This window comes from Lytechinus pictus, chromosome 1, assembly GCF_037042905.1.
Source record: "Lytechinus pictus isolate F3 Inbred chromosome 1, Lp3.0, whole genome shotgun sequence".
In the NCBI taxonomy this organism is placed as follows: domain Eukaryota; kingdom Metazoa; phylum Echinodermata; class Echinoidea; order Temnopleuroida; family Toxopneustidae; genus Lytechinus; species Lytechinus pictus.
Genome location: NC_087245.1, coordinates 28,687,912 through 28,809,807, shown reverse-complemented (window position 1 = coordinate 28,809,807; position 121,896 = coordinate 28,687,912). Strand labels below are relative to the sequence as shown.

Genomic DNA, 121,896 nt, shown 5'->3' with positions numbered 1-121,896 from the left:
AGCATCTCTATCTGAACCTGTCTCAGAGCCATCCTCATTCATCTGCCAGAGACTGCCACACTAGAGTGGGGCTCTATGGCCATCTCGAAAATGTAAGACCTAGCGCTACACCATAGTCTTTGGAGACGAACGGATGCCTACCTATCATTGGCCAATTTGATTTCTGAAAAATATGGAGAAAACACTTTTAATTCAAAGAATTATTTGAAGTCTCTTCAGTAAAAAAAAAAGTATGGATAGACAGAAAACGTTGATAAAATCACCAGAAATGGACCATTGCCCAGACCTTTAGCGGTTTCATTCGAATATGAGCGGTTAATGACGAAATCTGGCAACCATAATCATAATCATTCATATTGAAATCCCCTTACATTATGAGCTCCTACATATTAAGTCTCGGAAAGTAAATGTCCAAGATGGCGTTTTGCGGCCATCTTGGATTTAATCTGAAGATGATCGTATATTGCAAAATTTATATCAGAAATGGAATCAACATACTAACTAATTCATGAAAACGGGTATCATTCATGATTCTAGGGCAAAGGATTCAAAAGTTATTTTTTCAAGATGGCGTAGGGCCTACGTATGGCGGCCATCTTGAATTTGATATGAATATGACCTAATTTCGCACAATGGATAATGGAAATGTAAATGGATTCACACCCCAAAACCCCTTAAAAGAGGTATTACTTATCATTCTGGGGCAAGGTGTTCAGAGGTTAAGTTTTCAAGATGGCATCTGGCTGCCATTTTGGATTTATGCAAATTATCAAACATGTCATAGTTGCCGTTTGGGCAACCAAGCTGAATTCGTTCTTGAACCCCATGCGAAGACAAATCAATAAAAAACTTCATCGTAAAGAACAATTTCTAGGTTCGAAAAATGTCAAACGACTAAAAGAGAGAGAGAGATGGGGTGAGAACCTTACCACAATGTATTCTGGTAATTTCTGTTTCATTTTGTTTTTAAATGAGTGATTGAATTGAACGGCATATATTTTGCAGAATTGCAAGCCCTACAGATGAATTTGTGAGAATTATAAGAGTATATCAAATATTTTGTAAAGTACTTCATGAGTTCATAATGCATTGCTCTTGAATCTTTAGAAGCATTGCAAAATGTGTTTAGTCCGCCATTATGCTAAGATTCTATTATTCAAATTTGAAAATTGCCTTGCTTGGTCATTACTCTTACAACTCGCAAGTAAGCTGCTTTCACAATGGTGGTGCGACTGCTTACAACCGTTGCGATTGTGTGCAACATATATTGTAACCAAATGATCGCAAAAGCGATTGTGAAAGACCCTGAATGGCTGTAGCTGATGACCCATTCACGGCTCTTCCTACACTTACTTAAAAAAAGGTGAGAATTGGAAGTCTTTTGTATTTAACAAAGCTGGAGATAGGCCTAGTGAAAAATTTAAGAAAATTGCACGGGTTACTTCAAATCGCAGTCGTGGCTAATTGCTATTTTCATATTTTCCATTCTGAACACTCCGATCTACTTTTGTAAACATCTCGCTGACATATGGTACTCATGATATCCGGTACTATCGGGGTTTTTGTCAATATTATTTGGTGAGGCCGGAATGTGAGAGTTTGATATATTTTGAAATGATAGAAGACCCCGTCACGGATGTTAATTAAACTATATTCCTCCTTCATATGCTCTTCTCTTCATAGTGTCAAGGGTATCATCGCCAAAGTTCACTGTAATGCAGCTGCTGCATGAATACCAATTGTTATAATAGGGTGGGGTGGGGTGGAGGGGAAGAGGTCTTGTAAATACAGATTTTTCATTCAGTTATTGACATGGCAATCCAAATGGTAGGGCCTACCTTTAGTCTTCAAGCCAACAGTGACTTGTGGCTATGTAAAACAAGTGCGGATTACTTTTTTTTCTCTCCCTCTTATGAAATTGAATGAATGTTTTAAAAAAGTGAGAAAGTTGAAAAGATTTTTTTTTTAAGGAGTAAAAATAAATAGTAATGAAAATACCCATACAGTCCGGTAAATTGAAAGAATGTATAGGTGTTCCTAAATCCCTTTGTAGAGGAAACGAAAATCCCTTTGCTAAAGATGTTTTACATTATAAGAAACGGACAATCATGCGAAATACACACACCCACACTTACACCCTCGCACACATACACAACCAGAGAGAAAGAGAGACATAACACACACCCTCACGTGCACCTGCACCCTCACTCACTCACACACTCCCACTCACACATACTCTCTCTCTCTGTCCCTCTTCCCATTTCTCTTGATCTGATTGTGTTAGATTCTTATCATATGTTAGATTGTTATCAATTTCAACTTTAATTTGATAAAAAATTTGCTTTGTCATTATTCATCTCAAGTAATCCGATTATGTCATTAATCCTAATTCTATTAAATTCCGTTGAAAGAAAGGCATAGTGTATGTAGACCGATTTTGTTTTCACTCCAATAATACATGACTTTTGCCCCCCCCCCAACGGGTATGAACCCTCAAGGATGAGTGTACTGACTATGAATGCATTTTCAGTGTTATCATCCATGTACCCATTGGATAATTATGAATGCATTTTTACTGACATCATTCATTATCTTATTCATCTCCTATAAACTGTCTCTGAATGCATTTCCGTAGTGATGATCATGTATACTTGTCCCTCTTTGATTGGCTGAATCTGAATGCATTGTTTCTGACGTTATGAATTCTAGCCGATGAGCCGACTCTGAATGCATGTTGGTTGTCATCATATTCCTCTCCAATTAGATCATTCTGAATACATTTCACTGTCATGTATTTATGTCTCTCTGGTGAGCTGGCTTTGAATGAATTTTCATTTTCATCGGGCATCTCCTTCTTTCTGATAGACCTAATCTGTATCCGAATCTGAAAAACAAAAAGAAAAAAATGCATTAAAAAATCAATTTGTACACAGGTATAGAGTTTACAATATCTGTGTTTTTCAATACCTGGTTTTATGAAAGCCATTCAAGATTCAAGAATTTTCAATCACCTTCACCTAATAATGCATTTATTTCCATTTCCAATGATTACAATATGGGTTTTGTGCATCTTGATATAAGCAATAAAACATATAACGAATTTATATCCAGAGAATTTATATAGTCAAGATGATCATACAAACAGGTATTTAGAGACAAATACCAGCATAACATAAATTATCACTCCATTAATATTGAGGGGTGTTACAAGTAGAATGACGCTCACCAAATATTATGTTCTCTTTGCCATAAGCGCAGGCATTCTTTTTAATCGGCGCCATCTGATCACTTTGCCATTTTCTGGAAATGTTACGACACCCTGGTTAAAAATAAGGTTTTCTCAGATATAGCGTTTTTGAGCCCCCGAAAGTTACGTTGGCAAGATCTTCGGATGAGAATTGACGTAACGTGAATACCAGGACCAAGATGCAAAAGAGTAATAGTAGCTTTTATCTTGTGAACCTGTTTAAATGTAGATGAATGAATAATGGAAATGAAAAGATAAACAACTGAATAAATAAACATATAAATAAGTACATTTTGATAGATTCTTTCAACAGAGTTACTGATTCCGAATGCACGCCATTCAAAAGTTATTTATTTCTTCATTCATTCAATAATTATAGATTTGTTAAATGAATTATTGACATGTTCGTTCAACAGTTCAATAAATGATTCAATATATCAAAAATGCTTGGTTAATGACTGTTGATCCCATCGAATTGAGTGATAATGACCATTCAATGATATCAATAATGATGATGTCAATGATTTTATCAATAATGATGGTAAAAAACAATATTTAGATTTCGCTTTTACTATAGACGCTATTATACTGTAACGATGTTTCTAGACGCTTACTCAATTAATTATAATTGACCTACCCATATCCACGCTAAAATGCTCACCAATGAGTGGTCTCGATGGAGAGTCCTGTTGTACACATCGAAGCCGCCTGCACTCGGCATGTTGGTCAGCTCTGATGACACCCATCGATCGAAGGGATCTTTAGATCGCTACATGGCCCATGAGTGGTCTCTGTAGAGTGTCCTCTAGTTTGAAGGCATCTCCCCTCGTCATGTTGGCCAGCTATGATATCACCCATCGAAGGGGTTCTTTCAATCGCTACATGGCCAATGAGTGGTCTCTGTAAAGTGTCCTCTACTTTGAAGGCCCTTCCCCTAGCCGTGTTGGTCAGCTCTGATAACATCCATCGGAGGAGGTCTTACAATCACTCTCTAGCAGATGAGAGGCCTCTGTAGAGTGATCTCTAGTTCGTAAGCAGTGGCGCACCTTCCCTTGACATGTTGGTCAGCCCTGACCTCTAATTCTAAAACACCTCCTCGCCAAACTGGTCAGTTCGCCATCGATGGAGACCTTACATGGTCTATGACCAATAAATTGTCTTTGTAGAGTTCTCTAGTTCGAAGGCACCATGCTCTCGATGTTGATAAGCCCTGATAGATCCCATCGATTGAGATCGATGGATATCCTTAAATGGATATCCTTTAAAAAAAATGGTCCATGGCCAATACATGGTTTCTAAACTGTCATCTCATTCGAAGGCACCTCCCCTATTCATGTTGTTCAGTCCTGATAGCACCCATCGAATGATATCAGTTGAAATCCCTATAAGGTCTATGCCCATGCAAAGAGTTGTCTCTGTAGAGTTCGAAGGCACCTCCCTTCTCCATGTTGGTCATTGTTGATAGCTCCCATCGACTAAGATCAACGATGATCCTTGGACAGTCTGTGACCAACATGACCAATAAGTGTCTCTGTAGAGTGTCACCTAGTTCGAAGCCACCTATCCTCGCCATATTCTCGCCAAATTTGGTCCACCCTGTAGAGTGTTCCATATGGTTCGAAAGCACCTTATCTTGCCCTATTGGTCAGCCCAGCAGACTGTCCTCTAGTTTGAAATCCCTTTCCCTTGACTTGTTCGTTAGTCCAGTAGTGTTCTCTAGTTCGAAGGCACCCCTCTTGGTCTATCCTGAGCATACATTGATGGAGGGTAATCTTTAGGTAGCTCTATGAAAGGGCAGTAAAGAAAGAATGAACAAATAATTGGAACTTGTGCTCAATTCGCTGTTTTGTACGGATTTTATAGCATGTCAACATAAATGATCAGTACGCATAAAGTTGATTATTTAAAGAAACAGATTGATATAATTGATAATTCTATAATTCAAACAATGAAATACAAAAGAAATAGTGAAGAGACGTCATCGACTCCCTCATATCCATATCCCTGGGTTGTAGATAATAACTGTTTTGTGCAGAAATTAGGGAATAAAAACACTATTCAATTTTGATGAAATTTCAAGCTCAATATTTTTTCTATTTTTTGATTCAAATTAACTTTCTGTAGGGGTGGACTTAACCTTTAAGAATGGGTGATCATTGGTTGAATAATTTTTTTTTACCTATTCAATTGCTCCGCCAAATTAAAGACAGAAAGCTAACCTTTTACCTCGTATTGGTGTTGGCTGAATTTCATGTTCTCTCCGTCATTCATCCTCATCACCCGTGCCCCCTATACTAGCTCGGCCGCTGACTATGGGTGCCCCCTCCACCCGGCCAGCCGTGGGTGCCGCTCCACCATATGTACTCATAACCTGAAATGTCCATAAAGCGCTCTGCAAACTACAAATAACGGTTCATAACAAATAAACAAACAAGAGTTTATATTTTGATTGGCTACAAAGACAAAGACAATAGTTTGTCTTGTATGTTTTCCTTCATCATTTCATAGCAACCAACAACCTTTTTCGTATGCATTTCCCCTTTTCTTCTTTTCATATTTATGTTTCTGTTCCAGTATAATCTTCGATAATGCTTTAACTTATGCTTGTCCCTTAATAAATTAATCATTCACTTACATTGAATTAATTGGATTTACTCTTGATTAGCTATTTGTATTCTTTATACACAAAATAATCATACAAAATAAACTAATTTGATTTTATTTCTGCATTCAAGTCGGTATCAGTTTTTCTAAATATACAATATACATATAGGTAACATACATGTATAACAAATCTATAGTAATTGCCGTAATAATGTAAGCATTGAAAATAGATAAAACAAGATGTATTATGGAATGTTAAAGGCTTGCTGTGGAAGTTTTATTATATTGTAAACACAATCTATGGCCCTCAACCCGGCAAACAAGCAGGATTCAAACCTTTCACCCACCAACCGCCAGTCAGCGACTGTACAAAATATAAGAATGCATGTCAGGGGAACTGAGGGCTTTGTTCTTATTTCATCGTGAATGTGCCAATATTATTATTGATATCATTATCAAAAGCATTGCTATTATAAGGCCTGTCATCATTATTATTATGATAATGATTAGTCTGAAATACTTACTTTGGACGAGGAAGTCGGAGGTGGCGTGCTTGTCTCTCTTGTAAGAGGTCGAAGGCTGATCGATGTGGGTCTCAGATACTTCGTAGATGGCCTCGTCTAGGTGTCCTGATGATGGTAATTTCATTAACCAGTGAAAAATATTTAGCATGATGATAACCTGATTACTATTCATGTGAATCATAAAAATACTTAGGCCTATACTCCTAACTGCCAAGAGAAATAAAAGGGCAGCGCTCCTCCATAAGACGAAGTTAAATCAAACAAAATGAATCAATAATATAAGGATCAAAACAATCGGGTACATTGAGAAAGTACAAAATGGCAGACGGTTCTTTGCCAACGTATTATATCATTAAACATAATACCCAAATTTAGACTCCACCGTCACTATCTATCACTGTTTATTTATCATCTCTTAGTTCCCCGAAAAAATGCATGGTTGTAAAATAAAATGCAATTAAAAAAAAATCATTATAAATCATAATAATTTAATTTATAAAGCGCCAAATCCACTCTGAAGAGTGCTCAAGGCTCATGGAGAAACAGAACACACACAACAAACAAATATCTTAAACATTGGAAGCTGACCACAGTTTTTATATTTTGAAGGTTTCAGCTTTGAGACGCGTTTTTTTTTTTTTTTTTTTTTTTTTTGTATGGATTAAACAGTCAGATGACTTACATACATTTATATGGCAACGGGTCGGATGGTTGAGTAGAACCTATTTTTTAATATATATATTTTATTCATTTCTTTATTCATTTATATTTTTGGGTAGGCCTTACCTGGTGGTGTGAGATCACTTGTCTCCAAATGCTTGACGACGGCATTCCTTTTAACAACGACTACGGCCTCTACCTTCTTATCGTTGTCATCATCATCATCGCTATCATTATCGGTCTTATTTTCCAACACCTTGGCGAAGTCAGCGAAGAAGCAGATGAGATGGAAGCCCATGATAACGTGCATGAACCAGGACAATGAGACCAAGAAAATGACGTCGTTCTCTTCAACGAACCGGTCGTCGACCTCGGAGGATGCGTCGTCAGTGTCATCATTATCACTCGTGACGTCATTGGCGATTGACTTGCTAGAGAGATAGCAGCTACTATTCTGTTAAATGAATTATAGCAAGACAAGTATCTGGTCAGCATGATGTTTGCGGGTGTCTAAGAGGATGGCATGCTTGGATACTTCCCGGAAGTGGAGAAGGTGCAAATTACGTGAGCAGCCAGGGTAGGTTTAAACCGTCATACTCAGGTAAGTAACCCGGGGAATTCTTCTAAAGCGTATTCTAACATTAAGTTTCGTTTAACATAAACAACTTATGGAATAGTGCTTGGGAACATTAATAAGAAACAAACGATTTCAACAGTTCAGTGCAGGTTAGTCTGTTGTGCCTTTTATTTTCTGCCAAATTAAACATTTTCAAATCAGTTAACAAAAATCAATAAATATTTTCTTATAAAACAGGCCTGGAAGAAAAGTGAAAAGACTACTTCAAACCGTAATTATAAAATGACGCGGTGTATTTTGATAAACATTCCTCAATTTTATTTTTTTCCATCCTTATTACAACATGAATCATTGTCGTTATTGATATAATTATTATCATCTTCATAGCTTTTGCTATCATTATTTTCATCACTATAAAACAAAACAAAAAAATTCGTCATCATCAATACGCTGGCTAAATTCAACTGTTTGTCTCCCTCTCCGTGTCTGTTTTCTCTCTCCAGCTCTCTCTCTTTCTCACTCTTTCCCTCTCTTTTTCTCACCCTCACTCCCTTTTGCAAGCCTTGTGCATCATATTTAATTTGCTATCATAAAGGCGCTTTATAAATACTCATGATTAATAACTAGTAAAGAACCTAACCTGTCCGATCGATGACGTCATCGTCCACCTTGTCCGTCGTCAAATGACCAATGACAGGGCGTGTCTCATTGCACTCGTCAGCCTTGTCTTTAGAGCTCTTGGACAGGCCTCCCTTGCCCTTGCATTTACCTGTCTATGTATAAAGACAAAAGTTTTGATAGTTGCAAGTAATTGGAAAAAAATTAACAATTGGACTTTGATGAATGAATTGATAGCCATATTATATGAATAATTAAAACGAGAGATAAATAATGTCCACCTTTAAATGTCATTGAAAAAATGTGAAAATCATGCAACTAGCTAACAAGCGGCTTGAAGCTACTGCTTCAAACAGATTTCTGCTTATAATAGCTGGCCCCTGTATTTTACCTTATTTACTATTTCACATGCTTGATATATAAATATTATTTGTCTTTGTCAGTATTATCTTTCCCTTCGATTGTCACATAATATAATATTTCATATAATGTAAAATTGCTCATTGCCTATTCATGAGGGCATGCATAGAACTGTTTCACCGAAATCATGCATACCCTTTAAATTACTGTCATAACTTCAATAAATTCCTTGTCAGATCATCATATAATTTTCAGTGCTTTGTTTTTCGCGTTTTAGTTCATCTGTTCAAATCATATTATCATCATACTGGAGTAACCCATTTGCTCACCGACTACGTACCCTTGGACTTGCGAGTCGCTTTGTGAGTAAACCTGTGGACTCTGATACTGGTGTCGATCTCATAGCCATCGGATTCAATGTCGGCTTCCTCCACGTAATCATCATCGCTAGATAATTCATTGTCTGAGAACTCGTTCTCGCTATCATCGTTGACCAGACGATCAGTTAAGATGGTGATAAATTGAAATAAAGAAGCATGAAATTGAAAATTGAACTCTATAATGAAGGTCGATCATTATGCTTTAAAAACGGTTGTTTTGTAAGCTTATGCCTATTCAAAAAAGTATTAGTATACTCGAATCTAATTTGCTGTCTGCTGATAACATATTGCTCAACGATTGATTTAGGGCTGATTTTTATGAATGATCATTCATAATAATTAAACATAAAAATCAGCAAAATTATAAATCAAATACTGTAATTATGGGGAAGTTCCTCGTATATGACGTCAAAGATTAAAAACGAAAAAAAAATATCACAACTCTGTTATTGTTTGATGGATTTTCATTGTTCAGTATGTTTTTCTTTTCGTCAGAACCAACTTATCGTCAGGATGAACCACCGCCTCCTTTAAAAGCAATGATTATTACAGGCCGCCTGTTAATGTTACTCGATACAACAACTCAACATGAAGTTACCCTCGCCCCCATGATGAATAAAATACAATAAAAATGAATAAATTAATAACTAATAAATGAGTAAATAAAACGGAAAATAAAGACAATTTAAAGATTAAGAAATCATTTTAATTAAGGGTGTAAAGTATTTCACCTTAAAATCGAAAAATGAGACAATTCTTAAGCTTACGATGGTAAAGCCTAAAGGAAGTAACCGGATGAAACTCGGATGTATTTTGAGTAGGAGGTTGATGGGCGGGCCCTCCTCACTCGTCGCACATCCTCTTGGCCAATAACAGGGCTGGGTTTTCCTTCCTGGCTTCTGATTGGCCGATCCTTTTGACCAATCGGTTTTTGGTAGACCATGGTGGCAGCTCGACGGTGGATCTCTGTGGAATCGACGACTGTGGCTGGCCTGCTCCGGGAGCTTTTTGAGAAGTGCTGGAAGTCTGTCGGCTTCATTCTCCGATGCCAAAGAAACCACCTAATGTATATAGATTATCATAAATTTACATCCATAATCATAATACCGGGTTGCAGCCCAAGGAGAAAACCACATTGCTAACTACTCGCTATTGATAACTAATTGTTATGGGATATAGGCTTATCATTATCATATTTGTAAATCAATGTTCTCCATTTCCATCACAGTTTCTTCTCCGTCATCTTCTTTTTGTTCACCTGCTAACTCTCCTTCTTCCTCGTGTTCTCCCCCTTCAATTTATTTTTCTTCTTCGTTCTCATACTGTCACTCTTTACATTTTCTCCAACGTTTTTATCCAAACAAAATACGAATCATAGTTGATACAGTGACATTCATCATGAACAAAATTTCTTCCAAGAAGATAATAGATCTACATGCGATGCTTAAATTACAAGTAGACACAGCGCGCACGTGACTCTGACGTAAACAATGGTAGTAGTCGATACGCGCGAATAAAAAGTTTGCAAACATTTTTTGTGGAACCCATTTTTGTTTGGGTGAAACAAGCAGGCCAAGTTTCGTATGACAAAACAATTGCTCCTAGAACATGTAGAAGTTCAAGATATCTTTGTTACTATGATTTTATTTTCAATAATGATATGCAACAAAACACATGATGAATTTGCTCTTACAGCCCCTGGTTTCTGGAACAAACTCTAAAAATATCTGAAAACTATTGATTCAGTAATTGACAAATACAAACGGCCCTTACTTATCAAAATTGCACCAAACCTCAACAAAGTGAACTCACCAACACATCTCTTTCTTTCCTTTATTTCTCCAGCGCATAGAGACATCTTTATTATGTGTTATGCGCTATATAAGAACCGACTATCATTATCATTATTATTGACAGGCATGAGTTTAGAAATAAACCCTGTTCCATATAGGGGAAGTTCACCCTGGCAAAAACTTTATTGTAAAAGTAGCAGAAAAATAATATTGGTGAGGAAAATCCACAAAAGATTAAGAAAGTTATTAGAATTCTATAAGTTTTTTATTTTTGACTCATAAACAAGCAGCGGCCCATTATGTTATGTAATATAAAATACATAAATTTGAAATTGGTAATGGTTCATGATTACTAAAATTTCCTTCTTTCTGGAGTAGGTGTAAGATTAATTGTCTGTTGATATATACTAAAGGTACAATAAAAATCATTTTCATTTTTTGAAAAAAAAAATGACATTTCAATTATTTTTTCTTTAATTCACGATACATGGGAAGCTGCTCGCATATATGACGTCACAAAAAAATTCAAGTAATTTTTTAATCTTTGATGGATTTCCTTATAATTTTCACCAATCATATTTCAAATTATTTTTGTTACAATAAACGTTTTGTCAGGGTGAACGTCGACTTTGTCACCACATCAGGTTTCTGTACTAATCAAATTATGCATGCTCACTCGTTTCGCTCCTCGCATCATAACTTTAGTGTGCAGGTACGTGTCTCAGTGTATTTGATTTCCTTTTAACGTTACGTATATATTCTTCTTGATATGTATTTTGATTTGGATCTGGTCCATCAGCATAAGATACAAGATGATATTGCAGATTATTTTTCAACATTCACTCCCGAGAAGAAGAAGTAAACACAAGTCACGCCACCAAATCTATTTTTAACTCCGCCCGTCTATTTCTTATGTCTTCGTCAAGGGTACCAGGTACCAGCTAACCCCTGCCCTGTGACCCGAGATGACCTCAGCTGTTACCGGAGAAGATAAGCCAAGCTCTCCCAGGTCACCAAGCAACCTCCTTTCTCGTTCATCCTAGCCGCCCCGCGCGCGATACCAGTACCAGCTGTGGCGAGGAGAAGCACACAAGGATGAATGAGGGTTTATTCTGTGCTGCCTAACTGTATCAGCAGGACAACCGTACAGTATCCAGCTTGCCGAAAGATTTGGGAAAAAGTAGCCCGCATAAGGAAGCTTATAATTCAGATGTTAATACTACCGAATCTTGGCTATATCAAGAGGAGGCGGATATTTTTCGCACTTCCATCACGTAGCTAAACAGATAACCGTGCATACGATCATCGCCCGGAGACGTGAGTGACATGGTGAGTGCTGGTAACTCCTTGGTAATGCATTTAAAACAGCTGATCTCATCCTCATCTCGGATTGTGTACGAGTGTGTGTGTGCGACTGGGTGTACTTGTTTAATACGTTGAACACGGTGCTGGTATTGTTCCTTGGTTTTGAAGCTCTGTTCGAATTTTATGCCCAATTTTTGCGTGAATGATGATCACATTATGCTGTTTCTTTAATACCCAAGTCCTTACTTGACTTGACTTTGCCTCAAGGATTGCTGGCCCGGTGATTAAACACGTCTGCTAACAATTTCACCGCTTGTTTTCCATTTTTGCAACAACAATGAAGTTGCAAAATGCAACAAGATATTCAAGGAATTAATGGGAGTGTAAGAGATGTATACACTAACCATACCGGTATTTTCGCTATGAAAAATCTATTAATTAACTGACTTGAACAATATTGCAGTAAAATGAAACAAGACAACTTCAGTCGCCAATAAGATAAAAATTATTTGGAACTATTAAATTTATATACCAAATTACGACTTTTCATTCAAAAAAATAAAATTCATTTGTTCTGTTATCGATATTAATTAGTAACCACTTCTAGGCGCGTATACAGGATTTTACACCCAGGGGGAGACCTAATTTTGGTGCCCCTGTGAACTTTTCTTCCTCTTTTTGGCGCCCCCTTTTTCACCCCACCCCCCCCCCCCCCGAATACGCGCATGACATCTGCGTGCATTTTGATTTCTTCCTCTTTAATCCCCAGTAAAAAGAATCAGAATCGCACAAAATATATAGATAGCCCCTACTCTAATTACCCCCCCCCCTCCCGCCTGCACTAACTGTAGATACGCCATCGATCAGGGGTTGTCAAGTTAGTTTTGATCTGGACTTAAGTGCTGATTTCCTGCTATACTTGGGTTTATCATAAATGTATGCCATTATTTTATTCTGATTTCCTCTTTCAGTGTTATCCGATCTCACTCTTGACATCCGTGCATGTCCAGTGAGATCATGACAAACCAATGTGAACGCTATCGGCGCAATCGCCTTCAGGAATTTCTTAAATTTATACGATGTTTAGTTAAAATGATTTGTCAAAATAGCAATGTGTTGGTGAATAAAATACGATTGAAAATTGGTCAAAGTTAACAAAAGTCTCTATGTATTACAACAGATCAGTAAATCTTAAATATCTTGATCGGATATAGGCCTATTCATTAACACTTTATTCGTCACCCATCCCTTTCAAAAGAGTACTTTTTATCGAATTTGTAGAATGAATATTATGCTCCGATATATAATTTGTTGATGAAAATAAGAGTGAAAAACAGACATGAGGAGAAGTCAATTCAAATCAAATTCATAACTATTTAGCCATATTAGTGTTAAAAACTATCTGCGAACCCTCTTCCATATGCGAAAATATATAGGCCTTTGTATATAGTTCACACATGACAGACAAACCATTGTATTTTCCGTTGAAAGACTCGCTGAATTCACTTTAACATCGATCCGACAGAGCAGGGAAATGTATCCGTAGATTTTAGGGTCACGAAGAATAGATAAACAGTTGAAGTGTCTCGTGATAATGACGTCTTGATTTCATTGGTGCCATCTGGCGATATCCAAACTCGGTCATGGTCGAAGGATGCCAGGTTGACTTCTTGAAGTTGAGTGTGGATTGCTTTGTGAAATGATATCATCTCTTAAGTTCACACATGGTAATCATGAAAGAAATGGCGTATAAAAAACATGATTCCATTTAGAAATATGCACGAGTATTAGTGATTTGCTTTTGAGATGCCGATATCCGAACGACCTCTTAGACCGATTAGAATCTTAATGATATATTTTTTTATAATTCAATGATAATTCTCTTACTAAGACATTGTCTTGTGTAGTGTCTTAAATTTTCTGTTTCATGTATTTGTTTGTTTGTTTGTTTGTTTTTTAAATTCAAGTGAGAATCTATCATTGTGTTAATTCACCAAGTGTCACCCCCGTCCGATGTTTTATCATGCAACCATTTATCATATCTTTTTCTCCTCTAGTTATTCTTCTTCCTCCTTCTCCTCTTCTTCTTCTTTTTCTTCTTCTTTTTCGTCTGCTTCGTCTTCTTCTTCTTCTATTCTCTTTCTTCTTCTTCTTCCTCTGTTCTTATTCTTATTCTTATTCTTATAGTACTATCTTCTTCTTTTCTTTTTTCATCGTCCCCTTATAGCCTCTTTTTATTTTTATCTTATTTTTTTCATCGTGCTTTTCTTCCCATTCTTCATTGTTGATTATTATTTATTCTCACATGCAATGCAACTTTTAAAGCAATTATTAAGTTCAATAATATATGACGAATCTGTAATTCAATTAACATTATATTTCCTAGGTTTTAATGTTCAAGCCGATGTCAAGGGACACATTACCAACGGAATAATCACAAACGTCAGCAGTCGTTAATAAAAACAATAATGTCTGACCAATATTGCCCTTCGGAACGCCCCAAAGTCACCATGGATGTCGAATGCCAATCCCGCCCTGGTTCGCATCGACACCGCATCTGTTGCCATGACAGCAGAAGAATAATTCCTTGGATGCTATTTTCATCCTTCGTAACATTGACTGTCGTTCTTCTTGTTCTCTTCTTAGTTTTCAAAGGTAATACTAATTATACATTTTCATATTTGATCATTGCACATTACATTTTGTGTTTTTATGTAAAGTGATTAGCACTATACGTGATTTTGCATCAAATTCAGGAGAATAAAACAGTCCCTTAATATGGTTAATTCATTCATAAAAGAAACTTGCCGGTGGAGTTTTATTTCTTTGATTTTAAAAAATATCAATTAGTCCAATCTATTTTGAGTTTTAGGAAACATGATATGCAATTAATTTATTTTAAATGGAAAGTGAAGGAGCATTGAACTTGTATCAATGGTCCGGATTAGGGACCGATTTGATGCGCAAATGAGCTTGAAGAATGCAATCCTCATTAAAATAAACAGCAAAGACAGTGCCTTGTAATACTATGTCTCTTTCTCTCTTGTGTATACTCTTCTTCTTTCATTTCTCTTCTTTCTTTATTCTATTCGCCAGATGACCACCATATATATGCAAAGGAGCCAACAGGGTTGGAAGGTAAGACCTAGTTTCTTGTCTTTCTAAACGGAAAAGGCAGATCGTTATCACAATGGTGTCGATCAAGACAATCGAAATTCACAATAATATTAAGCTTCCTCTTCCACATTTCCTCGCGAATACAATGCAGATTTTCCCCGCTGGAATACATGGCCATTGTTCCATCATGTGAATTTATGACCTATTGTATCTACACATTCTTTTGAAAGACACGGGGGCGGTCTCTCAAAGGTAGAGACAGAAGGGCGTCCGTGGTTCGCAAGTATAGTAAAGGGGGGAGAAACAGAGGGAGATAGTGGCACTGAGAAGATAGAGGACTGTGAAAATGACAGGTCTTGGTCGTGTATGTTTACCCTTATTCTGGAATTGAGAAAAAAAAATCGACGTCACATAGTCGCCCCCCCCCCCCCCATCAAAATACCCTGGCGCCGCCAATGCAAAGAAAAAGGCCTGGTTTGATTCAACATTTCAAATGCGAGTATGGAAGTTTCATTTTCCTACTCGTCTTATGCCAATTGCCAACTCGTCTAATATCATTTGGTCTACCATCGGTTCGTCCACTCACCACATGGTCTACTTTCATTTAGTCTAATGCCCACTGGCGTAAATCCCGGGGAGGATGGGGGGATATATCCCCCCCTTTTCGAGGAGGGGGGGGTGGCCTGTACAAACATCCCCCCCCCCCCACTTTTTACGAAAGAAATTGAAAAAAAATCACAAGAGATAATTGTTTTATTGGTGAAAATTCTTCCTGAAATACCGCTTAACAAATAAAACAATATTATTGAATCCTAAAATGCAAATATAGAGCCAGTTCACCATTTCCAAACGAAATACTTATGTCCTTATTATAACATTGAAGAGAAACTCCCGTTTCTTCCAATTCATCAATGTTGGGGTCTTTGGGAAGGGATTAAGATGGAATGTCAATTCTTTTTTAATGTAATCTCTAATAAAACCATTAAACCATGGTAATAGCTCTATGATTAAACCATCATGGGGTAAAAAAGATAATAATATTGGAGGGGTATTTGCCATATGGACATACAGTGGCGTAACTACGGGGGGGGGGGGGGCATCGGCTGACCAAAAAAAAAACGGGGAAAAGGAGAAAAGAGGGAGAAAGGAAGAGAAGCGTATAGTGGGAAAGAAGAAAATATTATTCATTATAATGTTATATTATAATTATGTTATGTTACATTACATAAGAAACATTTTTATCATAACTTCATGAAACATAATTTGCCCAGGGCCTACGTCTTCATTGTTCCTGGTGCTTGCATTGTCTGTTAATGAGATATATAATCCTGTTGTACTGAAACATCCCGTTTTCAAGTCAATATAAACCAAATATATTTCCTAGCACTTGAGTTATCATTGTTTTATGTAGTGACATATGCTTCTTTTTCATGACTAAAAAAGTGATTGCCCATGTTAAGGTCTTCGTATATATGAAACATTTCTTGTCCGTGATTACGTTCGCATTAGTGGATTGGTGAGATATGTCTGCTCTTCATGAATTCCTAAAATCAGTCCTTAAAATGTCCCTTCTGATCTGAATATGAAAAATTTTCAGCTTGCGATTCGCGCTCGCATCATTTGGATATTGAAATACGTATGGTCCTAGTTAATTCCTACAAAGAAACCTTAGAATGCCCCACTTCAGGTCTAAATTATCTAAATTTTCAGCTCGCGCTTCGCGCTCGCATTATTTGATTAGTGAGATGCGCATGATAATCATGATTGCAATGACTACAAAAAGTGTTTCATGTGTTCAAATGTAATTCTTATAAACCAGCAAGCGCTTGGCACTCGCATTAGATGACTATGGTGAGATATGCATACTCTTAATGGATTCCTAAAATATATTCCTCAAAATCTCGCTTTTTGGGGTCAAAATATACGAAAACTTCAGCTCGCGCTTCGCGCTCGTATTGTTTAGCGAGCCAGGTACCTATCATGATTACACAAATTTGATTATAATGTCTCTTTTTTATTATAATGTCTCTTTTTAGGTGTGAATATAAAAAAAATTCAGCTCGCGCTTCGCGCTCGCATTATTTGATCAGTGAGATGCATATCCGTTTAATTACATTGTCCAAAAAATGTCTCTATTGGGTCAGTATAACTGGCAACTGAGCGCGCTCACTCAGTGATTCAAACATTTTGCTGGTGCCCCCCTCCCCAATGCCGTGACCCACGGTACGCCACTGTGGACATAATTATCAATGACAATTCCTTGCATATCTAAAAACATGATTGCAAAAAAAAAAGCCAAAATATTTCAGTCATCCCCCCACCCATCAGCACGGATTTACGCCAGTGCTAATGCCATTCCGTCTTATAACCATTTGGTCCAGTAGCCATTTAGTCCATATACCATTTGATCTAATTGGACTAAAGTGTATTGTGCAAAATGAATGAAAATAAAATGGATATTAGACCAACTGGTTATGAGACGAAATGGTGATTAGACGAAGTGATAACTGGACCAAATGGTTATTAATGGACCAAATTTTGTTAGATGAAATGTTGATGGACGGAATGGCATCAGACTAAATGAAAGTAGACCATGTGGTGAGTGGACGAGTTGGCACTAGACGAACTGGCAGGCAATTAACCGTATGGAAAGCCTATAATACTCTTAACAATAACAGTACAGGTTCCTAGCCCATCAAAATCTCAGATTAGTCTCTCGGCACAGACCCTTGGTTTTTGCAAGAGAAACTTGGCTGTGCCACATCTGAATCCAATGGCAAGGAAATCTAGACAATCGGAAGATTTAGTACAAATGCAATGAATGACCGTTGGTCCCGTATGACGACTCCTCCGCCCTTTGACATGTCTTGTTTTTAATCCTGCAGGGTGTTCACGCACCCTCCTCACCTGGGTATATGTGGGGTTGACGGTTTAGTCGCGACGACTCGATCATGAAACAGATTTTACTAGATTACATGGTACCAGTAGCAAGCAAGCGCTTGACCTGACATTATTTTGTCACGGCGCCTACCAACGGTTGCCGAGGAAGTTATACCTGAATCACTGTGTGGTTTTAGACCTGGACAAGGAACCATAGATATGGTATTCTCAATCCGACAGATACAAGAGAAGTATAGAGAACATCAAGTTCTCTATATGGCCTTCATAGATCTCACCAAGACCTTTGATTCGGTAGATCGTCGGACACTATGGAAGATACTTCTCCATGTTGGATGTCCTGATAAATTTGTCAAGGTCGTTATAGATTACTCTACGACGACATGAATGCCTCCGTGTTAGTTGCTGGTGAAGCATTAGCAAGTTTTGCAGTACAGACAGGGGTAAAGCAGAAATGTGTCATTGCTGCAAGCCTCGTCTCACTCTTTGTCTATGCAGTGTTGCAGCTTGCTTAACAACAACCAACAGGGATAAACGTGAGATATCAACTTTTCAACCTACGCCGACTGAAATGTATGTCTCAGACAACAAATGTAACAGTTAATGAACTCCAATATGCAGATGATAATGCTATAGTTGCTTCTTCAGAGGAAGACCTTCAAGCAGCACTGGATGCCTTTAGTTATGCCTACTATGCGTTTGGACTCAAACTGAACACCAAGAAAACACAGATCTTGTAACAACAAAAGCCTGGAATCGCACATGAGCAACAATGTCCACCTTGCATCACATTTGATGGACAGCCACTGACCAATGCTGAGAGATTCACATACCTTGGGAGATGGCTCTCATCAAAAGTAGGTATTGATGATGAAATACATCAGCGGTTGAGTGCATCCAGTTCAGCATTTTAGCGTGTAAGGACTAGAGTCTTTGACAATATGAACCTGTTCACATGAACAAAAGTGAAGGTTTACAAAGCTGTGATCTTGCCTACCTATTGTATGGATCGGAAACCTGGGTAACCTACAGCCTGAAAAGTCTTGAAAACTACCATCAGAGATGTCTTCGTCGGATACTGAACATCAGATGGACTGACAAACGAATCAATAACAGTATACTGGAAAAAGTGAGTGTAATAGTATTGAAGCCCTCATTATCCAAAGTAGACTTCGCTGGGCCAGCCATGTACTCCGTATGGAAAATAGCAGACTGTCCAAGCAGATTATGTATGCAGAGCTTCAAAATGGTAAACGCTCTGAAGGAGGTCAAACAGGAGGTCAAAGAAAATGCTTTAAGGACAATCTCAAAGTGAGCCTGAAGCAGCGCCAGATAAACCCTGAATCATGGGAAGACTGTACCAAGGATAGAAAGAAATGGAGATCAGCTGTACGTCACAGTGTAAAAAGATTTTAAACTCAACGAAAGAAACGTCGTAATGATATGCGGGCAGCTAGAAAACTACGTCAACAGAATGACTTGACAGCTAATTTTCATCTGCCGCACCTGTCCGAGAAAATGTAAATGTAGGATTGGTCTTTACAGCCATCCAAGAGTCACTAATCATGCAAGCAGTCATCATACTCTATTCAGAGGGAGTGCTAAGAGAATGCAGTCTGGATTAGTGAGACCCCGGGGGGGGGGGCTCTCGACCAAAAAAGTGATAGGGGTGTGCCGCGGGCGAGACAAAAAACGGGGGCCTTGGAGCGGGCTTATTGTAAAAAGGAGGGTCCTCGGAACGGGCCTTCGGAACTACAAATGTTTGTAAAACGGGGGTCCTTGGAACGGATCGCCAGCGTGTGAGTGCGTATATGCATCCCTATGGAACGGGCATGCGTGCATGATGCAGCTATATACATGTATAGCGCGGCCTCCTCCGGGTGCGCTCGCGCAGAGGCGATGGTCGGACAGCGCTCTGCGGCCGCTTTTCACCAAAATTGCAGCTCATTGTAGCAGATCAATGCGATCGGAACGGCGCAACGAAAAATATGCGAAGCTTTGGAGCGGATTTCTTTCTTCTTTTTTCTCGATAAGAAGAAAATGCTATGCTTTGGAGCGGCTTTCTTTGTTCTTTTTATCAATGAGACAAAAATGCTATGCCTTGGAACGGAAATTTGAGTGTAAAAATGGGAGTCCCCTCCGCGGCACATACCCACTATGCATTATATACTGAGTGCCCCCCCCCCCCCCCGGGAGTGAGACTAGATTTACTATGTACAGTGCCTGGCTCTACAGTGGTGTCTTTTGAGCATGTTGAGTCTAGTCTGCATTCTATACCTGTTATTGGTTGAATTGTCAAATATCAGTCTGTGCTTGCAGACTAATTTGTCACCATCCCTTCATTCATTTTATCTATTTTTTTTCTGCATTGCAAGTATTCAGGCCCATACCTTATTTTCCCAGGCCCGTCGAAGCCACTTCGTCTGGAACGGTATTTACTGTACCACTTTTTGAAAAAGAAATATATCATGCGCGTACACATTTTCACGACCCAAAGAGGAAAGGGATAAGGGTGAAATATGATATTATTTTCCGAATATTATGTCAAAATCTATCATAAACTTTTGTATTTTTGTAATAAAAATATCAAACTTTTTATGAATATTACGCGATACGCCATATTTAACACCCTTTAAATGTTGGGCTCACTACGCCACTGATCTATATAATGATAATATTAAATACAAAATGTATTCTGGTAAATCCTGTATTTTCTTTTACGAAAAATGACTTAATATGTTGAACTGAACAGTTGTAGAATAAAAAGTAGCCCTATAGATTGATTTGCCAGAATTAAAATATAATCGGCACTCCTAAATTTTTAGAAGCATTACATAGTTTGAAGTGGTATTGTTTACCCATCAACTGCTCACCAACGACTATTATTTTCTGATTAACATTTACATTTACTCATAGAATTACTCATCGTATATATACTTAATGTCCTCTTTTTCTGCCATGTGCAATTTTACCGAAGCTACATTGTTGTTGGTTTTTAACGGCGCTCTCATTCCAAAAAGAATATATGCGCCATTCAAAATTGTCTTGTCATCTCACTTTAATGTTGTTTTTTAGTTTTTAGTTGATAGGGCCAGATAAATAATGAAGAAAGATTTTGACGTTACATTAACATTGAATGTATCACTAGTGAGTAGGACTAGACACGAAAGCTAATCATTTCCGACAGACAGAATGGGCGATAAATAGATAAAATGAACTTCCACCTTCGGATGTTTTGAAGGCCCTAGAGTAATATTTGTCGTCTATGTTAAGGTCAGCTACATGACTGCTTAGAGAGTTTTCACACGGCGACGCAGAACAGATTCAAGAACATAGAAATGTATTGTCAAATGTCATTCATGACGAAGATCAACCAAGAATTCTTTGTGAATCAATATAGCAGTTTCTCCAGGGACTCCGGACAAACGGCATATTTGCAATTTTCGTCGGCTTCGATCGAAGCTTAGGACGAAACTGCGCGGTTCACCAATTTTCGGCAAAGACCTCCCAGCTGTTCATTCGCATTTGACGGGAATTTCCAATACGTTTACTGCGTTCTTGAATCCGCTCTATATGTCGCGAAAACTTTCTGTTAATTTATAAGTAAAATGTGTAATTGTTTGTACCTTGGAGTTACTAACAGAAGTACAGAACCATGAATATATTAAGCTAACCAGCTTGGCGTTAATGCGACGGAGAGCTGCCGTGCCGAGTTTCAACGGGAGTCACTTCAGCAAAAGGCTTTATCAAATCAGAAACAGAAACATGTTGGTCTATACTGATCCACGTTATATTTGTATGGCTATGTTGAGAACTCGCTGTCTAACCGATCATGTCAAGGTCACGTTTTGAAGAACAAGGTACGGCATAAATCAAGATAAATCAAGATCACACTTGAGTCTTTACCATGGCAACGGAAGAAGATTGATATCCTCCGTTTGTCTGATCGCCGCAAAGTAGAAACCAAATATGGACTCAGCTGACGAAAGTATCCAAACCCATTGCATATAGTCCCACTCCCATAGGAGGTGCAGTGCATCGATTGATCTAGGATGTTCAACACAAAGGAAAGCCGGGGGTCGATTTCCAGCAAGGCATTCATGCCCTTGAGCAAGACATTTCATCTACAAGGCCATTTTTGTATCATACATTAAACGGAAAAATGCTATGCATTTTTAATATTGGTACCAATGTATTTACGTGTTTAAATGAAACCCCAAATCAAGAGACAATAGTGTAACTAATGCAAATTACGTCGTTATGAAGTAACGTCTCCCGCTTTAAATATGGTTTATCTATTTCATAAATACAGTTGTTGTTCGTTCTCATTTCTTTCTTTTTTTCCTTTATTTTTTTTTGGGGGGCGGGGTTCGTAAAATGGATGCTCTAATCATGGACATTATCCAACACTCAAGATGGCATCTGTCTGTCAATCTTCTCTGAGCTATACTTTGGTACCGACTTTCTGGCGGCCAGAGATGCAATTCCTATCAATTAAGGAGAGACGTCTTGAGACTCTCTGGGATTCCTCGAAATTATTCTTTGTCTTACCAACACGTCCAACGTTTTCCTTTCAAACTTCATTTTCTTCCATACAGGCACCACCTCCAGTACTGAAACCAACGCCTCCTCGTCCGTTTGTGGACGTCGGGGAGAAGTTCCGCACGATGGCATTGACAAGCGGGTATCGGGAGGGCGCCCTACCACCATCGAGGCATGGCCGTGGATGGTATCATTGAGAGACGAGAATGATGACCACATCTGTGGCGCCACATTGATCAGTGACCAATGGCTACTCACTGCTGGACACTGCGTGTAAGTGCATTCAAGAAGGGATTCAAAAAGAGATGATCAGAATGATGAGATCTCGGATCTCGTCATGTCTACATCCTTTATATAAGAGATGATTAGAATGATAAAATCCTCGATCTTGTCACGTATACATCCTTTAGAGGAGACGATCAGACGATGAGATCCGGTTCTCATCAATTAGATATCCTTTATTAGAAGTGATGATCAGATGGTGAGATCCCGCATTTCGTCATGTCTACATCCTTTAGAAGAGATGATCAGTTGATGAGATCTCTGATCTCATCTTGTATGTTGACTTATTTAATTCGAGAAGGACTTGTCGGACATTTATCCATAGGAACTGTGCTTCTCAGTCAATCAAAAATCAAGGGAAGATGTCAGACCCGACAACTTCTCGGACACAAATATTGATGAAACCGCTCCCCAGATGACAAGATGCTTGTACATTTGTCATGCGCAAACATGGTATAGGAAAATTAGTTGCGAGAGATTCCAATGGTCATCTCTTCTACAGGATGTAGACATGGCGAGATCTACCGTAAGATCTCGTCACCGTCTCCTTTAATGAGTATTGATATGGCTAGAACTTTTCACGTATTATAATCATCTCTTGTTCTGAGCATTTTAATATATTTTAATAATCATGAATGTAAAAAAGAAATGAGAAATAAGATACTTAAAAAATAACATATTATCAAAGGTTCAAGTTTTTTTTTCTTTTTTTTCCATCTTAAATATTTTGCTACCTTACCCCACCCCCAACAGTTCCACGATTACCAGCCGCCCTATAGGTTACGTCACAATGGGAGACACGTCCCTCTCGGAACCCTCAGAATATCATGTGACAAGGGAAAGCTTAGAGACATTCATACATCCCGATTTCGACTCGTCCACTTTCGCCGATGACATCGCCCTCATTCGATTCGACCCACCGGTGTATCAGAGCAGTGGGGTATCGCCGGCCTGTTTAAACGAAGGCAGAAACGAACTCGACGATTACGAGAAGTGTTACGTCACTGGATGGGGAGCCACGTCTGTGTCACGTGAGTGCTAATGATTCTTGATTGTCTGTAAGTAGGGGTAATAGCTGGGTAGTTAGTCGACGTGGTCCTAGATTGGTTCTACAAGTATGATAAGTCCAGCTTGTAGAACCTGAAGAAAATCAATTTTTAACTACATTTTTTGCATCATTTAGTTTTCACAGTATACAGTTAACGTGGTTAAGGCTTATTCTAAAACATTGGCATATTGTAATAAAGATTAGAACCGTTGTCGACTTTCAATTCACTGATAAATGAAAAAAATATTTTCTCCACAGTCATGGCATCGATGGTCTTACAGGAGGGCCGAACGCCCCTGGTACCACGGCAAAATTGTTCCGATGACTATGGAACCCGACATCATGTGACGTCGGACATGATCTGCGCCATCTCCCCTGACTGGGAGGTCGACACTTGCAAGGTACAAGAACCATAACACCCCTCCCCCAAAAAAAATCATATCCTTCCATACTCCACCCAACAATATTCATCAACCAAAGATTTAATACTCCGTCCCCTCCGAAAACCATGTGTTAAATAATGATAGTAATAATGACAATAATAATAATGATAATGATAATAATAATAAAATCATAATAATGCATGCTTACTCTTAACACTTACTTTATCAAAAGTCTCTAAGCGCTCTACAATAAATGCAGCATATTCTGGCTTTAGCAGGGTTCCATGACAATTGCTCCGCCGACATTTGCTCCGCCGAAAATTGCTACGCAAAATACGACAACTGCTCCGCCGACAATTGCTCCGGACAGTTGCTCCGCCGACAGTTGCTCCGTCGACACTTGCTCCGCCGATATGTGCTCCGTCGACACTTGCTCCGCCGATATTTGCTCCGCCGATATTTGCTCCGCCGACATCTGCTCCGCCGACATCTGCTCCGCCGTAAATTGCTCCGCCGACAATTGCTCCGCCGACATCTGCTCCGATTATACGACAATTGCTCCGCCGATATTTGCTCCGCCGAAAATTGCTCCGATTATACGACAATTGGTCCGCGACAATTGCTCCGCCGACATCTGCTCGGCCGTAAAATAATGCGACAATTATTTATTCATTTTGTTATTCGTACTTTCATACGCATAACAATTTTAGCACAGGCTGAAGGCGTCAATTTACCATGGAGCATAGCTCCATGAATTTACAAAGTAAACTTAAACTATGCTTGCATGATATATTAAATGTCATATACACAGGGGCCGCGGAACGGTTTTCAAAGTGAGGGCTGAGTCAAAAGTGGGGGCTGTCCATGCTAAAAATCACAATCATATGGTCATTCTTACGTTTTTGGAAAATTGGGGGGCTAAAGCCCCCCGGCTCCGCGGCCCCTGATACATGCATATAGAAATAAATAGAAAAAAAGGGGTAAGCGCAAAGGAGGGATAGATATTCTTAATGCTTATTCATGGTGGGGGGGGCAGGCGCGTAGCCAGGGGGGGCGGTGGGGGCGGTCACCCCCCCCCCAAAAAAAAAAAAAAAAAAAAAAACGTCCCCAAAAAGAAAAAAAAGAAGGGAAAAAAGAGAGGAGAAAAGGAAAAGCGAAGGGAGGAAAGGGAAGAAAGGTAGCTTTGTGGGTTTTTCTTTTTATTCTTAATTTTTTCTCAAAAGAGAAACTCTTTCACTCTTGCTCTAAATTTATATGAATTTTGCTTCCGCGCTGCGCGCGGTTAGATGACAATATTGCAGGCTGTTCTCCTTTGTATCCCCTCACCCTTTCTCTAACCCTGTTTTTACACCTCAGCTATGTGTGTTTTTTGCCAGTTAAAGTTCAAATGTATACATTAGGGCATGGAATTAGACATGTTTTATAGCTCCATGGAATTAGAGTAAGGTTAGTCTGAAGTATATGAAGTTATCTTTTTTTTTATTGATCGGGCAACTTCTGGTCGGGTCGACTCCGGGCGGGTAACATCTTTATATCAATTTCTGCCGTCACCTCCATATAGGCAACTTCTCCCGCTTTTCAGCTCATTACTAAACAACCATAATTTGGGGGCAAACAGGTACTTATTTAAAAAGAGGAAAGTATACAATTCGTGTCGTATCAAATAAAAAAAGTACAATATTTTTTTATCAAATTCTATTAAACTTCATTTCCCTGCACATTCATCTCCTGTCCTGTTTTGCGCCCTCAGTTTGAAATATTTAATGACACCTAAGTTTCTTTATCATTCAAAATGAAGCGCTTCAGGATAATAGTCAAAGAAATCATCTTTTTTTATATAATTTAAATATATCACAGAAGTTTCAACTTTTTGCGCACTATTTTCCTCGTAATGAAGTTCAATAATCTTAGAAAATCAATTGAATTAGAGCCGATGAGGTATTAGAGATATTTGCATTTGATGAAACGTCCGCCCTTTGAAATTTCAGTTTCATTGCTCAGGGCGGGGAGGATTATCTTCCTCCCGGCATATACCCTTCTCCTCCTCTGTTTTGCGAGTTAAAGATATAATTGTTTGTAATCAAATCTGATCTTTCTAAGGGACGCATTCATTTTAACTTAGAGAACCCTTATCTTGGGACCCTTTTTTATTTGGAAAAAAACTTGATAAAATGCTTTAGCTTCCGCGCCTCGCGCGGGGTAATTATTATTTTAATTTCTTCCATTTTATCCCTTTTTTGTGCGTTCACAATCACTTTTGAAAAAAAAGGTTCAAAATCTAAATATAGTCAACTGAATTGGAGCTAGCTGATATAGGTACTAGAGACAAGAGAGACGGCTCCTTTTCATTTTAATTCATGAAACACCGAAAGCTTCGCGCTTCGCGCGGGAGGGGAAAACTCCCCCTCCCTGCACCCACCCCCTAGGGAGCGCGCTCTGTAAGTGTTGGCACGCTTCGCGTGCATGTACCGCCCCCTCCAAAATAAAATCCTGGCTACGCGGTTGGGGGGGGGGGAGCATTTGTGTAAGTTTTATCACGTGCCTGGCGGTTAAAATGAAGAAAAAAAAACGCGTTTTCATGTAACTATTATAACCATATAGCTCCATGTTATAACAGTAGAAACAAATTAGACATACCCCATTCTTAGCGTCAAAATCGCTCAGACTGGCGAAATATGCTCCGAAGTGGAGACATTTGCTCCAGGTGAAATTCAACGGTATACCCCACCTTATTTTGTCGAAAACCTGTACTTTAGTCACGCTAAATGTTTACTGTCGGCACATTTTGTGCCATACAAACATGACCAAGACATTCAGTAAGTAAAAATTAATATTCAAGAAAATACCAACTTGTGAAAGGCTACATGTCGTGTCACCTTCTCGGCACACCCCTCCACTCTGGTTTCCATATCCTCTCGTACACACAGTGCTCTCAGTCTGGTCTCCACATCCACATCATGTCATATACACACCGTAGGTTTTTAGATTATGATAATACTGTATATAATAGTGAGTTGCTGTTTTGTTTTATGTTGATCATGATTGTTTTCTTCACTGATAGAAAAAGGATAATTAATATTTTTTTAATAATCCAAAAATAAAATCCATATGTTCTGTTTTATATAGTTATTAGTCAAGGTTACTTTAGTTCGCATTAGTTCTCATTGTTTATACGTTCTAATTCTTATGCATTATACCGATTGATATTGTACTTTAAATTTGACTATGTATTGTTACTTTGATTTTGTTGTGCTTTGTGAACGGAAAATGAATAAATCTTAATCTAAATCTAAATATGGTCCGCCAATAGTCGAATTATATTCATTATGATGTTATAATGTAAGTAACAATTTGTTGTTGATGGGGGATATCATTTTACACGTAGTTTCAAAAAAAAAAAAATCAATCAAACAAGATTTTCTTCTATAAATGATATACCTTCATGTGTATATGGCCGCCTATGTATTTTCCAAGAATGAACTATATGAGAAGAAAACGTGTGTTCATGTACTTATTATCATTATAATTGTACCACCATTATCATCATCAGCAGCATTATCAGCATCTTTATCATCACCATCATTATCATTGTCCTCGTCGTTTTGCTTATGCGGAAATCAAACAAAAATGATTGTGAAAAGGGTTATGGTGGGAAAGAGAGAGAGAGAGAGAGAAAGAGGGGGAGTGAGTAAGAGCTTGAGGAAAAATGGTGGTGTATGACTTATTATTTCTGAATATCGCGATTTCTGTTTATTCATGGGATTGAAATAGAAGGATAAACTTAACAAGTTCTTGTCATTATAATTTTTTATTTGATTTACTGATCAGAACATGAGATAAATGAAATCATGAAGACTGTACGTTCTCGACAGTTTTATTAACGTTTTCCAACCAAAACTACACTTTAATGACTGCAAACACCTTCATTTTCACACACTCGCAACTATGGATACAGTATACATGTAATTGAGAGTAGTGTCATTTTCAAAACCTTTCTTAGCTGCAAGGAATACTGAATCTCATTTTCACAATGTGCATCTGAATGCACAATGCCTGTGTTTCTAACATGTACCCAAATTACCCAATTTAAAGAACACATGTTAAGATCTAATGAATCAGCAAAATAATCCACATTCTATCATGATCAGCAGGCATAACAGCCTATATACTCTTCAATACTTCAATTACAGTTTGTCGAAAGAAATAACACAAAGAAAAAGAAATATATAGAATTGTAACTCTGGTAAATATATCCAAAATATTAAATTAACGCATCGTGCTCTCATTTCTTTTACGAGATATCCCCCCCCCCCGAGATATGCTTCAAGGGTTAAAAAAGGCGTATAAATGTCCCCTTTCCATGTCAATAACAGCTCGTGCTTTGTGCTCGCATTATAAATTCAGTGAGATGCGTATTGGGTTTCATGAATTTGTAACTATATTATTGCTGGTATATATATTATTGTCTTTTAAAAATGACATTATTTGTTTAGACGTAATGAGAGAGATACATACATATATTCATTTATTATAATATATTTATATTGTCGCTTTGCACAGAATAGAACAAAAATACAACCGAAGTCTAGTTTTATAGTAACTCACCAGTAGCGTAATGAGCCAACAACAAAAAATGGAGGGGGCGAGACAAGGATGACATTTATTTTCCTTTCCTTTATTCTTTTTTTTTTCATTGGTAGGGAGAATGGGGGGATCCGTGACCCCTAGCACGCCCCTCCACCATCTGTACGCCAGTGATGATCATACTTTCGTTTGAAACAAATTGAAGGAAAAAAAGTGCAAGGGTAGATAAGGCCGAAGACGTAAATAAAAATTATTGATACAAATATTAATAATTATAATACTGATAAATATACAATAAATCAAGCGGTCACCAATAAAAATAAACAACGTGAAAGAACAAAACGAGAAAGAGAGAGAGAGAGAGCCCGCGCGAATGTATGGTGTATAAGTTGCTGGAAAGCAGAAGAGATATTGTGTCCAGCACCCCCCCCCCCCAATTCTCTCCCCGCTCAAGACCAGAGTGAAACCAATGATAATAATATATGAACAAAAATCCAGATTCACAATTTCAATGGGGAGTGTGTCATTCCCCTTCTCCGTTACAATTTGTCAAGTGGCAGCGGCAGGGAGAACAATTTGTTTTGTTTTTTAAGCAGAAAGCTGTGATGATAGGGGGAGAATAAAATAAATAAAACATTAACGAATAACAAGAACAAAACAACGACAAAACAATTTGTATCAGGATGAATTTCTTATCATTTAACATAGACCAACTTGGAGAAATAAGATGTTCATGCAATTGTCGTATAATCGGAGCAGATGTCGGCGGAGCAAATATCGGCGGAGCAATTGTCGTATAATCGGAGCAATTTTCGGCGGAGCAAATATCGGCGGAGCAATTGTCGCGGAGCAATTGTCGTATAATCGGAGCAATTTTCGGCGGAGCAAATATCGGCGGAGCAATTGTCGCGGAGCAATTGTCGTATAATCGGAGCAGATGTCGGCGGAGCAACTATCGGCGGAGCAATTGTCGGCGGAGCAATTTTCGGCGGAGCAGATGTCGGCGGAGCACATGTCGGCGGAGCAAATATCGGCGGAGCAAATATCGGCGGAGCAAGTGTCGACGGAGCACATATCGGCGGAGCAAGTGTCGACGGAGCAACTGTCGGCGGAGCAATTGTCCGGAGCAATTGTCGGCGGAGCAACTGTCTTATTTTGCGTAGCAATTGTCGGCGGAGCAGATGTCGGCGGAGCAATTGTCGGGTCACCTTTAGCAGAGCAGCCGTTACGCGCACTGCGTTTCAAGGAATGCATTTCTGGTAGATAGGTGCCCATTTACCTCATCAGGGCCGCGTTTCATAAAGCTGTTCTGAAGTTAAGAGCGACTTTAAGAACGACTGGTGAACCCTTCTTGTACGCACTAAACAATCGCCAATTCAATACCATTTACCACAAAAAAGGATCACCAGTCGTTCTTAAAGTCGCTCTTAACTTAAGAACAGCTTTATGAAACATCCACCTGGGCTGTGCAGCACAATATTGATAAGTTTCTTGCTGAAGGAAATTGATGTCCGGAGAGTTTGTAGAACTAAGAAAAAAAAGTTATATCTTAATATAACCATGCAAGACTGCACCATGAGCTTGCAATTTAACTAAGAGCACGAAAATATTAACCGATTCATTCGGTGTCACGGCTTCAAGTCTGAGCATTATCTTTTTGATGGTTATATTAAAACGCCTATCCCCTATACAAACACGATCATAATTATATTAGATGTTGCAAAAAGAAGATCGAAAAAAAGAAATAAAGATTCCAAATGCAAAATGTGCCCTTGTTCGAAAATCAAGTTTGTTTGCAACACTTTCTGAAAAGGGAGTCGATCGACCTCGTCTGAAAACACTCACACGCATAATCTGATATAAGAATTTTAGGAGTATTATCTTAACAACAACGTGTTGCCTAATGAGACAAACATTTTAAAGAGGGCAGACAGAGCGTATGGGGCAAAGACCTTTTTAGTACAAAATTTTGTGATAGATTTTGACTCATCAGTATTATTCAGAAAATAGTATATATTCCCCAACTTTTTCCTCTCCTTTTCTTTTTCTCCTTTTTCCTTCCCTTGATTGTGAAAATTTTGGGTTTCCATGGCCCTAAGCCCCCCTTTTACGCCATTTTTTTAAATAAAAAAAATCTATCCGACATTCATCCATTTGTTGAATCCGCTATGTTGCTGTTAGGACATTCTTCTTACGACGCTCTTACGAAAGTCTTTGTGTTTTTAAGGCGTTCGTAAGGGACTCGGGGGTATAGGTATTTTGCAACTGCAAAGTCAACTTCTTTTTACGAATGACTTAAGAATGCCGTGAATTGCACCTCTGTCCATCTCGCGGCAACAGAAATCTTAAGATGATCATAATTATGACGAAAGAAAAACTCAATGCGTTCTTACCACAAAAAAAGCATACGAACTCTAGGGCCAGTGTATAACGGTACCGATCTCATTTCACTTCTCATGAAGTTTGTAAGTTGTTCTTAAGAAGGTCGTAAGAATATATGACCCATCTACGAATCTCGATTTACGAACGTCAGACTTTGTAGCTTAATTGCTATTTCTTGATGCAGTTTTGGGGAAATCAATGAGGAGTTAATGCTATGGTCACAAAATGCCTTTCCGAACGCCGTAAGAACGATTTTTTTTATAAATAGCATGTCAATGAACGGTATGAAATCGTTCGTACGGCGTTCGTAAAGGGATTTGTGACCGAAGCATAAGAAAGAAATCAGTAAAATGTAACCTTGCCTTATTGCATTTACAGGGTGACAGCGGCGGTCCATTGGTGTGCCATGACAGTATTAGTAATGCCTGGTCTGTTGTTGGGGTGACCAGCTTTGGTTACGGCTGCTGGAATCCAGGTGCCCCTGCTCCGGGCGTATACTCTCGTGTATCCAGCTACTTCGACGATTTCATCATGAAGATCATCGACGCTGAATCCCGTAGATGACGATGATATCGACGTGCATCACCTCGTCAGAGAATGCTGATTGATGGGGGGCTTATATACATTTTAAAAACTGAGGTGTCAACACTGACATCAGTTGGTGTCTATAGTAGACCACACCAAAAGGTGATGAAAGTGCACCCTAGCGTTTGAAAATAACACCAAAGTGTGTTAGTTTAACAGAAATGAGAGTTTTAATACATTGGATATTGAAATTACACCACGAAATCACCTTCAGTGTAAAATGACTGGTGTGGTCCTGTACGGTGTCTATGTACACCAGTCAACACCTCAGTTTTTGTTGTGTAGGAAGTCTACCAAGACCATTAGCTTTACACGCGCATATACCAAAGAAAACGGGAGAAATCATCAAACTCATCTGACTGTTATTGAAGGTTTCGGTGCTGAAAGGGTTTTCTTTCAGTGAAAGAAAAAACATACATCCATGCAGTCAGCCTGTTTGGTTGGATGGAACTACATTAAATAAGTTCAAGTACTTTGTACCTCAATTAGGCCTGCAATGTTCCAGGCATATTGAAATGTTAAAATGAATCTTGATGTGATTTATTTCAATACAAAGTTAATTGTCTATTACCACGGAATCATAGAAACCTCTCCTCTTCAAATAACTATCAATAATACTTTTAAAGTTTAAACCCGTCGCACCAAGCTGGGTATTTGGTCATAGTATGCGGTTAATCTTTATAGCTCAACACCCATGTGGACCAAATTTTATGATGAGCATATGAGTTCATAAAATGAGTTGTTATGTTTTTAATCCGCAAGATATTTACACATTAATTGTTGTAATATGTTGCTACCCTGCATGGCAACACAATTTCCGACACATGCAAAAACTGTGCCTTGCACGTCTTTACCCCGAGACCAATTTGCATTCTAAATGTCATGAGAATTGGTTATAATTTGAGTAAAGTAGTTTGAACCGAAAGATTTGCAATAGACCGACCGTACACTACCCCTTAAAACTTTGTTTTGCGTAGGTAGGCCTATATATTTTGCGAGAGCGAGCGATATCGATATACAAACGGGACATTCAATAAGCACTTTTTGTAATTATGAAATAGGATGAGATTTAAACTAAACAATACCAAAATACTGTCCTGACCTGAAATGTGGTCATTATTTTCAAGGACAGTTTATGGGAATTCATGAAGAGAATACGTGTTTCACTAACCAAATAATGCTACTGCGTAGCGCGAGCTAAGTTTTTTTTAATGTATATATTAAGCTGCACTATTCAGCTGTATGTGATATGAAAATAGGATTCCTATCTCGCTGAAACAAAATGAAAAACATCGAATCCAGAGCAGACTTAATTTGTGCATATTTGACGTGAGAACGGAATATTTAAGCCGCATGTTATCGAGCGCGAAGCGCGAGCGAAAATTACATTTTTATATGACCTTAATTTTTTGTACCTGAAACGTGGCTCTTGTAAGCCCAGTTCGTCGTCCTGTCGGTGCAGAGAGCTTGCAAAGTCGTATTGCGCAAAAATCACGATCATTATGATCATTTACCGATAAAAGTGTTTGCTGAATGGGGGAACTCAAGGACTAAAGCAAATGTAACAGCCCTTCTTGATCCGACGGTTTAATCATTTTTTCGACAGGCGGTAGTTCAACAACCCTGTGCTAGCGTATCTAACTCTAACAACATTTATCGTTTTCCCAACATACTCATTTTTATTTACACCTACACATTCACAGGTTACCTCAAAACTTCACCTAATCCTCTTTTCTGTTTGCGTCTTTTTCCTTTTTTCTTTTCTCTTGTGATGCTCTCTTGGTCTTCATTTTTTTTTTTATCTACACTGCAAAAACTCCGGTGTTGATTTAACACCAGCCCGGAATCTATATATGTCCACACCAATCAAACCAATGCAGTTTTAATACTAATTGGTGTTGTATAAATACCTTTCTGGTGTTAACCAAAACGAAACTGATGTTGTTTAACACTTCTCTCGTGTGGACATATAGATTCCGGGCTGGTGTTAAATGAACGCCGGAGTTTTTGCAGTGTAAGCTACCTAAAGTGCGATATCTTGCCATTTCTTTGTCGCGTGTCACGTGAACTACATGAAATAACAGGTCAAACCAATGAGAGAGCTATCATGTTCTTGCTTTGGTAATATTTATATCAAAAAAATGTTTCATTATCCATATCTAAATTTTTTGTTATAAAGAAAATCGTTGTTTGATAAATCTTTCACCTATTTTATGGAGTAAAGTAATGTAGTACTATTTTGTTTCCTATGCTGTCTGTATTATCTTTTACTTGGTTCTGAATTCTACAAAGTAGAATGGACAAAAAATCACATGCATTTGTGAAGAGCTATGTGTTTGGCGTCCAAAGCAATCTTTTTAACTTTTAATTGGTCCATGTTCACTAATAATCTGGCCGATTCCGATTTTCACTGCTATTTATACGTTTTTGTTTTGTTTTTTGCTCAGACAAGAGCAGTCGGTATTGGCCTTAAAATTTGAAAATATGTATTAGGATTTCTTATTTTGACCTGTCTTTTTCAGAGCATATAGGCATGGATTATGAAAATTGATTTTTTTAATAGTTCAAACTTTTAAAGAAGTAACTGTATTATCAAAATGTAATTATTTTGTGAAAATATAGGCTATGGTTGTATTTGCTTAATGCTGGTGTAAATACGCATATTTTTTCTGTTTATTTTAATCCTCTTATGATATATACATGTATATATATTTCTTTAATCTGTAATTATAATCATGTGTTTATGTCAGTGCTTGCTTATGACGATTATCATTGATATATTCAAGTTGTGTTATCCATTCTGAAATTGTATGTTGTCTTCCTATTGCATTGTAATATGTATATTAAATTACTAAAAGAGAAAGTCTTAGCATTATCACGATTATTTTTTTAATTTTCATTGCGTCATGACAATAAGTGTTATCACAGACATATAAAAGATGGTTCTCGATTGATGCGTCATTAAGCGCCGATTGTTTTTATTCCATACTGATGCGACCAGGTAAATCCGACGAGTTGTTAGATTAGATATTTAGATCATGGAGAACACTGCCGGATCCAGGGAGGGGGGCAGCCGACCCGTGCCCCTTCCCTCTGAGAGGCACAATTCAAATTTGTAATGTAAAGATGCCGTTAAAACACAAGTGTGCCCCCCCCCCCTTGGAAAATCCTGGATCCGCCCCTGATGGAGAAGTCTCACCGCTAGAGTACAGGACTGGGGCAGTTGGGCATAATGAAATTCTGATGGTTCTCATATTCGTATTTCCATACTAGTGATTTACACATGTTTCTCTGTATGTTCGCTCGAGGAGATATGTCGTGACTTTAATTCCAGGCGCGGCGGAGTGAAGTTGGTTGAAAGTGTAGGGGGGGGGGGGGCACAGGGAAAAATTTGACCTTTTTTTTTTTAAGGCACTATCTTAAAACAAAGAAAAATAACTTATCTACAGTGGCGTAATTGGCCAAAACTTTTGAGGGTCTAGATATGTCGTATCATGTAAATTTATAAGAAGTTGCGGGCGAGCGAGCAAAAAATTCGATAAATTCAAAGCAAAAATCCAATTTGTGATAGATTTTGACAACTAATATTCAGAAAATAATATCATATTTCACCCTTCTCTCTTTCCTTTTCCCTTTTTTTTTCTTGGTCGTGAAAAATTTTGGGAGGGGGCAAGAGCCCCCCATCTGTACGCCTCTGCTTATCTACCCCACTCATATGACACGTGAAACACGTAAGATTACCTTTACAAATTTTGAAGTAACATATAAAAATGAGATTATTGTTTTCTTGTTTTAAAGAAGCTCTCGTTAACACGTAAATTTTCCATCTCATGTGAAAGGGACACAGAACACGTTCGTGTGGGGCACTTTTCTTGAATAAAAAGGGAGACTGATACAAGATAGGGCACTTGCAAGAAAGCTCGTCTCAGTAAATCCGCGAGAACGAGTTGGTCAATGAAAAAGGGTGAAAATGGCATCCTTGTGAACTGCCGACAAGGCGTGAGAAGGGAGTCTTAACTACACGTACTCAGGGGCGGATCCGGGGGGGGGGGACCATTCTTTGCCAATAGGGGGGCGGATTTTTTTCAGCCACATTTTCCCCGGACGGCCGCTCGAAGTTGATTTTTATTTGTTTCTTTGAAGGGGTAGTCCTAATAGTCACTTCTAAGCTTTATTCTTATAAATCAACATAAATAAACAATAATATCATAAGCTTCATTTAAATAGTGCGAGCGCGAAGCGCAAGCTATTTTTTATTTCAGGTATTTTGTCCTGAAAGTTTAACATTCTGGGCAATGTTTGTGATCTTGAACGAGATGTGTATCCAACTAAATAAATTCGAGATTTACACCTAAAAATGGGACACTCTATTCATGTTTTGTAAATCATGAAAAGGATGGGTAATTGGAAATCTTTCTACATTAAAGGAGAATGAAACTCTTGGAGCAAGTTAGCTTTTGTGAAAGCAGAAAAATCAAAGAATAAGATCAACAAAACTTTGAGTAAAATAGGACTTGCAATAAAAGAGTTATGAGCATTTGAATGTCGAGATCACTAATGCTATGGAGATCCTCCCATTGGCAATGCGACCAAGATCTGTGATGTCACACACGTACAACTCTCCCATTCGGACACTGAAAATATACCCCAAAACATCTCTTTTTGCTCATTCTAATCATATGACAAACGATTCATCAATGATATAATGTTGTGAAACCTCTGTACTTGTCATCCCATAAAGAAAGCACCGAACCTTGTGATAGACTCTATAAAAGTGAGAATATAAGTGAAATAAGTACTAAAGTAATGAAGGAGTTGTACGTGTGTGATATCACAGATCTTGGTCGCATTGCCGATGGGAGGATCTACATGGCACTAGTGATCTCAATATTCAAATGCTCATAACTTTCTTATTATTCATTCAATCTTCCTCAAACTTTCAACAATATGTTTCTTTGATTTTTCTCTTTGATATGGATTCAGCTAGTTTCAAGGGTTTCATTCTCCTTTAATGATGCGAGCGCAAAGCGCGAGCAGAAATTTTTTATATTGTGATCTGAAAATGGATAATGATTTAAATAGAGAACAAGCTGTTTATCTGAATTAACTTGTGCGCGTGTATTTCAGATTTCGACCTAGAATCTGGACATTCTAAATACCTTTTTATCATGAAAATCAATAAAGCGAGCGCGAAGCGCGAGCTTTAAATATTTGATATTCCGATCAGAAAAAGGGTCAATCTAAACTACTTGAAGCACTTTGTAGGAACTTGTGAGGTGGATATGAATCACAGTTAAAAAAGAGCTGATATGTTCCACTATTATTACTTTGAGTTTTGACATAGGCGCGGGACGCGCATTCTAAGAACATCATGTCATAATAATGAAAATGATGACTATCTTCCTATTTCTCTTCCTAAGTGCGAGATGAAACTTGCCGATATTCCATTCTGAACGAATATTATCCATTCTTATTCATTAATCTAATAAGCCCCAATGAGAGCGCGAAATCTGTTATTATAATGGCCTGAAAAATGAAATATTAAAGCACTTTTAATTATGAATACGATGCATGAGTTAATATATTTTCAACCATCAATGAGAGCGCTAATCGCGAGCCGAAATTTTTTATAAACTGTCATGAAATGGGGATTTTAATGGGGGTTTCAATAGAATTAATATTAAGATATGCATAACTCACCAATCAAAATGCAAGCGTGCAGCGCTAGCTGATACGTTTTGACAATCTGACCTGAATATGGATATTTTGAGAACTTAAATACAGGAAAATAATAGGTACCTGACAAATCAAATTTTGCGAGCGCGCAGCGCGAGCAAAAAATATTCAACATAAATTTTTACAGAGCACTTTTTATAAATTAAATAATGAAAATTCGATTTCAGCGCTGAAATATGTTTTGTATATTGACTTAAAATTTTGATATTTTAAACTCCGTATTGAGCAAGATATGTAAATCACCTAAAAGGCAATGCGATCGCGAAGCGCGAGCGAAAATTTTATATAGTGTAAAGGTTAGAAAGATGAAAGATTTTTTTTAATTATTATTTTCCAATCTTTCCTAATCTTATTTTATTCACTCATCTTCCTCCTCTTATGTTTCCTTTCCCTTCTTTTTTTTCTCCTCTTTTCCAGTCTTTTTCTTCTTTTTTTTATATCCCCCTTTTTTCTTTTTTTTTCCTCTGCCAATGGGGGGGGGGCAGGATCCGCCTATGCGTACTGCCACTATACGTGAGCGGGGGTAGATCCGCTGATGAATCCATCAATTCAATTTATACTGCTTCTCGCCTTCCTCTGCTTTGGGTGTCTCTCTCATCCCTTATTGGTCCCACCCAATCATCTTCATCAATTCTGATGGGTGTTTCATAAAGCCGTTCTTTAGTTTAAGCGACTTAAAGAACGATTGGTGACCCTTTCTTGTGGTAAATGGTATATTCATGGGCGATGGTTTGGCGCGTAAGAAAGGATCACCAGTCGTTCTTAAAGTCTCCTTAACTTACAAACAGCTTTATGAAACGGCCCCCTGGCATGTCTGGAGTTGTCTCTATCATTTTGTCTGTTCCTCATTCTTTCTCAGGCATCGCCTCTCCCCCCCCCCTCGTTCGCTCTCGCCATCACAACCTCCCACCCCCCCCCCTCTCTCTCACACACACACACACACACAATGTACACATCAATCAAAACGTATAAATTAATACATGAATAACAATAATAAATACCATGTGATATACAATAATTATTAATTCATTTAATGACAATATGATAGATTACATAATATTTAAACCATCACCAAAACTTTTACATACTGAATGTTGATTACCCTTCCTCCTGATTGATTGAATTATAATTAAAAATATATCAACTTTTTGACAAATAATCAGCTGAGGTTTCATATCCCTTGAAGGGATATCTTTTCAGAATTTCATATTTTTCCTGAATGACATGGAGGAAATATGACTCCTATTTTCATATACATTAAAAAAAATTATCATGACACGCAATTCCCTTGAAAAATTATGCATTTAAAGGTGGATAATTGGACAAGAGAAATAACATGAAAAGATAACTATATTCATGTTTTCTTGTTAAAATGATAAACAGTGTGTAAGTTATCTTGATACATACAACCTTATGCAATGATCTGGATAGTAGCTCCTCAATGATACTAGTATTTGAAATCCCACTGGGGAGAAATCTCAAGTCAAAATGTACAATCCCATTTTTGTTTTATAGATGAAATGGAATGAAAATCAATAATCACCTTTTATTAAAAAAATGACCTATCATATACATGTACAGGATTGTTGTAATAGTTTCTAAATACTTAAATATAACCATAGACATACTCTGAATAATATCCCCGTGATATAAAAACGAATGCCCGACCTACACTCACTGTGGAACATTATTACATTAATCAGGTAAGACCCTAAATTAGAGGGTGCAGTTGCGTATGGTATAGAACACATCGTCGAAGTGACCATTTCATGACAAGAGGATGCATGCTAATTAGTATTCATCCACAGATCATGCATAAAATATGTCACCTCAGTATAATCTTAAATCACACATGTAACTATTTTTGAAATATTCCTGAAACTTTTGTGTATGTTCAATATGAAAATTAATCAACGCATTGCGAATTCTTTACCACAAATTATCATGCTGCCTAAAAATTAGGCAAAGGCTATTGCAGGGCCAAGGTTGGCTCCTTATCACTAGTTTGTTATGCTGACACTACATCAAGCTCCACTGACCTCTTTACAAAGAGAAAGAAGGCTGAGAAAAGCCAGTTTTAATGAATAATCATAAAAAACAGATGGTTACTGTATAGCGTCACAAAAACAAAATTATAAATAAATGCCCTTTATAAAACCAGCTTGATTTGCATAAGTCCAAGCTTCATACTCGCTATTTAGAGAAAAAAACTACACCAAATCAAACATGGAGACAATACAATGACTTGACACTTAAGCTTTATAGGAGCTTTATTGAGAAATATGAAATATTTGCTACCCAAAATTCAGCAATTTTCACCATGCATATAATGTGTACAATAAGCCTCTTTGCAATGATTGGCTGGAAGATGTAGGCCTACTTCAGTGATTATTAGTGCATCTCGATTATCTGGCTTTGTTTCATGCTCAGAGAGGATAACTCATGTATAATGATGATGACGATAATGTTATGAGGCATTTATATCCACAGACATCCACCTTGTAAGGTGCTAAAAGGCTACCGATTCTCATTCACAGCTTAAAGGAGAATGAAACCCTTGAAACCAGCTGAATCCATATCAAAGAGAAAAATAAAAATAAAATATTGTTGAAAGTTTGAGGAAGATTGAATGGATGATAAGAAAGTTATGAGCATTTGAATATTGAGATCACTAATGCCATGTAGATCCTCCTATTGGCAATGCGACCAAGATCTGTGATGTCACACACGTACAACTCCCTCATTACTTTAGTACTTATTTCACTTATATTCTCACTTTTATAGAGTCTATCACAAGGTGAGGTGTTCTCTTTATGAGAGGACAAGTACAGAGGTTTCACAACATTATATCATTGATGAATCGTTTGCCATCTGATTAGAATGAGCAAAAAGAGATGTTTTGGGGTATATTTTCAGTGTCCAAAAGGGGAGAGTTGTTCATCTGTGACATCATAGATCTTGGTCGCATTGCCAATGGGAGGATCTCCATAGCATTAGTGATCTCGACATTCAAATGCTCATAACTCTTCTATTGCTAGTCCTATTTTACTCAAACTTTTGTTGATCTTATTCTTTGATTTTTCTGCTTTCACAAAAGCTAACTTGCTCCAAGAGTTTCATTCTCCTTTAAGGAATTCACTTCCTGCTGTTATCCATTTACGTGTACCCCTTCAGGTTTGACTGCAGCACATTGAGGATCAACGCCGTGGCTGGAATTGGAACATGTGACCCTCAATTTCAAAGGCGAGATTCAGAACCACGAGACCACAATGCTTCAGGTTTCAAAAGAGGTTTTTCATCGAATATTGTCATCAACAAATATTGAGACCATGTTCACAAGCATTCACAAGGGAGCATACAATAGCATACATGAAAGCTATCATTTCAAATACAGTGTAACTGTTAGAAAATAACATGTTAATAACAAGCCTAAATGAAAATTGCCTTGAATTCTGGACTTATATTGAGAAGCTGACATCCCTCATAAATAGAAGCTGCATAGCAGACGATATGGGCAATGAATGGTAAAATTTGGTACATGTATCTGTGCTTGATTAATCAATGCCCTAATATTTTAATATATGAAAATATATCTTTTCATACATGACACATTTATTACTCGCAAATGCATATAGAGGATTTCTAATAAATACTTTATGAATAACAAATTCTCTCAATCTTTCAGAAAATCAATCCAGCAAACAGCTCTGTCTGTCATATTTTATTTGACAGGCAAGAACACAAAATGACACATTTCATAACCTGAAATTAAGACCCATTGGCAAACTAAAGGCTATTGTTCTTTGATTGCTTTACCAACACTTAAAACAGTTTTAATTGCCATCCTTTTATAAGAGTTTTCCGTGTACATTTTATTTCATTTTTCATTTAAAAGAAAGGAAAGAAATATCCCATACATAATGGAATGACTTAAAAAGCACATAATTGTTGACTAATGAATGTTCATACATGGTCATACAAGAAGACTCAATCAGATGTTGAATTTCTATTGAGATTTACTTTGTTAAATACACAAAAAATGTAATGGTTGGAAATACTTTCCCCAAAAATTATTCATTAGTTCATGAATAGTCAATACTGGTTACAATTGAAATGATTACATATCACAAAACATACATTGTCAAATGTAATTTCAAAGAAATGCAAGCAACTGTAAAATCAATCCATTCAATACAATTTCCTCTCATTTAAATTGCTTTAAATCACTTTCGTAAAAATAATTCCAAGTTTCAAAGAGAAATCATCAAAGCAATGCTTGCACTATCAAAGGGGGAATCCACCCCAAGGGGTTGCATCAACATTCGTCATCTGACAACTATGGTATCAGCTGACTTGTTCCTGGTTCTGATTGGCTGAGAGAGACCCTGGGGAGTGTTTCATCAACATCTTACAAGTTGTCAGATATGACAACTTTCCTTGATGTTGATTAGCTGAGAAGCACTGCTACTATGGAAACTGTCCGATAAAACACTTTGTCGGATAAAACGTCTGACAAGACCTTTCATGAAACACTCCCTAGGTCTGTAACTGTCAGATAGTGAAGTCTTGGCAGTGCTGGCAGAAGATACTTTCAGGAAATGGTTCCTCAGGTATCTATATTTTTCAAAGTATTAGCAGAAAACCAATGCCCCTGATAATGAATTGCTGCAAGGCCAAAAGAGCCATACTAAGCCATGAATTTTGAATAATAACGTAGTTATTAAAGGAAGTGAGCAAAGACAGTCTGGCCCCCATTGCATAAAAGTTACCATTATGGTTACTTTGCCATACAATGATAACTTGCATAGAATCCTTGATTCTGATTGGTTGTTGATCATCGTTTCCATGGTAGTTACCATTTGATGGCAAAGTTACCATAATAGTAACTTTTATGCGACGGGGCCCTGCTTTTTTTCTAGCGTTCTGGTCATTCATGCGATTTTACTCTGATTTATGGATGTCAAAGAATTTATGATGTCCATGTTCAATACTATTTTCCAATTTTGTAGTAACAAACATTTATATAATATTGACTGGCCTTGAGAGGAACATAAAAAATGCTGCCCGCAACAGAATCATATTGGCCAGAGTCTTTAGACGAGGACAATATGGTTCTTTTCAGGGCGACATATTTGATGTTTCCCAAAGGAAGAACCAGTCAATATTATTATCATTACCTAAGGCTGTACAATGTGTAATTCAAGCTACTATTTGGAACAATTTATATGCCTGTTTGCTTATCACTACTTCTGATTTCAGGTTTAGCGAAGTAACCCTTAATAAGCAATTGTGACACAATTGTTGCCTTACAGTCGCGCATCATGCATGGTGCGCACATACACTTAACGTGTAGAAATCTTGCGCTTGGGTTACGTTTGTGTATGCACTGGCCGCGCCGCGCATTATCTACAATGCGTTGGTTCATAAACTGGTTCCAGCCAGATTTCTTAAATTAGCGATCAAAATCAGCTCCTACTGCGCAAGCGCACTAGCAGAAATATGGCCAATATTGCCCTCTATTTTGTACAGGATTTCTATGGGCAAAGCCCGGGGAGGGCAACATGGCAAATGTTTACCTCGTTCTGGTCTCGGATTGAAGTAGCGAGCGAAATATGACTTATTTATCTCCTAAAATGCCTTGTATAGGTAATAATTATTCATATATATACACGTAGTTATCCGAAGACTTGGACCGAATTGTAGCTCTCTCCTTATACTGTGGGTTACCCACTTAATATCAGAGTGAATTCCCCCATTAAGGTCCAAGTCCAAGTTAACCTGTATTAATACAGCAAAATCAAACAAGCATAACACTCAAACTTTCATGATGTAAAATATGGCATGTATCTCTAGGAAACATGTAAAACCATTACTGTAAATAACAAGTATTCCAATGAAATGAAGATTTGTTTTTAATCAAAATCTTCAAATGTATAACCAGGACTTCATAAAGAAGCAATTAGTGTGTGATGAAACAATCTCTTTCATTAACACACTGAATAAATTATACATATCAATGTTTTATGAAAAAAGTATGCCATATTAAATGCTGTCATTATATCTTAATGATATTTCAATGTTATGCTTATGTGATTTTCTGTTAGCATTCAAATCAATTTGATGTTTGGGTCAACTTGGATTTTTAATTGCTATGAGGGTAAAGGTCTACACGGAATTATGAATGGATTTAGTGTGAGATGGAAAGAGAGATATTGACAGACACAAATATGTTATTTTTTGGTGTTTTTTAATTCATTAGACAGCCAATCCAGACCTTCATAGAGACCATCACCTGATGTAGCGCATGTGCTCTGGATGTACCATCGTCGACTATGTAAACCATTCAAGCCAAGTTTGTCAGTGATATCTCCAACGGTGGCTGCGTTTGGTAGATCCTGTAGAAGTAATAAACAGGAAAAGGAAACAAATTAATAGTCTTCAGATACAGACCCTTGATTTCTCCATAATGTATAATGTCAAGTCTGATGTTCACTCCTGAAGATGGACAGTCACCCGCCTGAAACGTTGAGTCTTCTCTTTTGCTATACAACTCCACTCACCAACTCAACACAACCTTCTCTCGTCTTTGTTAAGTACCACACTCATCTCAGAAAAGAATACGTTAAGGGGCCATTCCACTATCACGATCTGAAACTTCAATCTGTCCCGATCATTAGATCAGCGGAGAGCGGGATACGAATCGGTTGAAATCGGGAGTAGCGTAATAACAGCGTTGTGAAGATGGGGTAAAAGCGGGCATTTTATTCAGATCGGCGAAAGCTAAATTTCATGCCGATCTTCACGATCAGAAAACACCCATTTTCAATCATGGGGGAAGCAAGAAAAGCGTCAGCAACACGGCATGCAGTCATCGGATGAGCGTAATCATTCCTGGCGTACTAACAGCGGCACACGGACATAATGAACCCCCAGTTCCTTTTGACAAATTATATTTATCCAAATTATTTTTTACTAACTCCCAGTAAAATGGTTAATTTTTCCGCCTGATCCTGCCCGACCTGCAGGTGTGTCAAATCGTAGTTAAATCGGCATAGTGGAATAGGGGCTTACCCTTCCAACCTTCAACCTTCTCACCTCTCCATTTCACTTCTACCTCTATCCACCTTTCTTAGTCCACCCAGGATTCACCACTTTACAGGTGGAACATAAACCTCTTCCGCGAATAAATTTGTCACATGGTGTGAAATTTCATATAGTAAAAAAAATTATTGAATAGATGTACATGTCAACTGACCTGTTTATTTGCGAATATTAAGAGGGCTGCATCCCGTAATTCATCTTCGTTCAACATTCTATCAAGTTCATCTTTTGCTTCACCCATCCTTTCCCTGTCGTTGCTATCTACTACAAATATGAGACCTAAAAACAAAAAGAGGAATTATAATGCAAACACATCAGTAAACTTTAAATATAGTTAATGAAAACGATAATATAAATATAACACTAACGAGAAATTAGATTTGTTGCAAGGAAGGTCTGTCATGAATTGTCATGATTAATAGTCACGTCCATATGAAACTAAATATGGATGTATGAACCGATGAGCTGAATTGATGAAGAAAATGAGAAATAATTATGATCATATTCACAATTATCACGATTATAAAGACGATACCATGAAAATGATGTAGATAGATATTATAGAATGTCAAATCCAATTTTGCAAGTGAATTATTGTTAATATTTCCACATATATCACCTCAACTAAAATAATCCAAACTTATTAGAACCTATATGTACATTAACACACAATAATAATGTAAGCCTTTTTTACCTTGTGTATTTTGGTAATAGTGACGCCATAACGGTCTGATCTTATCCTGACCGCCGACATCCCACACTGTAAAGCCGATATTCTTGTACTCCACAGTCTCCACATTAAAACCTGCATGAAACAATAACATGGTTTATTATTATTATTATCATCATTTTTTTAAATCATATGACAGCTAGATAGGATCATAGAACCTTGTCATTTGATTGGATGTTTTGATGTTGATCATTCAGCCCATTTTACGATGACGTCATCATCCGTGCAATTCTGGATTCAAATGAATTTGTCCATTGCACATGCGCACTGAGACCGCAGGCACCACAAGTAAAAACACCGTTTGCAGTGCGCATGTTGTATGTAAGCGACTATCAACAGACCGGGTTCACAAAACAGTATATTTTGCAATTCATAAATTTCAAATGAAAAAGTATCTATTTTTAGGTGTCATATAAATCAAATAATGTATGTTCTCTTCATTCGTGCAATGGACAAAAATACTTCATTTGGCAAACGATGAAATGAATGGATCATTTCATCTTTCACCTCATGAAGTTTTCTGTCCATTGAACTCATAAACATTCATTATTTGTGTATTATTATAATAAACAATACACTAGGTTATGGTACACAACATGTATTGGGGGTAAATGTCTTTGAGTTATGGGCCGTTGTCCAAGGGGTTGAACATGTGGGGGGCACTTTCTTAAGGGTGGTTGGCCCTGGGGTAGTTGATTGACTGTGAAAAGTGGGGAAATTATCCTTATGGGAAACCACTCATCACTGTTGCCATACTTTTCACGTAGCAGTTTTATCACAAAAAATAGTCAGGTTAGCAGAATCAGCCCCCTCCTCCACCCAAGACGGTTACAGGGTAAACATTCTTGAGGGTTCCTTGAGGTGGTCTTCACAAGCAATTGCAAACGTCATCATTTTTTTTTGGGGGGGGAGTAAAGGATAATGGATTGAGGCATGTACACAAACACACCCTCAAACACTTGCATCATGCACAAAAACAAGCAACCCTCTTGACAAATCAAGCACATAATCCATAATCCTGTATGAAGTGAATGCCAAGTAGAACAAGAAAGAGAGAAGACAGAATAGAATCAAGGCCAGAATTGTTCCCCAGCATGCCCCCCCCCCCCTCCATTTCTTCCAAAATAATGACTGGAATATCATCTTTAAAAAAAAAAGGTTTTAATCTGTATTATATATTTCTATGAAGATATGAAACAAAATGCTATCTTTGGAATACTTTGATTACTGCCCTAAGTATGGGAGAAATTTCCCAACTACCAAACATACATGTAACCTATTCACCAGGGGCCAGTTTGATCAAACTTGTTATAACAGCAAATTTGAACATTTGACAGACATAAAAAAGTCTATGTTTACACACTTGAAAATGCCAGACAATGTTGTAAGTGTGAGTCTGTGAAAACCCTAACTCGTAGGGAATCAATCACTATAAAGAATTTCTCTTACACTTGGCTCCCAAATTATTGAAGTTTTTGACCACATTAAGTAAACAGGAGTTGGAGGAAAAAGAACTATACTCACCAATAGTTGGAATGGTTGTGACAATTTCACCTAGTTTGAGTTTATATAGAATTGTTGTTTTACCAGCAGCATCCAGACCAACCATCAATATCCTCATCTCCTTCTTCCCAAATAAGCTTTGGAATATACTTGCGAATGCACCCATGCTGGAAGCTGTTGATCAAAACTTAAAGAGTATTACGACAAGCTGCACCCTGTAAACACCAAAAGGGAAATAAAAAGTTTAAAAGTGATTAAAAGCTGGACTAAAAGGAAACAAATTTTACAGCACTAGAAGTGTCTAACATACAATAGAGCCTGTCGAAGTCAAATCTCTTGGGGCCACATAATCTGTTTAAAAGGCGAACACGTTTTTTCATGTTCTGGGCCCTGTCGCAAAAATTTAATATTAATGTAACTTTGCCATCCAATAGTAACTTTCATGTTTTTTTTATTTTGATTGGCTGATGAGCATTGATATATCGGTAGTTATTTTATGACACCTAGATCCTTGGCATTTGATTGGTTGTTTGATATCCATCATTCGGACCATTTTACAATGACATCATCGACCTTGCAATTGTACACGACAATCAACAGACCGAGCTCGCATTGCATGATCATATTTTGCATCAACATTTTTTCATATGAAAAATAATCTAGTTTTAAGTGTCATATATAAACCAAAGAATGAATGTTCCTTCATTCGTGCAATGGACAGAATACTTCATTTGGTGAAAGACGAAATGAATGATCCATTCGACTCAGCTACTCCTCGTTGAATGGATCTTTTCATCTTTCACCTCATGAAGTATCCTGTCCATTACACTCATAAACATTCATTATTTGTATACCATTGGATGGCAAAGTAAACCATGGTACTGGTAGTTACCATTGGATGGCAAAATTACCATAATAATAACTTTTATGGTCTGAAAAAAAGCTTTGACTTTGGCAATTATTCAGCTTATGAAAGGTTGACTTAAAATAAATGTTATATGCAGTCTAGGAATATATGCATAATTCGGTTCACTTTTCAAGGGCTTCTTATACCAAGTTCATAAATGTTAAATGATGAGACGGAATGGCTACACATATGCTGAAAAAGAACAAATTATCAACGGTGAAAATAAAACTTCAGCAAGCTTAAACTTGACCACTGGTTCTCAATTTGTGGCACACACACCACTTGTTACTTTAGCTAAGCTCACTCTCTGTGGTGTGTCTCCAATATTGGCTTGTTGTGTGCCTCAGAATTTCCTTTTACGTTAGTCTAAACCAGATTTTTCGCTCATCCTCATCTGTCCATCTTCAACTACATGTAGTTCATCGTCCTCGAACCTACATCCGCTATGGTGATTGTGCTTTCGCCGTATGTGCTCCTAGGCTTTGAAATACTCTCCCGGTTTATGTTCGTCACTCTCCAACACTTTCCATTTTTAAGACTAGATTTAGATTAAAAACCTACCACTTTAATCAGTAATAGAATAGTAATTTTTGTTGTTCTTATCCTTATTAAATTATCCTCCATGCATTTTCCCTTTATTTTACAGAAGTCTTTTTTTTTTTTCATTAATTCTATCCAACCACTCATGCAATGAAAAAGGTGATGATATACTGTAACCTTACTGTAACCTTGTTCTCTGTTAGGACTCCCTGTGTGGGGAAATAAGGTTGACAATGTTTGGCTTATTTTTCTCTTGTTCTTGGGGACAAATGCTTGATTTTTTTTAGTCATTATCCAGTACAACTATTCATCAGATAACTTGGCATTGAAGTAAATTGAAATCTTATAATTATATTTTTGAATGACTATTTTCTTGCAAAAAAAAAATGATCCCCAATTAATTAATCAAAAATAAATCACAACTACATGTATATGGAAATAATTATTTTTGGTTACAAAAGTGATTTTTAAATGTGTGTTGTGTACTGCATAGCCATAGGCCTATATGTATATTCCCCAAAGGCAGGGAGGTTGCTGTGAACAGGTGTATCCAACATGCAAAAAACATGTCCAACTGTTCAACTAAAAACCTAGGCTATGACTCCAGCGCTTAAAATCAATGCGTACATTAGCCCTTTATAAATGTTGTAGGCCTATTTGATAAGAAGACTCAACAGATGTCAGCTGTAAACTGTAAAGTGCAGTTACTTAGACTTGTGTGAGCAACTCTAGACCTAGTAACGTTCGTGACGTTAGGGAATTACAGTTAATCTGTGATCTGTATAAAACTACATTGTTCAGAGGTTAAGTCCACCCCAGAAAAATGTTGATTTTAATCAATAGAGAAAAATCCAACAAGCATAATGCTGAAAATTTCATCAAAATCAGATGTAAAATAAGAAAGTTATGACATCTTAAATTTTTCGCTTAATTTTCACAAATCAGTTACTTTAGATCTAGATCTACTCTAACGTTAGATGTATATGCACAACTCAGTGACATGCAAATGACAGTCGATGTCTCGATGATCATGATGTCCATCACTAGACCTATTTCTTTTCTTTTTATTGTTTGAATTATACAATATTTCAATTTTTACCAATTTGACATTAACGACCAACTTAACTGAACCAAAAAATGTTCAAGGAGAAATAAAAATTTGTTTCAACTGACAGCAGCTGGACAATGTCAGTGTGACTGAGGAAATAATTTGAATAGGCCCACTCAAGGGTTCATTACCATCCTGCCTGTGGGGAATCTACAGGTAGGACTATGGTATGCCAATGCTGTACACAGCTCACAATTTAAAATATCATTAAAATATCACTTTTGTGACCAAAAATACTATTTTCCATACAGTTGCAATTTATTTTTCATTAGTAACTTGGGAGCAATTTTCACCAGAGCGCTCGAAAACTTGAATTTTGGGCATATTTTTGTGTACGCCCTCTATTGGTGGAAAGTAATATGGCAAGACAATTGTCATTTTTCAATCTCTATTTTTTATTAAGAAAAAATAATTTAAAGAATCAAATTTACTTAAGAGCCAAGTTATATGATGAATAGCTGTAATGGAAACTGACAGTGTCAAAAATCAAGCATTTGTCCCAAAGAAAAAGAGAAAATAAGCCAAACATTGCCAACCTTATTTCACCACACAGGGAGTAGTAACAGAGAACAAGGTTAGATCATAACCTTGTTCATAGAATGAGTGGAATAGGCCTAGATCTAGATCTATTTCATACAATTAAAGGGGAATAAAACCTTTGGAACAAATAGGCTTGTGTCGAAACAGAAAAATCAAAGAATAAGAAAAAAGAAAGTTTGAGAAAAATCGGACAAATAATGAGAAAGTTATGAGCAATTGAATATTACAATCACTTATGCTATGGAGATCCTCCTATTGGCAATGCGACAAGGATGTGTGATGTCACATGTGAACAACTTTCCCTTTAATGGACTATAAAATACCCGGGGGGGGGGGCCACTTCCATTGACGAGTGGATACCATGCGCGACCATGGGGTCTCGAAAAGCACCCTAAACACGTATTTTACATATTCTGAAAATGCACCCCTTAAAAAGTATTGGCGTCTGAAACCCTACCCTTAACAAGTATTGGAAACAAAACGATACTCTTGGCAAATTATTTCCTGAAATGAACCCCTAAACAAGTACAGCGATATTTTATTGTTGTCACGGGTCCGTCGACGTCGGTCGTCGGTTTTACCTTTATACACCATTTGGTTTAGTACGGCCCCACCTTCCATACCTAGCGCAAATCGGACTCTAAACACGTAGTGTTGGGGCAAAAAGGACATCCTTTATAAAACATTTAAATTTTGTTTTATCATCCCCGCAAATTTGATCCTAAAAACATATTTTTCCTAGCGAAATAGATCTACCCTTTTTTCATTATTTTTGTGTTTTTTACACCCTTATCACGTTACGTACATAACGCGTGCCCTATCTTGAAAAAGACATCCTTTTTACGTGTTTCTTGGGTCGCGCATGGTATCCACTTGTCAATGTAAGTGCCCCCCCCCCCCCCCCGGGATAAAATATACCATCAAAATGTCTCTTTTTGCTTTTTCTCATGGTGATACAAACTCTTTATCCATGATGTAGGATGAGTGACATGATCTACTGATAGATGTGATAAAAGAGGCAGTTTAACTTTAAGTGAAATATATACTAAAGTAAAGGGGAGAGTTGTTCAAAGTGACATCACACATCTTTGTCGCATTGCCAATGTGAGGATCTCCGACCATATCATTACTTATGATCGCAATATTCAAATGCTCATATTGTCATAACTTTCTCATTATTTGTCCGATTTTTCTCAAACTTTAGTTGATCTGTTTCTTTGATTTTTCTGTTTCCACACAAGCTATCTTGTTCTAAAGGTTTCATTCTCCTTTAAGAAAATACAAAAGAAATTGTCTCCTGAAATTAGATTATTTCTACATAAATAACATACATAACCTCGTTCGTAGGATGACTCGTGAGTCACTGAGTGCATACATGTAGCTCTGCATCGAATTTTGATGAAATTTTCTGTGAATGAATATGCTTGTTCGAATTTTCTTCTTTTATTTAACTTTTTTGGGGGTGGACTTGTCATTTAACCGACAACAAGTGGCATTTAATGCGTTCAGGTTTCGATCTAAAGGCCTCAAAGTCACACAAACACCGTGATGTACCGGTAGGTGGTGATTTCGCTCGTGTGCTTTTCGTACTACATCTATCAAAAAATCGTGTTATCTCCTATTCACTACTGTACACCACTAAATGCACATGATCGCCGGTGCAAAGACGAGTGCGGCCGAAAGACTAGAGCATTCAATTATTTCAAGTCAAATGAACACAGAAATGGCAGCAGAAAATAATACTTACAAGTGACAAAATACAGATGCTTTATATGTGATTCACTACTCAGTCACCACTTTATTTTCTTGCAAAAAAAGTATTTAAAATTTATAGAGATCCGTGTTTTATCCTGCTATCCGGAAGTTATTGTACACATGTACGGTACGTGTACATCCGGCCGAATCATGGGTGGTCTGTAGAGCATGTAGAATATGACACGTACAATGCGTAGGGTAAGTGCGTTAGGGTGTGTGGGGGGGGGGGGGGGCTAGCAGGGGCAGCTAAAAAGAGGGGGGGGATAAGAATAACGGGAAGGGGAAAGAAAAGGAGTTAAGAGAAAGAAAAGACAGGAAGTGGGAAAATAGCAAATTAAAAGAAATGGCAGATGCAGATGATAATAAAATTAAGAAAACATGCGTGACCAAATTATTTCCAAACACCCCTAAACAAGAATTTTTTTGGGCTTCTGCATGGGCACATTTTGGCCCCTATGCCATTTGTCAACAGAATATGTCCCCCACACAAGTTTTCCCGTTTCCCTGGCCCGTTCCCAGGGTCGTATCTTACAATCGGGAAGAACCCGAACACTTTTCAGAAAAGAGGAGAAAAAAGCCCCGGGGAAAAAGCTTTGGGAAAAACATAACCTAAACACGTTTGGCTAGTCTTTAAAAAAAAGCTCTGGAAAAAAAAACATATGTACCCTAAATACATTCGACCCAGCGATTGCGATTGACCAGTCTTTCAAAACCACCCTTTTTTGGAAAATCAGTGTTTTTGATACCCTTAATGAGTGCACATGCGGTCCTCGTCCAGAACTAAAAAAGCACCCCTTTGTAAATACTTTTTTTTGGTCACGCGCGTGTATACAGCAATATATTTGACTGCCCCCCCCCCCCTCCCCTCCCCGGGCAAGAAAAGCACTGTAATTACACTAGCTAGCTCCGATTCTCAAGTGCTAGAGCGCCACATGCAGCAGATTTTTAAGGGGAATCAAACTCAAATAAAAACTTGTTTTTAGAAGAAAAAGAAAAATAATAAGTTGATAGGTGAATGTTGGAACAAATATCGGACAAACAGTAAGAATGTTATGAATTTTTTAAAGTTGTAAAAATTGGTAATCACTTTACCCATGGAGACTTCGAATTGGCCGCATATGTGATGGCATAGTGATGTCCCGGGGGGGGGGCACTCAGTATATAATGCATAGTGGGTATGTGCCGCGGAGGGGACCCCCATTTTTACACTCAAATTTCCGTTCCAAGGCATAGCATTTTTGTCTTATTGAGAAAAAGAACAAAGAAAGCCGCTCCAAGGCATAGCATTTCCTTCTTATCGAGAAAAAAGAAGAAAGAAATCAGCTCCAAAGCTTCGCATATTTTTCGTTACGCCGTTCCGGTCGCATTGATCTGCTACAATTTTGGTGAAAAGCGGCCGTAGAGCGCTTTTCGACCATCGCCTAAGCGCGAGCGCACCCGGCGGAGGCCGCGCTAGCTGCGTCATGCACGATTGCCCGTTCCATAGGGATGCACACGCACTCACAGAGATACGGAGATCCGTTCCGAGGACCCCCGTTTTCACAAACATTTGTAGTTCCGAAGCCCGTTCCGAGGACCCTCCTTTTTACAATAATCCCGCTCCAAGGCCCCCGTTTTTTGCCTCGCCCGCGGCACACCCCTACCACTTTTTTGGTCGAGTGCCCCCCCCCCCCCCCGGGAGTGATGTAAGGCAAGGACTACTCTTCCATGTTAGCTAAAATGTAATTTGTTTCAAGTTTACTTCAAATTCAGTTTTTCCTTCATGAGGACAGAAAATATTATACCAACTTGGTTATATTTAGATTACTGCCCCAGGGGAATAGGTACTTGGGCGAAAGCGAAAAAATCCCCGATAACTAGGTCTATGGCCTGTGGGAAAGTTGTCCTTGCCCTTTGTCATAATTTACTTACCCAGTTGCCAATTTGAAATCTACAGTCTTAGGATCTCAATTAAAGCAGCCATAACTATCTTATTGCTTATCCGATTTCTTTCAAATTGTCACCATTCTGTTTTATTCATCTTTCTTCTTTCCAACACAACATTGTATGACCAAGGCTGGATTCCCAACAGGCTCAATTTTAGTACCCCAAATTTTTGCTCAGTCACTCTGCTCCCTATTTTGGCCATAATAATCAAGTTCCTAACCTTGTTGTAAAGGTTGTAACATCACCCGAGTATGGTTATAGTTCAGACAAAATTTTATTAAGATACCATATATGTTAAGGTACATACATTAATTCCTGATTATATAAAAATAAGGGAATATAGACACATAGATTTCAAATTTTATACATTTATTCCTGTTCAAATAGTGATTTCCCGCAATGTAAACATATTAGATTATGAGCATGTACAATTACACATACTATCCTATATATACATATTATCTAGCTCCTTTATATAAATATGAATTCAAAAATATTGAGGGAAAGGATGTATTGAAGTATTCACAAGTATGTGTATGCTGTATTATCCGCACAGTTTTTTTGTTGCAGCTCTTAACACTACAAAATGGATCATACATGCGATGCACAACCATCCATTGGCTGAAACATTCATATCATTAATATTCTTATTATCATCTATCAATTCTATTATCATTGTCATTGATATTCTTATCATTATAATTGCCATTAATATTCTTCTTATTATCATAATTATGATTTTTTAAATCATGATCACCATCATCATTATTCATCATTATCAGTAGCAATATAATCACTATCGTCATCATCATTATAGAGTACCGAAGTGTGACGTCATCAATTTTCACAATTAGCCCCATTGAAGTCAATGTATTGGCCTGGTTCCTAACATTTAGAACCAGGCCAATAATACACTGACTTCAATGGGACTAATGTATTCATGAGGTTATATCTAAGGCCCCCATGGAACAATTCCCACCAAATTTTGGTAGTGAGGGCTTTTCATCATGCTCTATCAAAATATGGTATCATAATGCTGAAATGCTAAAAAAAGATTTATGTGACGTCATCACTTCTGTACTCTATAGTTGATCTTTAATAATACAATGCTTGTTATAAGCAGGTGCACCCGAACCCTTAAATGAATCTGGCCTAAAATGTTTACAGCTAAGGTGCAGCACACAAAAGGGGCCTTGTTTTAGTACCAACACATATATGCCCCAACCTGACTTAATTTGGAGCAAGTAAAAACCTTCACCCCCCCCCCACCCTTTGGGTGCTTCCAGCAACTATGGTTATTACTTACTAGTGTGATCAAATCAATCCATTCAAACCTTAACAAAAAGTAATACATGTATGATGTAGGCCTATTCCTTTCACATTACAGATGTATTTGGCAATTGGCAATACGGAAGAAATTGATTTTGAGACTTTTTTAATGTTTAACCATTGTTTTCAATCACAATTAATACTACCTCCTAACAATCAGTATACAATCACGAACAACCATAGATTCTATCTATATATTTACAAAATGCGACCCATACCACTTCCTTTGCTCAGATAATCAAATAAATTCTCTGGATAAATATTGCTACCATTTCACCCAACATCAAGCAGATTTCTCTTTTTTTTTAACATAAAAATTATGCTCATTTCGTGTGAAGTAGGAATGGCATAATTAACATAATTATAAAATAAAGAATCATATTACATGAGGAGCTCAGAATGTGCAAAATCACATGCCTTGAAGCCCCAAGAGACAATTAGCACAACCTAAATAACAAAAATGATATGTTTTGTCTTAAAAACTTACTCATACTAAACAAGAGATGTGCCCCTGGCAGAATGCCTTCAGTTTACAAGCAGAGTGTTTTAACCTTGTGTTATTAATCAACAATTTATCAAATTTACGGAAGAAACATATACATCTAGCTGTATTACTTGTCTCTATTTTTCTGATTGAATACTTCGTATATAGGATACAATTTTCATAAACTATGAAAATAAATGGATAGTTAATTAAAATACATTAAATTTCATAATTTCGTCCTTATAGTTCATTCACCTACAATGGCCTTGGGCCTTCTAAATGTGCCTTTATATTCCTACTCACATAAGTGTCCACACTTTATACTATGTACAATTCTCATGGACTAGAACAAAAATAAGATACACACATTTTTGAAATGACAGTCAAGATTACTTTTTCATGGTTAGAACCTTTTTAAGTTAATTGACCTAAAATAACCTGTACTGGACCCATAGAAATGTTAGCATTAACCATACGTTTGCAGAGGCCCTGTTACAAACAGTATTGTCACAGCGACATCACAACAATAAACTATGTACATCTTGGATCAACAATGTTTTACATCACAATCCAAAAGATGTGACTTATAGTGATTACGATTGATCCGATCAATCGTAACTCTGGAAATCCATCAGTGTCATAATTTTTTCTACGAAAAATTTGCACAATATCCATTGTATGCAAAGACAAGCACATTGAATTTTCAAGAAAACAATGAATGCATGAATATACATTATAGCTAGAAAATACTTTGAACAAACATGCATAATAGATGTTGACGTTGCTAGCCGTCCATAGTTTGCGATTGATAATGATCGGATCAATTGTAACTCTTTGTAAGACGGAGCCCTGAATAATGCTAATGTTGTTTCTGTGGGGCAGTATAGGTATTCTGAGTACATGATATATGATTTATGAAAACAGACAGCCATCTTGTACAAGTTTCATTGGATTTGGTATGCTACTTTTGACATTATATTAAAAATATATATCTCTATCATTGCTTATTGACCTGGGCCCCGTCTTACAAAGAGTTACGATGATCCAATCAATCGTAACTCTATGGAAATCCATCAGTGTCATAATTTTTTCTACAGGAAATGTGCAAAATGTCCTTTGTAAACCAAGGAGAACACACCGAACTGTCAAGAAATAAATGAATTTACAGATATACGTTCATATCTAGAACAAATTTTGAGCAAACATGCATTTTATATGTTGACTTTGCTGGCTTTCCATAGTTGCGATTGATCGGATCAATCGCAAGTTTTTGTGAGACGGGGCCCCTGAAGTGGCCTTGAACCATGGACTTAAAACAAAATCCTTCTCACAAGATTGCTGATACTTACTAAATGATTCATATGCACAGGTTTCAAGAAATAGGAAATCAAAAACTATCTTGAATATCCATAATCTTAAAAATTTTGTGATTTTGTTTTTATCCTGATACCAAAGAATAGTACTTTGACCTTTATTTGATGGCCTAGGCTTTGCAACAATATTCCTTGCACTAACCAAACTAATTCAAAAAAATGAAATTCACTCTGGATATCACATTGGTTTCCATATCAACTGAAGGGAAGTAAAGATAAGACAAAACATGGATAATTTGAGCAAATTTTCTTCAAAATAGAAAAAAAACGTATTTCAACAAATCAAACACAAAACAGACATATCTTTAAAACTGAAGTAGAAACAGATATTGATGAGCATGATATTAATTCTTCCTCTTCTTTAACTCGGAGGACAGCCAATCCAGACCTTCATAGAGACCATCACCTGATGTAGCGCATGTTGCTTGGAGGTACCACGACCGATTACGCAATGTGTTCAAGCCCATGTTTGCTCTCATCTCGTTAGCATCGAGTGCATTCGGTAAATCCTGTACATGAACAAAGAGAAGTGGAGTATATTATCAATCACGGGGGTGGTACATGTATTCTGAAAATCGTCTTATCTTCTCTTCTTGTATCCTTCGTCTCATCACAATGAGATGATAGCTTGCTAATATTTCCTCAAAGCGGAATTCTGAAAATTGTCTTATCTCTGTAAGAAAGTCCCACATTTATCTCCAATACATCCATTCTGCTTTCGCCAACCAATCATATGTATTACCTGAGTAGATCAACAAATTGACAACTCTCTTCTGTAATTATTGACACAAGGCATAATTTCCCTTGTGCCCAAGATGCCTATGCTTTTGCACTATGTATGCTAAAAACATGAGGCGATTCTCCCAGACATGGCATCCTTCACAAAAAAAAATCCTCTTAGTGAAAGAGGTCATAAATAAATCATTCAATGCCTATAATACCATCAATCTTCTGGATGTCAAAAGTAAATTTCCAAGATATTCATGAATAATATTTATGGCGGATCTTGAGGCAACTCTAGAAAAAATACGCTTTCATTTTGGGAAATTTGGGGACGGTTCGAGTCATCATGAGGGCAAACTCACCAGTCACCCTTGTGAATTTCCTACGCTGGTTGCGTCACTTGCAAAATGAAATCATTCAATACTTTAATAGTGATTTATTGTTATTACACAAACTGACCTGTTTGTTTGAAAATACCAAGAGGACTGCATCTCGTAGTTCATCTTCGTTAAGCATCCTATGGAGTTCTTCCTTTGCTTCACCCATTCTTTCCCTGTCATTGCTATCTACTACAAATATGAGACCTAAAAAATAGAAGAATAGAGACAATTACAAGAAATGATGATCATTCTTCTCAACAATCATATCATACTGTCAGCATTAATTCTTCTAGTCATTACTCCACTTTCACAGTTAACTTGGTTACTAGCTTCACAGGCAAGTACAACACCTTTGGCAGTCTTGCATGTATTACATTATTCAATACAGCAACAGTGCTGACTTTGAAGATGAATATTTTTTCATTTATTAAAAAAGTGAGAGAAAAAAATCAGTAATTTGAAAACAAATCCTAAGTTTTCAAATGACCTTTGACATTGGCTTTTCATTTCATATCAATTGTGACATCTAATAACCATCTCAAAAGTATATTAAATTTGATAAATTTAATTTCTAAAAAAATAATAATCTTAAATAATAAACAAAATGACAAGCCTTATCCAAGTTAAATGATCTGATGTAAGTTTTATGGAACTTGGAACTAGCCTTTTATACTTTCAATATTATCTTAAATATTAAAATTCTTAACCTTGGCTATGTTTCATGTTTATGCCATTCATAGTAAAAGTTTACTGACCCTAAATGACCTTTGACCTTGATTACATGACCCGATACTCGTGTCAAATGATCAATGATACTTGGTTACATAATGTCCAAGTTTAATTGAATAGGTCCTTAGACTTTCAAAGTTATGCTGACATTTCAAACACTTAACCTTGGTTAACATTGCATTTCTGCTTTGATCAAATGCTTTTTACCTTGTGTATTTTGGAAGTAGTGACGCCATAACGGTCTGATCTTATCCTGACCGCCGACATCCCACACTGTAAAGCTGATGTTCTTGTACTCCACAGTCTCCACATTGAAACCTAGATGAAAAAAAAAAAACATTCAAAGTCTATTTTTTCTCACAATAAGAGCTTAGTAAACCACTATGGAGACTTGGACAGGATTTCCAACAATCATATATCCTGAAAGACAGAATACAATTTACCACATGTAGTTGGCGTTGGGTGCTGTGATGTGTGCCTGTAATCCATGCTATACATGTATGTACATACATGGAGGAAGAAGGAAGTTACAAATTGATGCAGAGCAGCAGAGGTATGGGGTTCGATCCCTGGTCATGTATTTTGGACAGTGACGAAAAGGTTGGTCCCAGATGTAAATAATCATATCTAAATTGTAAATTGATACATGTCTGAAAAACTCAATTACATAGAAACAGACAGAGAGACACTATTAGGTATAAGATAGATTGACAGTAACATGGGAGAGACAGAGAAAGAAATTTCCATAAAAGGATAAAGGAAATAAGAGTTACAAACATGTTGGGGGGGGTTGCAGAAAATTTTCAGTCTACAACTTGCACATTAAATGTAGCTTGAAAACATCATATTCATGCATATAATTCTACTCTGCACATGATCTCAGAGGGTCATTTGAACTAAAATGGCAAGGTGGTTTTATATCCAATGAGATAAGCATTGAATATTGATGTGTTGATCACTCACATCACATATTCTTTAAAATTGTGCTTTTTTTAATATCATTAGAAAACTAGAAAGCAAGAAATTTAAACTAATAAACTTCTTAGCATCAATGTGGTGCAAACATATCAGAATGGGTAAAATGTAAGTTACAAAAACTTTATCCCCATTTTATAGTGATACAGCATGGATAAAGTTCATTAACCCCAATGACCTTTGATTCTTGGCTGTGCATGTAACCTGAAATTCATACTAAATATATGCAAAACTCGATTACCTTAATGTGAAAGATTTATGAAATAAGTCCTGATTCATGAAATAATTTATGATGACATTTCAATTAATATTTTGAGGTTGATGACACTAAAATCAATTGTAAAGCAACATATTTTTTCTTGCTCATACTACATGCAAGCTGCCTGCATGGATGTAGGTAGCATTAGCAAAAAATATGTCAGCCAGCCACACAACTAAAACAGAAATTTGTTTAAAAGTTTGACGAGAGTTTAGAAGGTGTGCTCTACTCACCAATAGTTGGAATGGTTGTGACAATTTCACCTAGTTTGAGTTTATATAGAATTGTTGTTTTACCAGCAGCATCCAGACCAACCATCAATATCCTCATCTCCTTCTTTCCAAATAGGTTTTTGAAAAGACTTTGAAAAGCCCCCATGATTGAAGCTTCTGATCAAAAGTATGTGGACAAGCTGCACCCTGCACCAGCAAAAGGGAAATAATGAGCAGTATAAACAAGCTTAATTTTACAATAAAAACTCAACACACTGTACTCTATATACAGTTGTGCTCAAAGGTATTCATACATGTACTGCTGACATTTTGAAGGATTTTAAAAGAATTCAATTTATTCTCTAAATAACAAAAGCTAGTGGTTACAAAAGGCTTTTGAATACAAAATATGGCATACATGCTTTTCAGATTAAAATTCTTTCATATTCCACAATATGTAAGAAGCTGCATGTTCAAAAGTTATTCATACCCCTGTTTTCTAACTGAAAGTTAATAATCAATTATGAAATATAGATTCTAGCATTTATTTGCATTGCAATGACGGATGTCGTGATTTTATAACACTCCTCCTTTGCAATTTTCTCTTTCACAATAACAACAAAGGTCAAGTTTATTGGTTTCCAGTTCAATGGTAAAGGTTAATTTTAACCTTCACCTCAATTTTCCTCCACAAATTTTCAATAAGGTTCAGGACAGGGTTTTGGCTTGGCCACTTCAAAACATTGTGATGTCCAAAATGGACAAAACCATTTCAGTCAGACTGCAGGTCCCTATGCTATTGAGCATTCATTGCTGATGGAAATTATGAATTGTGTGAATTGTGAGACTTTCTTTCTCATAATATATAGTAAAATTGAATGTCTTCATACCATAAGAAAGAGAAGTGTTACTCTTTCACATTGGTCACTTCCTTTGAATAAAATAAATTTGAATTTCTGGCATGAAAAGATGCCTCAAAACAGAATTTTCTTCCACTGTTTCCTCTGGCAAATAGTGCAAAATTGACGAGATTTGCGAGTATTATGAAATCCAGACACCAGAGTTCTGATTGGCTGAATATAAAGTTTTCAAAACAACATGCACAGCCCACAGGCAATTTGAAGTCGAGATTACCACATAAACTTGGAGGGGCCCGGCCCAAGCATGCCCAGCATGGGAACTGTTGGAATTTTGCTGGGTGTGTGGTCTCTTTGACCAATCAAAGTGTAGACATATTCTCGTTTTCAATCTGCTAAATGTATTAGTTATTCTTTTCCAATCTATTATCTTCATGTATGTAGACAGTTAGTATGATGGTGGTCCCCAAGTCTGCGCACCTAACGATTTGAGTTAAGATTTAACATGAACTTATTTTTATTTCACAAAATCTTTTGAACAGTTATTAATGTTCCTTACATTAATATAAGTGTACCAAATATCTCATAATAATTTGAAATATAGGATTTTCTTGGGAAAAACCTCGGGCATAATTTTCAGATTGAAAAAAAGATGGTACCCCATGTCTGCGCACCCATTCACTTTGCACGAGATTCTGGTATTTTGATGAGAAAGGCTGCATTTTCAGGCCGTCACATGACATGCCCAAAATTCATTATTTTTTCCATTTTGAGTCAGATTTTTTAATGAATATCTGTCTATATATTGCATGTGAAAAGTTTGTGTTCATTGCATACTTATATCTTCTTTTACTAGATTCGGGCAGATACATTACGTATGTGCGCAGACAAGGGGGACTGTGCAGACTTGGGGTAATTTGCCAGGAATAGGCCTAGAGCCTAAAGTAAAATTTATCATATCATTACGGTATCTAAAAATCAAATTTCGGGGCTCAAAGTCATACAGAAATAAAGTCTAATGTTTAGGGCTTTAGCATAACTGTAAGAATATAAAAAGAAAAAAAAATCATTTTACTAGCCTGTTCTAATGTTACAAAAAAAAACACACACACATGAACTGTCAGTAGAAGTGCACAGCCAATATGGGAGACAAGCTCCCATAGTTATAGACTTACTTTGCAAAAGAACAAAAGAAACACCAACAAAAGCATAATTTTTTCCACCCAAAATTTTGTCTCACTGAGGTCAGAAGCCCATTTGTTTTGTGTGTGGATGACAACAAAAATCCTTATCAAAACAAAAGTAGACGGTGAATTTTTAAAGTAGACGGTGAAAAGGGGTAATTTTTCATGAGGAATCTGCTCATCACATTTTTATTTGCCGCCAAGTTAATCCTTTTGCAGCAAATGTAAACAAAGGAAATTGGTCTCCCAAACTATCTCTGAAATTGGATACCCAAATTCTTTACGAAAGTCTCTGATATTAGAAATAATCTCTCTCGTGACATGGGTGACAGTCTCCAAAAATTGGCCATGCGCGTCTACCAACATGACCAACCATGTCTACGTCAGTACGGTAGTTCTCATTCTGAATTATTTTTCTTTACGATACCAAAACATGAAATTAGATCAATTTATAATGCCATAAGGTGTTTTGGTCCGCAACTAGACTGAAAACTCCGCTGTTTCGGAGGAGTTTTGGGGGGGTGGTTTACACATTTTCCGATTTTTCCCCGGGGGGGGGGGGGGGGGGCCACTTCCGTTCACGAGTGGATACCATGCGCGACCATGAGATCTCAAAAAGCACCTTTAACATGTATTTTCCATATTCTGAATTCACCCCTTGTCTTGTCTTGTCTTTCCGTTAATGCCCACAGTCATTATATTGATTATTATGGCATATGAACGTCAAGCTTGACTTGACCTGAATTTTGCCGGGACCGGCAGGTGCAATACACCGGGTGAACACCCTGCTCTTTGACGAATAGTGTATTGGTTTTAACGTGCATAGGTTGCGACTCTCCTATACACGGGACCAACATTTGCGTCCTTTCCGATGAACGTAGTGTTTTCCAACTGCATTCACACCTGCACTGAATACAGTGGTGAGGCACGCTAACACACAACACTAGAGCATCAGATTTTTTGTTAGACGCGTTTCGGCATGAGCGGGACTCGAACCACTCACGTTGAGATCTATGATCTTATCCGAAACATGCGCTCTAACCGACTGAGCTACCCTGCCTCCTCTTTTGTGAAACCCTACCCTTAACAAGTATTGAAAACCGAACGATACTATATCGACTATTGGCAAGTATTCCCTGAATTGAACCCCTAAACAAGTACAGCGATATTTTGATGTTATGTCACGGACGTCGGTTTTAGTTTTACCTTTACCTACATTACAATACATCATGATCATTGGGTTTAGTACAGCCCAACTCGCGCAAATCGTATTCTTAACACTTAACATGTAGTACTAGTAGTGTTGACTCCTGGGGCAAAAAGTACCGTACATCCTTTTTAAAACATTTTAGTCTTGATTTTTTATACCGGTACCCTCACAAGTTTGACCCTAAACACGTAGATCCAGCTTTCCAAGCGAAATAGATACCCTTTTTTCATTATTTTAGTGTTTTCGACACCCATATTACGTTACGTACTGTACGTAACGTGCCCTATCTTGAAAACTCAAAAAGACATCATTTTACGTGTTTTTTGGGTCGCGCATGGTATCCACTCGTCAATGTAAGTGGCCCCCCCCCCCCCCCCCGGGATTTTTCTCAATCTCTCATCTCAGACTCGGAATCACTCAATCAGTCCTCGGCTCACCCATCATCCCATGCCCATCATGCCATGGGCATGGCCATGGGTGCATCTCTGCCGCCGTGCACAGCCTACAGCCCAGCCCCAGGCATGACAGGAATGAGGAAAGTGAAGGCACGGCGCATTCAACAATTCAACACACTCGCGCAAATTTAATAAGACTAGAGGATTAACAGAATGAAATCCTCCTACGAAACTTACCAGCAGAGGCGCACGGCCAATATGGGAGACTCTCTCCAATAGGGGAGACAATCTCCCACATTGGAGACTTGCTTTGCAAAAGGACAAAAGAAACAACACCAACAAAAGCGTGATTATTTCCACCCAAAATTTTGTCTCACTGAGGTCAGAAGCCCATTTGTTTTGTGTGTGATTGACAAGAAAAATCCTTATCAAAACAAAAGTAGACGGTGAATTTTTAAAGTAGACGGTGAAAAGGGGTAATTTTTCATTAGGAATCCCCTTATCACATTTTTATTTGCCGCCAAGGTAATCCTTTTGCAGCAAATGTAAACAAAGGAAATTGGTCTCCAAAACTGGAGACCGTCTCTGAAATTGGAGGGGACATCCCGATAGACCGCGGGTCCGATAGACCGCGGGTCCGTTAGACCGCGGGTCCGATAGACCGCGGGTCCGATAGTCCGCAGTGTGTGTAAAATTATGATCAGATATATCAAATGTCATCGAGAGGTCCAAAGGTCAAATGATACGAAGCCATGGGGTTCTATCAGGTGCGGATCCATGGGGGGCCGAGGGAGAACTGCCTCACCCCCCCCCCCCCCCCCCCCCGACCCCCAGCTCAAAAAAGAGGGGGGGGGGAGAGGGGACAAGGGAGAGAATAAAAAAAGAGGAAGATGGGAAAAGAAGAGAATAGAAAAGAGAGTAAGAAGGAGAAAGGAAGAGAAGAAAAAAAAATAAGAAAAAGGGGAAAGGAAAGACAAAGAAAAAAATGGAGAAGAAAAGGGGAAAGAAGAGTAAAAAAAGAGGAGGGAAAAGGAAAAGAAGAAAAGAAAGGAGAAAGGAAAAGGAGGAAAAAGAAGAAAAAAAAAGAGGAAGGAAGAGAAGAATATTTAAATAGAGAGGAAGATGGGAAGAAAGATAAGAAAAAAGAGAGAGAGAGGAAGAGGGGAAAAGTAGAGAAGAAAGAGAGAGAGGGGGAGGAAGGGGAGGGAGAGAAGAAAAAAAGATTAAAAGAGAAAAAAGAGGGAAAGGAAAGAAAAAGAAAAAGGGAGAAGTAAAGGGGGAAAGAGAAAAAAGTGGAAGAGGGAAAAGAAAGAAAAGAACAGAATAAGGAAAAGGGGGAAAAGAAGAAGAAAAAAAGAGGAAGAGAATAATATTTAAAGAGAGAGGAAGATGGGAAGAAAGATAAGAAAAGAGAGAGAGAGAGAGAAGAAGAGAGGAAAAGAGAAGAAAAAAGAGAGAGTAAGGGGGAAGAGAGGAAAAACGAGAAAAGAGAGAGAGGAAAAGAGGGAAAGAAAAGACAGAAAAAGAGAAGAAAAGGGGGAAAGAAAAGATGGGGGGAAAGAGAAGAAAAGGGGGGAAAGAAGAGGGGGAAAGAAAGAGAAAGGAAGGAAGGGGAATGAGGATAAGAGAAAGAAAAAAGAAAGAAAAGGAGATAGGAAACGGAAGAGGGAGATGTTGACCTGGACGTCGATTTGATGGCGCCAAAATGACGTTCGAACTATGGGGCGCTGAATTGATGTTCGATCTAGCGGGGCACCAAATTGATGTTCGAACTTGGGGAGCGCTAATTTGAATTTTGACCATAATGCGTCAAATACATGTTTCAGAGAGGGGGAGGGAGGACAAAGTTATATTTCACATGGGGGCGCCAAGTTTATGTTCAACCGAGGGCGCCAAATTGACCTTGAACTTTAATAGGGGGCTTCATGCAAATTCATTTTCGACCGGGGGTGCAACATTGCTCGTATTGCCTGTTTATAGTGAAATATATGTCCTGCCCAAAAAACTTAAATTAATGCGGCTGAATTAAAATATCCCGTTTTTACGATAACAGAAAAAACAATGTTTTCAAGTTTTAAGTCTGTTTAGCGAGAAAGATACACTGTTCAGGGTCACAAAAAAGGGTTATTATCAAATTCAGCTCGTGCTACGCGCTCGCAATATTTGATTAACGAGGTATTCATCCTCTGCTTCAATCCCACATGTAAGTGTTAGTGTTTTTCAACATACATAGGCCGATCCAGGGGGCAAAGATTTTGCCCCCCCCCCCATGGTGGCGCAAAAAAGGGGTAAGAAACAGAAAAAAGGAAGAGAAAAAGGACAAGCAATTAGAATAGGAATTATACCTTAGTCCTTCTTAAGTCAGTATATAAAAAATTGAGCTCGCGCTTCGCGCTGGCATCAATACATTGTTTAGTTATATACGCATCCCGACCTTACAGTTTTTTATGCGAACGAGAAGCACAAGCTGAAAATATTTGATATTCTAACCTGACAACTGAAAATGTATTTTTCATTTCATCATTATAAAAGTTTTCAGCTAGCGCTTCGCGGTCGCATTCATTTCTTAATAGATATGCATCGTGTTCATCATAACAACTACTAACATAGGCGGATTGAGGCGGCCCGAGGGCAACCTCCCCCCCTATTGACAGAGCAAATAAATTGTGAAAAACGGGGAAAGAAAGGAGAAAAAGAAGACAAAACATAAAAGGAGGAAGACGAGTGAATAAAATAAGGTCAGGAGAAGACTTGGAAAACAATTTTTTAAAATATTTAATGTCACTATATCAAAGTTTCGCTCGCGCATCGCGCTCGCATTGCCTGTTCAATGAGATACATATCTTGCTCAATAGGCTGATATGTAGTTTAAAATATCAAGTTTTGATATCAATATACAAAAAAAAAATCAGCTCGGACATTGACCTTTCATTATTTTGTTTTATTTACCAATTTATGTTTTTAAGTGCTCTGGAAAATGTCCGTTTTATGGTTTGAATCAACATTTGCAACATTTTGTGGGCTCGCACTATTTGCCAAGTAGGCCTACCTATTGTCTTTTTATATTTCATATAAGATTCTCTAAATATACCTTTTCAGGTGTCTCGATTGTAAAAAAAAATAACAAAGGCCTATGAGCTAGCGCTGCGCGCTCGCATTTTGATTGGTGAGTTATGTATACCTATATATTAATTCTATAACAAACTACTTAAATCCCCCCATTAAAATATTCCGGATCGCAAATTGCGCTCGCATTATTTGCTAAAAATATATCAACCCATGAATCCTATTTATGATTACAAAAATACTTAAAATATCCAGTTTTCAGGCCTCATGCACTGTCAACAAATTTCACACACTCATTAGGCTTAACAGATTAATAAATATGAAATAAGATTTGTATGAATTCATAATAACTAGATTGTCCCTTTTTCAGAAATAAATATCAACAAGTTTTAGGAAAAAAAATAGAAGATAGTCATCATTCATATATGATGACAAAATGTCCTTAGGCCTAAAATGTCTCGATCCTAGGTCAAATAAATAATAAAATATCAGCTCCCGCTTCGCGCTCGCATTATTTATATAGTGCTATCAAATTTCCCTATATACACAATGCTGTAAACAGTGCTTAAATTGACCCTTTTCATATCGGAATTTCAAATATTATCAAAGAATGAAATGTATTCAGATTGCCAGGATTCTGTCTAACTCTAAAACACGTGCACGCATGTTTTTTTAGATACAAAGCTTGATCTTATTCAAAACGTGCTAAAATTATCCAGTTTCAAATCAGAATGTCCAAAATTTTCTGCTCGCGCTTTGCGCTCGCATTATCATTGTAGGGAGATACCAAAAATTACCCATCCTTTTTCATGATTGACAAACATGAATCGAATGTCCCATTGGGGGATTTGAAATCTCATCTTTTTAGGTTGGAATATCAAAAATGTTCAGCTCGCGCTTCGCGCTCGCATTATTTAATCGTTGAAATGTGTATCGTCTTAATGGCTAACTTGCAAAACATCCTTAACTGGTCCCTTTTCGACCAGGCCAGAACGAATATTTAACATTTCTGCTCGCGCTTCGCGCTCGTGGTAATTATCTAGTTACATACGCGTCCTGTTCAGGTTCACAAACATTGCCCAAAATGTCAAATTTTCAGGACAAAATACATGAAATTTCATTTTTAGATTACATAGGGCTTAAGAGATTATTACACATTTATGTTGCTTATAAAGTAAAGCTAGGAAATGACTGTTAAAAAAATAGAGAGAATCAAGACTAAGAAAAAATAGAGAGAAAAGGAAAGGGATTAGGATGAAATATAATATTATTTTCCAAATATCATGTCAAAATCTATCACAACCTTGTATTTTTGTAATAAAAATGTCAGGATATTTGCTTGCTCGCTTCGCTCACTGGCAACTTCTTATTAATTTTATGCGATACACCATATCGAGCCCCCTCGAAATTGTTGGCTCATTACGGCACTGGGACAACCCCTTCAAAGAAACAAACAAAAAATCAACTTTGAGCGGCCGATCGGGAAAAATATGGGTGAAAAAATGGCCCCTCACCCTATTGGCGGAAGCTGGGTCCGCCCCTGACTTAGGCTTTCAGGATATAATACATGAAAAATCTATTTAAAAAAAAGATCGCGCTTCGCGTTCTCATTATTTATTTAGGCCTTGTGAGATACCTCAATTTGTTTTTAAGAATGAAATCTCAGATTTTCTTTGACGTCTACCCCCCCCCCCCCATTTCGTTTAATTTTTTTAACTCGGTGCCCATATATCCAGTTTTCAGGCCTCATGCACTGTCAACAAATTTCACACACTCATTAGGCTTAACAGATTAATAAATATGAAATAAGATTTGTATGAATTCATAATAACTAGATTGTCCCTTTTTCAGAAATAAATATCAACAAGTTTTAGGAAAAAAAATAGAAGATAGTCATCATTCATATATGATGACAAAATGTCCTTAGGCCTAAAATGTCTCGATCCTAGGTCAAATAAATAATAAAATATCAGCTCCCGCTTCGCGCTCGCATTATTTATATAGTGCTATCAAATTTCCCTATATACACAATGCTGTAAACAGTGCTTAAATTGACCCTTTTCATATCGGAATTTCAAATATTATTTTCAGCTCGGGCTCTGCGCTCGCATTATTGATTTTTATGATGAAGAATGAAATGTATTCAGATTGCCAGGATTCTGTCTAACTCTAAAACACGTGCACGCATGTTTTTTTAGATACAAAGCTTGATCTTATTCAAAACGTGCTAAAATTATCCAGTTTCAAATCAGAATGTCCAAAATTTTCTGCTCGCGCTTTGCGCTCGCATTATCATTGTAGGGAGATACCAAAAATTACCCATCCTTTTTCATGATTGACAAACATGAATCGAATGTCCCATTGGGGGATTTGAAATCTCATCTTTTTAGGTTGGAATATCAAAAATGTTCAGCTCGCGCTTCGCGCTCGCATTATTTAATCGTTGAAATGTGTATCGTCTTAATGGCTAACTTGCAAAACATCCTTAACTGGTCCCTTTTCGACCAGGCCAGAACGAATATTTAACATTTCTGCTCGCGCTTCGCGCTCGTGGTAATTATCTAGTTACATACGCGTCCTGTTCAGGTTCACAAACATTGCCCAAAATGTCAAATTTTCAGGACAAAATACATGAAATTTCATTTTTAGATTACATAGGGCTTAAGAGATTATTACACATTTATGTTGCTTATAAAGTAAAGCTAGGAAATGACTGTTAAAAAAATAGAGAGAATCAAGACTAAGAAAAAATAGAGAGAAAAGGAAAGGGATTAGGATGAAATATAATATTATTTTCCAAATATCATGTCAAAATCTATCACAACCTTGTATTTTTGTAATAAAAATGTCAGGATATTTGCTTGCTCGCTTCGCTCACTGGCAACTTCTTATTAATTTTATGCGATACACCATATCGAGCCCCCTCGAAATTGTTGGCTCATTACGGCACTGGGACAACCCCTTCAAAGAAACAAACAAAAAATCAACTTTGAGCGGCCGATCGGGAAAAATATGGGTGAAAAAATGGCCCCTCACCCTATTGGCGGAAGCTGGGTCCGCCCCTGACTTAGGCTTTCAGGATATAATACATGAAAAATCTATTTAAAAAAAAGATCGCGCTTCGCGTTCTCATTATTTATTTAGGCCTTGTGAGATACCTCAATTTGTTTTTAAGAATGAAATCTCAGATTTTCTTTGACGTCTACCCCCCCCCCCCCATTTCGTTTAATTTTTTTAACTCGGTGCCCATATATCCAGTTTTCAGGCCTCATGCACTGTCAACAAATTTCACACACTCATTAGGCTTAACAGATTAATAAATATGAAATAAGATTTGTATGAATTCATAATAACTAGATTGTCCCTTTTTCAGAAATAAATATCAACAAGTTTTAGGAAAAAAAATAGAAGATAGTCATCATTCATATATGATGACAAAATGTCCTTAGGCCTAAAATGTCTCGATCCTAGGTCAAATAAATAATAAAATATCAGCTCCCGCTTCGCGCTCGCATTATTTATATAGTGCTATCAAATTTCCCTATATACACAATGCTGTAAACAGTGCTTAAATTGACCCTTTTCATATCGGAATTTCAAATATTATTTTCAGCTCGGGCTCTGCGCTCGCATTATTGATTTTTATGATGAAGAATGAAATGTATTCAGATTGCCAGGATTCTGTCTAACTCTAAAACACGTGCACGCATGTTTTTTTAGATACAAAGCTTGATCTTATTCAAAACGTGCTAAAATTATCCAGTTTCAAATCAGAATGTCCAAAATTTTCTGCTCGCGCTTTGCGCTCGCATTATCATTGTAGGGAGATACCAAAAATTACCCATCCTTTTTCATGATTGACAAACATGAATCGAATGTCCCATTGGGGGATTTGAAATCTCATCTTTTTAGGTTGGAATATCAAAAATGTTCAGCTCGCGCTTCGCGCTCGCATTATTTAATCGTTGAAATGTGTATCGTCTTAATGGCTAACTTGCAAAACATCCTTAACTGGTCCCTTTTCGACCAGGCCAGAACGAATATTTAACATTTCTGCTCGCGCTTCGCGCTCGTGGTAATTATCTAGTTACATACGCGTCCTGTTCAGGTTCACAAACATTGCCCAAAATGTCAAATTTTCAGGACAAAATACATGAAATTTCATTTTTAGATTACATAGGGCTTAAGAGATTATTACACATTTATGTTGCTTATAAAGTAAAGCTAGGAAATGACTGTTAAAAAAATAGAGAGAATCAAGACTAAGAAAAAATAGAGAGAAAAGGAAAGGGATTAGGATGAAATATAATATTATTTTCCAAATATCATGTCAAAATCTATCACAACCTTGTATTTTTGTAATAAAAATGTCAGGATATTTGCTTGCTCGCTTCGCTCACTGGCAACTTCTTATTAATTTTATGCGATACACCATATCGAGCCCCCTCGAAATTGTTGGCTCATTACGGCACTGGGACAACCCCTTCAAAGAAACAAACAAAAAATCAACTTTGAGCGGCCGATCGGGAAAAATATGGGTGAAAAAATGGCCCCTCACCCTATTGGCGGAAGCTGGGTCCGCCCCTGACTTAGGCTTTCAGGATATAATACATGAAAAATCTATTTAAAAAAAAGATCGCGCTTCGCGTTCTCATTATTTATTTAGGCCTTGTGAGATACCTCAATTTGTTTTTAAGAATGAAATCTCAGATTTTCTTTGACGTCTACCCCCCCCCCCATTTCGTTTAATTTTTTTAACTCGGTGCCCTCGCCACCCCCCCCCCCCCCCCCGTGCACCCATGCTGAATAAATACGCCACTGATGAGGAGAATTAGTCGATTGCTTCGAGATTGCATTATTCCCAAGAGGTTATCATTAATATTATTGAAGGGTATTCTAACACAACAGTACAGAAACTACAGCTCCCGTTCACACAATATTCTAGTAGGGCCTACTCTGGTTAGAAGTTAAACCAAATTGAAACCCCCCCAAAAAAAAAAAAAAAAAAAAATCACTCGTGCTTCGCGCTCCCATTGATATTACATTATATATTTATGGATTTTTTTTTTCAAGAACACATGAAAAAGTGGTCTTTATTTTTTTTTATGTGATTATAAGATAATTCAAAATCCATTTAAGGCACTTAATTTAGCCTTCCCGGGAGGGAGTGGGCGCTTTTTTTCGAAAAGTACACATATGGGCACCAAAAATCAGGTCAAATTTGGCCCCCCCCCCTTCCCCACGAAATCCTGGATCCGCGCCTGGGTTCTATAACAATAACCCAATTAGGGCAATCACCCCCTGACAACTACTTCAAGGAAAATATTATCCCCATATTTTTACCGCCGGGGACTGATACCCCCCCCCCGGAAATTTACCCTCCAGACAATTACCCCGGATAATTACCCCTAGTACGGAGCCTTGAAAATGCCATCTTGCCATGTCTTAATTAATCATTGGCGGCGGAAGGCAAAAAAAATTAGGGGGGTCCACCTGAAATTTTGGGATGGACACAGGTAAAAAATTTGACAAGCAAGTCAACCAAAATTTATAGGAAGGACCACCAAAATTTTTTGACAAGAAAAAAAAGGTTATCAACCAAAATTAGGGGGAGGGGGACAAAAAGATTTTAGGGGGGGTCCACCTTAATTTAGGGGGGGGACGTAGAAAACAAATTGACAAGCAAAAAAAAAGGTTCTCAACTAAAAATCTAGGGGGGACCGTCCCCCACCTCAAATTTAGGGGGGAAAGGTCCCCCCCCCCCCCCCGCTTCCACCGCCTAAGTAATTAATACGCTTATTATTTCGACATAGCGATATATTCTATCTTGTCAAGTCGATATGTCCACATGGCGAGATATGAAGTGTACAAGTCCCGGCGAGAATCCCGATATATCGCTATGTTGACATGTAACTTATTTAAGTCGACTTGGCAAGATAAAATATCTCCCCATGTTGACATATAACTTTTTATAAGTGGCAGGATAACGTATCGCGCCATGCGGACATAATAAGCTTATTTAGTCGACATGGCAAGATAAATTATCTCGCCATGTCGTCAAGTCGATGGCATTTTAGAGGCTCCGTATGGCGTCTAGAGGGTAAATTTCCGGGGGGGGGGGGGGTAACAGTCCCTGACGATAAAAATATGGGGATAATATTTTCCTTGAAGTAGATGTCAGGGGGCGATTGTCCTTTGGGTCATCGTTATAGAACCCCATGGACTCGTATCATTGGCCTTTTGACCTCTTGATGGCATTGGATCTCACTATATCCTGACCATAATTTTACACACACTGCGGACTATCGGACCCGAGGACTATCGGACCCGCGGTCTATCGGACCCGCGGTCTATCGGACCCGCGGACTATCGGACCCGCGGTCTATCGGACCCGCGGACTATCGGACCCGCGGTCTATCGGACCCGCGGTATATCGGACCCGCGGACTATCGGACCCGCGGTCTATCGGACCCGCGGTCTATCGGGCTGTAACCGAAATTGGATACCCAAATTCTTTACAAAAGTCTCTGATATTGGAGATAATCTCCCACATTGGAGATAGTCTCCAATATTGGCCGTGCGCCTCTACTGCTTACCAAACGATGTGAAGTCAATTCCTCCTAATATGATGAATATCCCTCAAATCCACTACCATACTATTAAAACTAACCTCGCAATACGTGCGAGTGCCTCGGCTCAGCTCCACCACACTCAAGTCAAGACAGAACGTCATCACTTCAGAAGTTCAGTCTCACTCAGTCAGTCATACACACGACGTTTAGCGCTTATATTATAAATATCACTGACAAAGTATCTTGAAATGACAAATTTCAAGATAAGGCCGGCCTTTCTTTTCAATTTTACTGATCTTATTGCTTTGTTACAAAATGAAAACTAAATATAGGCTAGGCCTAAATTAGAAAAAGATTTCACTTACCGCCTACCGGGATCTATATCTTCAGTTCCGCTTCTCGCGAATTTTTAATGGGGTATATCAGGTAATAAACGTAGAGGGCGTCAACATTCACGGCATTCATGTCAGGATATTTTAGAGCACTGTCTTGTTTGGTACTTTATTTTCTCTCTCTCTCTATTACCCAATTTGTCATAACTTCAGTTTGTTAGATTTCTGCACCAGCAGCAATATTCATAAACCAATTTTGTACGGAAGGACCAAAACATTCAATTATTCATGAAGAAAAGTGTCTTGCCAGTCACTCTCCTCAATTTTATTTGACCATAATCCAAAATTTTGTATTTAATCGCTTATCAATGTGGAGCATATCCATTTTTGTGCAATGTATTATTATTTGAATTTTATCTTCAATTTTTTTTTTTTTTTTTTTTTGGGGGGCTCTTTTTACCCCTCCTCCTTTTCCTTCTTTTTTTTCTTCCTCCTCCATCCCTCCCCCTCTTCTTCCTCCCCCTTCATCTTCTTCTCATGTCCTTATATTCTTTCACTCCTTTCTACAGGTATACCGCTTTGTCTTCCTTTTTCTCTCCCCTCACTCTTCACATCTATTTTCAATCTTGTACGTATTCTGAATTACCATTTTATCAATATATTTGCAGTAATTCATTGAATCTAGAAAAACATGTCACATATGTGTACTTTTTAATCATGTAAATTCTGACACTGTTATAAACTGTACTACTTAGTACAAGACATGTTTTTTTTTACCTCTTTTAAGTGAAAATTAATTCTAACTTTTCTCAACATTAATGCAGTCCCAAGAAATATGAATTAGGTAAATTAATCTATTTCCATTTGAAATATTGGCATGCTTATATTCATCAAATAAACAGCTGTGTTATGTATGCAGGCCTACTTTTAAAAATACATATCAGACAAATTAGACAAACAGAGGCAAAAAGATAAATATAGATATGTACATATATTTTCAATTAAACTTTTTCATTAAAAAAAACCTACAATGCACAATTAAACAGACAGAAAAAAGCAGAGATAACGTGAGTCATTCAATGAATCAAGTAAAAAGATAGCACTAGATTTAAAACATTAGCACAAAAATTATGATCACACCAATGGCATTTTAAAGCGACTCAAGATACTTTATCCTGCAAAGTTGACTCAATAGCGTTTTTATGTCGACAATGTGAGATTCTGCCAAGTTGACTTACAAAAAGTTTCTTGTCATAGCGGGTGGGTGTTTCATAAAGCTGTTCGTAAATTAAGAGCGACTTTAAGAACAACTGGTAATCCTTTCTTGTGGCAAATGGTATATTCATTGGCGATGGTTAAGTGCATAAGAAACGTTCACCAGTCGTTCTTAAAGTCGCTCTTAACTTACAAACAGCTTTATGAAACGGCCCCCTGGTTACATTATTTCTCTCTTCCACCTACCTCATCATGGCAACATACAAGTTTTTACAAGTAGAGCTTGCAAGAAAATGTATCTCACCATGTTTTATACAACTTTTTATAAGTCAATCTGGCAAGATTATGTATCTCACCACATCGACATAAACATTTTTATAAGTTTACTTGGCGGGAAACATATCTCACCATGTCGGCATACAACTTTTTATATGTCGACATGGCAAGATAACATATCTCACCATATCAATGTAATGATAAGTCAACATGACAAAATATTACTAGATTATACTTGATTACAAACAGTATCAATCTTAACCCGATGGAGACAGAGCCTGCCTATATGCAGGCTGGAGTCTATGGAAACATGTGTTAGAGTCAATTCATTCAATCTCCAACAGGTTAAGTGCTACATGAGATGTCAGAATTATCACTGGTGTTTGGGCTGTACAATATGAAAATAAAATATAATAAATTTGCATCGTCTTCAAACATGAACGCAGTCCACATGAAAATGATTTAAAAAGATTGGGGATAAAAAAAGTTTTATATTCTACACGTAACTTCACATTACAAGAACGACTCATATAAGAGTTTATAAGACCTTTTCTGGAAGTAAATTTTCTGCTACTCACTAGGTAGAGTAACTTTTTTGTATATATGTAATTAAAGGTCAAGTCTACCCCAGAAAAATTTTCATTTGAATCAATAGAGGAAAATCAAACAACCATATGTACAGCTTAAAATTTCTTTAAAATCGGATATAAATTAAGAGAGTTATGACATTCTAAACTTTCGCCTATTTTTCACATAACAGTTTTATGCACAACTCTGTGATATTTCAAAAAGGAGTCAATGATGTCCCTCACTCATTATTTCTTTTATTTTTTATGGTGTGAATTATACAATATTTCCATTTTTAAAGGTTTGACAGTAATGACCAATTTGACTGAACCATTAAACATTAAAACAATGGTTATTCCACATGTTCAGGGAGGAAATAAACTTTATTTCACATAGTAATGTGGAGAAAATTGGAAAATTTCATATTTTAAATAGTGAGTGGATGATTTCATCAGTCACCTCATTTGCATACTCACTAGGAAGTGCATATAACTGTTTTGTGAAATTAAGTGAAACTTCAGAATGTCATAACTTTCTTATTTTACATCCGATTTTGATAAAACTTTCAGTGTTATGCTTTTTATTTTTTATTCAAGTCAAGTTTTTGTTGGCGTGGACTTGTCCTTTAAATGAGTTTAAAATATTTCACATGATATAAATTTTAGGTCAATTTGTAATATGCCTGATTATTGTTTTCCCCAACTGCATATTTCCAGTGTTTTTCCTGATGTTTTTTTTTTTGGGGGGGGGGTTGTTTTGTTTTTGCAAGCACATAGTGCAGGACATTTGACTAAAATTTCAACTGCCATCACTTACATCACAATCATACAAAGTATCATGTCTTGTTAGGTACTATTACATCGCTAGGATGGATAAATTTCAAGCATGAAGCTTAATAATTTGATAATAAAAATTTACAAAAAAACAATATACATTTAACGCACTTTGGAAATTTATCCATTTTAAATGCCTTAAAAAGAAACAGATAAAGGTAAATCATAAGAAATGTGATTAAGCTAGGTCACATGATAAAGATATTGATTGCTAACAAATCTGATCTTGATTTTGGATGTTCTGGTTTTGGACACAAAGCATCCTATCAGTCTTGTGCCACTCTTCTTTTTCGCTACCCAAACTGCCTTAAATAGAAGTCACTCTGATATCAAATTGGTTTCCACATAAACTGCAGAAAAGTGAATATATGACAGATCATCGACAGTCTCAGAAAATTCTAATAAAAATGCATTTTAAATGAAAGCTTCGATAAATGAATAAAAATCGGAGGGTTTTCCTTAAACTGAATCAGCTTTAAAATGTGACTCTGCTATTCGTCTCTATTTTCTTCTAGTTCTGGAAACGTTCTTCATATCAGAGTAGATGTTCTATTTAACTCTTTGCCCGCCATGGACAGAATCACTCCTGCGCCACATTAAATTCAAGGTGCCACCTGAAGAGGGGTTTGCACGGACTAAGCTATTTCAGCTCAAAATAGCTTTTGATTGGTTTATTGTAAAGAAAAGCTTGGTGTGTACACAGTACAATGCGATGCACACATCACTATTGTGTTTGTGAGTATGAACAATAGATTCAATGCACCCTGTGTGTATTGTGAATAGAATGTGACTTGAGTTGAACTTGGCAGTCTGCTGTATGTGACCCTAGTCGAACAAAGCGGGCAAAGAGCCATTAGACTCATTAGCTATGTCCATTGTACACCTAGTTGATTGTATCCACGCTATAGGAAGCAAAAACTCTCTTTAATTCTTCAATTCTCTGGACAACCAATCCAGACCTTCATAGAGACCATCTCCAGATGTAGCGCAAGTTGACTGGATGAACCATTTCCGATTATGCAGTGACTTCAAGCCCAGGTTTTCTGTGATTTCAGATGCATTGGCTGCGTTTGGCAAATCCTGTACAATGAGAAAGTGAAATATATATGTTATCAATCTGAAACATAGTGGTCTGAGTTCACTGAGTAACGCAGCATTTGCTCTTACAACCTTTGCTACTTCACTAATTTTTCTCAAGATATAAGTTGAGGGTGAGGGTTATGATGCGATTTTGGTTCAGAATCATGTGAGGACTATGATTAAGTTAATATAAGTGATTAAAAGCCGACTCAACAAAGCCAAAACTGCATTTAGTATACTTAGCAATGTATGGCGGTCGCAACAATATAGAGCAAAGACTAAGCTTAAAATATACCAGAGCTGCGTTCTTTCAACAGTTTTAAATTCAGAATGCTGGAGGATGTCAAGACATGACCTCAAGAGACTGTCAGGCTTCCATACCCAAATTTAAAGGCATATACTTTGTATATTCTGGCCTAACACAATAACAAATGAAGGAATATATGAAAGATGCCAACAAGAGAGTATGGAAGGCATACTTATGAAAAGGAGGTGAAGATGGATCGGGCATGTATTACGAAAAGAAGCGGATGACATTACAAGGACAGCACTGCATTGGACCCCCGAAGGAAGGAGAAAACGAGGTCGACCCAAGAAAACCTGGCGACAGACCGTGGAGGGCGAAATGTCTAACCTCCGACAGACCTGCATGGGGACCACTGCAGAGACTGGCATAAGACAGACCGGAGTGGAGAGCTTTTGTTGCTGCCCTACATGCCAGGAGGCAGTAAGTAAGTAAGTACTAATATAAGTTATGACATTCAGGGTTGTCTTTTGCTTAACGTGTGCATTCTTAGTAGGAGCTATTGTTGCGGGAGCAATTGCCATGGATCCGTTCACTAAAATGATCTATTTTCAAAAGTTTAAACCCAAGAAATATTCCAGGCTATGATACTGCATTTGACAGCTAAACTGAGAAAAAAAAAATCAGGAGGGAAATACAGAAGTGACCGTGTTTGGGAATGAATGTAATCTGAAATGTTTGGTGACTCTTAATTATCAGTAGCATATAGAAATACAGGTTTTATTTAGGATTAATAAACTTTGGCCTTCACAGACCAAAGGAGGCCTATACTCTGTGCAACCACGCATCAGCTTTGTATGAACAAGTTTCCTTCCTCAGTGCTATACCAAGAATATATTGCTAAATACCGGAGCAGACATACATGGTATATATTTGCAAAATGAACATCATTCATATTACATTATTAAATGCCCCCTATCCACAGAATAGAGACCACTGAAGATCAAAGACATGCTGAATATTGGCATGGGCTTTCGGCAGTCTCCAAGATCACTGAAATTTATGGTCTCTGTGGAATGGCAATGAAAAATCCTGAAAGAACTACATATAAGACTAAAAAACAAAACTTCCAGCAAAATCACATCAGGACCTTGAAGAGGGCTGAGAGACCAATAAGACTATTAAAACCCCCATTCCACAGAGAGCAAGACCTCTGAAAGACCATGAAACTTGCTTGATCTTTCAAAGGTCTTCCAACAAACTTTCAAAGATCTCTGAGGTCTTTTATTATTCCTGGTGGATCTTTCACTGGTCTTCATGGTCTCCATGAGCTCCAAAACTTTTTGAAACGGTTCAAAACAGTCTTTACGCGGTCTTACAGGACATTGGTCTTTTGATGGTCTTTCAGCAGTCTTTCAGTGGTCTTTCGATGAATATCCAAAGTTCTCATTGGTCTTTCCATGATCTTTCGACAGTCTCTCATGAATTTTGCAGAGATCATTGAAAGACCAGGCAAAGTCCATGGAAAGAATTCTGAAAGATCAAGCAAGATCCATGGTCTCTCAGAGATCTTTCAGTGGTCTTTCAGTGGTCTTTCAGGGATCTTGCTCTCAATGGAATGGGGTTTTAGCAATGTAGCATTATCATTTTGAACTGACCTGTTTGTTTGCAAACACTAAGAGGACTGCATCTCGTAGTTCATCTTCATTCAGCATTCTATGGAGTTCTTCCTTTGCTTCAATCATTCTTTCCCTGTCATTGCTATCTATTACAAATATGAGACCTGAAAAAAAATAGAAGAATTAAGTGTAGTGCCAACCCACGCAAATTTTTCTTTAGTGGTGTAAATATTAAAGAGCAAATCAGTTATCAAAACTGAACAAATAAAGCTTATGTATTATGTATTGGCTTTTAAAAGTACTGGTATATAAAAAAATTATAAGTTATAAGTTAATAACAAAAGCGCCGTATAGAAAATTAGCAGTTCTTATTGGAATCAACACAGCAATGACCCAGATCCTATTTTCAAGTCAATGACACACAAATACCCAAAACAGCTCTAGAATTTGACTATATTGAACAATGACCATAGAACAAACTGACACCCAAATTCAGAAAACTACAACCTCTCAAATATCTGATAAGTCCTTTCATAGGCTTCTGGAAGTATACTTTGTGGGCTATACAGCAAAATATGCAGGGCAAATCAAATTATATTTGTTACCTTGTGTATTTTGGAAGTAGTGACGCCATAACGGTCTGATCTTATCCTGACCGCCGACATCCCACACTGTAAAGCTGATGTTCTTGTACTCCACAGTCTCAACATTGAAACCTGAATGAAACAATAATAAACATTCAAAGTCTATTTCAATCAAAACAATAGGTCAGTATACAGTACCACTTTAGAAACTTGGACAGAATACACTTATCGGTGCAAGGAGAGAAAGAGACAGAAAGAGAGGAATGGATAGAGACACTAAGTAATAGAATGAATCAGACAGACAGACAGGTAGACAGAAAAGGGTAGCCCCTTCATATCTAACATCAGATTTAATGTACCATATATACACTGTATTAACATAAAATAGTGCACTATTAAATATAATATTTTGTTTCATGCAAAATATCATGATATAAAGTCTTGGAGATCATATCACAGACAACATGCATGCTGATTTTCATAGCAATTGATATTCAATGAGTTCACTTATAAATTTGTCAAAACTACCTACATACATACTGTACTAGTTTGATTTACCCAAATGCCCACATATGCCTCATGCATAAAAACATACTAACCCAAAATAGACTGGGCTTTTGATGCATAGAAAGACAGGGGGCCTTAGTACACTGTGAAATTAAAGGTCAATTCCACCCAAGTAAAATGTTGATTTGAATAAATAGAGAAAAATCACTCTAGCCTAACGCTGAAAATTTCATCAAAATCGGATGTAAAATAAGAAAGTAATGGCATTTTAAGGTTTCGCTTATTTTTCACGAAACAATGATATGCACAATTTAAGTGTCATGCAAATGAGTCGGTCGATGATGTCCATCACTCACTATTTCTTTTGTTTTTTATTGTTTGAATTATACAATATTTTATTTTTTGGAGATTTGACAATAAGGAAAAAGTTGACTGAAGCATATAGTATTAAACAATGCCTAATTCCACATGTTCAGGGAAGAATTAAGCGTTGTTTCACTTGACAATGAGCAGAAAATTAGAATATTTCATGTAATAAAATACAAAAGAAATAGTGAGTGGATGACGTCATCAGTTTCCTCATTTGCATACCACCCAGGATGTGCGTATAACTGTTTTGTGAAATTAAGCAAAACTTTACTTTCTTATTTTACATCCGATTTTGATTAAATTTTCAGTGTTATGCTTGTTGGATTTTTCTCTTCTTATTCAAATCAACTTTATGTTGGGGTGGACTTGTCCTTTAAAAGTAGTAACTCAAATTATTTATAAAGATGTAGGTTTTTTTTTTTTTTACTTGATGTTGTTGTTACTCTTAATAACTAAGTGCTGTTTCCAATAGATTGTGGCTTCTAAATCATATTCTAATATATTTTTTTTATTCAATATCTTGTGATTTTTCGAACGATTTTTCGACCAATTTATATTTACCAGCTTTTCTACGATCATGCATCTACTAAACAATAACAAGGGTAATTATACATTTTCATCTCAAAACTCAATATATATTGGATTTGTCCACAAAAACACATTTTCAAAAAATGGTTCATTTCATTATGCGTGTACAAACTTATGCGTAACTTCATAACCATATACCCAGGCATCACAAATATGAACTCAAAAACATGCAGGCAATTTGATGGAAAATATCATGTTGCGGGGAAAGCTTTTCATCTTAATTAAGATTTAACACAAGAATGTTGCGGGACCTCCTGGCATGACCTAGGATCAAACCAAACCAAGTCTGGCCAAAGCTTTACGATGGGCAGTACTCACCAATTGTTGGAATGGTTGTGACAATTTCACCTAGTTTGAGTTTATATAGAATTGTTGTTTTACCAGCAGCATCCAGACCAACCATCAATATCCTCATCTCCTTCTTCCCAAATAGGTTTTTAAACAGACTCGCAAATGCACCCATGATTGAAGCTTCTGATCAAAGGTTTTTTTATGACAAGCTGCACCCTGCACCAGCAAAAGGGAAATGTAACAAATAAATACACATAATGTATACAAGTCTAGACTAAAAGAAAACTATACAGGCTGCCACATGGAGGGAGTTAGGATTATGAAAGTCATACGGCTGGGAGGAAGGACCCAAAATAAAAACGCCAAACACAGGGTTCCGGTTCTTTGGCACAATGGCACAACTTGAGGACAGTACAAACAACAAGGCATAAATGATGTAGTGTCTCGCCCACTTGTAAAAGTAACCAGAAATATCGTAATATGCAAGGGCACGCAACAGAATTGTATCAAAAGTTCATAGTAAAATAACTGGGATGGAATAACATTTGACATAATAGTCTTGTGCATAAACTTTAATGTTGACCTCAAAATGACCTCTGAACACAAGGTCTCCTCAGTACAGCTACAACCCAAGTTAATTGGTTCAAAAGTGACTTACGGTTGTGGAGTGATGCCATAACAATGACCTCAAAAAGACCTTTGACCTTACCATGTGAGTGACCTTTGACCTTATTATTCATTATTTCCGCATTACAAATGTTGAATATTAATGTCATTAAAAAATAGAATTGAAAAAATTATGGTAAACGGAAATTATTTACTTACTACCAGAAGCTTGTTTTCAATAAACATGATTTTTATTTGATTCAATGATTCTATTTTTGTTTTGGTCCAATTTAAAGTGTCCGATATTTCAGCACTTTACTTACAAACAAGTAAAATAATATGTCCGAACCAAATAATTTATGTACCCAAATCAACTCACGAGTAGCAGCAGACGATATGCACCAACAAGAAAATAAACTTCACGTGTGGGATAGATACTCGATGAAAAAAATAATTTTAATCATACAATTATTTTTAACTGAAAAAAAAATTCCCTGAATTCCGTTTGTCAAAATAACGATATATAAATTCAAACAGAACGAGTGATCGAGTATCTATTCCACACGTGAAGTTCGCTTTCCATATTCATAATCCTCATTTATGTGCCCCACCAGTGCTGATCTGAGCGACAGAAAAGCCGGCCCGGGCGCAGCCGGGTGAAACGATGGTGGTGGGTCACCGCACCGGCCGCTGTGAAAACCGACTCTTGAGTCTTGGTCGGAAATGACAAGTCACAGTGGCAAATTGTATAGAACGGAGGATCTATTTTCTCACCAATACCGCACAGGTAAGCGAATTTCGATTACTTCTTGCTTTTCGGTCAAAATCTTACGAATTAGCGTCGATATAGCATCGTGTTCGTTGGAGTTTGTAGAGTCTATCGCAATGTGTACAAAGTCAATTGATTTCCAGGTTTTGGAGCGTCGTGTGAATTAGTCTCTTGTCGAGGCCCTGGCGGCTGCTTCCCAAGCGAAGCGAGGGATTTCCTAATTCACAAAGCGAATTAGACCTGGCGCGAGCCAGGGCCTCTTGACATCTGAGCTGAATTATATATTCATGAGGACCGTCTTCCTAATAAATATACAGGAGTCATGATATTACCGGTCACCTATAGTAAACCAATAAAATGTCAAAGCTGTTTCGTCCGGGGTTCGTAATACTATAGTAGTCCACTATTCGGCAGGGGATTCATTTAATTGTGGGACACTAAAGGGGATATAACCAGCAAAATGCTACAAGTAGTGGTACTACTACTGCTCCTACTAGTATTGGCCGTAACAGACCCATCACCGCCCCGAAACTTCCCGGGAGATACTGGTCAGCCGCTGGTCAGACTCGAGTCAAGGGGAAACTCCACTCCAGCATTCCCTCACTGCACAGCGGAGATCGATAATCGACTCATAGTGGAATCGCATGAAATATTAAATTTTTTCCATATCCTGTGGGTAGATTTACAAAAACATCTCGTCCTTTCAGTGCAGATTTAATTTCATCGACTTGCAAATCCTTAAAGGGATGGTCCGGGCTTAAAATATTTATATCTTAATACATAGAGTAGAATTCACTGAGCAAAATGCCGAAAATTTCATCAAAATCGGATAACAAATAATAAAGTTATCGAAGTTTAAAGTTTAATAGCAATATTTTGTGAAAACAGTCGTCATGAATATTCATTAGGTGGGCTGATGATGTCACATCTCCACTTTCCGTTTTCTTATGTTATTACATAAAATCATAATTTTTTCATTATTTCATACTTGTGTGAATAATATGTCTCCCTTATAATGAAATAAGTTGCAGCAATAAATATCTAATGCACTAAATCAGTTGTCAATCCAATTTTTCTAGTTCTTGGAGGAAAAATTTGAATAAACCTAATTTCATATAATAAAATACAAAAGAACAAGTGGGGATGTGACATCATCAGCCCACCTAATGAATATTCATGACGCCCACCTAATGAATATTCATGACGACTGTTTTCACAAAATATTGCTAAACTTTAAAATTCAATAACTTTGTTATTTGTTATCCGATTTTGATGAAATTTTCGGCATTTTGCTCAGTAAATTCTACTCTATTTATTAAAGGGTAAGTCCACCCCCAAAAAAGTTTATTCGAATAAAAAGAGAAAAATCCAACAAGCACAACGCTGAAAATTTCATCAAAATCGTTTGTAAAATAAGAAAGTTATGATATTTTAAAGTTTCGCTTAATTTCACAAAACAGTTATATGCACATCCTGGTCGGTATGCAAATGAGGAAACTGATGACATCATCCACTCACTATTTCTTTTGTATTTTATTACATGAAATATGAAATATTCAAATTTTCTCCCTGTTGTCGTGTGAAACAAAGAATAATTCCTCCCTGAACATGTGCAAGTAGCATTGTTTAATTCTATATGGTTCAATCAAGTTGGTCCTTATTTTCAAATCTGTAAAAAAATGAAATATTGTATAAAATTTTCAAACAATAAGAAACAAAAGAAATAGTGAGTGAGGGACATCATCGACTGTCTCATTTGCATGCCACTGAGTTGTGCATATCACTGTTTTGTGAAAAATAAGCGAAACTTCAAAATGTCATGACTTTCTTATTTTTCATCCGATTTTGATGAAATTTTCAGCATAATGCTTGTTTGATTTTTCTCCATTTATTCAAACTTGTCCTTTAAGTTTAAGCTATAAATACTTTCAGCCCGGATCATCCCTTTAAATCGGTCAATATTCAGCATTTTAGAGGCATATTCAATGCTCTTTGATATTTCGTCGTCACTCTACGCCAAGAATCCACGGGTCGCCATTCAAGATGAGCTCATGAATATTCAATATGTCATAGCGGCCCGCGCTCTCATTGGATGATTTTCACCGACCAGTTCTTGGTCGGAATATTGGTAAAAACAATAAAAAACAAAAGAAAGTCGGTGAAATTCGGCTCAGATGTCAAGAGGCCCTGTCTCGCGGCGCTCTACTTCGCTATATCCCTTGCTTAGCCATGTTCACTCAGAAAGCAGCTGACAGGGCCTAGAAAAGAGGCTACACGTGAATATGCATGAAATTGCAGAGTCTCGATAATTTTTTATCGATACTGGAGCGATCCGATCACGAACCAAGACCATTTCCTGCGTAGACAATGTGACCAGATATCGTTATCGCTATCGATACTTGCGCACGCAGTCCAAAGGAATTATTTTGGCGACCACGTAGTCATGACGTGATCTGCGCGATTGGCCAATCAGCGGTCTCCGATTCGCTGAGCCGAGACGGTCTATCCGTTGTAGAGCAAGTTCCCGTAAGTCTGTGCAGTCCCCCTTGTCTGCACACTCGCGTATCTGCGCGATTCTATTAAAAGAAGATACGCAACGAACAGACTTTACACAAGAATACATAGACAGTATTCATAAAAAACTTTGACTCAAAATAGTGGAAAAATAATGAATTTAGGGCATTTCATGTGACGGCCTCAAAATGCAGCCTTTCTCATCAAAATCCCTCAATCGTGTGCAAAGTGAATGAGTTTTCAATCTGAAAATGACTGACCGAGGTTTTTTTTAAAAAATCCTATATTTTCTTTCATCTTTCAATGAAAATTTGGTACACTTACTCATAATAATATAAGGAACATTATTAACTGAAAGACTTTGTGAAATAAGAAGAAATTCATGTTAAAACTGAACTCAAATTGTTAGGTGGGCGTGCGCAGACTTGGGGCCCACCCCAGTATGCGATCGCGATCGGTTTGACCTGCGACCGATCGCGATGTTTTGAAGTCGGCCGTGAATAATACGTGCAAGGAAAAAGATACTGGCCCAAAATCACCAATTTTGAGGATAATTAACCGGAGGATGGAAACGGAGTGAAATACAGGTGTAGAGTAAGATATTAAGTTATTCATCTTTCTCGTTATATTTTTTTTCTGTAATTTTTACGATAAAAATGATTTCCATCCCACCTTTGTGACTCGGTATATCCGAACTGGTTCACCGTCTCGAAGTTCGGGTAGGTGGAGTGTAGTGTAGCGGTAGTGAAGTGGAGCCTGCACGAACTTCGCTCGAGGTAATAGTATACTAACCTCGCAATAGGTGCCATGAGCCTAATCACATCAGGAGGGCTGAAGATATTCGTTCGACCCAACCCATTCAAATTTTTTCAATTTGATATTGCTGATTGACAAAAGTGTATGAATATGATTCAAAATCTAACACTGATTCTAGAAATGGTAACTACTGAACTTCCTTTGCCCAAATTGGGAAGATATATCAATGATTTGGAACTATTTTTTGACTGGCGGAAGAATTGGGGCTATTTTACTGTTTCAGTTGATGAATTTGATCCCATCATAGACATAGTTATCTTCATAAATGGCGATTTATTTTTAAAATGAGCTGGCTACGATACCCTTCTCTGGTCAGATATGGAATGTCAGATATATATCCTATCCAAAGGTAGTAAACATTCGACCCTCTAATTTCACATTTATTTTTTTATGAATTTTTCTGAAGTGCCATTTTAACACAGAAGTCTATGGGGAATGTTTTAAGGCCACCGCACACCTTACGACTGGTCTGCGACCCGATTTCAGAATAAAATGTAATATAATTTGATGCGATTCTATTAAAAGAAGATACGCAACGAACAGACTTTACACAAGAATACATAGACAGTATTCATAAAAAACTTTGACTCAAAATAGTGGAAAAATAATGAATTTAGGGCATTTCATGTGACGGCCTCAAAATGCAGCCTTTCTCATCAAAATCCCTCAATCGTGTGCAAAGTGAATGAGTTTTCAATCTGAAAATGACTGACCGAGGTTTTTTTTAAAAAATCCTATATTTTCTTTCATCTTTCAATGAAAATTTGGTACACTTACTCATAATAATATAAGGAACATTATTAACTGAAAGACTTTGTGAAATAAGAAGAAATTCATGTTAAAACTGAACTCAAATTGTTAGGTGGGCGTGCGCAGACTTGGGGCCCACCCCAGTATGCGATCGCGATCGGTTTGACCTGCGACCGATCGCGATGTTTTGAAGTCGGCCGTGAATAATACGTGCAAGGAAAAAGATACTGGCCCAAAATCACCAATTTTGAGGATAATTAACCGGAGGATGGAAACGGAGTGAAATACAGGTGTAGAGTAAGATATTAAGTTATTCATCTTTCTCGTTATATTTTTTTTCTGTAATTTTTACGATAAAAATGATTTCCATCCCACCTTTGTGACTCGGTATATCCGAACTGGTTCACCGTCTCGAAGTTCGGGTAGGTGGAGTGTAGTGTAGCGGTAGTGAAGTGGAGCCTGCACGAACTTCGCTCGAGGTAATAGTATACTAACCTCGCAATAGGTGCCATGAGCCTAATCACATCAGGAGGGCTGAAGATATTCGTTCGACCCAACCCATTCAAATTTTTTCAATTTGATATTGCTGATTGACAAAAGTGTATGAATATGATTCAAAATCTAACACTGATTCTAGAAATGGTAACTACTGAACTTCCTTTGCCCAAATTGGGAAGATATATCAATGATTTGGAACTATTTTTTGACTGGCGGAAGAATTGGGGCTATTTTACTGTTTCAGTTGATGAATTTGATCCCATCATAGACATAGTTATCTTCATAAATGGCGATTTATTTTTAAAATGAGCTGGCTACGATACCCTTCTCTGGTCAGATATGGAATGTCAGATATATATCCTATCCAAAGGTAGTAAACATTCGACCCTCTAATTTCACATTTATTTTTTTATGAATTTTTCTGAAGTGCCATTTTAACACAGAAGTCTATGGGGAATGTTTTAAGGCCACCGCACACCTTACGACTGGTCTGCGACCCGATTTCAGAATAAAATGTAATGTAATTTGATGCTAATATTGAGACTTGGAATATCTTACTGTGTAATGTTCTAAATCATCGTACGAATACCTATGATAAAATTCGTGACTATGCTGTCATCCTTCTTAGAATAAAAGCGAATTTAATATCTAGTCGCACTCACACGTATTGCGAGGTTAGTATGTATACTAACCTCGCACCACGAACCGCGTTTGGCAGTGGATTTCTAACTAGTGGGTCGCGCGTGCTGGGATCTCACTTCTTGGGTCCACAACACATGACTTCTATGGCTTGATTTTTCTGTGCGCGGCGGCATGTAATGAACCCTTGGGTGATCTAGTCGTAATGACGTCATAGCAGTCGTACGATTGGCTAGGATTTGAAACTAATTTGGGCTTTACTCCAAAATAAGGACTTGCAATCTTTCAAAATTGTTATATTGTTATTTCAATTAATTTTAACCTCAAATAAAATGACATGTTCCATTCACATCTTCAGAAAATGAGCAAAATGCGATTTGTTCCAAAGTCGGGTCGCAGACCAGTCGTAAGGTGTGCGGTCGCCTTTACGCGCGTGACACCTATCGTGTGAGTGGGCCCACCATTATCATGATCATACTATGGAGCTATTAAGAGAAGGAGAACCATCTTCCAAATCCTCTGTTAATCCTCTGTTATCGCTTCCTTCGGGCGAAGGAACGATATCTAACATCAATCGGCGAGCCGCCAGGGGAAAGTTAGAGCCCGCTTACATAACGCGATAAGCCCCCTCGTAAAATCTGAGGTCAGAGATTTTTTGAAGGACCCTGCGAGGCACCGCCGTAAACGACGTTCTCCCACATAACTTCTCTCCGAGCTCAGTGTTTTTTCAAAATTGAAACACGACTTGCTGTTCTTCTAACATCCATATCTCTTCGTACGGATTCCTCATGCACGTCTTTTATGTATGGTTGAACTTCTGAGATGATCCCCTTTGCATACATACCAAATACGTCACAATTTGATTTGACTCAACAAAATTACAAACGGAGGAAGTTGGAGATTGGTCATTTTAGGTATGTCTGTCTTTCTTACGTAGTTAAATCTTTCCCTACTCGTACATTTTTTAGAAATTATAATAAGGTGAAAAAGCATACTTTGAGCTTTATTTTTATGCAAAAATCATTTGCGTGTTTACAATGGTCTTGATAATATAACAACGAATCTGCGGGGCATTTCTCTGGCGATTGTCGCATCGTGGAGTACCCTCCAGTGCCCCACGTACCGTACTCCTATTTGTGTAAGTTGAAAGTGAGTGTAATGAATGACGGGAGCTCGTGCTCGCTCAGCTCTTGTCTCTGGATCGTTTTTGGAAAATAGCAGGTGCCGCGGAGCGAATAAATTTAATTTACAAACCAGTAAAAAGGAGAACAAAGTACAAAAAATTGTTATTCTACATATAAAGAACTTAAAAATAACATGTTTGGGACCACAAAGAAGTATACCCTGTTCTGTGTCAGGACGATTCATTTTAAGTTACAAAGTCATTTGGAAAAATTTACAAGCGAAGTTTTACAATTTTTAGTACAAAAAATAATTATGATTTAAAAAAAATTATAGAGAAAAAATAAAAGATGATTACAACTATTGAATTCATATTTTTAGTTTAATCTAAAGAAAAAAAAGAAGGCTTCCAAAATATAAAGTGGCCGGACACCCGACCCCCCCCCCCCCCATTTCTAAAACATTCTATTTCTATTCTAAATATATTTAGAAACACGAAATATCATTATGATTTTTGTTACATTATGGGATTTTTTGTTTGTTTTAAGATTGTACTTTTTTTTTTCTTTCATATCCTTTTTTCTTCATCATTCTATCCTTCCTCTTTGCCCCCTTTTTTATTCCATCTATCTTTATTCCCTATCTTTCTTTCCTGATCTTCTCTCTCTGTTCATTTTTCTTTCCTTAAACTTTTCTTTGCTTCCTTCTCCCTTTTCTTTTCGTTCTTTCTGTCCTTCCATTATTTTCTCTATATTTATTCTCTTCTCCCTTTATTTTTTCCTCCCTCTCTTTCATCCTTTCTTTTATTTTTTATTTAATTTTTTCCTTCTACTTTGTGGCCTTTTTCTTTCTTTCCCTCCCTCCCTTCCTTCCGGTTTTTCTTCTTTCTTTATTTTTTTCTTTCAAAGAATGAAGGAAACCTTTTTCTTTTATTCGTTCTTTCTCTCCTCCTCCTTTTTTCTTGCTTCTCTTTTTCTTTTCTCTCCCTTATGTTTTCTTTCACACATCTTCCCTTCCTTCTTTTCTTTTTCTTTCCTTCTTAATTCATTTCAAAGAATGACGGAAACATTTTTTTTCTTTTATTCTATCTTTCATCATTTTATTCTAACATTCCTTTTTTTTAATATATTTTCCTTCATTTTCCTTTTCATTTTCATTTCTTTTCGTTCTCAATTCAACTCTTTCGTTCACCCCCCCTTCCAATTCTGTACATGTTTTCCCAAGTCGAACACCGTGTAGCCTCCTTTGTTGATCTTTTTTTTAAGACCTGGCTCGGTCGATCTGCTCATGCAGCGTACTTTGTCGACTGTCCCATATTTCTTTTTGTGAAATTTGGTCACCCTGCATTCAGCTGGTTCCAAAACCAGATTTTCGTCTTCGAAATCGTGAGCCGCCATGTTTGCATTAAATTCGTGAAGCCGATGTGAAATGCATTATGGGTGAAAACGCTACTGCGCAAGCGCAAACCCGAGCTGTCGACCGCGTTGATCAACTTTCCTTATCTGATTTACGAGCGGCCTGTGTAATGCGCCGTGAGGGACCCTGCTGAGAGGGGATTAGCGGTGCCGCGCATAGCCAGGCGGCTTCTTGAGAGTAAAAATCATTTACTAACGTAGGCTTACTCTAAACGAAGCCAGGCAGTCCTCCCTATTCATCTGCGTGTACCGCAAAAAACCCTGAAACTTTCGCCCCCGAGATTTCTACTTTCCTTCTAAAAAGATCTAGCTCTAAATCATGTACATTACATGGGATAAAACTTCATTTCCGACATTTCTACGCTCTCGTTGTTATTTTTAAAACAAGAATTCATTATAAAAAATGAAAAAATATTTATTGTACTTCCCCAACGTTACGGACGCGAGCGTCGCGTAACGTGTGGGAAGTACAATTAGAAACAAGATGGCGGCGTAAACATCGGGCAAGTCTCTTCCGTCTTTTCACAATATTTTTTCATTTTTTATGATGAATTCTTGTTTTAAAAATAACAACGAGAGCGTAGAAATGTCGGAAATGAAGTTTTATCCCATGTATGGTTGGAACTACCCCTTATCAACCACCTAATCTTCTAGTTCTAAGCATCGTATCTGCGAAAGTATTCATCAATTTTACCCAGTTTTCGTCTCATTTGTGAAGAAAATTGAGCAGATCAGATTCCCATGTTTCGCTCGGCGACTCCGATTCAATCCGCGTATATATCGACGAACAACGAATACGACGATTTTACATTTGCACCCGTCTTTTTAAACCGACCACCCGCGGTACATTAAGTTTACGACCGATTCTTGTCGCGGTGGCGAAATATTTTTACTCTTCCAAATCAGTTCTATGATGTCAACATGCTAAATCAGTAATGATGATCGTCTCACTACTTCCACTGCGAGCTCCGGCACGGCGGCACATGATTCGACGATTGACGACGGATATTTGTTCTAGAGCCGTTTCCTATCGGATTTCTTGGTTTTTCAGCGGGGTTTGGGTCTGGTCAATAAAATTTTGATTAATTCTACTAAATTTTTGTAAAATCGATTCTTACCGTTTCTATGGACACTGCGCCTACTCCGCGCGTATCGTTTGTAATACGCAATAATTTTAACGCGCGCAAGGTGGTCGGTTTCAAAAGAGGTGGTCGATATGTGGTAGTCTCATGATAGATCTTTTTTTAGAAGGAAAGTAGAAATCTCGGGGGCGAAAGTTTCAGGGTTTTTTGCGGTACACGCAGATGAATAGGGAGGACTGCCTCAGTGCCTGGCTTCGTTTATTTACTAATTTAGAATTAGAGAGTAAGCCTACGTTATATAAATGATTTTTACTCTCAAGAAGCCGCCTGGCCCTGGCTAGCCGCGCATGGGGCAAAGCGTTTGAGAGAGTCAGATCTCCTTCTGTTAATCGCTCTAGGCCTACCTCTATGAGTATGATTATGAATATGAATGATTATATTTATACACAGTGACTACGGTATGACTATGACTATGACTATGAGTCTATGCATGGACAATTTGCCACTGAGGCGCAACTGCAAAGTGCACTGTGCAAGTGCAAGTAAGTAGGCGTAGCCGTCAATAAAACCACAAAATATGTTTCTCTTGCGAAGTTTTCTTTTATTTTCAATTTGTAGTGGGGTTCACATTGAACTCTGCCTAAAAATGACTAAGCAATATAAGTAAGAAATGTTACTAAAGTTACAGAAAGACAAAATACATACCAGGAAACGTTCAATCTGTTCAAAGATATATCTCTGCCTTCTCGAGGTTAAACGTAGAGGGCGTCAACCGTCAACACTGTCAATAAGTTATACAAAAATTATTTTCAGAGATTTTTAACTTGAACTTAATTTTGAAAAGTCTCCTTCTTTGTAGTCTCATTTGCGAGTTGGTAATTTTTTGTTTATAAAATATCTAATCCAAGGTAAACTGTCATCGACTTCACAACAATATTAGTTTGATATCATGTCTGTCATACTTTCATCAATATGATAACACAGCAAAATCCACACAGGCTTATTTTTTTCTTCTTTTTTTAGTGGTTGAAAATGGGGTTGAAACTCTCTGAATGTCTACTACTTTGGAGACAGTTGAATAGTTCATCAGGAAAGAATTGACTTAAAATGGGTCTGAGAGTAAAAGACATTCGTTTCTGTTTAAAGCTGTTAAATTATTGATTCCATTATAGTTACCACTGCACAATTGTCCCAAATGTACATTTCACTTTATGATAAATTAGATAACCACAGTCAGTAGCTTAATGAGCCATTTTTCTTTTTCTTTATTTTTTTTGGGGGGGAGGCAGACATGGCGCACAGGACGTTCTCTTCTTTTTTTTTTGCCAACCTCAAATTTTATGATAGATTTTGACTTATAATTAAAATGGTATATCATATTTCACCTGTTTCCTGTCATTTTCAGCTTTATCTTTTGTGATAATGTTTCCTGTTTATTTTTTCTTGGTCCACTGTTTGGGGGTCCATGCCCCCCCCCCCAAGGCCCCACATATGTAGGCCTATGCCAGTATAATTAAAATACAGTGTTAATTGATCACATTGAGCAGCAGCATATAGTAGTAGTAGTAGCTTAGTAGTAGTAGCCCGAGTAGTAGCTAGTAGTATAGTAGTAGTAGTAGTAGTAGTAGCCCAGGACCAAAATCCAGTTAAAACCAATTAGGGCAAAACCAATTGAAACCAGTTGGCCAACTGGTTTCAATAGGGAAATTGGAACAACTGGTTCCAATTGAAAACCAGTTGCCAATTGGTTCCAGTTAAAACCAACTGGTTCCAATTGAAAACCAGTTGCCAATTGGTTCCAGTTAAAACCAATTGGGCAACTGGATTCCTGGAACCAGTTGGCAATCGGTGTCAATTGGTTCCAGTTGTTCCAATTTCCCTATTAACACCAATTGAATCCAATTGGAGGCAACTGGTTTCAATTGGTTCCAGTTGAAACCAATTGGAGGCAACTGGATTCAACTGGAACCAGTTGAAACCAATTGGTTTCCAACTGGATCCAATTGGAACTAATTGGAATGAACTTAATTAGTTACAAATTAATTAGCATGCATTTGCACTAACTATTGCTGATATGCCAACACAGAAGCAGTATTATATGTCTATTGATACCAATGTAAAGGGCATTGATAAAGTACAGACTTTCATATGTATATATTATATGGAAGATCTTCAAATATATGTATTTTTATTTGATGTAATTTGGTAACAGTTAGTGGTGTACTAATTATCCTTTAATCTGTTTTAATTATAATCTATAACATTTATGAACATGGTTTTCACTGCTAAGTATTCTAAATACTTATCTTTAAAAAGTGTGGCACTTGAAATTGAAAAGAATTAAATAGATACATTGTTAATGATGATGAATCTCATAAAACATTAATCTGTGCACACTGGCAGATAATATGCAAATTAACTGGTTTCAATTGGATCCAGTTGGGTAACTGGAAAATTTCCAATTGGAAACCAATTGGAAATCATTTCCAGTTACCCAACTGGTTCCAATTAGAATTCATTTCAAATTACCCATCTTTCCAGTTAGAAGTCATCTCCAGTTACCCAATTGGTACCAGTTAGGATTTCCAGTTACACAACTGCATGGTTCAAGTTAGGATTTCCAGTTACCCAACTGGTTCCAGTTAGGATTTCCAGTTATCGCAACTGGTTCCAGTTGGAAGTCATTTCCAATTGGAAGTCATTTCCAGTTACCCAACTGGTTCCAGTTAGGATTTCCAGTTACCCAACTGGTTCCAGTTAGAAATCATTTCCAGTTTGAAGTCATTTCCAGTTACCCAACTGGTTCCAGTTAGGATTTCCAGTTGCCCAACTGGTTCCAGTTAGGATTTCCAGTTGCCCAACTGGTTCCAGTTAGAAATCATTTCCAGTTGGAAGTCATTTCCAGTTACCCAACTGGTTCCAGTTAGGATTTCCAGTTGCCCAACTGGTTCCAGTTAGGATTTCCAGTTGCCGCAACTGGTTTCAATTGGTTTCAACTGGAAATTGTTAAATTCCAGTTAAAACCAATTGAAACCAGTTAAAACCAATTGAAACCAATTGAAACCAGTTGGAAATCCAACTGGTTTCAATTGGATTTAGGTCCTGGGAGTAGTAGCATAGTAGTAGTAGTAATAGTAGCTAGTAGTAGTAGTAGCTAGTAGGAGTAGTAGTATAGTAGTAGTAGTAGTAGTAGTACATAGTAGTAGTAGTAGTAGTAGTAGTAGTAGTAGTAGTAGTAGTAGTAGTATAGTAGTAGTAGTATAGTAGTATATATAGTAGTAGTAGTAGTATTAGCATAGTAGTAGTAGTAGTAGCTAGTAGTAGTAGTAGCTAGTAGTAGTAGCTAGTAGTAGTAGTAGTAGTAGTATAGTAGTAGTAGTAGTAGTAGTAGTAGTAGTATAGTAGTAGTAGTAGTAGTAGTAGTAGTAGTAGTAGTAGTAGCATAGTAGGAGTAGTAGTAGTAGTAATCAAAGTAATAGTATCATCGTTATCATCATCAGATATTGTCACTATCATATCATCATTGTTATTATTATCATTATCAAAATCATTTATTCATTGATTTATCAGCTGTTGCGGCTGGGGGGGGGAAGAAAACAATGTGGTCACTGGTGGGATATCTTGAGATAAATACCTCAGCAATCTCGGTACAATAACCATATTGTCTATTTTTTTTTTTTTCTCCCTGGCAAAGAGGCTCAACATGTGAAGGCATGTTTCTTGGGTAAATGATACCAAATGTGCCTGTATAGAATTTACACATTCTTGCATGAGAATTTACCATTTAGACAATATTTTACTTACGTGTGATTTACTTTAGTGATTTTTACTCAACTTTTTAGCACAGAATCCTGAATATTGATGGAAACCCAGATGAATGTTAAGAGCTTAGATTTAGCCTCAGCTAGATCTCTCTTCTAGTTTCTTCTCTCTAAATCCCATAATAATGGGAAGTTGATTGTGGTTTAGGACAATCCAAAACTAGATTGAAAAAAAAAGATTGACTTCTATTAGATTGAGATTTTCAATCTTATTTTGGATTGGTTCCTCTTGAGTAATCTCATCATATCTCACACTTCAATTTTTATATTTTAGCACAATAAAATATCAAACTTTGAACATGTCAACAAAGCAATGGTAATAGATTTCCATCTTATTTTATTATCATTATTTAATTGGAGGACATCATAGTTCCCCATATTGAAATGAGGCTACAAATATAGCTGTCAATCTATCCAGAAACTTATGTTGGAGCTATTGAATAGGAAATTTAGCCTGATAATAAGATGGATTTCACACCAAAAAAAAAATTAAAGGAAAAAATATACATTAAGGTTTGATGAAAAAAAAAGACTTATGAAATTTGCAAGTTTTTTTGTGACATCACAGTAGAGCAGATCCTCTGTCATGTCATATAAACTCTCATAATGCCACTTTCTCATAAATTTGAAAGTGATTTTATTTTGCATGGTGGATATACCATCAGATACATCATCCCCTTCTTCAAGAAAAATATTTTCATACATCATGTGCCATTTTAAAAAAAAATCTAATTTATGGAATTTGTATGACATAATAAATGGGGGCTGCTCATATAATTATGACATCGCAAATAAAGATTCATAAATCTCTTATTCTTGGATTTTCATCAAACCTTCACCAATATATTTTGCTATTTAATCTGCATAAAAACCAAATTATCATCAGGATGGACTTCCCTTTTAAGATAAGCATGAGTCAGTCAGCTCTTATTTGGGACCTTTCGCAGTCCTCACGGACGCTAATATTAGGGTCCCCTAACACAAAAGTTAACGCTTAATCATACACTTGATTTTTAAGATTGATTGTGCATTATAGTCAATAGAATCAAACGTAGAAAACTGCTCTACAATCAATGCTAAGCTTTGTGTTACAGGGGGGTTACATGTCCTACAGATCTGCTTTTCGTGTACAAAATCCTTTTCCGCGACACCCACCATACATGCATGTATATTACGACTGATGGCTGGAGATATTCGAAATGCAGGACCTAAAATAGATTATGACATGGATAAGAAAGTGGTTTTTCAAACAAATTGAGTACATATTGAGTGAGGAAAAACTTACTGAATGAAGGCATAGATATAGATCATTACAGTCCATCGAATCGATATTACATTTAATGTGGATTATTGGTGGATCACTGGCAATTGATTTCATGGGTCAGATCAACCTCTCCAGCCAAAAATTTTGCACGTGTTGATATGTGCACAGCATATGCAATACGTTTGAACTTGTTTCTTTTGTTTCTTTGTTTCTTTTGTTTACTCCTTCTACACAAATGATATGCCTCTCGCACACGATGTAATGGGCATTATGTTTTACTTTCCCCAGAAATGGGGGATTAGATTCAAATTCCGGGGGGACCACTTCCATTGATGAGTGGATACCAGGCATGACCATGAGGTTTCGAAAAGTACCCTAAACAAGGGAAGCAATTCTTTTCCAGATTATGAAAATGCATCTCTTAACAAGTATTTGGCTTGTGAAACCCTACAAGTATTGGATATATATCCCTTTTTTTCAGCATTTTAAACATCGTTTTGACACCCTTATTACGTTACATAGGCCTATAAGTAACGTACCTGACCACTCTGTCCCCTTTAACGCGTGTTCGCTCCTGGTATCCACTAATCAATGGAAGTGGGCCCCCCGGGGCGGCCTCTCGAGCTGTAGGAGGAGTCAAATGTGGCTTTGGAAAGTCGTCCTCAATCGGATATATCGCTGTTACCATAGTAGCAACCAGAATTTTGCACACGAAACGCATATTGAATGTTTCCGTCGCAGATGCGAAACAAAAAAAATAATCTCATGTCACACAATTTGCATTGCAGGACAGAGTTTTACGACCATGATGACGGGCCCAAAAGGTCTCTTCCAAAATCAACTACCGTCGTAAATAAGCGTGCGCGTCCTCAAACGAAAGGTCGGGATTGTCACTCAATTCAAATATAAAATTACACACCCTTGAAAGAACATACGTGTAAGTAAAATAGAATCAGATACAGTATATATTAGTTGCCAGTTTCTATTCAAAGAAGTAACCCTTGTAACTTTAAAAAGAAAATCATTTTTCAAGATATGAATTTTTATACAGAAAACAGAGCTCAATCACCCAGGTTCACATCCCTGGAAGAAAAATTAATGAAGAAAATAAACATTTCCAACAAGAATGAATACAGCCCTTAACTACATAAGACAAAAAAAGATACATAATCTGCTAAGAATATGTCAAAAGAACTGATCATGAAATTAAAAAACTTAGAATTTTAATGTTCAAGTATAAAAGTACAAAAAATTATATATTTGAAAATAATTGCTTTGAACAGGAGAAAATGAAAAGAGAAGCTAAGTGTGTGTTTAGCTTTAGAAGTGAATTAATCAGACGCAAATTGGCAAAAGAAAGCACAGTTCAGTCTACAAATAATCACTTCTTTTTTCTGAATAGTTTGTGCAAAAATCTATGTGCTATTTACCAGTGTATATGTTCACACAACATTTGCTCCTGCAACATTTGCCCCGGTCTTAATATCACAGAGGGCATAGGGTTAGAGTAAGGATTGCAATAGAGTTTTTGGTTCAGAATAATGTAAAGATATGGATTAGGGTTTATTTAGTTTCGGAGGTTTAGTTTTATGTTTGGCTTTCCATTGGAGCAAATGTTGCCGGTTCAAATGTCATGGATTCTATTTACCTCTCTTCTCAGTCCAATTTCTCCAAAGTTGAAAAAATTTCTATGGCTCAAATGATTTAAATGGGCAGTTACTTGAGGTTGCTTTTGAAATGTTGAGCATACCTACATAATGAAATCATATGACAAAGCTGTATAATATGAAGCAGACAAAAACAGATTTATAGATATATATATACATATAATTCCCAATTACACCTTATTCATCTTAAATCGCTACATTGAAATTGGAAAATGAGAGCCCAATTGATTCATTGCTATGAGTCATTAATTATTATTTCTGAGTAAAAAAGGGCTAGATGTAAAACCAGATCAACAAAAAATATAACTTTACTAATAATCCCTGAACCCAGTGGTGGCTCCAGGATTATATAACTGGGAGGGGTCTGAAAAATTATCCATTCTTTATGACAAAAGAATTTTGAAAATAAAACAGTTCTCATTGGCAAGAAATTACCTCATTGTTAGCCAAGAAGATATTGACAAGCAAAAAAAAAGAAAGGTTATCAAAGACTTACAACTGATCACTGTCATGATCAGTTATTTTCTCTCAAAAAGACAAAATATCAAATTATCACTACCCAACCCAACCCCACCCCCCCCCCCCTTTCGCTGGAACCACCACTGGCTAAAACCACATGCTTTTAATGATAGTTAGGAAATGAAACATCACAAAATGATACTTTAGTGCTATCATGGAAATTACTTGGTTTTATCCCTTGGTGGAAGTTTCATTACACATTTCATCAGTTTACCCATGGTGAGCAACAACCAATGATTATTCTCACTTGACGAGACATTATTCATGATAATTATATGACAAGATCTCTTTGTGGTTACCCATTTCAAAACAATTTATCATTACAAAAAGAAAGACAAATGAAAATAATCATGTTAAATCACTATTTTCCAAATAAATATCAACAAGGGGGGGGGTCTTCTTTTTATTTGGCAACCAGTCAATTTGACTATTTGACTATTTTCAATTTGACAAGTGAAATGCCTGTGGTAGTCTCACTGCTTGTAGTGCTTTCTAATGTAACTTTGAACAAGGTTAAAAACTTTCATATGATCTGAAATGTGTCTCAATGTTGTAAGTAGATTAATACACCTGATTAATTTTGACATTTGACAATGTAGTGCCATCAATATATCATATAAAAGTACAAATATCAAAAATATAACATATATATTATGCAAGCACAGCTTGGAAATACGTCTTTCTGAAATAAAATTAATATATCCTGAACAATCTTAAAAACAATTATTTTTCTTTCTTTCTATTTACAGTTAAACCTTTAGTATCCACCGGTATAGATGGGTCACCTGTCTATAAAGACTACAAATTTAGTTTCCTTTGATTGGAATTCCAGATTAAAACATACATTGAAGGAACATGTCTATCCAAGAAGACCACCTGCTCATGAAGACCACTTTTCTTGTCTCATTTGGGTGGTCTTTACAATACATACAAGTTTCTCTATATAACAAGTGTTTTCTCACGTGTCCTGCCACTTGCAAGCAGGACATGTAGCAATCAATTATCATCACAATCACTTATATATTATATAATAATCAAATAAATGTTGTGACTTTTAGGTACTTTTTAATATGCAGGAAGAATCAATTCAAGACATTGAAGCTTACTCTCGAATTAACTTGTAAATCTACACAGTCAACAATGTACACTTTAAAAACTTTGTATATGAATCAGCTTTGACTGGCTTGTGATAATAATGGATACAAAGTTACATATGGACCTTATCAAAGTACATTATAACATACTTGAATTTATATTATGGTTATACCTTGTGAACTATTATGAACTTCCCCAAAGTCATCATTTGTAAAAAAAAAAAATCAACACTTCAAAATTGGTAGATGATATATCATATCATCCTACAAATTGCTAATCAGCCATGTACGAAATAAAATTATACAAATGGACAAAAACCTACATTTCGTTACAACAATGGGTTATCATTCAGATCTAAAATACTCTATTTGATTCTGAATTGTGGTCACATGGAAAAAAATAAAACAAGTGGCTAGTTCCACAAAACTTGTTATAATAAGAAATTTTCAACAGTTTAAATCTACTGAAATCTATCAATATGATTGGCTGATAGTAAACTTGTTATAGTAATTAGGCATTTGTTATTATAACAAGTCTTTATGAAACTGAGACCAGTTTACCTGATGATGCATTACGCATTTATACAATGTGATCTTATTGTATAGAAATACTACTTGAAATAAATGAAGTTGTGCAAGCTACGGGAGGTAGACACACTCAATGAAAAGGAATGGTTTTTATTTTGGGCTATTTTGAGCTATTTCAAACTCTATCAATTTGAATTGGCTCTTTTGAAACCTATAAGGACCAAACTGAGACCAGTTTACTGTATGATGTAGCACACATTTATACAATGTGATCTTATTCTACAGAAATACTACTTTAAATAAACTAAGTAGCGCAAGCTACCGGAGTTAGAAACACTCAAAGAAAAGTGATATGTGATTTCCATATAGGCTTTGTACATGGATGATTCAAGTTAAAAGCTGAAAAATCATGCCAACTTATTTTGCTAATTTTTCAGTAATATATTGGACCATACACCCACCAGCGAACATTAGGGAATGCTCTGTTATTACAAATAGCAACCCTCAAAAAAGTACACTTACTAATCATGGTGAGTAATAATACACTTTAAGGACAAGTGCTTAGGAAATACATGGTATAAATGATAATCATTCAGTACCACAAATAGGGGACTGGTAATTTAACTCATTCCCTATGACTTAATAAGAAATTAGTAAAATATCAAAAGGCAAATGCATTCATGGCAATATATTGGAGTTGTGTCGCTTAAGTAATTTATCTCCTTCTACGGTCGTTGCCTGCAAAGCTCACTTCGATTTCTTCCAACGAGCGCCCTTTGGTTTCTGGAACAAAGAAGAAGACAAAAACGGCTCCAAGGAAGCAGATTCCACCATAAAACCAGAAGATTCCTTGCTTCGTCATTGACTCCTACAACATGAACAAAACAAAATAAAAATACATTTTCTTAATACAAATCAACTATAGGCCATATCAGTGCCTTCATTGCTGGGTCATTGCAAGTCATGGGGCCCGTTGCAGAAAGAGACTTTGCAATCAATCGCAACTCTAAAAATCATGCGTAACTTGATTTTCTACCAATCAACAGCGCGCATTTGGGACTTGCAATCGATTTTTTTACTTGCGCTTAAACGCAACTCTTTCTGCAACGGACCCCAGATCAGCGAATATGATATTTTGTCATTTATATCACATCATGTGACTGTTGTGGAGATTGTCACATGCAGCCGTGGCCAGAGTAGTCTGCAGGCACAGACCCTTTCTCCCACAATTCACAAAATACATAATGCAGAGTCTGAAGTAGTGAGACTAGATTCATTACGGACTCTGCTCATCTTGGACACAGACAGACAGTCTGGAGTCTAGTCTTTACTCTAGACATGGTATAATTAGTTAGTGTTAAACTTGAGTCTGTGCTTGAAGACTATGGCCAGAGCAGCAGAGCAGGGAGTATTGGAAGCATGCTAGCTGTCTTGCGCTGGTACCCTTGTATAACAGATGGATTCTGACCTGAAAAAAAAAATCAAAATTTACCCCTCAGCCATTGCCAGATCTAAACTATATTGCCTACTTTATTCCATCTGTTATTGTACAAACCATCAAATTAATATGACATTGTTAACATTGTTAATCTCATAGTCATTAAAGAAAATAATTTCTGATAATTCCATATACGTTATTCTTATTCATTGAAAATAAGAGACCTTTCATGGATTCAACAAGATCTGTGAGCTTGATCTTTAACTATGACCACATTGTCACTCTTTGTGAACTAACCACTAACCGAAACTAAGGACCATTTTCATTCCTATATGCATGCATACCTAAAACAAGTTCAAGGTCAGTAGGGAACACCTACAGCAGAAATGTACCGCCAGACGTTCAGTTTGGTAAATGTCAGGTTCCTCCCTGTAATGTTCAGGACTGAGGCAGTGGCACCTTGTTTGTTTGATCAAGTCACCTCGCTGCCTGACTATCGGGATTGGGTCAAATACACAGCATTCACTAACCTGCATATGAGAAAATTCCTTTGTGACAATAAAGGCACAACCCCAGTTAAAGGCAGTTGCGATACCGCTGGCAGCTCCTCTTGCCTTGGAAGGGAAGATTTCCGACATGATCAGCCAGGGAATCGGTCCCCATGCCAACGAGAATGAGATGATGTAGACGATGATACTGCAAAGTGAGACAGCGCTCAGTTTGTGCTGCTTTTCAACATCTGAAAATAGGAAGATGTGGTTGAATTGTAAGGTGGTATGTCGATGGGCACAGGTGCAAGGTTTTTATAAAGTTCACAAATGAGTTTGATCGAAGAAGCCTTCCTAGGATGCAGTCAGTGTTATTGTTTTCATTATCATTCTTATAAATATTATTGTTATCATTGTTGTTGCAAATGTTATTTCGCTGTTATTATTACAAATCACCATTATCATTAATATTATAATATCATCATTATTGTTATCATCATCATCATCACATTCACCACTGCTATCATCAATATTTTCTTATCATTTCCTATCCTACAAGCTTCACATGAATAGTTTACACATTATCCATAATTAACATGCTCGTTCCTTATGGGCACTTCAGACGTATTCATTAGCATTTAGAAACATAAAATAAATAAATATTACTTTATTACTTCATTAAAACAATAATTCGAGTCTTTTTATTCTTCTTACCATCGCCAGTGATTTGATAATACAATCCAAATACAGTTGAGCTGACTGCCAGACCAACGGCTGCAATAAAAAAATATCACAGAAATAAAGGGCAAGTGAGGTACGAATGCCGATACCAGCCAAAATGTTACAACTAAAATATATGATTACCTTTTCTTAAGTCAGAGCCGCGTCTTTCGCACAGGAATCCCGGAAGTGGCTATTCGTTACCAATTCTTACACTTAATCTTCAACAAAACAATAGGGAATGCGGGGTAGCCGTACACTTACTACTACTGTTGAATGATATTATTGGCCATCATTGTCATTTAGCATACATAACAATTAAAACATTTGAAATTAGTTGATTAAAAACAACTGAAAGTACAAAATACAAAATGCATTGAAAATGCGTCTAAATATTAAGGCTCAGTATCCTCAAGGCTAAGGCATTGAAGAAGGAGGCCCTTAGGTGCCTAAGGCCAAGGCCCAGCATCAGGCACCACAACACTGTTTTCTATTACAGTTGATACAGGTCGGTCATTAATCATGACAATACAAAAATACATTCAAGACAAAAAAACGAATTAGATTTGTAAAAAATCTCTTGATTAAAAAGAGGATATTATTTCTTACATGAGATGATGTTTAGACCATCACTCTTTAGAGCAGAAAATATTTTCCTTGACAAATTGGTTTTACATTCGATATATCTCATCAATATAAAATAGCAAATAAGACCCCCAGTTCAGACATTCCTACCTCCTACAATCAAGAGCGTTTTGCGTCCCAATTTATCCATGAGAAGAGCTGCAACACACGTGAAGACCACCTGTACGGCACCTACTATCACCGTGGCAACGTTGGCGTTGATAGAGGGCGCTGCACTCTGAAAGATGCTGACGGTGTAGAACATGACTGCGTTGATGCCGCTGAACTGCTGGACAAACATCAGTACCAGGGAAATCAGAAGAGGCTTGTAGAGGTATGGACGAGAGAACTCGGACCATCGGAACGTATCCTGCAATTAGAGATACATCTTATATATTTCATACCCAGTTCACACTGTAATGATTGTAACCATGGTCTTAATTGTGGCATAATCAAAGTGATCATATCAGATCAGCGGCCCATTGCAACAGGCCCCAGTTGTGGCAAGAATTTCGTATTGATCTTAGAAAAATGTGGAAAAGTTCAAATTTGTTTGCGAGCAGCTATGAAAAGCCAATCACTGCCATTGGGAATGAAGTATAAATAGTATAGTAAATATTATTTGCATAAGATGTATTGACCTGAAAAACATTTGCAAACTTTGTAAACCTCCTTAAAGGGATCGTTTAACTTTGTGAGCAGCTGATTAAAAAAATTCTCAAACTGAGTTGAAACGTGCGTATGAGTGCCTGTATTTGTCCTCAAAAATCCTGAAACAGACCACAATATAGGATGCAAAACTCTAATTTAGATACAAGAAGCAATTTATTAGCCTGATTTTGAGAACCGTCTAGTAGACGGGTTCAGCTTATGACCAGTTTTTTCCAATTCAAAAAGTCCGTTGGCTATTTTGACTGCCTTCTGTTGTGTGTATCTCCTATACACACACTATTAGCTGCACTGTACATTCAGTGTATACATTGTACACACTGTATGTAGGTCATGCTGTGTTCATCTAGAATTAATGTGTTGTGGTGCACAGATTCCCTGTATACACATAGCCATTGAAACCAACTCCCAATTATTTCAAACTTTGGTTTACATTTCCAAGGTTTTAAAATTGATCCTGTAAATATAATACTTTGAAACTTTTGGGATGGTATTTTTACACTATAAGCCTAATGTTTAGCCCATTTTCAGGAACCAAAAGGATAATTTTTTAAATCAGAACAAAGTGAAATGATCACTTTAAAACTCACTGAAATCTAACAGTATAGCATACTGACCACGTCAATAAAATATTACACAGCCATTGGCTTTGTATGTTTTATCATGACTTTATTCAAGTTCAAAGACAATGATATAATACATACATAAAGAGACCAAGTTCACCGTTTCCATTCCAAACGAATGGCAGGTTAATACATGGATTACAAAACAAGTAACACGTATACCAATATAGAAAATTTTTGAGAGTTAAATAAATGCAGGAAAATAATCATTTAAGCTGTCATTGATATCACATTGACGAAAACCCCCACTTAATAAATTTTCTAAATTAGAATAAATACAAATGGAATTAATTATAATGAAGGTAAACTACCAAGAAAAGAGTTCTTTCCAACTCAATCACCAACTAGATAAATGCCACCGCTAGCAATGTTCTTACTATTTATGTAATATTTCTATTACTTTTATTGATGGGTTTTGTTTATTTTCTGTTTTATACAATTTCAATTATTTATTCAATGTATTCATTTGTTGTAAGACCTTTTTCTATATATTTTATATATTTAAATTATGGGTTATAATTTGGTAATTATTTGGCATATATTTTAATATATTTTATGTACATGTATTTAAATTATGGGTTATAATTTGGTAAATATTGGAAGCTTTTTCGGCATATGATGTTGGCAACATCAAAGGTCTAATAAAAAAAGGTTTCAAGGGTTTCATTCTCTTTTAATTTGACTTACATCAGACGAGTCAAGAGCCTCCTCTATCTCTCGGCATTCCAATTCTACATCGGCCATGGGACCACGCAACTTCCTCAATACAGCCATTGCCTGCACCTTCAAACGCTTCATGAGAAGGTACCTGGCGGTTTCTGGGACCATCACAATGGCAACGACGAGGAGGGCCGTCAATGCTGCACCGGTCAAAGCCAGCCAGAAATAGGTGAAGGGAATACCTAAAAATCATAATAATAATAATAGGCATTTATCTTGCGCTATCTATCTAGACATGATTAATTTCCAGCACTGTACATTCAAGTAATTACCCAGTTACCACACCTGGGTTGAGTGCAGCACAATGTGGATCAATATCTTGCTGAAGGAAATTACACAACGGCTGGGGTTCAAATCTTCATTTCAAAGTGCAGACATTTGTCCACTGGACTACATCGCTCCACATGAAAATACATGATTATAATTTAATAATTACACAAACAAGATGTAAGACAACCATATAACAATTATAAATAATTCAACAGACAATGAAAAATGGATGCAAGACAGCATTTCTTAATAGAGCTTTATACAAAGGATGTTAGTAAACTTTAGGAATCTTGCCAAAGCCAACTTCTTCATGCTTGGGTCCACATGAACCTTTTTTAATCAAGAGAATTATAGAGAGTGAAGTTTGCTCAGTCAGTAAAGCTTCTGCCTGGCAAACCAAAGATCATGGGTTCGAGTCCTCCCCAAGCTGAAGCCTGTGACGTGTGTAAAAGTCTCTCCCCTGTGATAGATGCAGGCTATGTTACAGTGGAAAACACTCTGTCTCTCTCATAGTACGTTAAATGGAGGCCCCATGTAGAGGAGAGTCACCACCTTTGCATGTTAAGAACCCAATGCACTATCCTATATTAAGAGTTAAGAGTAGAGGGAAACTTCAGTACAGTGGTCCACCTGCACCCCCTCCCCCAATCCGTTATATCGGGAGGAGAGACCTTCGGGTCACAATGATTCAGTTTTCTGTTTGCCTCCCAGGCACAGGTGACGCCAAACGCATAATAATTCAACATAAAATTTTTTAAATATTTAAGGAAAGAATTATTGGAGTTGAGGTTACTCAAGTTTTGCCAGCTCGATAATTGCAAGGTTGATTGCAATTTTCATCTTTCTATGCCAGAAAGGACTAACAGGCATATATAACCACAGAATACAAACTTTTATTATCTGTCTCTCTCGAAGGTCTCTCCTCCCGATATAACAGATTGGGGGAGGGGGAACAGGTGGACCACTAGTACCGAAGTTTCCCCCTATTCTTATAGGATAGTGCAGTGGGTTCTTAACATGAAAAGGTGAGGACTCATTACCAACTTCTATTACGGAGAATGTCTTTTGAATACTTTCAAAAAAAATCTTAAAGCTTATTTGTTATCATATAATTTCATTTCCATTTAAATTTTAGCCTATATTACATTTTTGAATTCTACTTGAGAGAGAGATGGGGTAGGGGGGGACAGGGGGGAGAAGACATTGAATTCAAATACATGCGCCATCTATTACTATTATTATTATTATCATCATCATTACATTTGAATTTTGTTAACTTTTGGACTCCTGCCATTTAAAAGCTTTTTAAATTTCTACAGGCGTTCCATTTTTTATTTATTTCTCTTTCTTATAATCATAATTTGCTATGCTTATGTATTTGATTTATTTTTTGTATATACATGCATATTATAACTGTACATATTTTGATGCTTTTAATGGAAAAGAATAAATAATTGAATAAAGCTAATAGGGCATTACAAAAAACATGCAAGCAAATCAAATGTAAGTCCCAAAATTAAGCATAAACTTGTCAATTTAACATAATTCCAATGTGCTGGATCTGATAAAACCTGTTGCCAAGCAAATTTCTTATGCCATGACCATCTTATTTGCATAAACAAAATGGAGTCAGTATTAGCCATTTTTTTTAAGCTGATGCATACAATATTCTTTCAAAAAAATTGCTCGCATGCATAATATGTGAAAAAGTTCAATTGCAATTGGATGCAAAACAAATACTAGTTTGCATTTTAATCGAAGGACTTGCGCATGATTGATATGGTATTGGATATTGGTTCTTGCATCACCCCATAAATCTAGTGGATACTTCTGAGGTGCATGTAGATGGAGACAGAGTACTAGTAACCTGCTGTGTAAACCTTTCACTGGAGTTAAGTGGTCTGAATCTATATGCAGCCTACGGTAACTTGCATAATGAAGGACCTCTTGCTTAGTTTTGTGTGCTAGTCTTGTGTGAAAACCTACTTGTTGATCACAGTTCCAATCAGGGTCTATGCCCACAGACTAGAGACAGGGCTGGAAGTTGATGGGGGGGGTGGAGAAAAGATCTTACCTAGACAATAGACAGCAAGAATTCCAACAGTCACAGCAACTTGGAAGCTAGATCCCAGGAAACCACGGAGATTAGGAGGGGCAACCTCTGAAATGTAGTTCTGCAAGAAGACATAAATAAATGAAACTAAATCAATCAAGAACATTCAGAGGCGTTTCCTCAAGGGATGGGGAGCACCGGTGATTTTCATAACTACGTGTACATTCATGAGTTTGCTTTGACTGCACAAATGGGTCAGGTAAGGTAGTTTATGCTTATTTAATTGCAGTATGGTTATTACTACACATTTTCGCAAACTTTCATGTGAGAAATTCACAGTGCAGTGCACATCTACCTAATACTATGGTCACAACTCACAAATACCTTTACGAAGAACCTATGAACAATTTTATACATGGCAATAAATGGTATGAAGTCATTTGTATGGTGTTTGTAAATGTATTTGTGACTGTAGCATAAGATACTGCACTGAGCATCATTTTTTACATACTCCAATTAAAAAGATTTGTTGTGACTCTATAAATCAGAGTTACGTGAACTTGGAACGGCATTTAAAGCATAACATTGCCCGTTTCATCAACCAGATAGGAATATTCTTAGTATGATGATAATAGTCAAAAGATGGCTTTCTGTCAATCATTCAATTATTGCAAAACTCTAAATTGATCATTTAAGATGGCTAGCACATTTTCTTCATAATATTATTTCAATTCAATTCTTATATTCAATTATTAGGCCTATATCCTTCGATGCATATCCTTTAAACAGATTAATATAATATATGTAAGACAGCTATGAATTTGGTATCCTGTATAATTTGTCCCATTCCAACTATATGAAGTGAATTTACAAATTATCTGAAAAAAAAATGAGTTGAAGCAAACTTCTTTTAATCAGTCTTCATATCCAATTTTCATGCAAATTGTGCAGTTATGATAGCTTTCATTCATCTGACATTGCATTCAACTTTTAAAAATGGTATTCTTTAGGATTTACCTAAGCTAAAGAGGGGATTGCAGCATACAAGCTCAGCTTCCAAAAGTCTAGCACTCCCTTCCATTTTCAATATTTGATTAAAATGTGGTGCTAAGTGTTGCAGATGGTCTGAAACCAAACTAGGCTAAGGAAAAGCAGGGCTAAGCAATAGCAAATCACAGACATGGTGGACACTCTAAAGTGCACTTTTAACATACACTTTGTGACAAAGTCGTCAATAATCATTAGTTGTGCAATAGTCCAGGGTTGAGGCGTTAACTATAGGAAAGCAAATATTGGGGGTTTAGAAGACAGATAATAAGGGTTTAAAGGTCAAGTCCACCCCAGGAAAATGCTGACTTGAATGAATAGAGAAAAATCAAACTAGCATAGTGCTGAAAATTTCATCAAAATCAGATGTAAAATAAAAGTTATGACATTTTAAAGTTTTGCTTAATTTTTCACAAAACAGTGATATGCACAACTAGGTGAGTCATTCGATGATGTCCACCACTCACCATTTCTTTTGTTTTTTATTGTTTGAATTATACAATATTTCATTTTTTTAAAGATTTGACAATAAGGACCAACTTGACTAAACCATATAGTATTAAACAAGGCTAATTCCACATGATCAGGGAGGAATTAATCGTTGTATCACTTGACAATGAGGAAAAAATTAGAATATTTCATATTTCACATAATAAAATACAAAAGAAATACATGTAGTGAGTGGGTGACATCATAGTCTCCTCATTTGCATACCGACCAGGATGTGCATCTGTTTTGTGAAATTAAGCGAAACTTTAAAATGTCATAACTTTCTTATTTTACATCCAATTTTTATAATTTTCAGTGTGATGCTTGTTGGATTTTTCTCTTTTTATTCAAATCAACTTTTTGTTGGGGTGGACTTGTCCTTTAAGGATATGCCGGGGTTAAGAAATGATAGTCTGAAAAGCAAATTTAAGAACTTACAGGTACAGCCAAACAAGACATTCCGCATCCTACACCAGTGAGAATCCTACCGCAGTAGAGATTGATGACATGTTCGTTGCTAGCTGTGCCTATGAGCACCCATCCAATGATAAATGGGATACCGGTTGACATGATGGTTAGCTTTCTACCTCCGCACTGGAGCAGAAACCCTGCCACAGGACCACCTACCATGGCGCCAATATTCAGCAACGACTAATATAAATAACAGTGAGAAAAGAAGAATACTTACTAGAGGTAATGATAATATAGTAAAAATTAAAATGATAAAATTCTGATGGGAATGTTCACGCCTCTCATGACCTTTGCATGACATTTATGACATGACAAGGTTCCCGCAAAACAGAGGTTAGCAATTAATCGTACGCTTGATTTTCAAGATTGATTGTACATTGTAGTCAATGTAGTCAATCGTAGAAAAATAATGTATGATCATCATTGCTAAGCTTTGTACAACGGGCCCCAAATCAACCAGATGATTCTTTACCTGAAGTTAATGTGATGCGAATCTGGTTGATATTTTGTTATCTCATAATCTGCTATGAAAATATGATTACTCATGTTACTGAACAAAATGGGGCCAGGATGACGTCATGAAGACCTCTGGAGCATTTCATCCAATCCAATCCAAAGGTCATTTGATATAGCACCTTTTCCTTTCGGTTACAAAGTGATGCGTAGTCTGCTTTGTAAACCTTTCACTCGAGTAAAGGGTCTGAATTGCAGCCTTGTGTTCTGAAGGCCCTCTTGCTCAATTGAAACAGCAAGTTTTGTATGTGCTAGTCTTTGCGTGGAGACACACTTGTTGATCAAAATTTCAATCAGGGTCTGTGCCTGCAGACTAAGTGCTGCGCGCACACTACTCCATGTTTGGGCCTCCAAAACAATAATTAAACATCTCAGAATTTCATGAAGGACTTGTCGGATGTTTTATCTGACAGTTCAGAAGCGGATCTAGAGGGGGGGTTGGGGGGGTTGCAACCCCCCCAAAAAAAAAATCCGGGGACCATTTTTTTAAATCTTATCTTTTTTTTTTAACTTGTAATTTTATTTTATTCTATTTCTATGTATTTATTTCATTTATTATTATTATTATTATTATTATTATTATTATTTCTTAATTTGGCAACGACCTCTATACCAAAAAGAGTGGTGTTTTAGATGCAAGAAAACGCCATTTTCACACACAGATTTTCAAAAATTTTCCCTACTGTGGGAGGGGGGACACCCCCCTCCCACACCCTCCCCCCTCGCTCGCTCCGCTCGCTTGGACTCGGTCGCTACGCTCCCTCGCATACCACCCCAACCCCCCCCTTTATAAAAAGCTGGATCCGCCCCTGCAGTTACCATAGGAACTGTGTTTCTAAGCCAATCAAAATCAAAGACAAAAATGTTGATGATCCTTAAAAAAATAGTTTTGTCTGTCACATCACGATAGACTCCTAATACATGAATGACAAAATATTGAAGGAAATTGTTTGGTCAGAGTTTGAGATATTGGGCTCACAAGAATTGAGGGAAAAAATGAATAACAACAAAGAGAATTCTGATAAATTTAAGAGGTGATCTGTCATACTGATAGACCATCTAATAACAATCATGATAGTATAGCACCAGTAATAGTACATAGTATGCAGTGCATAGAAACATAAATGTTGCGTATCATAATTATTATCACTGATAATAATAATAATGACAACAACACCAGCAACAATAATAATGATGATGATGATGCTTCAAAATGATTGATTACCAAAAACTCATCTAAAAGAAGGAAACTAAAAATATAATCATCTCACCCCAAACCATGATTCTTCCTCTTTCGTAGGAAACGCTATCTTTGGGAGAGCAGGAGATGAATAGCCGATGGAGAAGCCTGTAACGAGAGGTGCCAGTAAAACCAATCCTACTATGAAATACAGGTTACCATTCTGAGCTTTCACTTTTGTGCTAGAAAAAAATAAATAAATAAAAACATGTTTAATGATTGATGTTTTTATCTGACAGATCTCCAAAATCACCAAATTTTATGCTACACCTCCAAATCAACCAATGGTATATCATCAATGGTCTAAAGACAGTAGTATCAGATCTAAGTACATGTTGGTGAATGACGTTATTGTCCCTTTCTCACCCAATTATTAAGTATCATCACTCTGGAGAGTAAATTTCAAAAATAGTTAACATGAATCACCATTTTACAACAATTCCTCACTCTCTTTACCTAGAAAGATGGACAGAGCACTCAAATTCTTTAGGACAGAATAAAGAACTGCACACTAGTGAAAAGTTGCCTTTTCACACGTGAATCTTGAATCATCATCGGACCTTTCACACAGCACGCTCACTCAAAAACTGTGTTTTGAGTGAAACTTAACTGGAATTCACCTCCAGAGTAGAATTTGAATTCCTGATTCTAATCATGTTCTGGTTTGGTTTCACATTTGCTAAAAATTTGTCATTAGCCTTATTTTTCACTGGAATCATCATTCATATTATAGGGACAGTGATTTTTCGCTTCAAAAAATTGCCTTTTCCATTTCAGAAAATCTTAAAGGACAAGTCCACCCAAGAAAAATGTTGATTTGAATAAATAGAGAAAAATCAAACTAGCATAACGCTGAAAATTTCATCAAAATCGGATGTAAAATAAGAAAGTTATGACATTTTAAAGTTTCACTTATTTTTCACAAAATAGTGATATGCACAACTCAGTGACATGCAAATGAGACAGTCAATGGTGTCCGTCACTCACTATTTCTTTTGTTTTTTATTGTTTTAATTATACAATATTTCATTTTTTACAGATTTGACATTAGGGACCAACTTGACTGAACCATATAGTTTTAAGCAATGCTAGTTCCACATGTTCATGGAGGAATCAAGCGTTGTTTCACTTGACAATGAGGAGAAAATTAGAATATGTCATATTTCATGTGATAGAATACAAAAGAAATAGTGAGTGGATGACGTCATTAGTCTCCTCATTTGCATACCGACCAGGATGTGCATATAACTGTTTTGTGAAATTTTAAAAGCAAAACTTTAAAATGTCGTAACTTTCTTATTTTACATCCGATATTGATGAAGTTTTCAGTGTTATGTTTGTTGGATTTTTCTCTTTTTATTCAAATCAACTTTTTGTTGGGGTGGACTTGTCCTTTAAATTCTGTTTCAGCATGTCAGAAAACGGAAATTCTGTTTCCCCATAGACTTTGTGTACAAAAAAAAATTGACAATTCCGTTTACACATTGAATAGCAATATCACAACACTCGCGCTGGTCAAAAATTGTATCTGCCAATGTATCAACAACGAAATAGAATCCGTTCTAATCGGATCTATGCAGGTGCACAAAATATTTCGACAAACACATTTAACATGAATACATCCTCACCTTTCACATTATTAGCATTATTTTTACGGTCAAATGAAATTTCATCAATAATTTTGGGGGGTTTGGACATTGTTATCAGCAGTCAACGACTTTCGCCTATCCGCCATTTTGGATTTTAAGACCTCAATATCGTGCTGTTACATCTTCGAACATAGGGCAGCAACAAACGACCGTGTTGTTCAAAACCGAACGATGTGTGCATATGCATGTGAAGTAGTGCTGTAGCCGAACCGCCGAACCGAACGGTAGTTCGCCGAACATGGCACTTCCGAACCGAACAGAACCGAACCGAACACTAAGACTTGGTTCGGAAGTTCGGCAAAAAAAAAAAAACGGCTTTCAGCTAATAAATTTATAAGTTTACACCCTTTCTAATCATTATATTTGCGCATTCTCTATTTAATCTTCTTTGCAATTGTATGTTGGAAGTATGCGCTTATTTTGCGGTTACTAGATTTTGTTTTCATTTTCATGTTGACATTGTGGTTTTTACGGCCCTGATTAAGAAAGGAGATCCGATGAATGATGTTGCGCGAGCTTGCGCTATAATCATTTTACTGGCTTTCATCATCTCTCGCTCTGTGGCCGAATCGCCGAAGCATGGTAAAGAAAACCAAAACTGTATGAGTGTTCATTGGTTAAATCTAATTATCTAAAATATTGTTGTTTTTAGGTGGCGAACAAGATTCTTGTTTGAAAATCTTCAAAGTATTTTGAATGAACGAGCTCAATAAACTGAAAGTGAAAGATGAAGTACCATTAATATTACGAATTACGATACGATGTGATTAAGATCGTAACTCGTGTATTGTTCCGGCGGAGAATAAAGATCTGATTGAGGTGATTGACATTATTATTGAGGTGTCGGCTCGATACTGTCTAGTTTTCATGATTTTAGAGAGAAGTAAAGAGTTTTGAAAACGAGAGATCCAGTGAAAGTGGGAAATAAAATGAGTGACTGTTAGAGATGGAAAGGAGAGACGCAAAACAAATAATATAGAAATGAGATGAGGTGAAGTTATCTTTTTTATTATTAACAATCAGATGAAAATAAAAATCAAACACTCATGAATGATTACGGTATAGCATATAGCAAGATCCCCTTCCCCTCGTTGACAAGTTGAATGAAGAAAAAGCCATGCGGAAACATTCATCTCTTGGGGGAAAATGACCCCCAATCTTTACTTTTTTTTCCCTTTCTTATAAACTTCTCAAATTAACCATAAACAATTCGATGATAACTCTACTCCCCCTGTCCCATTACAGTCGTAAAACTTTGCATCCCACTTGGTCTGTATGTTCATGGTCGAATGAAATCTGACCAATGAAATCACAGAAATCTCAGGAATTGCTCTTCAATCAGTGAGCTGAGTTTCGCGAGCAGACAAAGCACGTGGCTGCATGTACCGATGCGACAATCAGCGACATGCGATTGGTGGTTTAGTTCACCCATCGAGCCAATTAGCGAAAGGCGCATTACATAAGCACGCTTTCTTCGACACGCCCCTGGCCCTACTATGCCTATAGTAATTCAGTGCACTGGCGCTGGTCGCCTCGTATGTGATGCAATTGCCAATCACGTTTGGCCGGACTGTATATATAAATATTCATGAGCTCAGAGTCCCGCTACAAGCCTAGCCTAGCCTAGCTGGTACGAGTGCGAGCGCGAGCGTAGTTAATTTGGCAAGTATCCAAAGTGTGGTCCAGGTATGGACGACTAGGAAGAGTCGCCATTTTAGAACTGTGAGTTACCCAATAAATCTGTCATCAGATAATCAAATTCGAGATAACAGTTGATTCGTTGAGCGCTATAACTTTCATAGTTTCATGTCAACAAGATAGAGATAAAATGGTTTGATGTGACAGAGGTACACGCGAGCACATGCAGTCAATCAAGTACAAATTGTCTACCGGTACGCTACGTATACCTGAATGAACTATAGCTTTATCAGTCTATCATTACCGAACCCCGAACCGAACCAATGTTCGGCAAATTTCTGCCGAACCTTGCCGAACCGAACCGAACCCGAACATGGCGCCTGACTTGCAGCACTAATGTGAAGCCCAACCCGGCGCCCGCCCGGCCGGCCGGGTACGGGCGTGGGGTACGATCGAGTGTGATGATATCGAGTGCAGTCACCATGTGTGAATTGTCATGATTGTAGTGAAGTGAGATCGTGTTTTCTGGTGTTTTGTGGCCATTCAATATTCATATTATGTTGAGATTTTTGAGTAATTTCTGTTGCTTTTCTGTGTATTTTGAGGAAAAATATGTTTTCCGTGATTTTCCGTTTGAAATGCCACTTTCCGTTTCAAAAGGCCCTTTCTGTGAATTCCGTCCGTTTTCCACGATCGCGGAAAATCACTGTCCCTAATATTACTATTTGTTTACCGTATGAAAGGGTGGTAAGACTCTATATCCTATCATCCAAATTATGCAGGATGTAATTTAAAACTAAATATGTTCTTCTTGCCTAGTAAGACCTTGTAATCCTATACAATACGCAAATTGAAAATACTAACCCAATGAGCGATACATTTTCATCACGGGGCGGGAGACTTTCTGTGTCCTTTATCTGAACATGAGGCACTTCTCTGCTGTCCATGTTCTCCGATTGTCCTTCCTGCATCTAATCGCTGACTGTTCAGAATCTGCATGGGGAATAAAGACACCAGGTCCTCTTAAGAAAATTGTATTTCTTCCTTGAAATGGTTGAAGTCTAGCCTTTATATATATATTGCAAACAAGGTGAGGTGCAACTTAGACAATAGGAGTAAAGGATGACTATATGAAAAGAAAACATTTGTATCTCCATTCTCATCCTTTATCATTTCTCACTGAGATGCTAAAATCATTTAAATCAGTAATCTGAAAATCTTAACACAATCTTATCTCTGTAAGGACTGCCCCTTTCTAATCTTCAACACACCCTTTTCTAGATATTGCCAATCAAAATGACTTTCTATTGGCAGTTTAACCATGGACCTACTTAACATGTGTAGTAGGTCAATGGTTTAACCAATAGAATCACTCCTTATATGTATGTCAACAGAAAATCACACGCTCTGCGCGTACACTGGTTTCTGGCATATTGTGCAAAATAAAGAAAGAAAGTAGGTCTAATATAAGAAAGTAAGTAAATAAATAAATAACTAAAGAAAGGTGGAATAAAGCGAAGGAAAAGTGAGAAAGAAAGAAAAATACAGAAAGAAACAAAGAGAAAGAAAAGAAAGATTTTTAAAAAGAAATAAAAAGAGAAAGAAAAATTAATGAAAGGAAAGGATACAGGGAAAGTACTTCAAAGTAGACAAACCAAAATAACAGGTGAATCATAGTAAGAATGAAAGGAAGACCTATTACCATAGTCTCCTTGTTACAGTGGCCATTGATTTTTAACCCCCAAAAAATGTGGCCATCATGAGATGTGAAAATCCTCTAGCTATTGTAAACATTATCATGAATATTGTGAAATGTCATACACATATCTCATTCAAGCATAATAGTTATAGTCCTAATTTTTATCGCACTTATTATAAGAATGTTTTCAGAATACCAATTTGAGAACTTAACATAGATATGATGAATATCTTTATATAAGAATGCTCCATTTTCAGAATACTGTCCCAGAATGACTGAGTTTTGACTCATAGTCATGATAGTCAAGTATAGACATTAACACTAAACCAAACACAGGCTGTGCCTCACACATAAACCAATGATATTTATCGACCGATGCAAGTATTTGACGATTTATAATATTTTCGGCCAATGCAAGTATTTTTTAAATCTAAGTTGGCGGCTATACACGCGTGTGGTATCTAGATTCTATCTAGGTATCGATAACAAAGACTTCAAGATGGCGACCATAACAGACAGGGTAAGTGAACTCTCGTGCTCTTAAATTTCTTTAAATTTCATACTATTTATTGAGAAAAAAATTAATCAAAAATATCAAATTCGGGGGGAAATATTGTTTTGGCCCATTTACGTTAGTTTGGGCTCAAAACGATTTATACAATCTGTGATTTAGATCTAGGCCTACTGTAACCGTGGGAAATCCTAGCCTCTAGGCTCTACAGAGAGGAATGATCCCCCGGCCCAGGCTTCATGCGGGAGTAAGCCTACGTATAGTAGATGACTTTTACTCCCCAGATGCCAGAAGCCTCCAGGGACCAGGCTACGCGTGCTGCGACCCCACTTCTGCTGGTGTCCACAACACACGATGACTTGATTTTTCTGTGCACGGCGGCATGTAAAAAAATGTAATGAACCCTTGAGCGATCGAGTATGGCCTTAGGCAGGCCTCAGGTAGAACGTAGAAGCTTCTATGATTTTTTCTATCAAAACTAGTAGTAATAATAATATTAGTATCAGTCTTCAATTTCAAATGCGCCTGGCCCTGGCCTAGACCACTCACACGTATTGCGAGGTTAGTATTAGTTAGACCAAAAGCTTCGGTCTCTGTTATGTTGGTTGTTCAGCTGAACTCCGTTGGCTTCACTCACCAAATACAGAGACCGAAGTTCTAGCGCGATCTGTACAGGGGACTCAATGGCCATATGTTTATGTACTTAAGATCGGATAAAACGGGGAAGTGAATTTGCGCGACAGCCGAGGTAAGTCACTGTTTTTGTTCCTTTTAACTTGATTTTTCTCCGTTTTTGGGCAATTAATGCCAAGAGGGAATATTAATTTGCATTTTGGTCGCGTTAATTTTTCAAAATTTTTATTCATTAAAGACAAAAATTGAAGAGCCCCGACGGGGGGATTTCGCATTGCAAGTCCCCTAATGGTGGCTGCACGCTAGCGAGCCGTCTGTGTACGAGGAGAATAAAAATAAAAAAATGTTAAAAAACTCCTCGAAACAGACGGCTGCCAGCTGTCTAAGTATTAGTATACTCACTTCTTGGGTCCACAACACACGACTTCTATGGCTTGAATTTTCTGTGCGCGGCGGCATGTAATGAACCCTTGGGTGGCCTAGACTAGCCTCGCGCTGGCTGCTCCACTCCGGCAACGCAGCTCGCCGGCCAGTTCAGTGTGACAATGCAAATCACTGCCTGTCGACTTCACGACTAACAAACGACTGTTTGTTTCAGTGTTTGTTTATCATTAATTTGTGATATATCCAGGATGGTCATGATGGTGGGGGAACTTAAACTCAAAGAATGTTGACATTCAAGAACAAAGTCTAAAAATCATAGTGAATTTTTCTCGAAATTAAAAGAAATAAAGAGAAAATACATTACCTGTTTACCTAATCACATTCGCAACCTTGAGAAAAAAAAAAAACCGATGATCCTCCCTCGAGCTCCGTGATCATGTGACGAGTTTTAGTCAGGTGACCGGTGACCACGCTAAATGGGGAGGGGAGAGGGTCCATCGCAAAGGTCCATCGTTTGATCGTTGGGCGATGCGGGGGGGGGGGTTACTGTAATGTTTTCTTGCCCTGTTGCCATGGGCGGAAATCCCAGGGGGGACAGGGGGGACGTGTCCCCCCTACTCAAAATAGTAGAGGGGACACAATATCAAATGTCCCCCCTACTATTTTTGGTCTTTTATGATGGTAAGAAATACATCATTATAAATCGAAATTAATAAAACATGTATTTTGGGACGAGATGACCTTACTTTGGCGATGATAACCTTTTTTTTTTGCTTGTCAAATTTAGGTCTTTAAAAAGTGCTCTGTAAAAATGTCAGTTTTATGGTCTGAACTTGCGCTGCGCTCGCAAATTTTGATTTATCAGGTACCTATTATTTTTCGTGTATTCCATAAAGTTTTCAAAATATCCCTTTTCAGGTCTGATTGCCAAGACGTATCAGCTAGCGCGCTGCACGCTCGCATTTTGATTGGTGAGTTATATAAATGTTTCAATATAGATTATACAAAAAACTACTTAAAATCCCCTTTTCATGACAGTTTATCAAAAAATTTAGCTCGCGATTTGCGCTCGCATTAATGGTTAAAAATATATTAACTGATGCCTCTTATTCATAATCACAAAAGTGAAATGTCCAGTTTTTATGCCATTATATCATCAGATTTCGCGCCCTCATTAGGCATTAATAAATGTGATATTAATTTAATAACTGAATTGTACCTTTTGTTTCATCTCGCGCTTAGCAAGAGGAATAGGAATATAGTCATCATTTTCATATGATGACATGTCGTAAGGATGTCCCGGTCCTATGTCAAAACTCAAAGCAATAATAATACCAGCTCTTTTTAAGTGCGATCCATATCCACCTTACAATTTTTCTTCAAAGTGCTTGAAATATTAAACTGAAATTGACTCTTTTTTCAGATCGGAATATCAAAGTTTCATGATTTTCATGATTAAAGTTATATTTAGAATGCCTAGATTCTAGGTCTAAATATGAAACACGCTCGCGCATGTTTATTCAGATACTCAACTTGTTCTCTAATTTAAATTAAGCCGTTATATAAATCATTATCCAGTTTCAGATCACAATATCAATTTTTTCTGCTCGCGCTTTGTGATCGCATTATTAATGTAGGAAGACCCCATATTACTCATCCTTTTGATGATTTACAAAACATGAACAGAGTGGCCCATTTTTAGGTCTAGATCTCGAAAAAAAATTCTGCTCGCGCTTCGCGCTAGCATCAATCGTTGAATTATATAGCTATCCTGTTCACGATTTCAAAAACTGATTAAAATTTTCCAAGACGTATCAGCTAGCGCGATGCACGCTCGCATTTTGATTGGCGAGTTATATAAATATTTCAATATAGATTATACAACAAACTACTTAAAATCCCCTTTTCATGACAGTTTATCAAAAATTTCATCTCGCGCCACGCACTCGCATTTTTTGATCGTTGAAATATGTTACGCCTTCATGGCTAAGTGCAAGCAGTCCTTAACAGGAACCTTTTCAACAGGTACCAGTTCAAAACGTATATAAAAATTTTCTGCTCGCGCTTTGCGCTCGCATTATTAATACTCACCCTTTTCAGGATTTACAAAACATGAATAGAGTGTCTCGTTTAGTAAATATTATAGGACTAAATCTCGAAATTTTCTGCTCGCGCTTCGCGCTCGCATTAATTGTTTACTTATATACCTATTCTGCTTGAGTTACAAAAAGTGCTTAGAATTTCCATTCTTTAGGTGAACATGTCCAAAAAAAATTAGCTCGCGCTTCGCACTCGCATTATTAATACTCACCCTTTTCAGGATATACAAAACATGAATAGAGTGTCTCGTTCAGTAAATATCATAGGACTAAATCTCGAAATTTTCAGCTCGCGCTTCGCGCTCGCATTAATTGTTTACTTATATATATTCTGCTTGAGTTACAAAAAGTGCTTAGAATTTTCATTGTTTAGGTGAGCATGTCCAAAAAAATCCAGCTCGCGCTTCGCGCTCGCATTATTTGATTGTTAAATGCTATTTTAACAGGTATCTTTTCCATCAGTTCATTTCTGCTCGCGCTTTGCGTTTGTAGTAATTATTAAGTTGCATACACATCTTTTTCAGGATAACAAACATTGCCCAGAATCAGTTCAAATTTTAGGAAAAAATACATAAAATTTCAAAAAAAAATTAGCTCGCGATTCGCGCTCGCATCATATAAATAAGGATTATGATATTATATATTTATTTATAAGAATAAAGCTAAGAAGTGACTAATGAGGACTACCCCTTCAAAGAAACAAACAAAAATCATCTTCGAGCTGCCAATCGGGGAAAATATGGCTGAAACAAATTACCGCCCCCCCCCCCCCTATTGGCGAAGGCTGGATCCGCCCCTGTGTCCCCCTACCTTTTGGGAGAGATTT

General features: G+C 37.1%; 5 protein-coding genes across 11 annotated transcripts; 1 reads left to right on the top strand and 4 right to left on the bottom strand.

Annotated features, from left to right (window-relative positions):
* Positions 1–11,828: 11,828 nt before the first annotated feature.
* On the top strand, positions 11,829–32,214 carry LOC129275534 (serine protease 30-like). Its single transcript, XM_054912116.2, has 7 exons — positions 11,829–12,092; positions 14,455–14,723; positions 15,165–15,206; positions 22,682–22,898; positions 23,661–23,938; positions 24,214–24,356; positions 31,683–32,214. Exons 2-7 carry the CDS (start codon positions 14,537–14,539, stop codon positions 31,866–31,868), a joined length of 1,053 nt encoding a protein of 350 aa, XP_054768091.2. The 5' UTR covers positions 11,829–12,092; positions 14,455–14,536; the 3' UTR covers positions 31,869–32,214.
* A 6,421-nt stretch (positions 32,215–38,635) lies between these two features.
* On the bottom strand, positions 38,636–51,976 carry LOC129260600 (ADP-ribosylation factor 1-like). 4 transcript variants are annotated; one of them, XR_010293630.1, is made up of 6 exons: positions 51,802–51,976; positions 46,981–47,174; positions 45,421–45,531; positions 44,881–45,005; positions 40,633–44,020; positions 38,636–40,338 (listed from the first exon to the last, which is right to left on the bottom strand). XR_010293630.1 is itself a non-coding variant. In XM_054898567.2 (5 exons), exons 2-5 carry the CDS (start codon positions 47,123–47,125, stop codon positions 43,856–43,858), a joined length of 546 nt encoding a protein of 181 aa, XP_054754542.2. In that variant the 5' UTR covers positions 47,126–47,174; positions 51,802–51,976; the 3' UTR covers positions 38,636–43,855. The 4 variants fall into 4 exon arrangements, 1 of the variants encoding a protein (XP_054754542.2); XR_010293631.1 differs by having other exon boundaries at positions 38,636–40,296; XR_010293632.1 differs by having other exon boundaries at positions 38,636–40,296; positions 40,675–44,020.
* Positions 51,977–54,087: 2,111 nt separating this feature from the next.
* LOC135154242 (ADP-ribosylation factor 1-like 2) lies at positions 54,088–60,416 on the bottom strand. Of its 2 annotated transcripts, XR_010293628.1 has the most exons (5): positions 60,221–60,410; positions 58,961–59,071; positions 58,104–58,228; positions 56,833–57,430; positions 54,088–56,397 (listed from the first exon to the last, which is right to left on the bottom strand). XR_010293628.1 is itself a non-coding variant. In XM_064099815.1 (4 exons), the coding sequence occupies exons 1-4, from the start codon at positions 60,363–60,365 to the stop codon at positions 57,266–57,268; spliced, it is 546 nt and encodes a 181-aa protein (XP_063955885.1). In that variant the 5' UTR covers positions 60,366–60,416; the 3' UTR covers positions 54,088–57,265. The 2 variants fall into 2 exon arrangements, 1 of the variants encoding a protein (XP_063955885.1); XM_064099815.1 differs by having other exon boundaries at positions 54,088–57,430; positions 60,221–60,416.
* Positions 60,417–74,787: 14,371 nt separating this feature from the next.
* Positions 74,788–82,698, bottom strand: LOC129265288 (ADP-ribosylation factor 1). 2 transcript variants are annotated; one of them, XR_010293627.1, is made up of 5 exons: positions 82,016–82,698; positions 80,255–80,365; positions 79,689–79,813; positions 75,819–77,786; positions 74,788–75,113 (listed from the first exon to the last, which is right to left on the bottom strand). XR_010293627.1 is itself a non-coding variant. In XM_064099805.1 (4 exons), exons 1-4 carry the CDS (start codon positions 82,158–82,160, stop codon positions 77,631–77,633), a joined length of 537 nt encoding a protein of 178 aa, XP_063955875.1. In that variant the 5' UTR covers positions 82,161–82,698; the 3' UTR covers positions 74,788–77,630. The 2 variants fall into 2 exon arrangements, 1 of the variants encoding a protein (XP_063955875.1); XM_064099805.1 differs by having other exon boundaries at positions 74,788–77,786.
* A 15,552-nt stretch (positions 82,699–98,250) lies between these two features.
* LOC129260590 (solute carrier family 2, facilitated glucose transporter member 8-like) lies at positions 98,251–119,549 on the bottom strand. 2 transcript variants are annotated; one of them, XM_054898557.2, is made up of 10 exons: positions 119,336–119,549; positions 116,609–116,737; positions 112,489–112,639; positions 110,672–110,884; positions 108,719–108,818; positions 106,342–106,556; positions 104,474–104,732; positions 103,733–103,792; positions 103,061–103,269; positions 98,251–101,960 (listed from the first exon to the last, which is right to left on the bottom strand). In XM_054898557.2, the coding sequence occupies exons 2-10, from the start codon at positions 116,713–116,715 to the stop codon at positions 101,808–101,810; spliced, it is 1,467 nt and encodes a 488-aa protein (XP_054754532.2). In that variant the 5' UTR covers positions 116,716–116,737; positions 119,336–119,549; the 3' UTR covers positions 98,251–101,807. The 2 variants fall into 2 exon arrangements, with proteins under 2 accessions (XP_054754532.2, XP_063955866.1); XM_064099796.1 differs by having other exon boundaries at positions 119,344–119,424.
* Between the last annotated feature and the right edge of the window lie 2,347 nt (positions 119,550–121,896).

Coding starts and splice junctions, on each gene's coding strand:
- LOC129275534 (XM_054912116.2), top strand. CDS start 14,537: ATGTCTGACCAATATTGCCCTTCGGAACGCCCCAAAGTCACCATGGAT. Junction 14,724..15,164: donor TCTCTTCTTAGTTTTCAAAG/GTAATACTAATT, acceptor TCTATTCGCCAG/ATGACCACCATATATATGCA. Junction 22,899..23,660: donor CTCACTGCTGGACACTGCGT/GTAAGTGCATTC, acceptor CACCCCCAACAG/TTCCACGATTACCAGCCGCC.
- LOC129260600 (XM_054898567.2), bottom strand. CDS start 47,125: ATGGGTGCATTCGCAAGTATATTCCAAAGCTTATTTGGGAAGAAGGAG. Junction 45,006..45,420: donor CTATTACCAAAATACACAAG/GTAAAAAAGGCT, acceptor TTTTGTTTTTAG/GTCTCATATTTGTAGTAGAT. Junction 44,021..44,880: donor TAATATTCGCAAATAAACAG/GTCAGTTGACAT, acceptor TTACTTCTACAG/GATCTACCAAACGCAGCCAC.
- LOC135154242 (XM_064099815.1), bottom strand. CDS start 60,365: ATGGGGGCTTTTCAAAGTCTTTTCAAAAACCTATTTGGAAAGAAGGAG. Junction 59,072..60,220: donor CACAACCATTCCAACTATTG/GTGAGTAGAGCA, acceptor TTTTTCATCTAG/GTTTCAATGTGGAGACTGTG. Junction 57,431..58,103: donor TGGTATTTTCAAACAAACAG/GTCAGTTTGTGT, acceptor GTTCATGTACAG/GATTTACCGAATGCACTCGA.
- LOC129265288 (XM_064099805.1), bottom strand. CDS start 82,160: ATGGGTGCATTTGCGAGTCTGTTTAAAAACCTATTTGGGAAGAAGGAG. Junction 79,814..80,254: donor CTACTTCCAAAATACACAAG/GTAACAAATATA, acceptor ATTTTTTTTCAG/GTCTCATATTTGTAATAGAT. Junction 77,787..79,688: donor TAGTGTTTGCAAACAAACAG/GTCAGTTCAAAA, acceptor CTCATTGTACAG/GATTTGCCAAACGCAGCCAA.
- LOC129260590 (XM_054898557.2), bottom strand. CDS start 116,715: ATGCAGGAAGGACAATCGGAGAACATGGACAGCAGAGAAGTGCCTCAT. Junction 110,885..112,488: donor AGGAAGAATCATGGTTTGGG/GTGAGATGATTA, acceptor TATTTATATTAG/TCGTTGCTGAATATTGGCGC. Junction 104,733..106,341: donor AGGCTCTTGACTCGTCTGAT/GTAAGTCAAATT, acceptor CTCTAATTGCAG/GATACGTTCCGATGGTCCGA.